The following is a 144,179-nucleotide window of genomic DNA, read 5'->3' as shown; positions in this document are numbered from 1 at the left end:
ATATTTGATTAAAAAAAATCATGGCTTCTTCCAATTCCTTCTGCAAGTTTGATATAGACAAGTGCCTTCTTTGGAAGGCAGATTCTGTGAGTTTCCTTGGTTATTTAGTTGTGTTTCCCTGTGATTTTATAAGACATGCTCTACTAATAGTGTCCCACAGCACTGTGAAACATGTCTTAACCTAGGCTTGTACACTCAAGTTAACAGAGTTCCTGCTTCCCAGCACTAGGCAAGAAGTTATTATTATAAATAAAAATTAGTCCTCTCATTTTATTAGTAAGAATTTTGTGTATTAGACAGGCCAGGAGTTTTAAAAAAATTATAGCAGATTTATGTATCCTCTTAAATATCCAGATTGAGGATGAAATAATGAGGTGGACCTCTGTCAGTTTCTATCAGATTAAATACAATTGTCTTTATAAAATGTTGCTGTCCCTGGGGCCAGTCATTGCTCTTTCTCACTGATTGACTCAATGTTGACTCTGAAATGTGATTAATTCTTATGCATATATATTCAGGTGGTTGAATAGGCTAAAGAAAATGGAAACAATACATGCTAGTGGTCACAGGGTAACTTGAACCAAACACAAAATCAAGAACTAAAAGAAGGAAAATAATCACTATGTAATACATTGCTAAATAAAGTAATCTTTCCCCAAAAAAACTTAATTTTCTATCACATTGAAATAGGCAAAGTAATTAGCCTTTTTAATTTCCTTTTACTTGATATCTGGTTCAGGTGTTCTTTCAGTTTCTTTATTCCAGGAAAAACAAGTGACTTACTAATATCATTTTGATATGATTATATTTTTATAATATAAAATATTATTAATAGAAAAGTGACTCTAATTATAATCACTAAAATGTAATAATACTCTGATTAAACTGCAATGTACATAAATTTATGTATTATTTTGAAAGAAAATCAATTTCACATAAAAGTTGATTTATATATCTATTTTTTTTCAGGGGGTGTGGATACCAGGGATTGAACTCAGAGACACTCAACCACTAAGCTACATCCTTAGCCCTATTTTGTACTTTCTTTAGAGACTGGGTCTTACTGAGTTGCTTAGCCTCTCACTTTTGCTCAGGTTGACTTTGAACTCACAATCCTGTCTCAGATTCTGGAGCTGCTGGGATTACAGGACTGCATCATCATGCCCAGTTTATATATTTATTTTTGAGGCTCTGAAATTCCATCTTTGTAGCTCCAGGTCACATCATAACTAGATCATATTCTTTCTGGCTTACATAGGTGTCCAGTAAAATTATGGAGGTAGTTTGCATACCTGGTACACACCCTTGTGACAGAATACAAGGTCTCTCCTCTGCTTTAGAGCTGCTTTTGTAGTTGTGTTTGCATCTGTATGAGGTTTCTTCATATCAAAAATAAATATATGAACTGGGAGCCAGAGTAATAAAAAATCATTGGTTTGATTTATAGGATTATTTTCTATCAAGGAATTTAATTTGAATAAGGTCAAATATGGATAATCCAAAAAAGAAGAAGTTCTCACTAATTTTAGTTAAAAATTTATTCTGCTGTAAATAATAAAAATACACAGATTAATTTGTAATGCTCACCTTAATAGAAGCATATAAAATATAAGGGCTTCACTTAGGTGAAAAGGGGTTTTATATTTAAAATAGTATAGAATTAAATAGTATAGAACCTTTATTGATCTAGTTACATTTGACCTAATCAAATACAGAAGAAGTGTACATTTCTTTATTCATTTTTCCCTTTAATGATCCTCTGTGCCTCATGAGATTTCTTCATTTTAAATTTCTAATAAAAATAAATTAACTCAATAATCTATGAAATATAAAATACATTTATTCACACCAAAACCTCATATTTTTTTTTTATTTTCTGTAAATTATGTGAATATATTACAAGTTATAATTGGATTATTTTCTCATTTAATGTTATTGGTACCTTTTATTTAAATTATTCTGTTCTTAAAATGTATGTGCCTATTTGGAATAGGAGTCTCAGACTGAAACTCCTCTTAGTTTTAGACATTCAGTAAGGTTGTATTAATCTCCAGAGGAATGTTTGCCTTCCAAGTGTGACTTGGAAGCTTCTAAGATGCCAGCCTCTCCTTACACTGCCTAGTAATTTCAGGCAATGTAAGATGCTTCATATACTGTGATAATGCTGCCCTCCTTTTCTTTTTTTCTTCTTTGTACATAATTTAACAAGCATTTAGTGAGTGCCCACTAGGTGTCAGGCAATCTCTTAAAAATTTCAGAAGAACAATCTGAAACTTTCATATATGTGTAAGAAACTGAACAAGACATAATACAGTGTGAGAAACAGGTGATTTTTTTCTATAAATCTTAAAAAATTTGAATTATCCAGCATTCTGACAACTGTCTTGTTGGAGCTAATTTCACATTTGATTATAACATTATTTTTTTAAATGACTTCAATTAATGAATTTGCATTCATTAATTAATTCAATTAATGAATTTGTTTTGTGGTTTGTTTTGTTCTGGGGTTTGAAACCAGTACTGCAAGCATGCTTGGCAAGAACCCTTCCAATGAGCCAAACCTCCAGCCCCAGTTAATTGCTGTCTTAAGACTCATTTCTAGAATATGTTGTCTTTTGCATACTGAGGGAAATATCTTACACAAGCTTTTAAGCAACCATTCTTTCATTCATTTCTAAGACATTGTCTGAATATCTATAGTATGGTAGTCCCATGCACCTCTTCTGTGAACAGAACGCAAATGAGATGTCTATCCTAGAGGAAATTTGATTAGCTTTTCAAGAAAGAAATTAATCTCAGAAATTCAAGCTAAAATGTGAATGCTATATATTCAATCTTTAAAACATAATTTAAGTGCCAATATAAAACTTAAAATTTCTTTTTTACATCTTTGGTCAATAGTCACATAAAAATGAACTATGGCAAGACTTTGCTCATTTTAAGTAAGCATGTAGACTCTTAAATATTTTAAAATTCAAGAAAATTTTGTTGAAAGTTTTGAAATTGTATAGCAAAGGAGGTCCATATTCATGCCTTATATAATTAAAATTTATTTTGAAAACACTTAGGCACACCCTTCTCTGAAAAAAAAAAAAGTTACTTAGAAGCTATGAAGTAGAAACAAGTACTTATATTGTGACTTACTAATTCTCTCCACTAAAAGAAGATAATGCTTTCAAACTTAAACAACATCATATTCATAATGAAACTTTCCATAATTTTGGAAATAAAATTTAACCTCCAAGTTCATGGTTTGACTCTTTTTACACATTAAATACCCAAGGACAATTCTCTAAATATTTTTATTGTTTATTCTAAAATTTGATATTTTATAAATTTGATATTTTAGAATAAACAATAAAAATATTTAGAGAATTGTGTCTTGCTTCTATTTAGAGAATTGTGTCTTGCTTCTATTTAATTCTGTTGGTTTGTCTTACTGACATTGTAAAAGTTTTCAGTAAATTTTTGTGCTTTTTAAAATTTGTTATAATTATCATTTGGAAATCCTATCCCAGTTTCAATTTGCCTTGTTGTGGTCAATTCCCAAATATTATAGAAAATGATCAGTATGTACTGCTGAGGGTAATTTCTTCTGGGGATGAGATGTTTCCTACCTCCTTGGAACAATTAGGGCCAAAGAACATTGAAGCTGCCACTTCTCCACCCTAAGATTTAGTGCTGCTACTGGTGGTTTGAGTGTAAATGGGAGCAACTCAAATGGCCTAATTGTTTCAATTTATTTCCTCCATTATTCAACTTGACAACAAATGTTTCGAAGTTCAACACTACATCTTGCATCCCTGGACTCAGCCTGATACACTCTGATGCTGTTACCTCTTCTGCATCAATAATTTTCTCTATGTCTTCTCTGAACTTTTTCTTCTGGCCTGGGATTTCAGCTGTCTGCTGTCCAAATTACCAGGTTCTCCTTACTATGACCAGAGACTTCATTTTCACTGTGTGTGTTATTATCATTTTAAAAAAAAAAACATTGTATTCCACTTGTTAACCCTACGTATTCACACTTTAGTAACTTCTTCCAATTTCTACAGTCCAAGCTGTAAACACATAATAGTCTTTGAGTATCCTGCACATTACATTTTTATTTTGTTCAGTTTGTAATTCAATAAAATAATTTAGCTTACTTTGAAATATTCCTTCTTTTCTTGAATCTCTGCTTCATTTCCTTGAGGAATGGCAACAAACATTCCCCCAATATATTCATGTAAAATTTAGTAATCTTTATTCCTCTTTTTCCTCTATCTCTCAAGTTTGCAATATTCATTGAAATTTTTATCTTTTTTTAAAAATAAAGATAAGCATAGTGTCCTCCATGCTACAAAAAGTCTTGAAGACTGTTAGAGTCTGTAAACAAGTCTGGATGGCGCCTGGCAAAATGCCAGTGGGAGTGGTTTGTGAAGTAACGCCAGTGAGCCATTAAGTGTGGAGATTCCTGATTGGTTGACTGTTGTATCTAGTTTATGTTAATTAGATAAACTGTGTGGAATGTATAGATACCTCTGTTGTCCTACAATAAATGGCTCCCATTCCTGCTGTATCAACATACACAAGTTGTTCGTCACCCCCCCCCCCCCCCGGTTATTTTGCTGCAGCCGGACTGCAGAAGACAGAAGACTCTTCAAAAAACCAAGAATGGAACTACCATATGACCTAGCAATTCCTCTTCTTGATATATATTCAAAAGATCTAAAATCATTATACTACATGGATATTGTTCTATTAATGTTTATTTCAGTGCAATTCACAATACTCAAGCCATAGAACCAATCTACATACCCATCAACACACAAACAGATAAATAAAATGTGGTATAAATTGTGTCATTTGCTGGTAAATGGATACAAATAAAGAACATCATGCTAAGTGAAATAAAACAGAAAGTCAATTCTCTCATATGCAGAAGCTAGACCAGAATAAAGGTGGGGGGTGGAGTGGGTGAGGTCTTAAACATATTTTATAACACCTGTGAAATAGATCCTAAATGAGAACAAATTTAGAAAAAGAAGGTGAAGTGTCCTTCCAAAGGTACACTCAACCTTGAAATGGCTGTGATACACCAGGTGCTGTAATACATGCCTATAAACCCAGGACCTCAGAAAGCTGAGAAAAAGGAGAATCAAGTTCAAAACCAGCCTCAGCTGGACTTGTTTAGCAAGTCCCTAAGCAATTTAGCAAAACCTTTTTCTAATAAATAAATAAATAAACAAACAAACAAACAAATAAATAATTGTTAAGGTCTGTAAACAAGTCAGATTGGCACCTGTTATTTTGCCAGAGAAATGTTAGAGTCTGTAAACAAGTCTGGATGGCGCCTGGCAAAATGCCAGAGGGAGTGGTTTGTGAAGTAACAAAAGCGAGCCATTAAGTGTGGAGATTCCTTATTGGTTGACTGCTGTATCTATTTTATGCTAATTAGATAAGCTGTGTAAAATGTATAAATACAGCTCTTATTCTACAATAAACGGCTTCCACTCCTACACTGTATCAATCTACACAAGTTATTCATCCACCCCCTGCTTATTCTGCTGCAGCAGGACTGCGGCAGATGGTGGCCCCTTACAGGGAACCCTGGGACACTCGGGGGTAAGTGACGAAAAAAGCTGCCTATCCATAGATAGGATGGGAGCAATCTGCTCGTCCCTAGGCAGATAGGGTGAGAGGAAAAATGGCCATTTCGAGAAAATGGAGAAGATTGATACAGTATGTTTGTGTCTTGTTTTGTCTTGAAATGTTGTATTGTCTTTGTGACAAAAATATGGAAGGGGTGAGAAGTAAATTGATAAGGGAAAAAGGCACCCCAGTGGAACCAAGAGCAGTTAGGGCATGTGTTGATAAAAGCCCAGAAACCCTAGTCAGAAAGAAAAAGAAAGTTCAGAAGAAGGATTATCAGGAAAAAAGTTGCAACAAAAGGCTATTACTGAATACTTTTCGTTACCAGGGGGTGCGTGAATCGACAAGGCAGCTGCCACCTGCCCAAGCGGATCGTGGCGCAGCAAGAATTTTCCAAGCAGCAGTTGCCGACTCTTCCCCGCCCCCCTGCCCCAGGGAGCGGAACACCACTGCGAGCCCAAATCTAGACCTGACCTGGAGGCGCAGTCTTGCAGGCTATTTCTCCCTGTGCCCAGAAGCAGTTTGAGTCTGGGACTCTCCCCAGGGCCATCTGGGGCTGCCCGGGATGCTACAGCTGGCAGAAGATGCTACTGGCGTCCCTGAAGTTTGATCATTTCCAAGGCCAGTAACTACAATGGGTCTCCCACACCTGGAAGCTAATGAGTAATGAGCACTATTTAGGCTTATTTCAAATGTAAAAAATCCTTGAAATAATGTACTAAATTGTTCAGAAGGTTGTTTTCTTAGTGAAATGCTACAGGATTTTCTTTAGCCATCTAGAGTTCCTGCCTTTGTCCCAGTGCCTGTGAAAACAAAGGTGAAATAATTTATAGTGTTGCTGAGAACTGGAGGAAACTTCGGCTGAGAACCAGAGGAGATTTTGGAACTGTTGCTGTTTCTGCTGCTACAACTTAAGCTAGCTGCCTGCAGAACTTACCTGGACTGTGATTTACCTGGACTGTGAGTTAATCTATTGAGACACTGCTTTATCTGGACTGAGACAACAAACTGTAATCTACAACAAATTGTAACTCGGTATCTTTGCTAACAGTGTTATTGCTGGTATAATTTTTCCAAGGGCTTCTTGCATGGAGCCATCAAATGGCTTGGTATTGTAGCATTTTGTATCCTCCCTATCTGTTTCTAGCAGGTTATTTATGGTGTTTCTGTAAAAAACACTATGGTCGTTATTTAAATTAAACAAAAGGGGGAAATGTTAAGGTCTGTAAACAAGTCAGATTGGCACCTGTTATTTTGCCAGAGAAATGTTAGAGTCTGTAAACAAGTCTGGATGGCGCCTGGCAAAATGCCAGAGGGAGTGGTTTGTTAAGTTAAAAAGCCCCATTAAGTGTGGAGATTCCTTATTGGTTGACTGCTGTATCTATTTTATGCAAATTAGATAAGCTGTGTAAAATGTATAAATACCACTCTTATTCTACAATAAACGGCTTCCACTCCTGCTGTATTAATGTACACAAGTTATTCGTCACTCCCCCGGTTATTTTGCTGCAGCCGGACTGCGGCAAATAATAAAAAAGGTACATCTCTGATTTTAATCCTTACTATTAAAAAAAAAAAAAGATGTGAAAAGATATGGTATAAGACGGTGACTAATATCAAATACCAGGCCACAATTATTCAGGAAATACATTACAGGACGGAAAAATGTGGATGTTTCTGGTGTCTCTTGGTATTCTACCACACTAATGTGTGCTCTATACCAATGAACCAAAATTATAATTTACAGCGTTTATTGTGAGAGTCCTCATCACCTTATCATGAAGCTCTTGTCTGACTGCTATCCTGGGAAAAGAGACTTCCTCCCCTCAACACTGAAATATTATTTGGCAGATTGAAGCCTGTGGAGGGCCCTGACACACTGTGATTCCTGTGGTACACAGGACTGAAATGATTGTGGAAATCAGCCAGGTTCAGGATTTTGACCAAAGAAAAAGAGCATCTGGTTTCACTTTTATATTATCTTTGAAAGTCTAAACTCTGAACAAAATTCTTAAGAGAATTGAGACCAGCACATTTTAATGTCCAGGAATCAGTTGATATAGATGTAATCTTTAGTGGTTAAGGATTGACTAGAATTATTCAAGAAGCAGAAATAGTAGAAAAATAAAACCCCAAATAAGTACAATGCCTTTGCATTTTGATCCTGGTTAATAAAATAAACATAGAAGAAAATATATTAATTATTGGGATAATTGCTGTGTTTTATCTACCAATATTTTTTTAACTTGAAGATCAAGTGAAATAATGCAGATTATTGTACTCTTAAGTAGCATGTTATACAAGAGAATGCATCATCATTCATCTTAGTATTCAGTATCTTCTAAATGTACTTTAAAAAATCAAAAGAAATGTGTTTTTAACTCAGTTAATGTTTCGTGTTGGAAGATATTGATATAGGGAAAAGCCCCAGAAAAGATTTTATTTAGTATGTCAATTCAAATGTAATCATTCACTTTAATTTTATATTTCCCACATTATTCAGGTGTTTTTGGACATTATTGCTATCAAAAAAAGTAATGTTCTTATTACCTCTGTTGATAACTGGCCTTAGGAAATGGAGGATTCAATGAAAATCTTCAAGAGGGCTAACGTGTTACAATTTTTAACTTTCTACTGTGAAAAAAATAGTATCATTAAATTTAAAATTGTATTTGCATGTTTAGGTGTTTGATAATTTAATAGTGAGACTTTAATTATTATTGTGTTTTTCTCATTGAACCCAATAAAATCACCAGGAAAAAAGATCTTTGTTAAGAAGGTGCATTTTTTCATTTTTGTTTTAGCAGGCAAAAGAATTTAGACACCCTGGCTCCTCAAAGACTCAAATTTAGAGTTTGGCCTTTATACTATTGTGGTATTTATTACTTTAGAATTTCAAAACATTTAGATAACTTTATATGGAATGTAGACCTTAATTATATTGATTTTACATCATTTAATCATGTGTGTGTGTGTGTGTGTGTGTGTGTGTGTGTGTGTGTAACTTATTTTAAAAGATTGTTAAATCTATGCAGGTAATAGCATAAATTCAGGTGTTAAACTTCCAGTGTCAAATCTTATTTTGACAAATTATTTTCTGTGTGACCTTGGGTAAATAAATCATACCTCTCTCCCTAAGAAGTTTTGGAAATTAAATGAATTCACATTTGTAAATTACTTAAAATAGTTCATTCAACTATCAAAAACAATCAGTACAATTCTTTATTTTAACTAAATGTTGAGTACAATCCATTAGATCATCTTTACAAATGTGGAAATAACATTTTACAAAATTCAAAACCCACATATGAAGTAGGTATGGAAAGAAATGCCTTTGCTATTATGAATGACATTCTCAAAAAGGCAAAGATAGCATCACAGTTGGTAAACCACGAATTCCCAAATATGGCTACAATGCAAGGAAATCTGCTCTCACTACTTCTTTTGACATTGTGTTAAATTTCCTTAGACAATGCAAGAGAAAAAAATGCATTCAGATAAGAATGAAAGACAATTATCTCTTTTAGATAAAACATTAGTGTTTGTTATCAAACAGTTCAGTAATTTAATAGTTCCATTTTTCAAACAATGCCATTGTTTTAATAAGCCTTTTCTTCTGTTGACAAGAATAAATTTGGAGGAGGAAAAATGATTTGGGGCTCATAGTTTCAGAAGTAACAGTCCATACTGCCAGCTGCATTCCTTAAAGTCTGAGGTGAGGCAGAACATCATGGCAAAAGTGTGTGGTGAAGGAAAGAAGCTGGGAACACGGAACCCAGGAAGCACAGAGCTTTGCTTACCAAGAAGAAAATATGTACTCCAAGGGCATGCTCCTCAATGATCCTGCCTGTCTATAGTTACCACTCAGTTAATCCCTATCTAGGGATTAATGGACTGAGAAGGTTAAGGCTCTAACAAATCAATATTTTACCTCTAAACTTTTTTTTCCATTGCCTCACACAGGAGCTTTTGGGAGCTGCCTATTATCTAAATCAAAACTCCATTCACATCAAACTTAAAAACATATTTACAATAAATGTGGTATGTTCACTCCAATTAAAATTACAAAACAATCAAAGAAGGTATAAATAAATTGAGATCATGTCAGAGATTACAAATTTAACTCTTGTAAATATGTAAAATTTTCTTCCAATAATATACAATCTCATGATTGTCATTGTTTCTTGTAGAGATTGACAAGTTGATCCTCAAATGCACATAGAAATTCAAAGAACCAAGACAGCAGACTTTCGGTACTTGGTTTTAATATTTTAATACTATAGTTTTATAAATCAACTGTAGGTATATAGGAGTACACGAGTAGACAAGGCAGAATGCAGAGTACATAAACAGACATAAACAAACACAATCAAATAATTCTTGACAAAAATATTAGTTGGGAAAGACTTATTTTCCCAACAAATGCTGCAAAAACATCTGACTATCTCTTTGGGGAAAGACATATCTATATCCTTATCTATGTCTTTATACCTGAAGGTTCTACTAAGAAGTCTTTTGTTCTTGTTTTTAATTAGAATAACTTATGCTCCCTAAGTAGATAACTACTTCCTAGGTAAACCATAAAAATCATCAAATATCAGGCTGGGGTTGTGGCTCAGTGGTAGAGTGCTTGCCTGGCATGTGTGAGGCACTGGATTTGATTCTCAGCACCACCCATAATTTAGATAAATTAAATAAAGGTTCCTCAACAACTAAAAACATCTTTAAAAATCATAAAATAAATGAAAACCCAGACTTTATGAATATTGCACATTTCTGCTTCTCAGAATATATTATTGAGGAAAAAGGATAAGTTACACATCAGCAGAAAACACTTAGTAGAAGGACAGTTGTCCAGGCACTTGTAGTCACAATGTGGTGTGTATGCAGTACCTGTATCCTACTACCCAGCAAAAAGGAGAGCACAATTTATAAAATGTGAAAAGACTTCGAATCATGTGAAAGTATCCTCATAATCATTCATCATCAGAAAAATGTTAATTAAAACTACTAAGAAAAGTTCCTTTTTGTTCCCTTTAATAACTAAAATTAAATTTTTAGTATTAAATATTAGCCAGCATATGGAAAAACTGTATCTTATGCAATATTACTAAGAGTATAAAAAATTTTAATCACTACAAAACACAAATTGTTAGTTTCTGATAAATTAAAAAGACCTATGTCATGACTGATCAATTCCAAAACAAAGAAAATATGACTCAGTTGATTATACCCTAAGGAATATTCAGAAGATACTATGTCATTATGACAAAATGTCCATTAACAAAAAACAGATCAATTTTTTTTTCAGATGTATAATTTATATTCAGTGGCAAAAGGAACAAATAAATAACTTGTGCTTGCAATAATATGGACGGATTTAAAGATTTTGTAGTACATAAAAAAAGGCAGCTACAGGATGATATGTATTTCATGGTTCAATTTATATTAATTGCTAGATAGACAGAACTAATTGATGGTGATAGGAATAAGAAATGTGTTTTGAACTGGGTACTGTGGAATATGAAATACTGAAATGAAATGTTAGGAAAATACTGCAGTAAAAAGCTAAGTGGGGCTGGAATTATGTTTTGCACATATTTCACAAAACAAAAGATTCATACTTATATTAAAACTTAAAATATATTCTACTCTAATTTAATCATGTGTGTGTATGTGTGTGTGTGTGTGTGTGTGTTTGTAACTTATTAAAGTAAAATAACAAATCCAATCTATGCATGCAACTCTATAACAAAAATCTACTGCACATATTACATGTAAAATGATGTACATAGTATCTATATAAATATTTTGATATATAATTACCTATAATGTTATTTTAAATATATGTGTGTATATAGGCATATTTGTGTGAATTTGTGTATATACATATTCACATATTTTTGTTGATATGTACATGTATGAGACATGTATATGTATGTATGTATATATATATATATATATCACCCTCTAAGGATATATCAATAATTGCTAAAAAAAATATGTCATTATTTGCATTTTAAGGCCTGGACATTCTTTCATTATTTAACTGCAGGTTGAAGATATTATTTACATATTTAAATATCATACCTGTCTAAAATCAGTCCTGTCTAATTATACAATTATGTACATATATAATTTAGAGGTTTATTATGCTTAAAAATATTATTTTGTAAAGCATTTTCTTTTTTCTTTTAATTATAATGGTAGTATATTGGGAATTTTTTCTTCCTTATATGATAATCCTAAAATATTCTTAGTAATTATAGTTTAATCATGAACTTGTTTAAAAACTTGTTCTTTATACAAAACAAACATTTGCCCATTTTTCCTCATCATATTCTTTTTCTATAATTTTGAATCCAGTTTTGTTAAATAAGCAAAAAGCTATGAGTCAAGACATAAGATAATAGAACTTTAAAGATCTGAGAATTCAATCTTTTGATGAAAAGACAAACACATTTGACTCCCAGAGGCCACCCTGAACCCACAAGTGGAAGTGCTGAAGGAACAGGTTTTAGCAATTATTAATGAATAGTGAAGTATATATTGGAATGTGCTGTGTGGGATCCAAGGACGGGGGTAAAAGAGGAATAGGACTCAAAATTAGAGAATTAATGCTTGGAGTGCAAAGATGAGAAAGCACACATTAGCAATAAAGAACAGGTAGGGAAATTATATTATTTGTACCATGCTCCTTTGCAGATTGAACAAACATGGCCTTTGCCTCTTTGTTGGCTCACTGAGGACCAGGCAGCATAGCTGATATCATTTAGCAAAGAAAACCAGAGAGCACTGGAGGTCATATGGATAAGCAGGAACCTACAATGTGTAAAGAAAGGCGCCTCACTGTGTTTCCTCTGATTACTGCTAATCTCTCTCCTAGCACCATGTATGGGATACTTGCCAATTATGATGGACAACTTCAGGCTAAAGATTTTGTAACGCCTTTGTAAAGATGGTGAGAAGTCATTCTGAGTTACCAGTAAACTTGTGCAAGTAAAATCAGTGAGATCATGCTCTTCTTCCATCACAAATAATAAATAAAATATAAAAATTGTTTTCAGTCTGCTGTATAAAGCTCATTTAAAAGTCAAAAAACACTCTATGGATAATGATGAGCATGTTTAAATAAACTAAAAATAAATTGAATACTTTGTGGTGTATAAGTGACAGTGATAGCATGTATTTTTAAATGAAATCTTTGTGATCTAGGCTTTTCAGATAGACATATAGGTAATAAATGTGAAAACATTAACTCCATGAGGACATAGATGTCTGATACTCACACAGTTCTATTGCAGATAGTATATTATATTATAGGTAATCAATAAGCATTTTTAAAATTAGCATAGATACATGCTACTTTATTAAAATCAAAATAGAAAATACATATCACATGATATTTTCTCAATAAGTTTAAAGAACTTTGAAAGCAATGAAGTGAATTTATCTAAAAGTCCAAAAGATGAAACTTACACTTATATCCCTCCTTGCACCCTAATTAGATATTATTAGCTGGAACAAGTAGAACCCATGAGCCTAGAAAATGATAACATGGCATATGAGGAAGAAAATCACAATGAAAAACCTTAAGTAATGTAAACCACCTATGAAAGATTCAGAACTAATATGTGGGTGAATATTATGTGTTTGTGTGTATTCAAATGTCTGTGTATATATGTATGGAATTATGGAAAGAAAAACTGGTATTTGGAATATGATGCAAACAGTTTTAGAAATAAAAAGTAATTGACAATATCAGGTACAAGGGGCAATTGCTCAAATAAAGATCATGTAGTACAAAGCTATGCTACTTAAAGAGCAAAGTGAGACTGGAAACTAAGAAAGAAATAATTATATTTCTGCATGTTATTTTCTTTAATAAATGAAAATATGAATTTCTGTATAAAATATTGTGTTTTCCTAATTGATTGGGTCTGATATATTCTCAGAGAAATTTTACTTCATTCTAAAATATTATATTTTTTGTTTCTCTGACATTTTAATTTTAGCTGGTCTTCACTCTTGACAAATACCTAAGAGCAGAAGAAACACACAGTTTCTGTAATAGGCATGGTCACCTAGAAAACATTAATTACCCTATTTATCTGTCTTTATTGTTGTATTACAGTATGAAGCAAAGAAATCCATGGCAGATATACTTCATCAAAAGACTTTCAGCTTTTTAATTGTAAAGAATTATATATGCAAAAGCTTTAAAGGATCATACTTTATGTGCTTGAATCAATCTCTCTCTCTCTCATATATATATATGAGAGAGAGAGAGAGAGAGAGAGAGAGAGAGAGAGAGAAATCATAAAGCCAATGAGTTTTGAAACACATGGGCATACACACACACACACACACACACACACACAAACATACATACAAATTTTATATTTCACCTCTACTAGGGAAGAGATAGTACCTTTGAAATGTTATTAATTACACTGCTGAAGACCTGTGGGTATAAACAGCAAAGGTAGATATGTGGATAAATAATACTTAAGAGAATCCTTGGGTGGGGAGAAGAAGAAGAAAAGGAGAATTTCAAAAATTTATAAACTAAATTTCCATTGTATTTTCAGCTAGAATGATTTCAATACAAACTGTCAAAATACTGAACTCCTACCTGGAATTTGGTAGTTCACAGAATGAAAGATAGGAAGGTAGTTTTAAAGAGAATAGAACCAGAATTGGAAGACACTGAGAAACATTTCTTCGAAGAATGTGCTAGTCAGTTGTCATTGCTGTGACCAAAATACCTGACAAGAACAACTTAGAGGATAGAAGAAAAAAAAAATGTTTTGACTCACAGTTTCAAATTTCACTTCATGATTGGCCAACATCATTGCTCTGAGCCCAAGATGAGCAGAGCGTCATAGCAGAGGACACTGTAGAGAAAAGCTACTCAGCTTATGGGAAGCAGAGAGAGCAAGGGGAAAGGGTTACATGGAAGATTAACCATTCCAGTGTATTCATTGGTCCACATTCTCCAGCCATACCTCAGCAGCCTACATTAGCCCTCAATTCATTCAAACTAAGAAGGACTGATTAGATTATAGCTCCCACAATCTAATCCTTTCACCTCAGAATATTCCTGAATTAACTTAGAAACTTTTCGGGGGACATATCATTTTCAAACCAGAGCAAAGCAAAAAATCTGAAAAGTAAACAAGGGTAAAAAGAAATAAAGAGGGAGGGGATAAAACATCCTACAGATTAAAAAAAAAAGTTAAACAAATCTCACTTAACCCCTCACTTTCATCTACTGCAGTAAACATCAACAAGATCACCAATTAAATAATATAAAAATCACTTGAATAGCAAAAGTGGGTATTTTTGGATTTGGATACCTGAGAAGGCAGAATAATGGACCTGAAAGATATTAACATGCTACTTTCTAAAAATTACGCACATTTCCTTATATGATAAAAGTGAATCAAGGATACAAATGGAGTAAGCACTACAAGCCAGCAGACCTAAACATAGAGATTATGCCAAATTTTCCCATAGGTGTGATCCTAAGGGTCTTTTGCAATGGAAGAAGGAAGCAGAAGAAGAAATATGTGGTGTGAGGTAAGTCAGACTCAATGCACCACAGACGAATTTGAAGGGATAGTATGGAGTAATGACTTAAGATTGCAATGCAAATGGAGAGGAAGTATCAGGTATGACATAAGCCAGACTAAGTGCACCACAGATGGATTTGATGGTATACAAGGGAGTAATGACTAAGAAATGCAAATGGAATATAGAAACAGAACAAAGAATGGCAACAGATTCTCCCCTGAAGCTGCCAAAAAGTAATTTAGCTGGTGTTCACCTTGATTTTACCCAGTGAGAACTGTGTCAGACTTCTGAATTACTGAACTGTAAGAAAATAAGCTTTTACTGTTTTAAGCTAAGGAATTTGTGGTAAACTTCAGCAGGAGGCACAAAAAACTAATAAAATTATTCACCTGTTATGCCTAAGGTTAGAAATATACAAAATTTAAATAGACCTCTGATATAAAAGAAATGAAAAGCAAAGTATTATAGCAGATAATTATTATATAGAAAATACACAAACCCATAAACAAAAAATATATTTTATTGGTACTACTTGAAGTTAATATTGAAGATAAATAGTTGAAGATTTTAAAAAGTAATAAAAAAATCCATAATGTCAGATATCCAGAAAATAGGAATAAATATCCAAAATAGGAATAAATGCTAATAGATATGATTATATACTGGTAAATCAGGAAAAAAAGTATAACATAAAATTGCTAAGTGAAAAGAAATTAGAATTAAATCTGAGAACAGATTTACTAAGTAAGACTAAACTACAACAAAAAGTACACAAAATTTATATAAATAAGGAGAATTTTAAAAATGCAAAGAAAAAGAAAGAATATGTAAAACTCCTATGCTAGAGTTTTTTAGAAATGATTTCCAAATATTAAATAAGTTATTTCCCACCATGTTCCTTGAGAAACTTAGGCTATGTGAGATATAATTTAATTAAAGTTATAGAATTTGAGACAATGAAAAAAAATTCTGGAAACTCTAAGCAAAAATCATATTACTTAAAAGTTTGTAAAATTAGGCCAGTTTAAGATTATTCAAATAGTATCTACCAAAAAAAAAAAGAAATCAGGCAATAGAAATTTTTAAAAATTCTGGAAATTCCGGGGACATATCATATTCAAACCAGAGCAAAGCATATGATATTCAAACCATAGTTTTCTATTTAGCAATATTTTCAATTAATTCTGAAAGTTTCAAAAATACATTTTGGGGCTGGGGATGTGGCTCAAGCGGTAGTACGCTCGCCGGGCATGCGTGTGGCCCAGATTCGATCCTCAGTACCACATACAAACAGAGATGTTGTGTCCGCCAAGAACTAAAAAATATTAAAATTCTCTCTCTCTCTCTCTCTCTCTCTCTCTCTCTCTCTCTCTCTCTCTTTCTCTCTCTCTCTTTCTCTCTTCTCTCTCTCTTAAAAAAATACATTTTGAAAATGGAAAAACCCAAAGACTTCTTGTGAGTGTGTCTTTATTATTTTAGTAGAATAGAAGCTTCATCCAAACATGAGATAATTGGCAAAAGCTGAAAAAAAATTAAAAGAATATGAATCAGTATATTTAATAGTGTAACTGGGAATAAAACAAGAGTCCACTGCCCGTAATTTTCTATCCCTGTTTCTGTCTCTCTCTTTCTCTCTCTATCTAGATAGTGGACAGACAAAAATATAAAAAGAGGCAGAGTCTCTAAGATTTATTACACAGCTTCATTTAATTACATAGGCTGGGAATTCCCACCATCTACATAATGCAAAATGGTACCTCCAGGATGCTATTTATGTAATTTACCTTGAATCTGAAGGCCTAAGAAATAAGAGAAACAATGTTTGAGGATAAGGGAAAGATGGATATACCAGCTGAAATAAGAACAAATCATTTTTTCTCTGGCTTTTTCTCTTTAGGCCCTCAGTGAGTTGCATAATGCTCACCCACACTGGAGGGAGTGATCTTCACTCATCTTACCCATTAAAATGCTTACCTCTTTTAAAAACTCCTTCAAAGAGGCATCTAGACACAGACTTTACCAGGTCTGTGTATGCCTTAGCCCAGTCGGGTTGATGCATAAAATTAAACCACAGCACATACACATTATATTTTTTTGACAACATAGAAAAGTTGGAAGTAAATTATGGGAGAAGTGAAACAAAAAAGGAAGTCAATAAATTTTGTATATGTAGTAGATGAGGGCCCAAAGATACTACTAAAGTCAATATTCCAGCAAGTAAAGTGTTCTATAAAACAAACAAAGGTATTCAGTATAACAAAATGATAAACATTTCTAGCTGCTAAGTATATTTTAAATGGAAAACAATACACTGCATATGAAGAATTAAACCAATGCTTACTATAAACACAGTAACATAATATATGTAACACATACATTCATATATATATGTATATATATATATATATATACATGTATATGCTGTGATATTTATAGAAAAACATGTATAATTGTATACATTAATTATAACATAATATGATCAGAGACTAAAGAAATGTTTCATATCAATAAATGTGAATGGATGTATTTGGTTCAAATGAATTCATAATGCTTTTGTTTCATTAACAAAGTTTTATATTTTTTCATTCACTGCAGAATAATTTATAAAACTCAAAGAGTTTACTGTCATAAAACCATTTTATTACAAGCAAAGGATGCCCTCCTGTAACAACCTAAATCTCAGGTGTAATATATTTTAGTTTACAAATCCTTGAGAAACTCATTACATTCATACCTGAAACAACTGCTGACATCATACAAAGTTCCTTAGCAGGGGACAGACTACTTTCTCATGATGGAGGTCTCCAATGGTGAGCTGGTCATGGACACAATCTAATTCTACAGATGACCTTGATAATTACATCCATCACCCCCCCCCAAACTGCATAGTCTCTCTTGAAACTTGATACAAATCAAGAATCTAATTATTTTTCTTTAAAAAAATGCTAACACAGTGATACATCCTTCTATGAAACAACTGCCAAAGCATGGTTAAAAAATACTATTTTTAATTAATAAAGCCCAAGTATTGGTCACTACCTGTTAGCTTTTAACAGTAACCCACACTAGCAATTCTGTATATCAAAGACACACTAAATCAAGGTGATTAAGGCTGCCAACAACGTCATAGGAAAAATAGTCCTGTACATGAAAATGATAAGAGAGAAGTTGACAACTTGATAATAGGCAAATCTGAGTTAAAAATTAAGTGAAACAAAGAAGTAATATAATACTGAACGGATTTATAATGAAAATATATCAGCGATGATTGTCTATATAGAAAAGAGTAATTGCTCAATTCAAAAAGTATAGGAAATGAAAAGAAAAATACAAACATAATACTGATAGAAGACTTTAATATGCCAATAATATACAAGTCTTAATGATAATACAGTACAAATATTCTAAAAATAAGGGTTTAAATCATAGAAAATAACACAATTTATAAAAATCTTAACTTTAGTGTCTAATGATACAAGATATGCAGGAAATAAATATTGTTATTCTAGCATTGTAATTTTTACTTATTTTAATATAAAACTATAAATAAAAAACTATAGGTCAAAAGCAGAACTGTAGATTCATAAGAACAATTTTAATACTTATAAGCTATTAAAAATGGGCATTGGTTGTTATGCAGCATTATTATTGGCAAAACATGACTAATACTTTCCCCTAAGTCTTGATATACACTGTTGAGTGGTATCTTGAAACACTAAGCATGGACATAAAATCAATCACCATCCTGATGAGATATGAGCCTGGGGAAGTTTGAATACTATTTTAAATAATAAACTTAAAACTCCTCATCACATTGTCTAGTCTAAGAATAAAATTGGCTACATTGAAATTATTATATTATTGTGATATTAAAATTCTAAGATACAGTCTGGTAAACAGATGCTTAATTGGTGAGGGGCAAATGTTAACTGCTTAATAAAACAAATAATGGAAACAAAAGCATTATTTGTCAGTATTTTTTCTCATTAATACATAATTACTTTTACTTCAACTTGTAAAAGTTTCTAAATTTATCCAGACTCATTATTGTTTTTACTTTTTCCAATGAGATGCAATTAAAACTATATTTGGAAAATTACATTTATTCTAATTATACTCATCATATATTTCTGAGAGAAAAGAAATTGTCTAATAGATTTTTTAAAGCCTGTTTATGATGGTTATATTATAGGGGTGTTGGCTCTATGTATGGTTAAAATTATTTTTTACACAAAAACTTCATTTGCTTTATCAGCACTGCTGATATAAATGTTTTTACTATCATTACTACCCTGGATATCTATAAATATATATTTATTATTTATCTATAGCTATATATATAGAGATATATATTTTGGTCTTCCTACTAGATATTATGAGTGTAAGAGTTTTAGCCTTAAAACTAAGACTTTTATTTCGAACTAGGAGTAGAATTTTGTGTAATTTTATTTAACCTGACTGTTCTTGGATTTTCCCCACAGATAAAAGGGAGAGAACAATAGTGATTACCTCAGAGTCATTTATGACAATTAAATGTATTAATGTTTTAAAATAATTAGTAATCCTGGCATACAGGAGGCAAATAAAAGTCATTATCATCATAATCTATATAATCTTATTCTTTTCTAGTATCTTACAAAAGATAATCATAAAACTCTATTTATCAGTTTTCCATGTAAGCACAAAAAATATTGTTTTTTATTGATGTTTTAAATATTTTACTCTACCAATACAAAGATGCTTTGTTTTGTTCTAAATGATTTGGAGAATATCCTTGAGTTTGTGTGTATTTTTCTTTCATTTTTAACAAAATTGAAATATTTATATTAAAAAACATAACAAAATTGATTGTGCTAAATATTCTATATTAGAAATGGACAAGGATTTCAATGTGATAGGAGAGTGAAGGTATAAAATATTTTTCTTAAAATAACTTAAGTCATCCAGTTTTACACTAAAGATACTCCTAAATTAAAGTTAACTTTTCTATTCCTATCTAAAAAATAAAACTTATTAAAGAGTACATCAAGTTTGTGTTTTCTTTCATGCAATCATCTTCATGCTGTCTGCTCAGGCTATCACTTTTGGGAAGATGATGTAAGAAAGTTTCGATATATAGCTGGCATAATTGTGCATAGATGCTGTCAAGAATTCCTAGACAGAGACTGCCATCTTAAAAGGTTACTGTGACATTTCTAGAATATGCTTTTTCAAATATGGATGAAACATGCTGCCTTTTTGGTTGAAGGTGGGGAAGGTATGGAACCTGACATTTTCCACAGTGCCAAAATTAGAAAACAAATTTTGGAATGCCAACATTAATCAATCACTCAACAAGAATTTATGTAATACCTATTTAGATGCCCAAGGCACTATGGGAACTATGGTTTTATAAAATTTAAGCACTTAACCAAATGTAACCTAAAAATCTAAGAATTTTCTTAATCTAAATTATATAGACCCATCAACAGAGTGTAACACTCATACATCGGAACTACTGATGTCAATAAAGCCTTTGAATGCTCACAGTAACTGCAAATGAAGCCAAGTTATGACTAAAAGAAATGTAGCTCGTTGAGGGAATAGAAATATCAAATTTAATTATGTATTCAAGTGAAGATAATTTCTCACTCATGAATTTACTGTGCTAAAATCTTCCTTTTCTAAAAGAAAAGTAGAACATTCCAAAAGTAGAAACAATCATTGACTTTGGCTTTTGTTTGTTTGTTTGTTTTTGTTTTTTTAAGATGCACTGATGTTAACAAAATCACTAAGGAGAAATTCATTTAAAATGAATCATTATTTATCAAAATAAATGCAAATTGTAACAGTGGCACAGATTGTACATATTGTGAACAAAACTCATTTAAAATCCTTTTGATTGTAAAATAGAGACAAAGAATATAACATAGCAAGAGTCTTAGGCCTGCTTCTAATTATTTTACATTGTGTGGGAAGTTTGCTCAGATAAATTTGGGAATGAAGTAGCTGTGTTATCCTTCCTGTGGAGTTGTAAATGTCATGTTGCAAATTGAGGATAATTCCACAGCTGGAAAAATTTTCACAAATGGTCTACCCCTTCTTTTGTGCTCTTGTTAATCTTTAATCCTTTCCTATATAAATCCTTTAATTAAAAACTATCCATTGAATTAACTCATGGATGCTTTAGATTGGTTCTCTTTATAATGAATGGAAAATATGATGGTATGAATGATTTTTGTTTGCCCCTTTTACTATTTTTTGTTGTTGTCATTGTTATTATTATTTCTTATATTTGTGAAAAGTAACTTTTTCCATCTTTGTGTCATTTATCAGTAACAAAATCTGTAAATAAGTAGAAAATATCGCAAGGAGGTAAGTACTATATATTAAGACTTAAAGAATTAATGAGATTTTTCAGAAGGCCCATGTGCAAATTGTAATATGCATAAAAAGAGTCTGAAAAGTATAAAATAAATGCAATATTTCAGAATTTACATAATTTACATAAAATTTTAGTTACTTTATAGGAGCTGGAATTTAAAATATAATCTTTCATTTTACTTTATTTTTAAATCAACACCATGTCTTTTGGCTTCATGCTCATTCTTATCAATTATCTCACCTCACTTCCTTGGTTTTGCTGTAGATTCATGAAGTTAGTCTCCAAAGTTTGTGGATCATGAGTTTGAGAACTGTCATTGGATATTAATACTTGGTATATCTTGATAATATCAAAAAGTGAAACTTATTAAAAATGCAAATTTAACCCTTATGACCTGGAAATAATAAGCAAAAAAAAAAAAAAGAAAGAAAATAATCTCAAATAGGGAAGCTTTTTCTAGAAAAGTTTTTCTTGTGATCTAACATCATGGCATTATAGTCTTTTTCAAAACTTTCTGTAAGGAATAGTTCCCCTTCAACTCAGTCTTTCCATAGTATTAGACTATGAAGTTCCCACAAACTGTGACCCAGACTCAAACTTATCAGAACAGAATCTGAAAAGACTATCATTCTCTAATTGCTAGCACATATTTTAGCTTATTTTGATTCCTATTACCATAGTCAGTGGCTTTTCACAAATATCCCAAACCTATTTGTAATAAAATTTCATTGAAAATAGTATTTAGACTTTCTCATATTTTAATGCCCTTAAATATTTATTTATAACTTCCTAAACTAATTAATCAAAATTCTTATTTCCTGAATATTATTCAATGGTGATCCAGCACAGCTGGATTCTAGGAGAAAAATTGTTGCCAAAAAATAAACAAAGAAATCCTTAAAACACTTCCAACAACTTTTAGCAGTTCACTACCTGAGGATCAAAATATTATAAGCATATAATACATATATGCACATATTTAAAAATAAATATAGTAAATGAATGAGTGAAATTAAATAAAATGAGTAATGAATCTAATAGTAAATATGTTTTAATTTGTCCAAAAAATGTTTATTGAGCACCTAGTCAGATGTAAGTGGGACATAATAATGAAGAAAACTTAGACAATCATGCTATCATAAATTTTACCATTCTGTTTGGGAGAGACAGAAAAAATCATAGTATACAATAATTCATTAAAATGTTAAGAATGTTGAAGTGTTAGGAAGAAAACAAATACATGGTTGAGACAGGCTGGGGAAATACTATACATTTAATTTGAAATAAACTGGATCAGGTGACCTCAATTGGAAACAAACATTTTTATTATTATTATTAGTTACACATGACAGTACAATGATCAAACTTTTTGATCAAGAACTTAAAAAAGGCAAGGAAATGAAAGGAGGAAGAAGAAGCTGTCACTGTAAACACACAGAGGTAGGAAATAATAATAGAGCTGCTGGAGTGGAGCAAATGTGAGGAAAAAAAGAAAAAAAAAAGAAAAAGAGTCACAGGGAAGAATTGAGGCCATTGTTAGAATTTTGTACTCAACTTTGACTAAAAGAGTTTATGAGAAAGAAACAGCCACTGAGTAAATTCACTGTGAACAAGTCTTCTGACCTCATTTTTGACAGTAGTGTGTACCTGCATCAAAATGAAATGAGAGTCCACCTAGCAAGATATTTGATTTGAATATCAGACAAGGAAGTTGTTGCCTTGCACCAGGAAGTTGCAAGATTCTTTACATATTCTAATCAGTTTTACTGTCAATGTGACCAAAAAATCTGACAAGGATAATGCAGGGGAGGAAAAGTTGGGCCACAGTTTCAGAGGTTCAGTCCATATGCCCAAGGAGGTGAGGCAGAACATCACAGCAGAAGGGCAAGCAAAGGAAAGCAGCTCAGAACATGGCAACCAGGAAGCAGAGAGAGTGCTGAGCTTCCTTCACCAAGGACAAAATATATACTCCAAGGGCACAACCTTCTGACCACACCCTACCAGTCTATAGTTACCATCCAGTTAATCCATATAACTGGATCAACCCACTGTTTAAATCATGCCTGTCATAATACAATCATTCAACCTCTGAAATCTAATAATTTCACATTGTCTTACACATGAACTTTGGGTGCCACCACATATCTGAACTATTAACAGTGTATTTTAAAAATAAAACAAATCCAACCACATGAATGTGAGATTTGTAAGAATAGGTAGGATCGAGAATTACTCCAATAACTTGATTGAGCATTTCACTGGAAAAACAACATTGCCAATCACAGGTGAAGCAGACAGCAGGTAGAGAAGGTTCGGTATGGATTTGGTGGGAATTAGATGGCTCATCTCTGAGTATGTGAAGTAATTGATGCTACTAATAAGTAGTAATAGTATTCGAAGTTTCCAAAAAAATTTAGGCTTGTAAACTAGGTAATCTTGAGCATTAAAATGATGTTTATAAACATAGCAATGAGGAAAAAACCCACAGGTAATTTTAAGTTGAGTTCAAACTGTTTGTTCAAAACAAAAGTGTTTCAGTTGGGCAAATTTATTAATCTTTTATAGGAATTCAGAATTAAATGTATAGGTAAGGAGGCTTCAGTGAAATCTTGAGAAAAAGAACAATACAAACTTTTTTTTAAAAAATTTCTTCATAACAATCACTGATTTCTTTTTTTACAAGACTGGATGGATTACTAGGCAAAACTATATTTGGAGGAAGGAAAGAAATTTGGCATGTGTTACCTTGGCAATTGTCCAAGTGTACAATTTCAAGTCCTGACTGAAAGGAGGGCATAGCAGTACTTAGCCAATCTATTAATTTATTTAAAAGAAATAATATGGATATATTAACACTATATAACTTATTGTAATCATTAAACTCTTTTAAGTGTGTGGCAAAAACTAACAAGAGTGCTGCTTAGTGCTTAGGAAAATTGAAAAAAAAGGTAACAGACTAAATAAAGTCCATTTACATTTTAAGAGTCTCCAGTAAAAGAATCATAGACACATGTAAGGAAGTTGATTGGATTAATAAATAAGGCCCCAATTCTACCTTGAATAACCATAATGGATGAGATGCTTTGATAGTGACTAGATATATATTTAGTGAATAACTATCATGTGCTACATACTCAGCACTATCTACTGAGAGAACCGTTGAGGGGAAGACAGCTAGCACCCTTACATTAGTGGTCCTCGCCACACATTTATTCATTTTATTTCTTACTTCTCATTCTGCATATTGTTTTGTTATTGTTGAACATATGTAACATTGGTTATACTTACTTGCCTAGAGGCAAGGTCCACAATTCAGCCATTTGTTCTATCAAAATGTTTTGAAAATTTATTAGCTTTGTATGATTTTATTCTTCAAATAAACTTCAGAGGTAAGTATTGATCATGATTAATAAAGGAGTTCTGAATGATTGCAGGCATCAGTCTATCCTTCCATCCCTTTATGTATTCATAGGATCAAAAGACCTGTAATAAATGAGAAGTGATTAATTTTCTTATAAATATGTCTAGTGAAAATTATTTAATAAATATCTGAGTTTATGTGTTTGTCTATATGTATTTGTAAACTTCACAATGTGAATGAAATCATTGAACATTTTATGGAATTAATTTTATTGTTTTCATACTTTGTATGTACATATCTATGAATATACTATTGATATAAATTATAGACAGTTAAGTACATACATTGATACCTGAACTAGATAAGAAGACATCCTTAATCCTCAATCCTAAATCTAAAATTATATACAGATATATCTGCATATATATAGAGAGAGAAAGAGATAACTCAATCTAAGACTGAATATAAAATTATATATAAGTCTGGTAATTTGTTGAAAGTAAAAAAAAATGAGAACTCAGTTATCATTACTAATGATCAAAATATTTATAAGCCAATATTTTTTTACTTATCTGAATATTTAATCATGAAAAAGAACAGAATGATTTATTATTATGTGTTTAGAAATTTTGATTATAGGAAAATCTGGGTGTTTTGTCATAAAATCAGAGTTTTTCAATAACAATTTTACCATATTTTCATTTGTAGAAGAATGTTTATATGAGTTGTTTTTACATATCTAGGAGTTAAAATATTGGTTGATTTTAATAGATGCTCAATAATTATTTGACAAATGAGCATATACATGGATAAATAAATAAGTATCCCACATTGGTTCCATGAAATCAATAGTCTGTGATACTGAAGACAGTTGCCTTAATCCCTACACAAAACAAAATTTGGACATAGAATAAGCTATACCTTGGGTGTTCCTTTGGTAGCAAATAATTCTAGAAGAACAAATAATTCTAGAAGAACACTAATTCTAGAAGAATAATTCTAGAAGAACAATTAAGAAAAATTAAACAGGTTAATATAGGCATACATTTTGAATTTCAGGGTTACCAAGAAATCTCACACCTTTACCATACCACCTTCATTGTCAACAAATATTAGTTCGGAGAGTATTTTTGGAAAATTGGTTGGATCATTGTCACAATCCTTGAATTCTTAAAAAAAATGTATGTCAAAATAAATGACAACAAGTTAATGTCGCTTTTAAATTATTTGAGCGTAGATAATTAAATCCTTTAATTAAGAATGTCAATTACCAACATCTAAGATTAATAAAAACAACTAATGCTGGAAACATTAAAACTAATGTTTAAACAAAATTATATTTTGAATCATAATATAAAATGCTCATAAGATACATATCCTATTATCTTTTCCATTGTTAACCAAATTTTTTAAAATGGATCCACCTCTAACATTTTACTGCTTTACAAGTAGTGCAAGTACCTTATTATGAAGTATTCTTTTTAAAATATATATTTTTAGTTGTTAGTGAACATGATACTTTTATTTTATTTTATTTTTTATCTGGTGCTGAGGGTGGAACCCAGTGCCTCATGTATGCTAGGCAAGTGCTCTATCACCGTGCCATATCCCCAGCCCCAATTTTATTTTTAATGAACTTTTTTTCTAGGGGTTTTGGAGAATTTTTCTTCCTTTCAGTTCAACATATAAAACATATTTTTGTTGTTGTTGTTGTTTCTTAAACTTTATATTTTTGGTAGCCAGACTTCAGTATATCATTAATGGGGTCTTGAACTTGAGGGACTGTGCCAAATTAGATCTTACTATACAGTGTGATGTGTATTTGGTCTTAAATGTGGCTGTAATTTTAATTAGACCACCTGGCTTGTTTATCTTTCATTATCTTTTCATTATCTTTCATTATTACTATGCAAACCTAAGTATCTGTGGTCAGAGTGATGTGGGGCAACCTGGGAGTTAGAAAACATTACTGTTCAAAAAGAGTGAAATAACTAATTCTGCACTAAGGACATATCAATATCATACCTTGACTTACTCCAAAACCATAGCATTTTCACTAATTAACACACAAATCTTTGGTATTGTTTACAGTATACTAAACAGGGAACATAACTTTTCTTAGATCCAAAAAAAAGACTCACTAGGAAGGATAAGTCTTGACTAAGTTATATTAAATTGGTTACCGTTTTCAATATTAAAATGACTTTGTCTTCTTACCTGTATTTAATATAATTTTCTACCAAGTTATTAATTTATGGAGAACTTGTTTTCTTCCTGGGGGGGGGGGAAAGCTGGAGACAAAGTAGTTGTAAAAACTGGATTATTTTTTAAAAATAAATACAAAAATATAAATATAAAACATTAGCAGATAGAATTTGATGAAATGAAATTGCACAAATGTTTGTATACCAGGTTGCATATCATACCTACTAACACCACATGTACATTTTTTCTTTTTAAATTTAATGTACAGAACAGGATATATCTTAAAATTTGTCTGCACCTTTTCAAAAACTTCATTTGCAAGGGCAGAACATGTATCTAACAGAAGCGGCTCATTTCTGAGGTTGCTTAAGGGAGAGCTATCCTGTTCATGTTTTTGAATTTTTTTTTTTTTTTTTTTTTTTACTAAGATGGACAACACTGAATTTCCATAGCTTTGGCTCTTGGAAGTGATTAAATAAAATGTCGCATATATTCCGTGAGACATCCTACAGGAAAGAATTAATGCAATTAATGAACAAATTAAGAAATAAATGGGAAAGAATTGTGCTGAGTGGCAGGAAACGTCTCCTGATTATCAAATATGGTGAAGTGGAGACAGTGTCCTTTACATGGCTTCCTCTTATTGAGCAGAACAGAAATCCAGGTTAGGAGTCTTTGTCACTGTCCCCACCACCATACATCACCGTGAGCTTGTTAAACCTGGGGCCCCACTCCCGGAGGTAATCATAATTCCGGTCTCCTTCGGTGGTGCCTGACTCCAGGGAGCTCAGCGACTCAGCCACCGAGTGGTTGCCCTCATAGGCGTACGTGGCACAGGGAGTCGTAGGGTGGTGCGGTGGGGTCCAGGTCGTGCTCCTTGAGCCTCTCCGCGATGGAATCCCGCACATCCGTGTTGTCAGGCGCCGTGGGAGTCCTGCGGGGGATAAAGAGCGCTTCTGGCATGATGTCTCGCCTCAGCTTCTTTTCCTCGATTGCTGCAGGATTCCTCAGGGTGCCAATGTCAAAGGCCTGGGTGTTCTCCTCGCCACCACCTTCGTCATTATAGCTCACGATGTTGTCCCTGATGTCCTCCTTGGATAAGATCAGAGGTTCCTTCTTCCGCTGTCTCTTTAGAGCTGCAAACAGTACTACTATAACTTGAAAAAAAAAAAGGAGAGACATAAGAAGCCCATTCAGAATGCTATCAAGCAAGTGGGAGCAGGAAAAAGGAGCATGCGTTATTTAGATATTTTTTTTTTACTTCCCCATTTTTTCTTGCACGTTCCTTTTTTTTTCTTTTTTTTTTGGTTGGGGGAAGCAGAAAAGGGTTTAGTCAAGGTAGGTGATGTTCAAAAGTGGTGTTTCTGACTTATTGTTAAGGCACTGTGGAATCTTCCTTAATTACAGTGCATATTTTTTTCTGTTTTTCTAAGAAGTGTTAGTTTCTGGTTGTTCAGAATATATGAGTCTTGTGTAATAAATAGTAAGATAGATGTCATACAAACATTAGAGAAGTTGAACTAATCTTCATGTAAGATCCAAGTGGCTAAAATATGCCTGTATTTTCACATCCTTACCATTCTTAATAAGGTATAGAATATTGATTCTGTTAAATAACTGTGTTGATTGATTTATATAGCTTTTTTCTTACTTTATTAAAAGAAGGCCTACATTATAGGAAATAAGACCCAGATGTTTAGACATAACATGGGTTTAGAGGTTTATGATGCTTTCCTTAGTAATATATATCTTGTAAGAGAACTCCCCCAATTTGTTAGATGACAGTACAACAAGTATATTCAAGTCACTACACTGGATTAACTCCAAATCAATGCAGGGACCTTGGCCAGATACATTTTTATTTATTTTAATTTAATTTTATTTTGGTGCTGGGTATGGACCTCAGGGCCTTGTGCTTGCAAGGCAAGAACTCTACCAACTGAGCTATATCCCCAGCCCAACATACATTTTTAAAAATGTGTATACATAAGTTGAAATGTGTATTGCTCACAAAGGACAGTTCTCCACTTTGATGAGACAGTAACAATAAGTATAAAAATAATACTGTTAATAACCAAACTAATGTTAATAACATGAACTCTAAGAGGAAGTTAACATCAAATTCTTCTGATTGCATTTAAATTTCCCACTATTATTTGCTGTTCCCAAACATTTAGATTCTGGTCCATTTAATTGATTTACAGAAACAGATGGAAATTCAATTACATAGGTAAAAGAAGGGGAGAAATCTTTCTCTTTTATATATCTGTCCTTAGCCTCTTTTAGAAGAATGTCTAAAGGATGGGGGAATTATGATATTTTTGTATCAAGATATTCTAAGTTCTGTTTCCTTATTTATTAACATGGAATTCTCAGACTATTGGTCTTCAAATCTGTGACAGGGCAAAAAAAAATTTTCTAATTCTACCAAAAGGAGTTTTAACCCACTGTTAAGTAATCTTGGCCTTAAAATGATAAAAAAAAATAGCCCTTGATGAAGACATAAAGCTGTTTATTATTCAGGTCTTTGGGAAAAATAAATTTTATTTTGCTTAAACTCATGTATTCATGCATCCATAAAATGTATGAAGTAAAGTTTTGAAACTCAGATTGATTATTATGAACAAAATGATTTTACTGAGTCAAAAAGCTTCTAATAACAAAAATTTAGTAATATTGATTCCAACTCCAAGTTTATTTCCTCGCTTCTTGGAATGTCAGATATAGTGTTTTCATTAAGGGTCAGAGGGATACCCAAAACAATAGTTTGAAGCTAATGCATCTGGAGAGTAAATTTAATCTCATTCTTAACTCAAAAGCAGTTAAAAAGCAATTTACTCTAGGTTATAAAATCAAGAATCATTATTTTAGAGACAAGTAAATCAAATAAAGGGAGAGTTTTAACATTTTTTCAGTGAACACATAAGACAGTGAGGCCTCAACCCAGCCATTATGAGGAAAAAAAAACATGGACAAAAACTCCAAATTTCACTGGAAAATTGTACACACAATCACCAAGAAGCAAGGTGCTTTGGTTCAACCTCTCACAAATTGATGGCCTTGGAGAATGCTTTAAATATTTCAAACATTCATCTTTATTGCATATAAAGTGAAGATAACCATACATACTGCATACATTGTTTCATCAAATGAAAGATAAAAGTGCTTTTCATTATATTATTGTTTACACTGTTTGACAAAATCAACTTAATAAAAGCTTGCTACTCTTGATGTTATTCTTACTGGAGATTTTATATTTAATACATTTTTCAGCAGAATGACTGAATATAATTTACATATAAATTATAAAGTCCTCAAATAAATAGATTATTCATATTTGAACTTTTTGATTTAATTAGTATAAAGTCTGTTTCTTGACTTCTCTTAATATGTTTAGTAATACAGAAAAGTCAAATTATAAAAATAAACTTTTATCAATTCTCCCATATTCTGTTAAGTGAAATCATTTATTATTTTTGTTATATATGAAAATACCTCATAACTAAATATATTAAAAAAAGACTTATTGTTATTATTATTATTTTTTTTGGCATTGGGGATTGGACCTAAGGTTGTTTTTTATCACTGAGTTACATCCCCAATCCTTTTCCTTTTCTATTTTGAGACAGGCTCTCACTAAGTTGCCAAGCTTCTCCTTAAAATGCTTAGACTGTCCTGGAATTGTGATTTTATGCTCAACCTTCTTAATTGTTGGAATTATAGGAATGCACCACCATTCCAGTCAATAATACATATTTTTAAAGGTGCACATTTTCATTTCCTAAACTACATGTAAATCGAATGTAAAGTCTAATGTGGTGGTACACACCAATAATCCCGGTAAGACACTCAAGACTTAGTGAGAACCTGTCTGGGAGGGTGGGGAGAAGCGGGGGATGCGGGGAATGGATCTCATTGTTAGAACACTCCTGGAATCAATTGCCAGTAAAAAACAAAACTAAAAAAAAAGGAAAGAAAGAAAGTTATGTAGAATTGATCATTCCATTAATTTAGTGATTTATTTCATATGTATAATTTACCTTTGAGATATTTAATCATAGAGCTCTTGTATATACTTGAAAAAATGGAAAAAAATGAATCTTCTATGAGGGATTAGCTATATTATGGAATTAACACATATTTTTAATATTCTTTGTGGTTGCAATGTCTTTGTTATTGGTCCTAACTTCACATATAAAGGTGCTGTCTTTTTATAACAGTAAAAATTGTTAAAATAAATTATTGTAAAGATTATTTTAGAATTTGAAATGAATGCTTAATTATTAAATTAACTTTAATGTAAGTATGAAAAATTGATAATGAGTATAGTTATGCTGGTGAGAAGTCCTATACTAGATCAAATTTGTGAATTGTGTTTCTAACAGAATGTATCTTAAACCTTATCAATATTGTTTTACCCTTACCGAGATTTGCTGATATCTAACTTTTAGAGTTGAGGTTAAAATCTTATCATACTCTTCCAGCTTCTACCCTCCTCCTGAATTAGAGTTTGGCAGATCATCCAAGATGAAACAACGCCATAGAGTTACTACAGGGCTCAGGAGAGCAGTGATGGGCCAGCTATAAACTAATTGGTGGTACCAATCATTGATGTTTTTTTCAAGAATTGCAATCACCTACCTCTCAACTTTCTAAAATCTAACACAACCATTCTGCCCTCAACCCTTCTTGCTTTCTCATTACTTATTTCATATATTGTAATGACAGTATGAAAGCTGCTTTTTTACATTTTGATTCACATCTGAATGATGAAAAGTCTCATTGCTTCTATATTCTGGCTGGATATCCTAAAACTTTTGTGTAAGTTTGGGCAAGGGACTATTCTGATAGCAATATTCCTTGTTTAAAATTATACTACAGTAAGTGTCCTAGAAGATGATTCAATTTTCTATAAAGTTTCTTACCCAGCAGAATAATGATGCAGAGGAGAATGGCGATCAAGGCCCCAGTGCTGAGACCAGCAGGGAGGAGCAGGGCTTCAGCATTGCAGGACTGCATGTTGCCTTGGCTGTCACAGGCACATACTCTGATGGTCAGCGTGTGCCTGTGCTGCTCTGAATTGGGTAATCATTGTCTGAGATCACCACAGGCAAGAGATAGGTACTTATTTCATGTCTATTGAAGCCATTTTTTCAAGTTAAAATTCTGGCAGTGTTATCTAAAATAAACTTTAAAACATTACAAATGTTTGTTTCATATAGTAAAATGATAACTCATGGTGATAATGAGGATTGTATATATAAATAAAACTCTCTTCATAAAAAATATAAAACATTATAAAGTTTTCTATTACATATGTACAATGCCATTAAACAAGACAAATAAGATAGTTCAAAGAATCTAACATTATGGATTGAGTACTAACTTCAAAAATTATCCCATAGTATTTTCAAAATGGTGAGTTTGTATAAGTAAATATCAAGTTTACATAGATGAGAAGTTTTTTTTACTGTTTTCTGAAAATCTGCTTTGTAGACCAAAAGAAAATATTATTTTCTTTCATTTATTCATTTACACACAAACAGCATATCTCAATCCAATATTCATGAAGAAAATAGGATTGGATACATTGTAAGCATTGTTACATTGTTTAAAGCAATAAAATAGTCAAAATCCATGAAGAATCTCAATATATACCCAGCAGCATGCAAATTATTTGACATTTCTCAGCATTGATTTCCACTCATTCAAACAAACTCATAACTTAAAGGATGTATTTAACTGAAAGTAATAACAGAAAGCCTGGGCTAACTCTTAGAAGTGCCTAATAAAGTTCCAGACTGAAGTAAAGATTTAATAAAGACAAATATCCCACTACCTAGCATATTATACTACTGACTTTTTCTTTACATGTTAATTGACCTAGTATTCTCACATGGAATTTGTGGGGTTAAAATGAAAAAAGACTTCTATCCCCAAACAGGTAGTATTTAAAAAATAATTGGTATGATAGTTTCTATCCCAGTTGTTTGCCCAGAGAAGTTAGTTTTGTTTAGTCAGCCCTGCAGAGTTGTTTAAAATGCCAATATAGGGAGGGAGTCAGTGAGCTGCTAAATCAAACAAACAGGAGAGAAAAAAATAGAGGTAATCTGTTGCAGGTACAGTGTTTGAATACAAAATAATTTATTCCTTAATTTTGAGTTGGAACTTAATGATACCAGTTAACTACATAAGCTGGGAAAGCAGACTAACAAAATAACATGCACATAAACAAATTTTAAAATTTATCTTTCAATAACTATTTTTCCCCTGAAATATCCTAAGATAATATGAGCATATATATATGGTACTTTTAGAATCTTGCTTGTCTAATTTTTAATTTTTTAACAAATGTTTGAACCTTAGTTTTGTAATAGTTTGGACAGGTTGAGGGACCAAATGAAGTTTGACTCATTTCAAATTATTTTATGGAATATTTAGAAATTCATGATATAATTTTTGACCTATGATAGAATAAACAAAATTAATTTTAAACAGGAATAACCTAGAAATAAGGGAGTTTAAGGCAAATATTAATTAATACAAGGCTAGAAAATTAACACTAAGGTAGTATATATGCTATTTCAATTTTTTAAAAAAACTTCACCCAGTATCACAGCATCATTAATTTTATATGATTAGGTTAAATATTCTGGTTTATATTCTGTGGGCTTATTTCCTGCTTTGAGTACTGTATATAGATTAAAGAACTCTTGGTAATAATTGTCAAAAATTAATTAAGGCTGGTCTTGAATGATTTCCCCAATAACTTTGAAATTCCATGCTAAGACAATACTATTTCATGTCTACATCACTTTTTAATGACCAGTGCTCAGTTTCACTGGAGCAGGGAGAAAATTAAAATACAACTAGAAGCAGGTACTGTCAATTCAATACTGTAAATTCAGTACTAGGGACAGCTCCAGTCTAAATTCAATGTTTAATTACTGTCATGTATAACAACAACAACAACAAAACTCAATGCATCTGTTGCCAGGTTCAGCAAATTAAAAAGTAGGATGTTGTTTATCTCTAATTCAGACTTAATCTCTAATTCATATTTCATATGAATGTCTACAACTCATGTTTAAAAATTAAATATTCATTCTGCATTTTGACTGCCACCTTCATGTTAATTTTTTTTCAACTTGATAACTTTAGGTGTTTGGAGTGATAGAAAACATGAGCATTTTAATAAATTCATATTTAATAAAAAACAGATGTTTACAATAGATACTCCCCCTTTCAGTTGGTTTTTGCTAAGATTCTACCAGATGAAATAGCTTGAATAAAGGTTGGCACAATGTAAAATGACCTATTATGTTAAATTATTTGCTGGTACTTTGAAAACTACCTAGATTCTGATTCTGCCAACACACATCATGCATTGTGAAGAAAGCACTTACACACATGCCAATGTGGTTATGAGGCTTATTTAAAAATACACAAATCTGCAGCCATTCTAAAACTCATGTCTTTTTAAAAAACATAAGCTTGCATAGTTAGCTTAACATAACATACAATAAGTCGAGTAGAGATCTGACAACATAATTTTGTTTAACTAGAATGACTCCAATGACATATTTATCAGGGAACAGAGCTGTTCAACTTTTAAACAATCATAACTATTCTGTAAAATGTGTTTTATTTTTGTGAGACTATGAGAAAAATTAATTTCTGAAAAATAAAATTTGTATACTATAAGGACAACAGCATATCTTGCAATGCCTTTGCACCATATTTTCTAAGGGGCTAGTGAGGCTACATCACATTCTTACTCTTCCTTTATGCCTACTTGACTTCAATAAACCTGCTGCTATTCAATCTCATCAGAGTTTGCATAACACTTTCACTGAGTTACTTATTTCTCCATTCATATTTTCTATACCTTTTCTTAGGCAAAGTGATTATTTCTAGCCTTTCTAATCATTTCAACATCAATCTCATTGTTCATATCTACACAGACACTTCTCTCATATAGTTTATTAAATGAAAGAGAGCTAACATTTTCAAACAAGACATTATCATGAAATATCATTAACTATCAGATAAAAACAAAATTTCATAATGCAGATCAATAAATTGACAGATCATGTATATTATAATAGTTACTTTAGAAGAAATTTCCAGTTAATGTCATGTTATATTATAATGAACAAATTCTAAAACTTACCTTCATTATCCTGTACTGTGAAGTTTGGATTGACAGCAGCTAAACTGAAGAAAAATTTCTGACCACCTAAAGGGTCATCTTTGTCTACTGCACTTATAGTCTGTATTAGCTGTAGGAGAGAGAAATATTATATAGTCATCAAACATACACATGTATAATCAATCTGCTTTTGTAATACATAATTTTAAAAAATTTGCTTTGTAGAAAAATTTAAAAGAATTTATTTTGTTCATGGTGAATAAATCTTAATGATCATTTTCTTTTTAATGATATTTCTCTTCTACCACTCAGTCCCACTTATTTCTCTCTCATAAATATTGTCTTTTCCTTCAAAATGGTGAATTGTAAGATATTATATTTTTTGAGGGTTTCTATATTTAAATGTAGAACCAGTGTGTTATTTCACATAAATCTAAACATTGATTGGGAAGAGTTTATCTGATGTAGGAAAAATTGTGGAAATAAAAATATTGCTTTGCTCCTCTCCAAAGTTAGCTGAAACATAATAAAAGAAAATAGATACTTCATACATAATGTTGAATATAAATTTTAGAAAGAAAAGTTTATATATTATTTTCTACTGTAATAGCAATAGTTTGCTTCATTTGCACTTTAAATACAAGTATATATTTTTAAATTCAAGATATGTATTATATGGGGAAATGGTAATTGGTTTTAAAATAAGAGTTAATAGAAACTGTCTGATAATAGTGGAAAATTTAATGGTTTATACATAATCAGATCATTGTTTTTGATAGAGTATATGATTGATACTATATAAATATATAATATATGTAACAGTTATGTATTTAGGTCGGTATATGATTTCTTTATCCTTTAAGTTACATATGAAATAATTTTTTTGTTTTAAAAAATATTTAAATTATTATCAGGGCTTCAAAAGTTGCTTCTTATGCATATTGATGTCTTTTTATGCCTGTAAAAATCATCAAATATGCTTAATTAAAAGGAATATGCTTTTTAATGCATCAATTCAATTTAACTTTGTGTGAATAGTTGGTGGAAATATTTGTTGCTGAGGTTTTCTTGATTTAATTAGGGATTTCAAGTTTAAAACATTATACAAAACAAGAAATAAATGAAGAGATCATTATAACCATTCTTATTTTCTTTCAAAGTTTGCTACATCATCAGAAATGTGAAAAATTTCAAGTATTAACTTTTAAAATTATAATTTTACTCATTTATCAAAAATGACACAAGAATTTAATTAAGACATGCAAAAATATGTTTTTACCTAGAAATAAGCATCAAAAATTATTTAAAACTAACTTAGTTTAAAACAATTTAAAAATATATTTGACTAAATCTTATTTATAATAAGATTAAATAGAAGCCAGACTTATAAAATATAAAAATGGTATGGGAGTTAAAGATAAAAACATAAAAAAGGTATTTAAACTACTCAGGAATTATTAATTCATTTACCAAAGAATTTCTTAACTGATTTGTATCAATCAAATATACTTAAAAGATTTATTTTTAAAATTTTGATTCATAAGAGTATATTGAAGAGAAATAAATGAAGTAACATATCTTGAAAGACAGTAGAGTAGTTCAAATTCCTAGTCACAAAGATTTCTATATGAATATAACTATAAACACAAGAAAGAGTTAATTTCTTTAGAATAAAAACTACAATGTCTCAAAATAAACATATGATTGTAACTGTTATTACAAATAACAATTGCAGTTCATTTTTATCCTCAAAATAATACAATAATACATTTCTGAGGACATATATCCACATCTTTATATATATGTAAACCATAAAGTTTTATATAAAATGCTCAATGATATTTTAATGAAAAAGTCGATTCATTGATTTAAATGTCAGTGGTTAATTGATATACTTTGTTATGAAAGGAGTAATTCCAATTCATATTAAAGTTACAAAAAACAGAATGGCAATTTGCAGAATCCCTATCATTTTAAAATAAATTTTATGACTCTAAGACTTCTCTGTTGCAAATAGAGGTACTGCTTCATAAGATTTTTTTGGGGGGGTGGCATACTTGGCTTTAGTGTTTAACCCCTTTATTTCCAAAATTTACCTTTCAATTTAACCTTACTTTCTATTCTAATCATACATTCAAAATCACAAAACTATTGTAACTGTGCCATAAAGACTTGCAATCAATACCAGAAGTTCACAACAAGAAGTAGATAAAAGTTTTCTGCTGGCTTCCTATATGAACACTCAATATTTTATTTCTACTGGAGACAAATCATTTTAATCCGATTGCAATGAAACAATTTATCACACTTAGGAAACAAATGAACACAAGCTGGTGATATCCAATATTCATTTTGAGCTATGGAAAAGAGATATAGGTAACTCTTTCTTAGCTTTTCTTCTTGGCAATAATATAATTGTTTATATTATCATTGTATTTTTACATTTGATATAAGCATTAAGAATGTTTCAGTGATCATACTACAACCAAATGTGAAATAATGAGTGGATTTTAATGTATTTAAAATTAAACAAATAGTTATTATGCTTAATGTTTTAGCTAGGAGTTTTTGTTGATGAAAAAAAACTTTCTTTTATTCTGGAAAACTTCAATCTTTTAGCTGTTAGGAAGTAACTAAATTTTGTCCTATGAAAACTATGTGAAATGATTTTTGGTTTGATAAAGTCTTGGTTGCCATCTGGTTTGATATTTGCTGTCAGTGGTATTAGCTTTAATAAGGTGCTTAGTGAACAGTAAATATAAACAGCAACCCTCCCTAGAGAGATTCCTTGGGAAAGGTTCTTTGTGATTAACATGGTATTTTCTTCATCTAGACTTGGAAAATTATTAAATACATTTTACCGACTGCAGGAGTGAAGGTAAGTGAGGGAAACCAAAGGGAAGTAAAAGACCTATTGTTCCTTCCTTCAAGGTCCTGTCTCTCTGAAGTAGAAAGGTGAGAATTTAAGTAACCCTGTTAGGCAGGAGAGGACTGACTTCTAATACTTCATCAGTTGCAAACTGCATCCTATCTAAGAAAGTCTTGTATGCTTAGATCAAGGAAGAGCTAAGGCCAGGAAATAAGGAGGAGGAGGGAGTAGCAATTAGTTTTATTTCTGTCTTATCAATTCGTCTGCATGCCAAATGAATGGAATTATTCCCCATGTTGCTTTCTAAGTGCTACTTAAAGAGCACTTAATTTGCAGGAGTATTGGGTGGACTGAGATTTCTATAAATAACTGCAGCATTCCCAGACATCCTGATCTTCCTTTCCTAGGAGGAGGGGAGGCCAAACTAATGAGTGATTATCATAAAAGGCACAGAGAAGAAGTTTATCAAATAATCACTTTAAGTTTGCAAGCTTGGATGTCAGAACCTAGAATTCTATCATTTATTATAACATTTTTGTATAAGCAGAACTAGTTTTCAGCCAATGAGAACACGGTGGCATTTCACAAACTGGTCATATTAACAATAACTAGTGTGGAAGACTTGTCCATGCAGTCAATTAAACAAGAATTATTAATCATGTCCTTTCTATCACGATAGTCAAGGTAGGCTAACTGCTTTTTATTAAAATCATCTTTCATTGGATTATTTTTCTTCATTATGCCAACTAGGTTTTACACGTACAGAAATTCTGGAGCATTACTGAGCCAACTATAGTTAAAAAGAGAAAAGGCACTGGAAAATAAACACAATTCTTTATTCTGTATATTTTGAATACATTTGTAAGTCTGCATTATATAATAATTGAAATGCTTTGAAAAGATATCTCTTGAAAATCAAATAGAATAATCATAGAGGGAGCAATGAATGCAGTAGTAGTAATTTATCTCTTAGAGAAAGTATTTTAACTTATCTCATGCTGAGCCTGCCAAGCAGAGGACTATTTTGAATGGTATTTTAGGGTGGACACTGTTTCATTAAGAAGTTGGAAGTAGCAAAGTCATTTAAATATTCCCAATTAAACACTTCTATAATATTTTCAAGTTAAAAAAAATAAGGAATCCAATTGCAGCCATTTTACTATTTCTCACAATAGATAGGCTATTGAATCCCTGTTTGTATATTCAAAAGAAAGTATTCGAGTTATTCCACAATATAATTTGCATAAAAATGTAACAAGGACATTGATGTTTATAAAAGCATCAAATGGTGTCAAAACACAATACAGCTTCATGATGGCTTCTCTTTCTCTAATAAAATACATTGGATTCCCAATTATTATTTATAACATGCAGCTTCCTTCTGTGAAGACAGCACTCAAAGCAATTAAGAACACTCTTTTCAGCCATATATTCTGGAGCTTTTTAAACAACAAAATGTGTCCACTGAGGAAAAGATTTAAATAATTATAAACAAAGCTGATGTAGGGAGAATGCTTTAAAGGACTAAAACTGAGTCATTAAGCACTTTACATGTTGGTGTAATGATGAAAACCAATGTATAAGCAAATTCTGCTGCCCTACTTCAAAATGTATTTGCACATTTATCTAAATATTGATGGAATGCTTCAAAGATTCCATGCATTTGTTGCTGGGTTTTCACCAACTTTCATTCCCATTTCTCTAGCAATTTCAATATTTACCTAATGGTACAGCAGAGGATTCTAGTTTGCTCATGTTTTCGAGGGCTTTAAATGTTGAAGTTGTGGGGCTGGGGATGTGGCTTAAGTGGTAGCGCGCTCACCTGGCAGGTGCAGGGTGCTGAAGTTGTTTCTATACATTTGTGTGCAAATGATAATGTCTTTTCTTTTACACCAGAACTTTAGGAAGGAATTAAGAAACCTGGTACACTGCTATTTTAGATACTCTCAATTTTAAAAACCTGTCACCATTTTGAAAATGTTGCAGGGAGTATATGTGAATGTTCCTATCACTTTTTCATTCATTCCTGTCAAGTTTGTGAAAATAAAACATTTAATACAGAACTGCCCTGTGTTTTCAATCTTCCAGTTGCTCACCTGTCCTGGTCTGACATTTTCACATACAAAAGTGTCATAGAACACAGCAAATTGTGGGGCATTGTCATTAACATCCAAAATTCTCACAGAAACAGCTACATGAGTTGTCTCTTTGGGATTGTCTAGAAAAAATAAAGGAGAAATTTTGTTTAGGAATGCATGTTTGTGCACCAGATTTAATTTATATAGGCATCTTATGGATATTTAAATGCTCACATACTAATAAACATTTCATTCATTCTCCTAACATAATGAGCAAATGCAATGAAGAAATTTACTGCAGGGCCTAATTAAGTAGTCATGAATTCTGTTAATATTGAGCACAATGGGATTATTTTCACTTTGTAAAAAAATTAAGAGTAAAACCTAGTATAATTGAAATCATATCTGTGTCTTTCCTGTCCAAATATACAAGATGTGAATAAATGTTTATTACATAATTTTCACATATAACTTATTTAATCTTTAACATTTTTTTGAGATGAAGAACTATTTTTAAATAAATTAGTTACTTATCCAAGACCAATAAATCCTTGTTCTTCTAAAAACCTATTTTTTGACTATGATAATTAAAATGTATTCTAATAGTAACATTCAAATTGCTTCTTGGAAATTATAATATATGGCTACTAATTCTACAATGTGATAGAATATTTACCCTGAGATATAAAGTTTCAGACATTTTATTTATATAGTCATGAATGATACCATTTCAACAGCCATGACTTGATTTTGCATAACAATTTATTGGTTCTAAATTATCTCTACAAACAAATGGCAAGCTAATAATGATGTATTTACTACAAAGGCTAAAATAAAGAGCATCAAAATTTTCAAATAAAGTGATGCAGTTAAAATATTTTGATTTGTAAAGGAAATAAAAAATGTTCCTTATTTACCTTAGCTTGAGTAACAAACCTATAATAGTCACAATTGCATCATCTTCATTGTAGATTTTTCTAAGCAGTTTTCTTGATATCTGAGTGTTTTAACATTTTAAAATCATGTTATAATTATTCAGAATTAAATACAAATATCACAATCTTTAGATAAAATCCATCTTCTTTGAAAACTTTGACAAAGTAGAGGAACAATATTAGAAAATAGAAATGTTGAAGAAACGTCTGCAATTCCATATCCCTTCCAGCACCACTGAAAACAGTAAAGAAGTTGATACAACCTAAGTGTCCATCAACTGATTAATGGATAAAGAAAATGTGGTCCATATACACAATGGAATATTATTTGATTCTGAAAAAGAATCAATTGCTGTCTTTGGCAACAATCTGGAAGTAACTGGAGATTGTTGCATTAAGTAAATAAGCCAGACACAAAAAGACAAGTACTTCATAATTTCACTCATATGTTAAATCTCAAAAAGTGGAATGCATAAAAGTTGAGAGTAGAATGCTGGTTACCAGAGGCTGTAAAAAGTAGAGAAGTGAGAAAAAATAAGAAAAGGTTGATCAATGGATACAAAGTTATAGTTACAAAGTAGTAAGAAATTCTGGTGTGCTTATGCTCAGGAGGGGAAATACAGATAACAACAATGTGCTATATATTTTAGAACTCAGAAGAAAGGATTTTGGAAGTTTCCATCATAAAGAAATTATAAATATTTGAGGAGAAGCTTTTGTTTAACCTGATTAATCACCATGCCATATGTGTGTGTATAAGAATATGTATATATTTTAATATAAAATATTAAGTGGAATCCCACTAATATGTACATTTTTTGTTTTTAATGTATAAGTTAAAACTAAATTTAAAAGAATAAAAGGGAAGTTTAGCTTTATAAAAGCCCAAAGAGTAAATTTAACAATCTTATTAAGTGATATAAACCAAAAAGTGCTATGGATATTATCATTTGCCCTTACAAAATTTATCTGACTTGCTAATTTTAACTAAATAATTTTCAGATACAAATAAAAATACTGTCATATACAAATAGAGTACATATTACTGCTGAAAAGAATTCTTCTTCCAGCTATGTGTAATTGTATTGTTATTAATATAATAATTTCAGCTTTTTAAAAATAATGTGTAAGAACTGATTTCTTAGCAGGCATATTTAAAGTCTGAAGTAGTAAAAAGGAAGGCAAATAGGATTCTAAATCTATCTGAAGTATATTCAACTTCTGTTCCTTTTTCCAAGAGGGAATTTAAAATGCATCTCCTTGACACTCCTCTTAAGTCTTAGCTCTGACTTCTTAATCCACATATATTCTGTTGACAGGTTCTAATTTCCTGTTTGTAATGTATGGCTGCATGCCCTCCACCTTTTCCTGCATCAGGTGGCTGAGAGTTCATACCCTGGAGGTAAAGTGAGCTTCTTTTATATCCAAGTCCACTCATGTTCACGCATTGTGACTTTGCCCAATGCCTTATTACTCAGTATGTGTAAAAACACAGGGCTTCTGATCTCACATAGTTATTTGGAAAATTAGGTGTGATAAATCAGGAAAAGTTCTTGTCAGAGCATCAGTTTGATGACTAGTACTTCAAACATGTTAAATGTTATGAACATCATTTTTATTACCAATATCATGTATTCATGGCTATTTTATAAGTGTTTGTGCAATCTTTCTCCATGTAATGCATTCACCCATTAAAAACCTGTTAACAAGCTTTCTCACAATTCATGTTGGTCTGAAGAGGTGCCCATTGGGAAGAAGAAGAGAGAAAAGGAAAATAAACAGAAAAATATTTACCATTGTATCTGCACCTTTATCTGTCTCATTCTATTCATAAGACCCAGAGGTAGAGTACTCACCAAAAATGGACCCCTGACTCTCAAGTTTCCTGTTGCTATGAAGAAGAGTGGAAATGCACACTTCTTCCATTTCTCTAGAACTTGTTCTTTAATCTACTGCTATAGTAAGTGGACATAAACAAAATGTGTATTTTCAATATAAAGTGTGACATAAAAGTAACTTTTGTTGGTAGCAATTCAATCACTAGCTATGTCACAGAAAACAAGAAGAAAAAGGAAAGTTTCAAGCCTCAAAAATGGCTTTGTTAGACTTTGCCCTAACACAATATGTAGATTCTTTAGCCTCTTTCCAAATAGTCCAAGGATCTTCAAAAGCTAAAGCCACAGGGATGATTGTCTTTGTAAAGCATTGGGTCTGGCATCACCTATTAAAAAAGCAATGTGTGTGTGTGTGATATATGTATGTGTGTGAATAAATAAATATATATATTCACACACATTTGTTGGCAAATGCCATGGCTTATGTATAAATAAACAAACAAGCATTCTGAGAATGCAGAATCATACAGAAGAGCTGTTGGCATATATTTACCACTTGAGTCTCCCTCAGAGTCCTTCAGGAAAGCAGGAGAGTAGCACAATGTACCAGCAACAAAGGATCTTAAAATGTGTGTGCTGAGGTGAGACTATGACTAGAATTCCAAAAGCTTTTGCAATTATCTAAATAGAAGTCTTCAATTATTGTCTAGATACCCCAGATTTTCAAAAAATAGAACTGTATGTTGCACATGCTTAGGACACAACTTTTTTTTTACTAATATGTAATGGAGTCCTTTCTTCCTATACCAAGCTCCATTGTCCTCAGAGTGTATTGAAATGATTATAGCTAAATTTTCTTGAAGGAACTCTTTGGCCACTACAATAAATGTGTTCTGAAACTTCAAGTTTATTATTAAGACCCTGATTATGTCCTTAATTTTAGATTTTTTTCATTCTCTGCATGGCATTTTAAAATATTTTTTAAAGATGAAAAGGGGAATTATGCCATGGAATAATGCACTAAATAATTACTTGCAGTAGATAGCACTTGCCACATGATGTGATACATTGCATTGGAATGCAGAATTAAACTGTTTGAGGCAGGGCCTGGAAACACATTGGTAAGAAGTACATTTTATGTCATTCTGTCCTGCTCCAGGCGAGGTGTGTGACATGCTTAGCATAAAACCAGTGTTTAAAGTCTTGTAAAAATAATTCCCTATATGCAGTTTCCCTTTCACTCTCATTGCTTAATTTAATTCTTAGAATAGCATAATGGGACCCTGACTGGTGTTGGTTTGGCAGGTAGGTAATTCCAACAGTTGTGCCACAGATTGAATTCAGTTAGTGGCAAAAAAATAGGTTCAGTTCTTAGAAGAGCTAATTGGCTTAGCTTTTCACTGAATCATAATTACTTCAACTAGCTTTAGAAGTTAAATTTCTCACAGTATCTGAAATGGAAAGTGCAATTCCAAGCTCATTGGACCTGAGAAAGTATCTTGAAATGAGCAGAGCACAAACAACCTTACTTTTGGAATGAGGAGAATCATGTTGGACACAATCAACTCTTAGGATGAAGACAGAGAAGTGACAGCTTTCATAAAGGAAAACTCCAACAATTGTTAGTATTAACAGGTACCACTGTTTATATCTCATTGTGATGAAACTGGATTTTTTTAGCGTTGGTCTGTATTTCAGAGCCAAATTAGAAAGATAAACTAAATCTATTAATATAGCTTGAAGCTTTGAATGATTGCTGATGATCTGCCTAGACTCGTTACATTCTTCAGAGGCACTTGGTGATTCAGACCTGATGTTTTGCCTTCCAAAGTCTGGAATGGTTACTTCAAATAACTTGACCTTGATACCTATTTGAGGATTCATCTTAGTATTTCAGATATGGAAATTACCAGCTTGCTATCTGACCATGACTTAACTCCTGATGAATATTTATTTTTAAAGCAGTTTGAATTGCACTGCTTCATGTTTGTCTCAGTATGTAATCAGAAATGGAGCAGGTTTGTGAGACCTGAACATGTGATTTCACCTGTTGACCAGGACCGCCCATCTTAAAGAACCCCACACTAGACTGAAGAAGCTACTGTTGAATTTCTTAATACTTTTTGAATAGGCCATCTCTCATTTCAACTTGAAAATGAGTTCCATAAATGATGCTGGCCATCCTGTGTTCAGGCAACACCTTTTGCAACTAAAGAAAAAGGGGGTTTGAATCCTTGATCTCTGTTTAGAGTTTGAAGAAATTTTGTAAATTATGTGTAGAATTATTAGAGCTAGAACTGGAATAACCTGTTATAAGTCCCAATTTACTACCTCTAGCATTATTTCAGAAAGTTTCAAAAATCTCCAGATTTTTAGTTTTAGTTTCTTCTCATTTAAATGAGGCTAATTTAATATATTAGCAAGATTAAATGTAATTTTAAATTCTTAGAATCATAACCCATACCTGGTTTATCACAGATTCACAATAATAGTGTTGATGTAAAAATTTAATATCTCAGTTGTTTCCTCAAAAGAGAAAATTTGCAGTATCCATTCTATTTGAATGTTATTAGTTAATAATAAATGTTAGATTTACAGATACTTTAGAGTAGCAGAATATGCTAACACAAAATATATCATTTTGCTATAAGGATTACGTTGACCCAAAGACATTAAGAAAAAAAGAAAAAAAGTAAGAAAGAAAGAAAAAGAGAAAATCAAGGTTGAGGATATAGCTCAGGGGTAGAGCACTTGCCTAGCATGTGAAAGGCCCTGGATTCAATCCCCAGGACTGTAATATAAGATCACATAAAATACAATAGTATAAATAGAATGTACAAGAAGGATACTCTGAACCTTTCCTTTTTTTTTCCTGAAAGCAGAAGAAAAAACTCTTATATAAAAAGTATTCTTACATATCATGAAGACAGTGACATTCTTAATATTAAGGAGGACAGGCAATTGAAACAGAGAAAATTCTGTACAAAAACAAACAAAAATAAACATTCTGTAAATATTTAGTTATTTTTTCACTATTGCCTCTTTTTGTTCATCTTAGTTCAAAAGTATTCAGGCTTTGCAACTTTTTTTGGTTCCTCATTTCCTTAAGAATGCTCCTTATTACATAAATCTTAAATAAATGTGTGTGCCTTTCTCCTCTTAATCTGCCATAATATCAATTTAATTTTCAGACGTGGTAAAAAATTCTAAGATAGCATAAATGCAATTTTGCTTCTTTTACAATACCTATAGTCTTTCCTCAGCATATATCTAAAAGAAATACTGAAAAAAATAGGTTTTTGAGGAATCAATTTAAGATTTCAACTAAAACTATAATTCATAGACCTGCCTGTGTGGAACTCAGGCTCACAGGGAAGCCAGTCTATGCCTCCCTTGCAAGGCAGACACTCACAAGAGCCTAGCCTCTGACTTAGGACTGACTCTTCCCACCAGAAGACTAGTGTGCCTCAGGCACAGGACCGCCCCTTCCAACCAGCTGACTACCATGGGAGGCCAAGCCTAGTTGCCCAGATCCACCCACACCAGTCTTTGAGAGACCCAGGCTCACAGCCGGCCTGGTAACTCCCCCACCCCGACCCCCACCTTCCAGGCGGGGCCAGACACCTACCAGAGACTAGCCTATGATGCAGGAACTCCCCTTCTGACAAGTAGACTACTAAGGAGGTTAAGCCCAGAGGCCCAGATTCAACCACTCTAACTTGCACAGATCCAGGATGCAGTAGTATGCATTTAGGGACACCAGCAGGGTCTGGAAGCCCAACATCAAGGTGAGGTACAGATAATCTGCATAGGTACTAAAAGAATATAGGAAAGAAATTGTAATATCTCATATCCACACTGCAAGAAAGGAAAACACAGAGACAACATGAAAAAACAAGTGAGGAAAGTGCCCCGAACAAACCAGGACATAATAACAGAACCAATGGACAGCGAAGTTGATGAAATGTCAGAGAAGGAGTTCAGAAGATTCATAGTTAAAATATCTGTCAATTAAAGAATAACTTAAATGAGAAAATACAGGAAAAAAATTGATCACTCCAACAATGAGATAAGAGAGCAAATACAGGTAGCAAAAGATTACTTCAAGAGAAAGATTCGGGAAAAAAAAGAAGTCAAAAATCCTTGATATGAAGGATACAATAAATCAAATAAAAAACTCAGTAGAAAGCATAGCCAACAGACTAAATCACTTGGAAGAAAGAATACAGACAATGGAGACAAATTATACAATCCAGAAAATAAAGTTGATCACTCAGTAAAGATAGTTAGAAACCATAAACAGAACATCCAATAATTATGGGACAGCATGAAAAGACCAAATCTAAGAGTTATTGGGAAAGAGGAAGGCACAGAGTTTCAAACCAAAGGAAAGCACAATCTCGTCAATGAGATAATATCAGAAAATTTTCCAAGCATGAAGAGCGAGTTGATAAAAACAAATACAAGATCATTACAGGACACCAAATGTACAAAATCACAATCAATCTACACCAAGATACATTATAATGAAAATACCTAGGATACAGAATAAGGATAGAATCTTAAAAGCTGCAAGAGAGAGGAATCAGATCACACATAGTGGGAGACAAATTCAAATATCAGCAGATTTTTGAACCCAGACCCTCAAGGCCAGGAGATCATGGAACAACATATACCAAGCTCCGAAAGAAAATGGATGCCAACCAAGAATCTTATATCCAACAAAACTAAGCTTTAGATTTGATGATGAAATAAAAATCTTCCATGATAAACTAAAAGTTAAAAGAGTTTACAACTAGAAAGCCTGCACTACAGAACATCTGCAGCAAAATATTCCAAGAAGAGAAAATAAAAAACAATGTTGAAAATCAGCAGAGAGAGGGATTACACTAAAGGAAAATCTAATCAGAGGAGATTCCAAGTCACATTAAATACCAAAAATAAACAAGAACAAAAATTTTTGGGAATACAAATCATGTCTCAATAATAATACTGAATGTTAATGGCCTAAACTCACCAATCAAAAGACATAGATTAGCAGATTGGATTAAAAAAAAAGAAAAAGAAAGACCCAACAATATGCTGCCTCCAAGACACTCATCTCCTAGAAAAAGACATCCACAGACTGAAATTAAATGGTTGGGAAAAATCATAACAGTTACATGGACTGCGGAAGCAAGCAGGGGTTTTCATCCTCATATCAAATAAAGTAAACTTCAAACTAAAGTCAATCAAAAAGGATAAAGAAGGACACTATATACTGCTCACAGGAACCATACACCAACAAGAATTAACAATTATAAATATATATGCCCCAAACAATGGAGCATCTACATTCATCAAACAAAATTTTCTCAAGTTTAAAAGTCAACTAGACCACAAGACAATAATTTTGGGTGACTTTAACACACCTCTTTCATCACTAGATAGATCTTCCAAACAAAAGCTGAACAAAGAAACTATGGAACTCAATAATACAATCAGTAACTTAGACTTAACTGACATATATAGAATATTTCATCCTTCAAAGAGAGAATACACTTCTTCCCAGCAGCACATGAATCATCTCTAAAATAGACCATATACTATGCTACAAAGTAACTCTTAGCAAATATATAAAAGTAGAGCTACTACCCTGCATTTCGTCAGATCATAATGGAATGAAATTAGAAATCAATGACAAAATAAGAAATAAAATCCACTCCAACACCTGGTGACTAAATAACATGCTACTGAATGAACAGTGGGCTACAGAAGACACCAAGGAGGAGATTTAAAAAATTTTAGAGGTGAATGAGAACACAGATATAACATATCAAAATCTCTGGGACACTATGAAAGCAGTTCTAAGAGGAAAGCTCATTGCATGGAGTTCGTTTCTTAAAATAAGAAAACGTCAACAAATAAATGACTTAACATATATCTCAAAGCCCTAGAAAAAGAAGAACAAATCAACACCAAAAGCAGCAGAAGATAGGAAATAATTAAAATCAGAGATGACATACAATCAATCAACAAGTACATGAAAAAATGCTCACCATCTCTAGCAGAGAAATGCAAATCAAAACCACCCTAAGATACCATCTCACTCCAGTAAGATTGGCAGCCATTAGGAAGTCAAACAACAACAAGTGCTGGCGAGGATGTGGGGAAAAGGGTACTCTTGTACATTGCTGGTGGGACTGCTAATTGTTGCGGCCAATTTGGAAAGCAGTATGGAGATTTCTTGGAAAGCTGGGAATGGAACCACCATTTGATCCAGCTATTCCCCTACTCGGTCTATTCCCTAAAGACCTAAAAAGAGCACACTATAGGGACACTGCTACATGCATGTTCATAGCAGCACAATTCTCAATAGCAAGACTGTGGAACCAACCTAGATGCCCTTCAATAGACGAATGGATAAAAAAAATGTGGCATTTATACACGATGGAGTATTACTCTGCATTAAGAAATGACAAAATCATTGAATTTGCAGGGAAATGGATGGCATTAGAGCAGATTATGGTAAGTGAAGCTAGCCAATCTCTTAAAAACAAATGCCAAATGTCTTCTTTGATATAAGGAGAGTAACAGAACAGAGTAGGGACAAAGAGCATGAGAAGAAGATTAACATTAAACAGGGATTAGAGGTGGGAGGGAAAGGGAGAGAGAAGGGAAATTGCATGGAAATGGAAGGAGACCCTCAGGGGTATACAAAATTACATACAAGAGGAAGTGAGGGGAAAGAAGGAAAACTATAAGGGGGAGAAATGAATTACAGTAGAGGGGGTAGAGAGAGAAGAGGGGAGGGGAGGGGGGAGGGGGGATAGTAGAGGATAGGAAAGGCAGCAGAATACAACAGACACCAGAATGGCAATATGTAAATCAATGGTTGTGCAACTGATGTGATTCTGCAATCTGTATATGGGGTAAAAATGGGAGCTCATATCCCACTTGAATCAAAGTGTGAAATATGATATATCAAGAACTATGTAATGTTTTGAACAACCTACAATAAAAATTAATTTAAAAAAAATCAGAGCTGAAATGAATGAAATTGAAACAAAATAAACAAATGAAAAAATTGACAAGAACAAAATGTTGGTTGCTTGAAAAAATAAATAAAACTGATAGACCCTTAGCCATGCTAACAAAGAGAAAAAGAGAGAAAACCCAAATCACTAACATTCATGATGAAAAAGAAAATATCACAACAGACACTACAGAAATATAGAAAACAATTAGAAATTATTTTGAAAACTTGCACTTCAATAAAATAGAAAATATTGAAGGCATTGACAAATTTCTAGAGTTATATAATTTGCCCAAATTGAATCAGGATGATACACAGAATTTAAACAGCTCAATTTCAAGTGATAAAATAGCAGACATCATCACAAGTCTACCAATCAAGAAAAGCCCAAGACTGGACAGATACACAGCCAAGTTCTACATAAGACCTTTAAAGAAAAACTAATACCAATACTCTTCAATTCATTTGAGGAAATAGAAAAAGAGGCAGCACTTCAAAACTCATTGTATGATGCCAATATCACTCTGATTCCAAAACCAGGCAAAGACACATCAACAAAAGAAAACTTCAGACCAATATCTCTAATGAATACAGATGCAAAAATTCTAAATAAAATTCTGGCAAATCGAATTCAAAAACATATCAAAAAGATCATGCACGACGATCAAGTAGGATTCATCCAGGGATGCAAGGTTAGTTCAACACATGAAAATCAATAAATATAATTCATCACATCAATAGAATGAAAGATAAGAATCATATGATCATCTCAATTGACTCAGAAAAAGCATTTGACAAAATATAGCACACATTTATGTTCAAAACAGTGGAAAAACTAGGTATAACAAGAACATATCTCTATGTCCTAAAGGCTATCAATGCTAAGCCCCAGGCCAACATCATTCTAAATGAAGAGAAATTGAAGTCATTTCCTCTAAAAACTGGAACAAGACAGGGATGCCCACTTTCATCCCTTCTATTTAACATAGTTCTTGAAACACTGGCCAGAGGAATTAAACAGATGAAAGAAATTAAAGGATACACATAGGAAACGAAGAACTCAAATTGGCACTCTTTGCTGATGATGTGATTCTGTACTTAGAAGACCCTAAAAGTTCCACCAGAAAACTTCTAGAATCAGTAAATGAATTCAACAAAGTATCAGGATATAAAATCAATGCCCATAAATCAAAGACATTTCTGTATATCAGTGACAAATCCTCAGAAAGGGAAATGAAGAAAACTACCCCATTCTCAGTAGCCTCAAAAAATTTGGAATGAATTTAATGAAGGAGGTAAAAGATCCATATAATGAAAATTACAGAACCCTAAAGAATGAAGTCAAAGAAGACCTTAGAAGATGAAAAGATCTACCTTGCTCTTAGATAGACAGACTTAATATTATCAAGATGACCATACTTCCAAAATCACTCTACAGATTTAATGCAATTCTGATCAAAATCCCCAAGACATTCTTCATAGAAATAGAAAAAGCAGTTATAAAATTCATCTGGAAAAATAAAAAGCCCAGAATAGCTAAAGCAATCCTTAACAGGAAGAGTGAAGCAGGTAGCATAACTATACCAGACCTTAAACTATATAGGATAGAGAAATAGTAACAAAACAGGATAGTATTGGCACCAAAACAGACTGGTAGACAAATGGTACAGAATAGAGGACACAGAAATTAACCCACAAAATTACAATTCTCTTATATTAGACAAAGGTGCCAACAACATGCATTGGAGAAAAGATAGCCTGTTGAACAAATGGTACTAGGAAAACTGAAAATCCATATGCAACAAAATGAAATTAAACCCCTATCTCACACCATGCACGAAACTCAAGTCAAAATGAATGAAGGACTTAGGAATACAACCAGAGACTCTGCATATAATATAAGAAAAAGTAGGCCCTAATCTCCATGATGTGGGATTAGGCCCCAACTTCCTTAATAATAATCTGGTGGCACAAGAATTAAAATCAAGAATCAATAAATGGGATGGACTCAGACTAAAAAGTTTCTTCTCAGCAAAAGAAACAATCTGTGAGGTGAATACAGAGCCTACATCCTGAGAGCAAATCTTTATCCCTCACACATCAGATCACTAATCTCTAGGGTATATAAAGAACTCAAAAAGTGAAACATCAAAAAAACCCAAATAACCCTATCAATAAATGGTCCAAGGACCTGAACAGACACTTCTCAGAAGAAGATATACAATCAATCAACAAATATATGAAAAATGTTCATTATCTCTAGCAATTAGAGAAATGCAAATCAAAACCACTTTAAGATTTCATCTCACTCCAGTCAGAATGGCAGCTATTATGAAGACACACAACAATAAGTTCTGGCGAGGATGTGGAAAAAAATGTATACTCATACACTGCTGGTGAGACTGCAAATTGGGACAGCCAATATGGAAAGCAGTATGGAGAATCTTTGGACAATTGGAAATGTACCCTCTATTTGACCCAGCTATCCCTCTCCTTGGTCTGTATCCAAAGGACTTAAAAACAGCATACTATAGGGACACAGCCACATCAATGTTTATAGCAGCACAATTCACAATAGCTAAACTGTGGAATCAACTAGATGCCCTTTAATAGATGAATGGATAAAAATGGTATATTATTCATCAATAAAAGTGAATAAAATCATGGCATTTTCAAGTAAATTGATGGAATTAGAGAAGATAATGCTAAGTGAAATTTGCCAATCCCAAACCATCAAACACTGAAAGTTTTATTTGATACAAGGAGGCTGATTCATAGTGGGGTAGGAAGAGGGAGCATGGGAGGTACAGACAAACTCTAGATAGGGCAGAGGGGTTGAAAGGGAAGGGAGGGGGCATGGGGTTATAAATGATGGTGCAATGTGATGATCATTATTATCCAAAGTAACATGTATGAAGACATGAATTGTTGTGAATATACTTTGTATACAACCAGAGATATAAAAAATTGTACTCTATATGTTTAATAAGAATTATAATGCATTCTGCTGTCATATATAAATAAATTTTAAAGATAAATAAAATAAATATAAATTTCTTAGAACAAAAACTATAATTTGTATAATTTGTATAAGCAATGAATGAATTATTTTAGTATATAATTAAATCTATAAATATATGTTAAATATACAAAACTAAAATATACAGAATTATAAACATAAATATGTATTATAGACATAAAGTCATCTTACTGATTTCAGCAGCTATGACAGTAAGATTGTGCCATTGAGATAGTTCACGGTCAAGTGGTTTTGATGTGTAAAGCGATCCATTTCCAGAATGTATGTTAAAGATCCGATCAAGGTCAGTATGGCGATCCAAAGAAAATCTGAACATAGAGGCCAAAGAAAAACACATGGCAGTGTTATTGAAGTGTTACAGGAGAAAATGGTAAAATTAAAAGACACACATATTACTAATAATTATCAGAAGAAACACAGTACTGATCTAGAATGTAGAGTTTCATGAGTTAATCACAGAAATACACTCTCTCCAAGTACTTGGTTCTGTATTGAAATGCTAGTCTTCTAAAATCTCTGCTCTTAAAATCATTGTCTATTTTCATGTGAACTAATATTGATATATTTGACCACAACATAGTATGCATTACATGTGATTACAGAATGATGACATAAATACATTATTTAGTAGTGGAGAATTACTGCAGTAATCCATTGCAACAGATCAATCCCAGAAGCTCAGATTTTCCTTAATGACAAAATTGGAGATAACAGTAGGTTCATCAAACTGGTTGGGCATCAACTAATGGTGTTTTGGAGCTTCAGAGTATGATATATACATAGCTTCAGTTTCTAACCACATGTATTATAAAATGTATAACTTTAAAATAGTATAATTCCAGATGAGAAATCTTCATACATCTGTATTAAAATAGGCAGCAATTGGTTATTGTGGCATTGTATTGTATATCATTCTGAAACCTAATACCAGGTTTTTCAATCTTAATGATGTCATTGGGATAAATCCCATTTAAAAAAAACACACTACATGTTTTAGCCTTCACAAATAAAGCAAATAATTTTATCCCTATATCTAGAATAATTCCCAAATTTCACCCCAGATTGACAAAATTAGTTTACTACTGAAAGACCCAACATACATTTTATCTCCTCCTTATAGTCTTCCAAGATCACCTAAATTTCAAGAATCTATCTGCTTCCTACCTAAAGTAACTGTACAACTATATCTGTCATTTCTCATGTATTTGAAATTTGTTTCATTCCAAATCTAAAACAGGAATTTAAACTTGAAAACAATGTGCCTACTGTCCACTATCATAATATATCTACTACTGTAACTTTAATAGGCAGTTAGTGAATATTATTTGATTCTCATATTCTTCTCCAATGGAATGAAAACTCCTTGAATAATATGTTAATATCTGATATGGTTATCTACAAATATTTATCCAATGTAAGAAAGAATGACAGAATTATTAGGAATTTTGGCAAATAGAAGTTCCCTTATTTATATAGAAATGTGATGTGAAGTTGAAATATGTACATTAATAGAAAGCTTTTATTATCATGTATCATGATTTTGCCAAACACAGTTTTTGTGTTTTTCTTAATTAGTTATTTGCAGTTCAGTTTAAAGAAGCAATAATAAGATTTAGAGTATTATGTGATATTATCTTGAAGATGTAGAGAAACTACAGCCCTTCTTTTTCAAGTATTATTCAAAATATAATTTTATTTTCTGATTCTTAAACACCAAATTATATGTTAACTTTCATTTTTCTTTTAAAATCTTTTCCAAGATACATGTTTTCAGTAAAACTTTTTGATTACTGCATTACCATTAAGGATATATGACATAATTTGTAACATGTCCAGAATGATGACATAAACACATTAAACTTGCAGGGATATTTTATTTCTTTGAATATATAAAATTGTCCTTTTATATCCACTGGGGATTAGAACCAATGCACATTCTCCTTTAAATCATTTCTAGATTGTTTATAATACCTAATATAAGATAAATGCCATACCCTACACAAGTAATTATTGTGCTATACTATTTGGGAAATAATGACAAGAAAAATGTCTTCATACATTCAGTACAAACAATATCTTTCCAAAAACTTTCCATTGATTTTGTTTGAATTGGTATATGCAGAACCTGTAGAATATATAAATTTACTACATATATGTGCATACTTATCCACAATATTTATATTTATTTGATTATATACATAGTATAGTACATCACATGTATACATTGTATCTGCTTGTTCTACAAAAATAATAAGATATAAGAGTATGCCTTCCTACTTTCTACAACAAGGTGACACAAAGCCATACCTATTGGCATTGTATATTCTATGCATGAATGGACTCTTCCTGGTCCTTTGATTTGTGTTTTCATTAAATATTATATTTATTGTGTTTTTAAGTATCTACATATAGATTTTAATATAAAATAGCCATCAATCTATGTGAGGATGGAATGTATATTTCACTTTGTGGAGATATATATTTATATCAGGACTTAATACTAGTCAACTTGATTTTGTATCATCAAAACTCTGATGTATCATTTTTTAAAAGGACCATTTTGAAATCAGGGACCCAGAACAGAGACGGCTGATGTTAGTTAGAATTTCTGCCAAGAAAATGCTTGGTAAGTATTTAAGGGGTAAAATTGAACATGTATATTAGTTATTTTAAAGCTTAAAGAAAAATTCAGGGAATGCAGCCACTTAGATGAAGACAAGTGGACTGGAGGGGTGATATTCATAGGGAAGTCCTGCTGGCAGTTGGGAGTAATATGTGAATATTATGTACAGTTTTCTTCTGCAGCATGTAAACTGTGATGCTGCACATCAATCCAAGAAATAGTATTTATGCATAATTATATAATTAAATAAAACCATACATACATTTGTCACTGTATATAGTATGACTTCACTTGAAAGTTGGCAGAATTTATAGAATTTTCAAAGTAAGTCTGACCACAGTCATGTGAATGAGTCATGAGTACATACAGAAATTGTACAGCAAACCTTTAAACTAATACTTTACTAGCTCATGTGGAAGCAAAATCAACCTGCTGAGAATTAAAGAAACAAATGAAATCCAGAACACATGATGGAAAAACAGACTAAAGTAAGCGCTCACTTTGATGATGAATATTAGGTATATCTGTGTTTCCTTGCTATATCAGTGCAAATATCAATGCAAACTTTGAGTCTTTCTCATTTTTATGTGTCTATCACATCTCACGTGTTTTGATTGCCATAATAAAGAAAAATGTTGAGTGACTGATATTGCATTTTTTTGAGACAGCTAAACAACAACAACAACAACAAAGCCAAAAACCAAAAACAATGCAAAAATTCCCTTCTTTGATGACTAGATTATAAGTACAATTTGTAAAAATTATGAGAAAACTGAATTATAACACAATCACATTATTTTTAACCGTTTATATTTATCTCACATACAAATATCATGGCTTGGTTGCAATGTGAATGTACATCTAAAAAAGTATTCTTGAGCCCAGGCACAGTGATGTACATTTGTAATCCTAGTGGGAGGTTGACACAGGAAGAGTTCAAAGCCAGCTTCAGCAACTCATTGAGACCCTGTCTCTAAATAAAATACAAAATAGGCTGGGGATATGGCAGTGGTTGAGTGCCTCTGAGTACAATCCCCAGTACCTCGTTTCCCCCAGAAAACAACAAACACTTTAAGGAGACAAACAGATGATACAAGCCAGACTTCAGTCTATAGAATGTGATAAGAATAAGCTATAACCCTTGTGCACACCTTCTCCCAGATATTTAAAGCCAATTTACCTTAAACACTGGGCTCACCAAATTTATGTATAACTTACAGAAAAACTCCTGTAGTATTTTACTGCATTAAATGTTTCAAATAGAATTTCATAATCTCTACGTGAATTTCAATTTCTTCTGTTTCATCTCAAACACAGGCATAATTACCTAATGGGGCTGGAAGCAGAGTCTGGATCCCTTGCCATTACAGTCCCGATTATTGTGCCCACTTCAATATCTTCATGAACCTCAAAGAGGTAGGAGGACCTGCTGAAAACAGGAGGTTCATCTATATCTTCTATAGAGATTTTCACAATTGTGGTATCTTTGAATGGTCCTAGATAATAAAAACGTGGGTCCACATGGGTATTTTCTGCTTCAACCTACAGCGTGTAAAGTCTCCGGCTCTCATAGTCAAGTGGCTGTAAAAAGACAAATGTCATTCAATTAAAGTGAGGGGAATTGTATGACATGCTCATTTCAAGTTAGAGAATGATTTTTAAAATCCAGGTTGAATGCATTTGATTTGCTTAGTAATAAGTTTAGAAAGTAGCACAGATAATTATATAATCCTGAAATATTGTTTAGGATTCAATTTTTACTTTTTATATATTCAAAATGTAACACTTTGGAACTAAAGAAAATGAGATTTTAAACCTTGCAAAAAAATGGGCTAGATGTTCAAACCTATCTCATAGGTGGTGATTCCCTACAAAAAAAAATGGACTGGCAGATTATGTATATGTTGGCATGCACACATGTGTGTTTTGAGGTATTGGGTACTACTAAATTTTTCTAAGCAAAAAAAGTGAAGCTGGGTGTGGTGACATATACCTCTAATCCCAGCAGCTTAGGAGGCTGAGGCAGGAGGACTGTGAGTTCAAAGTCAGCCTCAGCAAAAGTGAGGTGCTAAGCAACTCAGTGATACCTTATCTCTAAATAAAATACCAAATAAGGCTGGGAGGGGCTGTGGATATAGCTCAGTTAGTGGAGTGCTTACTTTGCATGTGTAAGGCCCTGGGTTTAATCCCCAGCATCAAAAAAAAAAAAAAAATAGCGCTAGGGTTTTGGCTCAGTGGCTGAGTACTCCTGAGTTCAATCCCCCTTACCAAAATTTTTTTTAAATTTTAAATTTACAAAATCTTGGTGATAAATTTCCATACTTGCTTGAAAGAGTCAAAATAAAGAAAATCTCAGGAATAAGAAAGGACAATATCCTGTACAACCACAAGAATGAGAAGTTATACTTCATGTATATATAACATGCCAAAATACATTCTACTGTCACGTATAAGTAAAAATAACATATAAAAAAGAGAGCACAGATTTAATAGCAAGTTGGCATGAGGATGCATTAATAAACAAAAAAGGGGCTTTAAATATCAATATAGTTTAACTGTCACAAATAAAGAACTATTCTCTCACCTCACATTCACTCTGAAAGATAAGGTTTATTAACAGAGAAGACATTGCTGAATCAGACTTCCTCCATTTTCTTTTTCATTTTTAGATGCACAAGATTCTGTTTGGATGAGTGATACATTCTGGTCATGGAAAATAATAAAGCTGCTTTGCCCTTTGCTGGTCACTGTTTAATGAAGGTTGAGTACCTCCTGCCTTGCCATGCACTGTCAGGATAGTTTTCTTATTAACCAGTGCCTCAGTGGTTACTTGATGGTTGGCATTTCATTAGAAATTATTGTTTTTTTAAAATTTTCCCTGCATTTTCTCATAAGATGGCACTGATCCTACAATAACGTAACTGGTTACCTTAAAATTGTATCACTGAACATATGTTAGCAGAAAAGTTTAATTTACATAGCATAAGGGGAAATGTGAACAATTGAATTATGTTCCAATCCATTCTGTTTTTATTAGCATCTCTAGTTATTGCTTCATGAATCTGGATGGTGTACTACATTTTATGCTTCCAACTATAATGATATATTGATCTTATTAGATATTAAGCATTTTCTTAGGAAAATAATGTTATTATCGTGGCCTTTTATTAATATGACTTGAAAATATAATCACACATACATTAACTTTTTAAATTTTGTAAAATCTCAAGACTCATGTTTCAATCAATAGAAACACAGTGAACATGTCTAAGAAGCTTTTGGCTTTATATCCTTCTTAAGTAAACTATGAATTACATTCAAGCATTGCAGTGATATATCTTTTAATGGATAATGCATGAGTGAAAAGTACATAATGAAACCTCAACTCTCTAAACACACGATGCTTTTTTTCTGCTGATGCAGAGCACCTTTTTCACAGTTATGATGCCTTCCTGGGTGTCCTTCTCAGTTATAATGTCAAACATATCAGTCCCATCACCATCAATAATTCGGTATTCTACTTCAGCATTTTTCCCAGTGTCGGCATCGGTTGCTTTCACACTTCCAACAGCTGTGCCGACTGGGGAAGATTCAAGAACCCGAAGATGAATGGTGTCTGCAGAGAATAAGAAGAGATGAATAGAGAGATTTCTGAACAGAATTTTCAGAAGTAAAATGTATATGAGAATCCTGTAAATCTTAAACTCTACATTAGATGTTGATTGATTCATTCTTTGAGTATACCAATTATGGTTAACATTCTATTAAAGTCTAGGAGCATGAGGGCTTTGACTTGTGTGTGTGTGTGTGTGTTAAAATGAATACTGAGAACCAACCTCTAATAGTATCAGGAGTTCTGGTTTTGAAAATAAGCATGTTGTCTTTTTTTTCATTTGCTTTGAGTGCAGTTATATATCTATGTGTGTTTATACAATCACAATAAATCACAGGATACACAGTGACTATTTCTATTTAATTAATTTTGCTATGCTGTATTTGGTAATTTTCTTCTCTTCCTTTAGCTGCAAGACAGAACGTTCCAAAATTCCAGTGAAATCAGCTGTAACAGGTAGGAATCTTATTTCTATTTTTGACAAAAAAAAAAAGGAAAGTCGATGGCAGAAATATCAACATGCCCTTCTCAGAGTCAGAGAAAAAAAAAAAAACACTAAAATCTGACAAACTCGCTTTCCTTCCAGAGCAAAACAAGAATTCATCTAAGCCCTTGGTGTACCTGGATGTGCTTCCAGCTTGAACAACCTCTACTGCTAATGAGATTTATGTTTAGCACCTGGTCATAAACTACATATTTCTGACAGGTTAATCGACTGGAAGCACAGTTCTGATTATTGTGCTTTCTTGCTCATAAACCTTAAGTAATTCTCCTTAATATACATAATAAAGTTCAGACCTCTTGTCTAGCCATGTTATTGCCTACATATATCGTTCCTAACATATTTGGCTTTTGTTCACTTTCATGAAAGATTTGCATCTAACAAGACCATTTAGTTTTTTCTGACCCCTACTTTCTTTCCAACATCATTCTATGTATTTTTCTCATGCTATTTCCCTCAAGTAAAATCCTCTCCCCATTACCCAAATATATTTAAAATGCAGTTTGTCAGAAGAAAATAGCACTTTCATGGGTGAAGCGCTTCAGGAATGGTGTTATGCCAAGGGGTCGGGGGCAGGGGGCGGCTCAGAAGAAATAAACCTGCTGACAGCATGATTTTAGAAATCTAGCCTCTAGAACTGTGAGACGAAAAATTTCCTTTTCTTTAGGCTACCTAGCCTATGGAATTTCTGTGGCAGATGTAAGAACCTAATACAGGCAAATACATTCACTCAGTTTTAAAAGTAATTTTCTAGGAGAACATTGTGAGAACTCAGTTTTCATCACATACCAGTCGGTCTCAGAGGGTATTTTCTTACCTTTTTCTCTGTCTCTGGTATCACACTATGGAAAGTCAGTTAACTCATTTCGTGACTACTCTCCTACTGCCTCTCCTGGCCTTTTTCATCACTTCACTTTGGAACACCCGAGCCCTGGGTATTTGGATGGTTCCCTTGATCACCTCCTTCAAGTACTTGCCCAACTATGACCTTCTCAGAAACATTCCATCAGTAACCTAATTGCAAATAGACTGTTCAGAAGTAGTAATCCCAGTCGTGCTTCTTACCTCTTTCCATTGCCAGGCACTATACTATCTACATACCTATTTATGTATGCCACAAGGACATAAAACATAGGCTGGTTGCATTTTTTCACCAATGTTTTCCCTCTGAATATTATAAGCAATATATGATGATTGCTCCCATTTTACTTAAGGTACGACAAAAGATCCATAGGCTGACTTTTCCTAATTTTGCTCTTTCATTCTCTCCCTTAATTTATACTTAGGAGTAACATCTTTCTCCTTGAGGTTTTCCTACATGTTTTTCTTATTTCAGTTTAATACATTTTTCCCTCCTCATAAAAAATTACCCATTTAAATCTATAGGACTGCTTATTATTTGTTTGATATATGCCTGTATCATCAATCTTCTAGTGCAGAACTAGAACTCTAGCCTTCTTACTTCAAGAACTTTCTTTAAAAAATTAAATGTCATACAGTCAACAAATCAATCTATTAAAATACAGAAAAATGTCCTTTGTGAAATGCAAAAATGATCACAATACAGAAAGAATACAAAAATGATCACTACAATACAGAAAGAACTCATTATGAAGGTGAACAGTTTAACTTCATTTATTTTAGAAAGCCTAAAATCTGATCTCTGCTAAAAACCTTAGTATTTTTATTATGTATTTTCAAATCTACAGTACATAAGAAATGCAGCCAAGCTAATGTGTTCTCAACTAAGTATCAGGTAACCATCCCCAAAATTACAAATATATGATATGTTTGGAAAACAAATATAAATAATATGAATGATTTGATTTATATGTACATAAAACTGAATGATATCCATTTTGAGATTACATATTTTTTTAAGCAGATAGCATTTATTGCAATATGATCAAGGACTAGTTTATGAGGCAAGTTTGAGTAAATTTTTTAAAACAGTATTTATTAAACTCTTTGACTATGCCACAAGCTAAACATTAGCACAAAATGGTAAATTAAAATCTTTATATTCTTGAAAAAACTTGAAAGAAAAATATCAAAATTAATTTATAAATGTTCAAATTAAGAAGAAAAAACAAGTTGAGGGGAAAATCCTACAATTGAAGAAGTAATGAAGTAAAATGTGGTGCACAGAAAATACTACCAAAAAAAGATAATTTATCATTTTGTATACTTATAAAAAATAAAGACAAGATGAAATTAAATTAATAGTTTCAGCCTGAAACATAGGAAAATGACATAAACACAAAGCTAAAGAAATAGGAGATAGTAAAAAAATATAGAAACTAATAAAGTTGATACATATAAAAGGAAGAGATTAAAAATATAAAACATTGGGCTGGGGATGTGGCTCAAGTGGTAGCTCGCTCGCCTGGCATTCGTGCGGCCCGGGTTCGATCTTCAACACCACATACAAACAAAGATGTTGTGTCCGCCGAAAACTAAAAAATAAATATTAAAAAAATTCTCTCTCTCTCTCTCTCTCTCTCTCTCTCTCTCTCTCCCTCTCTCACTCTCTCTTTAAAAAAATATAAAACATTGTTTCTTATATTAAAGACCTTACAAAACAATCAAATGTCTGGAAACGTTTCTTATGGAAAAGGAAGAAAAAGAAAAACCTATTATTAAAAATTTTACAGAAAAAGACTACAACTGCAGAAGATTGGAAAATTAGAAAATATTAGAAATATTGTATGTTGAAAAATGAATACAAATAATTTAAACTATACCAAACCCTACTAATGAAGAAGTAAAGGATGATTTTAAAATCATCTACCATTCAGACACAAATAGCTCATTTTTCAAAGAACAGAAAATTCATGGACCAGAAAATTCTAGTTTTATGCAAAGTCTTCCAGAGAACAGAAAAGAAAGACTGTTTTCTAACTCACTATATGAGATCAGTATAACCCTGGTAAAGAAAGCAAATGATAAGTGTTTGGTGGGTAATATAGTATGGTCAAATTTTCAAGTCTACCACATGTAAATACTCAGTCCATTTTTTATATTTCATAATCTCAATTGTAAAGTTCAGTTTATGCCAAATATTTTTCTAATCACTTTTCTATTGTTATGCCAGATTTGTGGGACCCCAATAGACCTTCAGGAGCTGAATCCGATGCAATCACACAAAAGTCTTTATCTCAAGCCTGGACTCACAACTGTTCCCTATGCAGTGTCCTAGGGAGTGAGTCCTGGTCCTTTGTTCAGTGAGATTTTATAGATTTTGGGGGGATACTCTATGTGTCACAACATCACACAGCAAATCATTCCATACTTCGGGAAAATCAAACAACAACTCTTAACATTGATTAGCACATTCAATGGTGGGAACAAATTGGGTAGGGGTGACTGGTTAGTACAATAGGGGGATTCATTTGAACTGATTGGTTTAGGCCATGAGGGGTATATGTGCTAAACTACCTGGTTTCCCAACATGTTATCAACCACCATAAACTACTTGGGGGTCATCTGGCATTCCAAGTATTTTCCCTGTCTCATGCTGATTGGAGGTTGCTAGGGGGTTGCTATGGGTCCTCACCTAGCCTAACTGAATCAGGGACACCTGGCACCAGGGACCTCTCCTGTTATTTACAGACAAACAACACAGCAGGGTGGGTATGTGCCTAGGACTGCTCTGTGGGTTTTTCCAAGGACAAGAATCACGCCCCCTCCTTGGACAGGCTTTTCTTTGAGGTAGAGTCCAGTTTCTCAAAAGTGGAGTCACATTAGTTTCTCACTATCAAATTTCTTACTCTTTGAATTTCATCATCTTTTCCATTAGTCTTTAGGAGATCTCATTTTGCTTTTGGTTATCATCTTCTTACTGACTTCCAGTGTGTGAGTTCAGGCTTTGTTTTCACTCCATTGATACTTTACAGGAACACTAGTCAGTTCTTTCAGAGTATCTTCAAATTGGGTTTGTCTGATATTTTCTCATGAGTAGATTAAGGCTATGCACCTTTGTGAGATATATCCAAAAGGGATGTGTTCTCCGTATGTCATAACTTGTCAGGGAGTACATGCTGTCAATTTTTCTTAGGACTGATGAAGTTAACCTTGGTCACCTGGCTAAAGTGTTTCTGCCAGGTAATTAATGTCATCAAAATTGATGATAAAATTATTTTTAACCATGACTACTTACTCTAGTCTCTATGTTTTCTTTTACTTTTTCATGTTAGCTTGGACTTCTTTGTATTCTTAGACACAACCTTAGATTCTGAAAGTTGGTCTGCTGTGAACTTGCTATTATAGCTCTGGTGATGTATCAAAAATTATTTATCATTTTATTTAATTTCTTGATTTGTACAGGACAATATCCATTACAAGGTGTATATTTCATTTTGATTATAATTAGTGATATTCCTGTTAATTTCTAGTACCTTCTGAGACTTAAATAGGATATTGTTCATGCTCCATTGGTTCACACTAAGGGGAACCCAAGTTTTAGAACTGTATTGTTATAATTGCAATGATGATCTCTCAGTATTCTTCCTCAGTTATTTGTTGGAAAGTATATATGTGGATAAAGGTGTATGCATATTTGCAAATACATATATTTGTTTTTTCCTAAGATATTAATTAAAATATTTTCAAGGTGTTCTGTACTTTTCTGAAAAACTACAATTGAGATGGAGCCTTCATCAAAATAGAAACTTTGGTCTTCTGTCAAATAATCTAAATAGATTTATTAAAAGTACATATGTTGCTGAGCACAGTGGCACAAGCCTATAATCTCAGTAGCTCAGGAGTTTGAGGCAGAAGGATCACAAGCCAGCCTCAGCAATTTAACAAGGCCATAAGCAACTTAATGAGACCCTGTCTGAAAATAAATAATAAAATGGCTCCAGATGTAGCACAGTGGTTAACTACCCATGGGTTCAATTCCCAGTACCAAAAAAAAAAAAAAAATGTTGTACACATATCACAGTTGGTTTCATGGCACGTCAATTTCAGTAGTTAATTCATTCAAAATACTTTTATTCAGGGTTCTACATGTATACTTTAATAATGCTTCTTTTTCAGAATTACTCGGAAACCATTCTTAGGGCAAGATTTATTGAGTATTTTTCAAAATTAAAAACTGTTTCTCTACATTTTAAACACAGGGAAGAATGATTTATTCATACTTTATTTATTTGCATGTCCTGTGTGTTGAATACAAGTATCTCAGTTTGTCAAATTCACTGAAATTGATTTAATTGAGAGCCAGTCTGTTCTCCCTACAAGAGCATTTACCACATAGGGCATGCAGCAGAGGAGAGCTGGAAAAGGTGCAAAGATTGTTACTTACACAGTGACTAAGGCAAAGGAGCACCTGTCACCCATCTTAAGTTTAATTTCTCTTTAAAGACATCTATTTGCATGCTTCTTATTTTTTATCTTACAGTTGATGGTTCTTTAATTATGTGGTATGCTTTTCTATCAATTCCAATTTATTGTTGTTTTAAATTCATTCTCAGGTGTCAGATTGAATCATCTGCTTCTCTTTTTAAGTTGAGGGCAGATAAATAATTCTTCCTGGTAAGTATGCTCTGGCCAAGGCAAGAATGTGAGGAGACAGGTAATTGCAATTTCTGTAAAGCATACAAAGAATTGTAATAAGCAAGTAAAAATCTAGACAGTGATGTTGCAGAGAAGGTTCCCTGAAAACTGAACAAAATATATGGCTACTGAAGTAAATATGCTTTTGCACAGCACCTGAATTGTCATTATTAAAGATTTCAAAAGATTTTGAGTTATTTCTGTGTGGTTATTGTTGTTTTCTGCTTCTGACATTTGAGACTGATATTTCAAGTCACTTGTTCTACCATACATTTGATCAATAGGACTTTTCACTAGAATATTAAAAACATTACAGATTGGTGCACCAGAATTGAAATCATCGATACCTCAATGTGGGTAAGAAACATTGGAGGACAGACATAAGACAGGCAAAGTAAGAAATGTGACACAGACTTCCCTAACAGCCACACAAGAAGTGGCAGAAATCAGCTAGAGGGGAAGCCAGGCAAATTTTCACCTTCAGTTTTGGAATTTAGCCCCAAATAGCTACTGTTTTGTTTTGTTGATTCAAAAACAATGAGGTTCAAAGAGCTGTAATTTGTCTTTATCCTTTGTTCCCTGCCCTTGTTGGTATTCACATTTACATAAGAGTGCTCTGCTTTTCCAGAGTTGAGATAAAAAAGCACCACACATGTGAATCAACAAAATAATTTAACATTAGTTTAATTTTTTATTTGCTTTGTGTGCATTCTTATGGTAACATCTCTATGCTGCATAATAATCTCAAACAATACTTGCTTCAAGAAAAATAAAATAATTATGCATGTTTATAAAACATTCCATTGTATAATGTTTAAAAGATGTTTTTTAATGAGCTTAACAGGAAGAAATTAAAAACTAGATAAAGCTCCTTGGAGGCAATTGCAGAGTAGTTAAGGAAATTACACAATGCTAAGTGGGCATTTAGGAGAAAGCAGAGAATTGAAAGTCACACTAGAGACTGAGGAAGTGGTAAGACTTTGGAATTGAAGATACTCATCAGAGGAAAGAGAGAAACCTATATTTGTGAACCCTGGAGACCTTATCAAAAACTTAGCTTTGGGCATTTAAGTTAAATTGGAGCAAACAGAGATTCTTCGTAATATCTTAGTTTCCTGTTTATGCCATTGAGGAAAGTAGCATGACAAAGCTTTCAGAGAGGCTGCCAGTGATCCCCATAGTTTTTAGAATTTATCTTTATACATTTCTTTGAAATTGTCTCTGCGTTAATTGGCATCAACAGTTATGCAGAATTGCAATGTGTACAAACATAAAAAGTATATAGGTTTGGGGAAGGTTATGATAAACCTTAAGTTAATCATTCATAGATATAGTACTATTCAGTCTTCTGACAGACAATATGTCTCACCTGAAATTTTAAGTTCAATAAAAATTCTTAAACAACAGCCTAATTTTGCATACCTCATTTTTTTAAACACACAGACACACCACACACAAACACACACAAACACACACACACCACACAAACACACACACACACACACACACACACACATACACAAGTTTGTTCTAGAGAGTATCATGATACAGAAGGACTTTGAATCCCATTACACAAAATGCCAAGTTGATTGGTGTAGGTCAAGTTTCCTTTAGAATAACTGGAATATTGCAAGTGAGTTTTTACATATTTCTGTATATCTGATTTCTCTTGGACTCATATGATTTTATCACATGTGGGAAATAGTATATTTTCCCACTTTCGGTCACCCTAAACCTTTAGCCAAGATTGGTCACGTCTGTGTTCACTTGTGTGTCACATACATAGCTTCGATAGTCATTTTTTACTAGTCATAGATATTTATAACCCACTGTCTTTCTTTAGCTCTCTCAATTCAAAATGTTCAAATTGAATTGAAATCTCTTTCTCTTCAAAGAGACTTGTCTGGCAGAAAGCGTGAAAGTATCTTTGTATTGATATTTTACCTTTTATCCCACAAATCTTTTATCGACCTGGTTTCTAAGTCCTGTGGATCACCTCCTTAAATACACTATAATCTCAAATCCCTCCTCTCCTCAACATTAGTTCAGACTCTCATCAATTCTTGCCTTTCCTGTCCAAGTAGCGTGCTTCACTTCTACCAAAACAATTAGTCAAAAAGAAGAGCTATGCCTGATGCTTTGAAAATAGTAAGGATCTCTTAGATAATACATGCAGTGCTTTATATTCAGCCCTTCTCCTGATACTAACACTGCTTGCACTTCATTTCTTTCACAATCACTGCTTTGAACCCTGGGCCCCCACCATGCTAAATCATACACCTTTCACTGAATACCAATGGTGTTCACTCTGTTCTAGCAACAAAACAAAACAAAACAAAAAAATGCTCTTTGCCTCAATGCCAATATTTTTGTTGTTGTTGTTTTTTATTTTAGAGGGAGTTTTAGATAATTTTCTCTTTACTGATGGTTTTACATGTGAGAGGGCACATCATTTGTGTTACAGCAGTCTTTGATAGCTGTAGCACTGATCTTCATAGATAATCTCTACTTACATGTTCATTCATGTTTTGTATATATATGTGGTGTATACATTTGTATTTTCACTTATACACATGATATATATTTATACACACAATATATGCATGCAAAAGCATCAAGATTGTAAGATAAATTACAAAGTGACATCATAAACTCTGTGTGTGTGTGTGTGTGTGTGTAAGAGAGAGAGAGAGAGAGAGAGAGAGAGAAAGAGAGAGAGAGAGAATCAATCTCTATACTTTATCCAAATGCAGATTATTGTGGGTCTACCCTGCTTCTTAATACTTGCTTTATGATTATTATAAACTATTATTATTTCCCAGCATAGTTCTTGACACACACTAGGAATTTAATCAATGTTTATTAAATCGACAAATTCTTAATAATATTATTTCTGTGTAATTCTTGCAAACTGTAGGCATTGGGGCGAAGAGGGAAAAAATCCAACAATTATTTGACATTATTTTCATGGTCACAGTAAAAATCACACTATATCTAACTAAATAAATTATAGAACAGTGCTGTGAAACATGAGTATATTTATTTTTTCTAGAAAATAAGAAGGGGAAAAGAGACATTTTAAATTTCATTTTCTTTTCAAGCTGAAGCATCTTCCTTGGGACATACCTGACAGTTACTCTAGTTGAAAAGTGCTTGCTAACTTTAAAATGTGCAGATCAGCCTGGGGCCTACATTATCTTTGGATCCCCAGTTGAGGGGAGGTTGACTCTATTTACAAAGAGAAAACCAGCAGTTATTAAATCAAATCTCTTTGGTACCAGGCAGGGATTATGGTAGTCTCAGATCTCCCTAAATATACATGCCTTAAATTCCTATGCATATCATATAAAATTTCCTTGAAAGACCTTGTCTAGTGAAAACTTGATTATGCATCTGCCCAAGCAGTATAGAGAACTCATGAAAAGGACCAGTCATGTTTGGTCTTTAAGTATCACAAAAGCACCCACCTATGAAGGTATGATTTCATGCTCTTGTACCAAAATGCTTAGATGTTGAAGAATTCAGTGTGTCCTCCTTGAAGCTGACCCTATAATCCAGATGTGTAAGGTGAATCATATAATTAACTAAAAGTGGAATGCAAGAAGGAGGAACGATTTTTTAATGTACTATTTTCTTTATATACTGCTTAGAAGTACCGAATTGAGAGCCAAATTATGTCAGTCTTCAGGCTGATCCTTCTATTCCAACTGCATAATTATGAATACTGACTTCAGTTTATAAATTTCTATTGTTTTAACTAATAAAAGGAGGGAGAAAATTATAATAGTCTTCCTCATACACATGTTGTGAAGATTAAATGAGAATGTTTGTGTTATATTTTATACTATTTAGCACATGCTATAAAAATACCTATTATTTTATAATATTGTTCTATCTTGTTTATTTTGAGCAAAACATATAATCTATACTTACAAGAAATTAATGGGATAATATAAGTCATCAATCAAGAACATCAACATCATACTAAATGGAAAAACTAAAAGCATTTCCTCTAAAATCAAGAACAAGACAATGCTGTCCACTCTCACCATTCCTATTCAATATTGTTCTTGAAACATTAGCCAGAGCATGCAAAAAAGAAAAGGAAATCTTAGGGATAAAACTAAATAAGAAGTCAAACGATCTATGTTTGCCAATGATATGATTCTATAAGATTCAAAAAACTGTACCAGAAGACTTTTACAGTTTATAAATGAGGTTAGCAACATAGCAGGATATAAGATCAATACCCATAAGTCAATAGCTCCCCTATACTCCAATACTGATTGAGTTGAATAAGACATCAGAAAAACCATCTCATTCACAATGACCGAAAAAAAAAAAAAAAGTTAATACTTGGGAATTAACCTAACCAAGGAGAAAAAATAGCTCTACAATGAAAATTATAGAACACTGAAGAAAGAAAATGGAGACAATTTTAGAAGATAAAGACATCCCATGTTTTTGAATAGGCAGGAGCATTATTGTCAAAGTGGACATTCTGCCAAAAGCATTGTATAGCTTTAATTCAATCCCCATCAATATACCACTGATATTCTTCACAGAATTAGAAGAGACAATTCTTAAATTCATTTGGAAGAATAAGAGATCCAGAATAGCCAAAGCAATACTAAACAGGAAAAGAGAAGCAAGAGGAATCACAATATCTGATCAATTTCTACTCTGAAACATACTACAAAGAGGTAGTAACAAAAACAGCATGGTATTGCCATCAAAATAAACATAAAGACCAATAGAATAGAATAGAAGACACAGAGACAAATCTACATACCAATAGGTCATCTAATATTTGACCAAGGTGCCAAAAATATATCTTGGAGAAAAGATAGCTTTTTTAACAAATGGTGCTGGGAAAACTGGATAGTTATATGTAGAAAAATAAAACTAGACACTGCAAAAAACTCAGATTGAAATGTATTAGATTAAGAAAATAGTCTGGAAGCTTTAAAACTACTAGAAGAAAATATAAGGGTCAACACTCCACCATATTGGTGCTGACACCTATCCCCAAAGTGTAAGAAATAAAACCAAGAATCAATAAGTGGGATGTCATTAAACTGAAAAGCTTTTCCACAGCAAAGGAAATGATTAATAGTATGAAGAGGGAGACTATAGAGTGGGGGAAAATCTTGGCCAGCTACTCCTCCTCCAGTAGGGGATTAATATCCAGCATATACAATGAACTAAAAAAATGACCCAAACAATAAATGCGCAAAAAAAAAAACTAAACAGAAACTTCTCAAAAGAAGAAACACAAATAGCCAACAAATGCATGAAAAAATGTTTAAGATCTGTAGCAATCAGGGAAATGCATATTAAAAGTGCATTAATATTTTGCATCATTCCAGTCAGAATGGCAATAATCAAGACTACAGATAATAAAAAATGCTGATAAGATTGTGGGGGAAAAGATACACTTATACATTGTGGGTGGGACTGCAGATTAGTACAACCATTCTGGAAAGTAGTATGGACGATCCTTAAAAAATTAGGGATGGAGCCACTATGTGGGACCCAGCTATCCCACTCCTTTGTATTGCCCCCAAAGGTCTAACATTGATATACTGTAGCAAATCAGCCACCTCAATATTCATAGCAGCACAATTCACAATCGCTAATTTATGAAATCAACCCAGATGCCCATCAATAGATGAATGGAATAAGAAATTATTACACACACACACACAAACACACACACACACACACACACGTTTTTTTTTCCAGCATAGAAAATAATGAAATTATGTCATTTGCTGCTAAATGGATGGAAATGGAGACTATCAGGCAAAGTGAAATAAGCCAAAATCAGAAACTGAAAATTGAATGTTCTCTCTCATATGTGAAAGCTAGAGTAAAATAAAGGAAAGAGGGAAGGAAGGACAGGATATTATATAGAACCAATCAAATACAAATTTATACACAAACAAAAGGAAGTCAAGCAGAGAAAGATGAGTCAGAGCAGGGAGAGAAAATGGGAGGGCAAAAGAGGAGGAAAAAAAGTGGGGGATCATAACTGAAATTGATTTCCATGCATTGATAAGTTTGTCAGGATAACCCCAACTGCTATGTATAACTATAAAGCTGTAATAAAAAAGAACATCCAAATAAAAAGAACAAAAAGCATATATAAATATGAAATTGTTTCCAGACCTCAGTGATTCTGAATTGTTTTTTACTTTTTCTTTTAAATAGTTATAGTTGTGTATAATCTTTAGTGATAATCGAAGGGAAATATGAAGAGACAGCGTTTTCTTTTTTTTGTTGTTGTTTTATTGGGTACCAGGGATTGAACTCAGAGGCACTTTGACCACTGAGCCAACTCCCCAACCTTATTTTGTATTTTATTTTGAGACAGGGTCTCACTAAAGTTGCTCAGGACCTCACTAAGTTGCAGAGGCTGGCTTTGAACTTGCACTCCTCCTGCCTCAGCCTGCCAAGCTGATTACAGGCACATGCTACTGTGCCCAGCTAAGGGATGGTTTTGAAATATGCAGAAGATGAGTCTTGTTAAATTAATGTTCAATTACAAAGCTTATCCATCACCTATAATTTATTTTAACAAAAACTTTCCTGTGAGAAATTTTGCATTAGTTCTCAGGTCATTAATAAATGGTGGACAACAACTGATTTTTGTTACTATTCTCAATAGTTCATGGGAAAAAAAATATAACAGACAGTAATAAATTCACTATTCTGAGTACACTTTGGATAAATCTGGATGCTATATAATAAATACCATATCAGATTCTCATTAATTTGACATGTATCTTATATATATATATATATATATATATATATATATATATATATATATATATATAATACATATAATATATCATATTAATTTGACATATATCTAATATACCACAAATGAGGGTTTTTCATTCATTGCATGATCTTTGGTTTATAATTTAAAAGTTTTCCCTTCGTAAAATCTCAGCTAACCTGACGTTACATAAATTTACTTGCTATTGGTTTATGATTTCTCAACCTCAGTTGTACGAAATAAGTTCTGTGAGTAAATGCTAGGACAGCAGACACATCCTTAGCTAGAACGTAAAGTAATCTGTTCCCTTTGTATTTTGCTTCAGTGTTGTGTAGATAGTTGTAGCCTCTGAAAATTTTGCAAGGGTTTGCATCCCATTTGTGGGTCAGGTCTGTATGTTTTGCCTGAGTCTCAGATGCTAGTCTTGTATACCAAATCAAGTCTCTTGAGTCCTATTGCTTTCTTGACACTTGCAGTTCCTTCAAAAACTGGAGCCAAATCTTAGACACTAACTAGGTGAATGAAAACCTGACCACCGGTTTAACTGCTTTTGCAAACTCTTTTTCTCTAGAAGAGGGGCTTCCTTTCTGGTGTTTTTGTTTTGTTTTGCTTGAAAGAAATTGAGAGTAGAGTTCTGCAGCTGTTCTCTGCAACATTTAAGTAAGGATGCTGGGCCTAGCATCCTCACTATAGATGAGATATCCCTCATATAAGCCTTGATATTTACCCTTTTCCTTCTCAAGACTCTCGACTCAAAATTGAATTATTTTTCCAGGGATGTTTTTATTAAAAATAAATAAATAAAATGTAATTTTGAAAAAAATCCTGTTGTCCAGTTGCTTTTGCCAAAATACTATGATCTAGTTACAGTAATTTAATATTTGCTTAGATTATTTCCATAAAGCCTATTTGGTTTTATTATGATTTTAGGAAATTCATACAGGAAGTGAACAAAAGTAGATGGATAGGCCTAAAATATTCAAATTGGGATGCATTACAGATATATTTAAGGTATGGACATATAATATCTTTCTAACTTTTGCAAAATGAAATAGCAAATCTCGTGGAACATTGAATATTTGACTAATTTGCCCTGTAGTCCTCATTAAAGATAGTGTTAAGCAGTTATTTATGAGACAAGCACATTTAGTTTATTGTGAAACTCATGATTATATATCTTTCCAGGTTTGAGGTGTTTTTATTTAATATTTGACCATTAATAAATGGCAGCTTGGCATCAGAACAAGAAAAACACTAAAATTTGAAAACTGAGATATAATACTTGATATTTACCCTTTTCCTTCTCAAGAGAAAATCCATGTATTGAAATACTATTATATGCTATGAGAATTACTGAAGCCATTTTATTTATCTGACCTTATTGATTATTTGCAACATTATTATGAGTAACAAGTGATTTATATACAGGGATTGAGGTTCAAGAATATCAAATTGCCTAATTTTATGCACTTTCAGTTTTTAAACTTATTGAGGCAACCTTAGAAAAAATATTTTGAGTCACATGAATTAATTGTTATTCATTTAACATATTTTAAAATGTCAACCTAAATATTATTGATATGTTGGCTTAAATAATTGTCTTTTTTATTATAAGGATTCTTAGCAGCCTCCCCAGCATCCATCCACTAGATGTCAGTAGGACCCACCAGGTAACACAAAAAAATATGTCAAGATATCGACAATTGACATCTTGCAGGCAAAATTGCCCTAAACTGAGAACCACTGTTATAAATTCACACAATGAAATAAACAAATGAGTCAGGACATCTTAGCTTGCATGGGTCCCTGTCCCTTCCAAATGACAGAAGTATTTATGCAGCATATTGAGAAATATTAAATTTGGATGATTCAACTTTATTGAAAGCTTAAGTTTTGACTCTACTTTTATAATATTTAAAGATGAAGATGCTAAAAGAGCAGCACTTGCACAGATCAACATTATTGGACACTAAATAAATAAACTAAGTGCTAGACAGTGAGTCAATGCCTCAGAGAGTTATTTATTTAGTCTTACATCAGGCCACAAAGTATATACTAGTGTCCAGTGTAACTAATGACACTGGAAAATAGAAAGTGCAGTTTAGTTCATCAAGGTGAAAATGCTCTTAGAAGTACGAGATCACTGAGTCTCATGCAGGTTGATCGCAGGATCTGCTCCTGAACTGCAAATATGGCAGGTTACAATCAAATCACTCAAACTCTTGTGCTATGCATTGAAAATTCAGTTCATCTGAATTAAAATTTGATGACAGTGGAATATATTTGACCCAAGTATAAGACTTGGAGGGGAAAAAGAATGGAAAACTATCTAACTGTGTCCTATACTGATGACATATATAAAGGACAATACTGGGTTAAAATATATATAATTAGGGCTGGGATTGTGGCTCAGCAGGAGAATGCTCGCCTAGCACAGGTGGGACCCAGGCTCGATCCTCAGCACAACATACAAATAAAATGTGTCCATACACACCAAAAATAATTTTTTTAAAAAAATACATGTATATAATTAAAATAAATTCCTCCTGTCTCCCTTATTTTTTTTAACATGGCTGATAGAAAATTTACACTTACACATGTAGCAAACATTCTAAATTTACATTATATTGTTAGTAGACAGCATTGGTTTTCTCTTTATTATACCCACTCTTAGTTTCAAAGTTAGTATGAGATTTCTATGATACATTGCACATGAAAGATTAAATAAACAGAACTAACTTTGTGTATCTAATAAAATGATATTAGAAATTAAAATCAAGTTTCTTGAATGTTAGATGATTTAGGCTATCAAATGACATTCTAATTGCCATGACTGAGTGTTCCCAACAGTCAGATACAGTTGCAAATGTTTGTAATATAAAAGATAATTTAGCAAATAAAAATCACTAAATTATGTTTCCATCCATATTTTAAAATAATGAGTCAGGAAGCAGGATGTGCTAAAATCCCTTTAAATATATTGTGCTTCACATTTAGAATTGAACATTGATGTCAACACATCTCTGTCATAACTATCACTTTGGCCTTAACATCTTTAACCACTCATTTTCTTCTCATTTATATAATTGAGATCATAACACTGATCTGAATGAGTTGTTCTGATTAAATAAGATAGGTCAATAAATAATATGGCACAGTGACCTATAAAAATGCCATTTAGAAAATGCAAAAATTATTGCAGTTTTTTCCTTTCATTATTATTAGCATCTTAATGATTATTATTGCCACTGTTACTACAGCAGGGTTTATATATTGTGCCTAAGAGATGGCAATCAAAAATTTCAAGTTAATAAAATAAAAAGAAATATTTATTAAATGAATGAATAAAGGACTCACAGCAATTGAAAACATAATCAAGTGTATTTTCATTGATCATTACTGCCTATAAAATGTCTAATTTTCTTAATTTAATTAGAATCGATATATTTGCTTATCAAATGTGCTATTAGTGAATGGACTGCATTTTAGACTACTGAGAATTTAAGAATATAGTACTAATCCAAATGATTATTAACTACTGATAAAATACATTTTTTTTCCAAAATACTTTGCTCATTGTACATTGTGAAATTAATTAGTTATGGCTTATTCTCTTCAATTTGCATGTTCATTCTCCCAGGAATACATTTGTAATCTAAAATTTGTTTTATTTAATTTTTAATTGGTGCATATTTATTATACAGAATTGTGGGTTTTAATATGATATGTTCATACATACTTTAAAACAAAATATGATCAATTTAACTCCCCAATACCTTACTCGCCCTACCCTCCTCCCTACCTCAGTTCTTCTTTCTCCATCTTAATGATCTTGTATATTTACAGTGTTCTTTTTTTTTTCCTGTTATGAAATTTCTTTTAAATTGTTTATATCTTTAAACCTGTTTTATGGAATTATGTGTATTTATTATCAGTTTGCTTTTTATTGTAAATTGACAAAGATAATGTGAAGATGAAACCTGATTTCTTGAAAATAGAGTACATGGATGCCATCCTTCCTCATTGTCCTGGGCTCAACCTTATGTGTGATGGGCACTTGCATCAAACACCCAGCAAGCAGTCTCCATGGGTACAGAGGCAGGCCATTGGTCTTCTGAAGAAGGTTCTATCTGAACTTAACATTCCTTCACATAAGTAATTGTAGGCAATATAATTTAAAAAATACACTACTAATAATCACATTTTGATTAAAAAACAGAGAAAAGAATAAAATGCTTTCAAATCATCCAACAGTGCTGGGGCTATAGCTCAGTAAATAAATAAAATAAAGGCATGCTATCCATCTAGAACTACAAAAGTAAATAAATAAATAGCAAAAAAAAAAAAAAAAGAAAGAAAAAAAGAAACCCACAGTGAATTCTTACACTATCATTCATTCTGAGTAATAGTCTTCAAAGATACAAATATCACAAAAAAGCCATTGCATTTTATATTTTAATATTTTATTAGGAAAATATTTAAACCAAAACACTAACTGAAATGGAGATATATTTAGAAGTAAATATTCAGCAAATGATGAGAAATTAGATTATCACTAGAATTTGATTTTTATGTCTCATTTCTAACAACATTAAATTCCATCTTGAAGTATAGGCTCTTTTAGAATAGAAAAAAATTGATTTGGTTTTGGGTGTGTCCACTGAGACTCATTATCATTCTCTGTATGTACAATTAGGCATGTAGTCACACAAATTTGTACAAGAAAAAAAAGAATAAATGTATGTATTATAAGGGCAGAAGCTAGGGGGTCTTAATATATTCTGAATTTATTTTGAGGATTTGAAGTGTTAACAGTTGACATTAAATACACAGTGATTGGAAATATTTCTCAGGTTTTAGAAGATTTTTCTATATAGCCCTTTCTGATGAAGTATTTATAATTTGTCAAATTATATTTTGTATCATAAAAATTTACCTTTAAGCTAGCGTCCTTTTATTAAGTTCTAAATAGAGAGGAGTGAATTGTTAATTATAACAGTGCATTTTCAGTAAAATATTAAACTAAATGTATAAATATAAAGATGATTGTTAATCACAGCTCCTGTCTGAATAAAATATGCCTGAAATATTTCATTTTATTTTGAATAACAGTGAACTCATCAACATATAGTTTTAGTTCATTTGTTTAGCACATTTTCAAGTGTTTCAAATAAAATTGATAGTTCCTTTTTTATTTCTTCTTTTAACTCTATTTTGTTTTATTTTTCTAAAACTTAAAAAAAAATTCTAAAACTTTCTTCAGAATGAGCATAAATTACCATTAAAGGCCACTTACTCTGTGGGAAGCGAGGTGGATTGTCATTGATGTCTGTCAGTGTGATGTTCACTGTGGTGATCCCAGACAAACCTCCCATCTAGCCACCCATGCCTTTGGCTTGGATGACCACCTGGTATTGTTCTCTGTTTTCTCTGTTCATATTTGGTAAAGCAGTTCTGATGATACCTGAAGAAAATACAAATACTTTCATTATTCTAACTGGATTTTCAGTTATTATTTGATTCAGCTCACAAGTAGTATTTTTAGACTAGTGAATTTTTAAAAGATATTCTTTTGATATTGATTTCTATTAATTGTAAAAATAATTCCATATAAATATTTTCTGGAAGTTCCCAGTGTATTCTAGAGTCATCTGAATCCATGTATAAAAACACGAAAACAATTACATTTCCATTAGCATATTTGATATTTTAACATTGAGTTTTGTCATCTTTAATTGTGGCATCCTCAGACTTTCATGAGTATTAATGCTTTGTTCTCATTCTCCCCTCTCTGTACTAATAAAGATGACAAAGATGGTTAAATGAACGAACACCGATTCATTATTCCTGACCTGTTTCCGACTCCACAGAGAAATAGGGCTGCCCTTGAAGTATGCTGTAAATGACTCTGGCGCTGTTCCCATAGGAAGGGTCATCAGCATCTGTAGCTGTGACTTGCACCACAGAAGTACCTGAAGTATCCAAACTCAGCTTAGTTCTGCACAGTACCAGAAGGAGGAGCAAAAGCTCCATTGAAGACTTCATTGATGTTTGTCTTTAATAATGGCCACTTAATAAAACTTTTACATATAATTTGGATGATAATCAATTATATGTGTGTGTGTGTGTGTGTGTGTGTGTGTATTTCATGAACTACTAAAATAAAGTTCATATTTATAAGGGCTTTATAGTAAGATGATAAAGTATAAATATTTGATTTTTATATTTATATAGTGTTACTGCAGTTCAACTTTAAGTTCAACTGCATAATCTATATTTAATCAACAGTATTTTATGTATAAAATAGATAATGCTGCAGTTTTTCAAATGTTAACAAATATGATCATTTTTTCAAATTCTCAGTTTTGATATTTAAATTTATTTTTATATAATAGATTTGTTTTTTTTAAAGGCATATCTAAGCACAAAGTAATAAGTCTGTTCTCTTCCTCACCCCTGCACTAATTAACTCTAAAAATAATTAACATCTGATCTAGAATACATCTTTATGAATATATTAAATTCTTAACTTAGAAACAATCTAAGATGATCCTAATTTTTATGAACTACTAAAATCTAATAAAGTTCATGATATTTATAAGGGCTTTAGAGTTAGGTGATTGTCCCAAGCCCTTGGAATTTAGTAAGTAAACATTAAATAACAATCCAGACCAAATCTTTTGAGAATTGCAGTTTAAAACATTACTATTTAAATTGTTACATGTAAAAAAAAAAGTCATCATAGCGGTCACATCAATTTAAAAAATGTACATACATTTGAAAAGTGTGTATTTGTATTAAATTCAAATGTGTGTCTCTCTAAAAATATTATCTGAATTTCTTGGTGCATTTAATTCTTTGTCATCCTCTATCTAATTAAAAATGACAGTATTAGCATTATTCTCCTACAAATATGTTTATTTTTATTTAAATTGAAAAAATAAACTCCACTTTCTTGAATTTTACCCTTTTCATGACTTCTGTTTTATAAGTTTCAAAATTCAACCTTGTAATTCTCTACCAGCAAATGATTAATTGTGTGTTTTCAACTGGAGGTTTATTTCAATTTGAGATTCATATCAGCAGGTTTAAATATATTGTATATTTTTATATACATGTATATTTTATATATACAAATACATATATGTATATGTATGTATACATATATGTGTTATAATAAATGAGTATCTTAATACATAATAAGAAATAAATCAGTAATTGAATTCCATCATTTGGTATATATAGATAAGCTAAATAAACTCTTTTGGTAATTTGTAACTAATACACATAGCTAAAATTCTATATTGCATTAATAGTAATATTTTTCTTGTGTGTATGCGGTACTGTAATTAAACCCAAGGCCTCGTGAATGCTAGCCAAATGGTCTTCCACTGTGCATAAACCCCAATCTTTCTATTTATTTGAGACAGGTTCTCAGTAAGCTACTCAGGCTGGCCTCAGGATTAGAATTCTCTTGCCTCCATCTCTCCAGTGACTGGCTTTACATGTGTGAACCACTGCAACAGGCAATACTATTCTTAAAATCATTGGCCACCTATATCTGCAGGTTCTTTATTTTAGGACTCAATTTTCCTAGGTTCAAAAATATTTTTTAAAAATGTACATCTACTGAATATGAGTAGAAGTTTTTCCTGTAATAGTCTCTATCCAATGTAGCATAGCTACTATTTCTATAGCATTTTTATTGCAGTAGGTATTATAAATAATCTAGAAATGATTTAAAATACATGTGTGGATGGGTATTCATTGTATGCAAATACTGTGTGATTTTATATGAGGAAATTGAGCATCCAAGAATTTCAGTATCTGTGGGCAGCCCTGAACCAGCCTTTGTGGAAAGAAAGAGATGACTATAATTATATCCTAGGACAGAATTTTACACATCTTTTAAACAAATCCATGTGACATAAAATTAATATTCTCACATTTTTCTATTGAAAGTCAATTTTTAATTAATTTTTAAAAGAAGATCTATCATTCTATCATATATATATATATATATATATATATATATATATATATATGATTTACAAATTCACAAGCACTGTGAAATGAATTAATTTCTTTTTTCCTTATTTCCTAACTAAAATAATGTTAAACATGTAGTCTTGATAAGGAATATATAAAATGTTTTCAGTTAATTTATCCTAATATTTTAAGTATTTCTTGAAATTTTTCATGTTTTAAATATCTTCATAATGCTGTAAATAAACTTACCTACAACAGACATTTCAGGAACACTAGCTGTGTAAATTTCTTCTGGAAATTTTGGTTCATTGTCATTGATATCATGGATTTTTATCACAAATTCAGATTCTGGCTCCACTAGCCGCAGAGTTCTTCTGTTAATTGCTTGCGCACGTAGAGTGTAAAAGGCCATTTCCTCCCTATCAATTCTTCTTGTGGCATGAATATCACCTGTTTTTTCATCAATAATAAAAAGAGTTCCAGCTCCATCTCCAGATAAAATATATTTGAGTGATCCATCTCCTTTATCTTGGTCTGAATGAAGCTATGGGAAATAAAAATGAGCATATCCATGATAACGTTTAAAGGCGAATAATGCTGAAAGAATTCAAAGAAGGTCCTTCAAATTCCATCACAGAATAATGGGGTCAGTAATCTTACTTCCGGAAATGAGAGTTGAATAGGTTTGATAACGCTCATTTATATGCTTTAAGCACCAGGAATAGTCTTTTATGTATGATTGTGATTTTTTTTTATAAATGGGAAAAAGTAATAAAATGAACCAAATCCCTTCTTCCCTTTACTTGGTAAATAACCATTTTCATGGGCAAATAAATCTGATTGAGACAGCAACCATCAGTCTTGATGTGTTGTTGTAAACAGTTCTCTCAATCTTTTGCTGTATGGAAAAGTCTTTAACTCTCATATTTTGCAGGAATTTCACCTTCTACAAACTTATTATTAGTCATTGTATTTCTATCGGGGAATTAGAAATATTTTAGGATTTGTAAGATAGACAAAGCTGAAAAGCATAGTGTATACTTTAGGAAAAATATACACCATTTTTGGTTCAAAGAAAAGACAGAGACTACCTCATAAATATTTGTAGGTCTCATAGCACAAGTTCAGATAGAAATCTACAAAAAAACACACAATATATATGTCATAAGTCAAATTAAAAATTATTTGATACTTATTACTGAAAAAAATAGGAAACTATAAAATAAAAAATGTTCTGGCTTCTTGCCTTATCAAATCTATCTTCTTAAAATCCTTAAATGGCAAGACAATGCAGGGCAAGTCTTTTTCTTTCTTCCTTGCTTGTGTCCAAAGAAAACCACACTCAATCTTTCAAAATTAATTCACATCAAAGAGCTTTGCATGCATCCACATGGACATCCCATTCCAGTACCATCAGAGTGAGTACAAATGCAAACCCAGGAATCTGTGTGTCATGGGAAAGTTCCGTATATTCTGCCTGTCACCAGATACCCACCTATAAGGTCAGCCCCCAGACTTATGGATACAGGTATCAGTGAGTGAATTTGGTCTTAAGAAGACTTGGAGAAGAGATACCCATAGAACCTAAAGGAAGCCCAAGGATGTTTGAGCAGGTAGTAATGTGTCCCTCATGCATTGTGGATTATAAAAATGGATATGGATTCTAGTGAGTGTATCTCTTGCCTTCCACTGGATTTGTGTCCTTAAGGAATGAGGTTGGCCATAGGAAGCACGAAGTTTGGCTTTGAAAACCACAAGGATTGTAAGGTTTTCTTCACTTGTAGCACACAACCAGTAAACATTTTTATGTTAGGATTACAGTTTTATTATTTGAAACAAAATATTACACTTCAAATTTTTATTATTTGCCTTAAGATATATTTAATAAATTGTAGATTTTTCTTAATTTCTAATATTAGCACTATCAACAAAAGTAGTTTGATTTTTAATGATTATCAGTAATTTGTATTTACCTATCAACTCTTGAAAAATATTTTTATTTCTCTTATTTCAGGATTGATAACTCATTATTACAAATATAATGCAAGACAGAAAACCCAAAAGGCATATTCACTTTAGAGACAAAGATAAAGAAATTAGAGAACAAAATTTTAAATACATTTTTAGCTATTCATAAACAGTAAGGTAGGGGTGGAAAACTCAGGAAATATCTACTTTTAACTGAAAAGCTCTTAGAAGTAACATATGATTGTGTTGTCCAGGGAACCACTCTCAAAAAGTCACAAGATTGATGCTTTTTAGTAAATGAAAATGCACATAGTTGCTGGGAAACTTTCCAATTATATGCATGTACCACACAGTGGTAATTTTCCATATGGCAGATCTAGGCATTGCACATTTCTTTCTGCCTGGGAATCAAAATAATTCAAGAAAAGAGCATTGATAATATCAATATCCATCATTTGAACAGATGACTTTATGGTTTGCAATAGACAGTTCTGATTTTTTTTATTCATTCAGTAATTTGAATGGATAAATATTTGTTTATTATCAGAAGAGTCAGGTACAACTAAGTGAAATCAAAAATTTCATTCTAGTTCAATGAAAGATTCAAACAAAGTGTGGATGGATATTCACAGGACAGCTACCAAACTAGCCTACAGGAATAATGGAGGGTTTGTTAAGTATACACAACCAAACTACCCAATTAAGAATAAGAAGACATTTGAACTAGGAAAAGTTTTCCATTTTACAAATTTTACATCTTAGAAAAGAGGATGAATATAGAACATAGATTTTGGTCAAGGATATAAAGCAAGATATGAAACTGATTAAAATCAGTTCAACTATTCTAATCAATAAAACATATTTATAAAGCTGCTCATATGGTGAGATATTAATTTCTATAATGCTGAATTTTAGAATATAAATCACAGCAGGATTTTTACCTATACTTATATTATACTACAGAGAGTAAAAATTAGATCCTATAATTGGATCACATACTGTGGGAGTTTCCATTGGATTAGAAAATTGTACATGTAGCAGGGAATCAAAGAGATGAGAATTGTAAGTCAGACTGTGACATTAAAAATTGGAAAATGAAGGATGTCTACTTTCTCCAACAGAAATATAACTAAGAGAATAAAATAGTTATAATTCTAACCATCGCATTAGTATTCTCTATGTATTTGTGTTTTATTGTTAAGAAACTATAGACAATAATTTTTTGAACTATACAATATTGAAGTAATGATAATTTGTATTTAAAGAAAACTTTGCTTACAGAGGGCCACAAGTAAACTCTATTATATTAGTTAAGAGTAAAAAATAAATAAATATATTTTTTTAAAAAAGAGTAAAACATGAAGCTGGATGTTGTGATGCACGGCTGTAATCCCAGCTACCAGGGAAGTTAAGGCAGGAAGATTTGCAATTTGAGACCACCTTTAACAACTTAGTCAGACACTGTCTCAAAATAAAAATTAAAAAGGGCTGGGGATGTAAATCACTGAAGAGTGTCCCTGCATTAAATTTCAAGTACTGCAAAAAAAAAAAAAAAAAAAAAAGACAGTAAGCAAAGGAATTTAAAAAAAAAAGAAACAAAGAAAAGAAAAAGAAAAACAAATGTTGGAACTGAGCATGTAGCTCAGTGGTAGAGCTTTTGGCTAGCATGTCATGTGTGAGGCACTGGGTTCAAATATCAGCACCACCTAAAAATAAATAAATAAAATAAATGTATTGTGTCCATTTACAACTAAAAACAAACAAAAAGAAAACAAAGATTAAAATGACCTTATTTACTGTCTTGATATTAACCTCTGTTTAATGATAGAAGGGTTTTTAAAAAATTGAGAAATGTATAAGTAAAAAACTAAAATTGATATCTGTCATTCTAAATGAGTCAGAGAGATGAATTCCTATACTCTCGAGATTGGAGAAAATGCCTCTTCCCGAAGATAAAACCCATGGTTGTTAAAGGCAGCTCCTTGCAGGGACACTGAATGCTGATGCTTTCCTAGCAGATATAGGAAGAGACAAATGGGCAATCCTTCTCCTCTATTTTTACATATCTCCTTAGTTTTCAAATCATCTTTTCTGAGCATACTCTATTCACATGTGCACTGGCATTGTTTCCTTCCGTCATTCTGTGTATGTGTGATACAGTTTATTTCTTGTTCTGCCTCATTTACTAAGTTCAGACAATAATTAATTATTATGATTGCAACCCTCTAATTACTCTTCCTTTTTTTATTTGGATATGAGGCGTCAGTGCTTGAATTTGTTAAACATTTAATTGAATAAGATCACTTATTTTTGTTGCAGAGAAGAGGCATCAATGGAACATGTGTTAAAAAACTTATCGCATCTATTTACAGAGAAATAACTTTCATAAGAACTTGTCTTGTGCTATTTTATTATATGAGACTAAGTTTTCTTTAAACAGGGAAAAAATATTAGATTATTATGGCTTTAGTTTCTCACTAACACCTGTTTTGCGGTGTGAAACATTTGTGCCACAAATCTTTAAGAAGAAATTTATGATAATACTGACCTTTTCTTTCCCTGAGGAAAGCCTATTAAAAATTCACAACCTGCTGTGTTACTTGTAAATTCACAAGCAGATAAAGGACATGGCAAGATACATGACAACTAATGAAAATAGAACAACTGGTACTGTACTGCACATTTAAAAGTCATCTTCCTATGCCTTAACTTTATTCAGATATGTTTAATTATAACATCATTACGTTTGTTTATATTGACTAGTTGTAATATTTAAAACTAAGCAATCCATTTAAATTAAAGAATTATTTGAAATATAAATGATTAATAAATGCCTGGTAATTTGAAATGTAGCACATATCTGATATTTTTATAGAATTTCTAATAAAGCAGTTATTTGAGATATTTACATAAAATAAAGCTTATAAGCTAAAAGGAACTCTGGATTACCCAGCTTAGGAACTAGAGAGTCAATTGTTTATTACATGGAAGTTAAATCAAGAGTAAACTCCAGGATGGGTTCATGTTGGAGGATCCTTGTTTCACAGTGTTCAGTCTGCTATAATCAGCTCCACAGACACATAGTTTCTATACAACAGAAATTTACATTCACAGTTCTGGAGGCTGGAAAGTCCAAGAACAATGTGTCAGCAGATTCAGGGTCTGCTGACACCTTCTCTTCCGTACCTTCTGGCTGTGCGCTCCATGGCAGAAGGAACCAGGGGTCTGCCTGAGGCTTCTTATATAAGGGCACTGTACCCATCTTATTCCTGAAGGTTTTTTAACCTGCACATCCTATCCACCACCAAAAGGCCCATCTAATACCATCAACTTGGAGGATAGGGATTCAAAATGTGAATTTAGGGTGAAACATATATTCAGACCATAGCAAATCTTTTACCTCTTGATAGCAGTTCATTTTTTTTTCTGTTCATTCATAAAATAAGAAAATATCACTAAAACAATAAAAGAATCTATCTTCAGAGTACATAGACGTTTAACATGTTACTGAAAGAATCCATAAAGGCTTTTACCTCATTTTTCCACTTTTGGCTAGAAAAAAATATTGAAAAAATTTAAAAGTGAAAATAAATACCAAGCCAGTCATAGTGGCACATGCCAGGGGTTTAGGAGGCTGTGGCAGGAGGATCACAGGTTCAAAGCCAGCCTAATCAGTTTAGAGATGCTGTAAGCAACCTGGTTAAACCCTGTATCAAAAATAGAAGGGGATGAGGATATGGCACAGTGATTAAGTGCCTTTGGGTTCAATTCTTGGTAGAAAAGAAACTAAAGAAAAGAAAAGAAAAGGAAAGGAAAGAAGAGAGAGAGAGAGAGAGAGAGAGAGAGAGAGAGAGAGAGAGAGAGAGAGAGGTGGGGGCGGTGGGGGAGGAAGGGAGGGAGAGGGATAAGGAAAGGAAAAGAAAAAAATACTAGTACTTCCTGTAAAAGTCAGATGACTAGTTCTGAGAAACTTCTTCTATTGTTTATATTGTGAGATTCTTTCTTATTCAGAATATTAAGACCATTTTAGATATTGGTAATTGTTAGTATTTGACTCCAGTCCAAAATCTGAGAAATAATTGTATAGATAAGTAGAATCACATTTGTAGTGTTTATAGTTCTCTGAAAGATGAATTTTGATAAAAGAATCAAGAGAACTATAACATACATTCTCTGAATTTAACAATTTCAGTTCATTTTCATGTTCATTGTTGTAAAAATATCAGATATTGTTGAATAGTTTCTGACATACAACGAGCATTTTATGATTGATTTTCTTTCAAATAGCTTAGATATTTTATTGTTGCTGAAAAGAAATCTAGAATGTAACAGATATCCTTTGCGATTCTGGTGGTATCAACATTAACATACTGCTCTTACTGGTCCAGTGAATTATATCTTATGAAAAGTAAGGCAATGACTCAAATAACCAAATTCAATAAAATATACCAGTGAAGGTAGCCTAGCATCAGAAATCAGCTGAGAGCACATTAATGCCAGCAAACACAATCTGGTCAGAAATAAATAAATAGTTAATCTTTTTTGGGGGCTGGGGAAGTAAAATATGGACAGGGTGGTTGGCCTTGCAATTATGAGCCCCTGACTGGTGACCCTAATCTGGATTGTCAAGGAAGTTTGGGAGTTCTTTCTGAAGCCATTAAGAATTCCTCAAGACTCTTCAAGAAATCAGTTTTCATATCAGTGAGTGCTGTACAATTCTAGAAGGTACCACCTTTTAGAAAATCAGTTAACTAGCCAGGGATGATGGTGTATACCTGTAATCCCAGCAACTTGGGAGGATGAAGAAGGAGTTATCACAAGTTCAAAGTCAGCCTTAGCAACTTAGGGAGGCTCTAAGCAACTTAGCAAGACCTTGTCTCAAAATAAAAAAATTGAAAGGGCTGGGATGTGGCTCAGTGGTTAAATAAAACTGAGGTAAATCCCCAGTACCAAAGAAAAGAAAGTTTAGTAAACTTACATCTTGAAGCATATCAATTAGGGTTTTTTTTTCTAGTACAGAAAAACAGGGAGAAAACATCAAAAGCATTGATTTTTTTTCATAGACATGCTTTTATAGGCATTATCTACTTCAGAGGCCCACAATTAAAAAAGAAAAAAACAAACACCATTCTATATGGCAAGAACATCAGTGTCATGTATAATATACAGTAGACATATTATTCCTAACTTGGGAGATTATCCTTTGTAAATAGAGTTACAAAGGAAATATTTTAGAGAAAGTTTATATTATTTAATAAGTTAGTATCTTCCTTCTTATAGTTTTGAAAATGAGTAAATTCTGCAAACTATTCCTTTGTGGTCCAAAAAAAATGGTGGACATTGATACCTTATTTTCCCACAGTTTAGAAAAGTCTTAACAATTGTGGATTTACAATACATACATAAAATATGTATATATTCAAATATATATGAATTTTTTTGTGTGTGGGGGGGATACTGGGGAATTAACCCAGAGGCACTTTACAACTGAGCTGCAAGCCCAGATTTTTTTTTTTTTTTGAGACAGGAGCTCACTAAGTTATTCAAGGCCTTGTTAAGTTGCTGAGGCTGTCCTCAAACCTGCAATCCTCCTGTCTCAGCCTCCCAAGACACTGGGATTACAGATGTGTGTCACCATGCCTGACTTCATTTTTTATTAATTATGTGAAAAGAGATTGAAGAATAATTAGTAAAGGAAGATCATGTCAATTCTATGAACTGTGAAAGCAACTGAGAATATTTCTGTCCACCTCTTCACCAAAAAATGTGTGATAACAGATGCTATGAAAGGAAAGTGAGGGCTAGGAATAAATACCAATGGAAGGAGTTTATTTAAATATTTCTTGAACTGAAATGTACTACACCAAATTGAAGATAATGGTGAAAATTCTGCACATGGTGTTTTATGATTTCAAGAGAATTTAAGACTAGGCTACAAAGGGTGATTTGAAGGGGTTGCTAAGCCCATAGAGGTCCTTTGTGTAGGGAGGAGAACTAGAAAGAGGAGTTTGGATGTTTATATTCATATGTTTAAAATAATTATTAAAATGAGAATTGTTTTAAGATGCAATAAATGTTATTGTATAAAAAACTTAATTATATGTATGAGGTATGTATGTGTGAAAAATACAAAAACAATACTGAATGCAGTATCTGATAGATGCACAGATCCTCTGAAATATAGGGCATTAGGTTAAAATGGAAAAACTTATTCTAGGTTAACTTTCTGTGTTTTCCTAATCAAAAGAATAGAGAGATCAAGATATGAGGCTGTCATCAATAAAGCAGGCTGCTTCTCTGGCTGAGACATCTGCACCTTTATCAGATAGAAAGACAAGTTCCCCAGAACTACTAGATGTCATGTGTCCATAACTTCTCCCCTTATCCATTGTGCAAAATTCTTACTCCGCCTTCAAGGTCATAACTGTGATCCTACATAAATTGATTCCTAAAGTACATTTAAAACTTGTGTCTCTTTCCTTCTGCCTGAATTATAATTTTAGTATATGAATATATAAATTCTCTATATTTTATTTATAACTACGTATATAAATTATGTGTATACATATATGTATATAAATACGTGTATAAATTTTCAAAACACATGTGACAATTTTGAAATATTATTTCTGTAAGTCATCCTGAAAGAAAATATGTATTTATTTTTAGGACAGGAACCAAGCCTTCTATTCTTTTGGACTCTTAAAAATAAATACAGTATATAGTACATCATTAACTATTACTAGAAGGAAATGAACATTGCAGTCAAATGCCACTATAAGGGCCCATTTTGTGTAGGGTTCCTTCGTTAGTTTGTTTTTTGTACTGTGACTTGAACTCCAAGGTGCTTTACCCTTGAGCTACATCATCAGTCCTTTTAAATTTTATTTGGAAGCAGCATCTTACTAGGTTGCTTAGTTAGGATCATGCTAAATGTCTGAGGCTGGCCTTGACTTCTCCTGCCTCAGCTTCAGGTGCCACTGGGATTAGAGGTGTGCACAAATACACCTAGCCCATTTCTTAAAAATCCTCAATATTTTGGATGAGTGGAAAAGTTAAAGTTAGATGATGAAAACTGGGGATCAACAACTGCTTAAGAAAATCTTATTCTTCATATTGAAGAATACTGAGGTTAAAAGTTAAGACAGGAGCTCAAATCAACTATGAATATTAATCAAAGGGAATATGATGCATACATGGATTACCAAGAAACATATTTAATTTTTGTAGGAATAAGAATGCAAATATAGGGTTGGGAATATAGCTCAGTTGATAGAGTGCTTGCCTTGAATGAATAAGGCCCTTGGTTCGATCCCCAGCACCACCAAAAAAAAAAAAAAAGAGAAAAAAAAAGAATGCAAATCTAGCCAGGTGTAGTGGTTCACAACTGTAGTAATCCCAGTAGCTTGCGAGGCTGAGGCAGAAAGATTCAGAGTTCGAAGCCAGCCTCAACAAAAACAAGGTGCAAAGCAACTGAGAGAAACCCTGTCTCTAAACAAAATACAAAAATAGGGCTCTGGATGTTGATCAGTGATTTATTGCCCCTGAGTTCAATCCTCAGATGCCACTCCCCACACCAAAAGGATGCAAATTTAAACTTTCTCTGAAATTGTCAGGGTATCATACACCTCTCTAATTTATCTTAGGAACAGCATTACTCAGGTTAGTAATAGCAGGCTCACTTTCCCATTGGTGGCATGTACAATAACCAGATTGATTAAGAAACAATCCTATTGCTATGGCCCCATCACTGTATATACAACAAGACCCAGAACGTGAGAGAAGAAATGTGTGCAGAGGTAACTAATGACCAGCAACAGTTTTCTCCCCTGAAAAACTGGCCATTCTTGCTATAGGTTTGAAGTGAAGACCTGTGGTTGACCAAAGAAGAGGGTATTTCTGGGAATTAGAGACCCAGAGCTCACATAGCATCAAAGGGCAAACACTGTTGAAGCAAGGGACTTCAAGCACATTATCATTCTTCAGCAAAAGACTTAAGATGTGTTGAATTATGAGTCTGGAGGGAGGCTTAAGGATAAGGCTGAAAGCTTCAGAAAGCAGAACACAACTGTCCATATTGCTAGAGACTAATGGCTATTAGGTTCAAAACAAAAAATCATATAAAAGTAGGAAATAGGTGAGAGTGGAGAGTCCTCCAAGGAATGGTAAATTGAACTGATGATTCATATGTTTTTCTCTAAAGGCATTCAATCTCAGTGCTTCTTAAAGTTTAAAAATACAGACCTGGTCCCTTGGCGAACGTGCACTGCCAGGAAGAGAAAGCAGGAGATACATTCTTCATGCAAAGCTGAAATGGCAAAACAGACAGCCGATCTACTTTTGGAGAATTTGTCAATCATTGATGAAAATGGGAGAGAGAGAGAGAGAGAGAGAGAGAGAGAGAGAGAGAGAGAGAGAAATTGGTTCATGCAATTGTGGGGACAGGCAATTTTGAGATCTGTAAGGAAGGATGGAATTTTTAAAATTCTAGTAAGACTTGATGTTGAAATCTCAAGTCAAAAACCCATATGACAGAGTAGCAAGATGAAAACTCAAGCTGCATTTCTGTTAGAATCTTGAGAAGTCTTCTTTGGGATCCCTCTGTCTTTGATTTTAAGCCCTTTAACTAATTGGATGAGTCCCAGACACATTGTGGAGGTTAATCTATATATGTAATATTTACTGATTAAAATTGTTAATCATATTTAAACATATCTTAACAGCAATAGTAAGACAAATATTTGACCACACAATTGGGCACCCTATCTTTATCAAGATGGCACATAAAATTGATGATCACAGGTGATAAGCAAATAATATGAGAAGAACCTTTTCAGTGATAGTACTAACCCTTGTCCTAAAACAAGTGCATCATTTTCATCCTCTGAACAAATCATGGCTCTCCAATTCAGTTAACTGTGATTATCAAGCTACTCATTCAACCAAAAACCTAGGCTGGGGACATAGACCAGTTGGTAGAGCACTTGTCTCACATGCACAAAGCCTTGGGTGGGTTCCATCCCAGAATCGCCCCCACTCCCCCCCAAAAAAAAGTCTAAGCAAAGTGAAATCCTAGGAGTCACTGACTCTTCCCCCTTGCTCTACCCTTTTATTCCATAAGTAAAACCCTTCTGGCTTCAAGATATATCTTCAGTTGCTTCTCATAATCTCTACTGTTGCTATTTGAATGCCAGTCTCCATAGTTTGCCACTGAAGCTCTTGAAGCTGGTCACTCCACTTTGATTTTTGTCCTTCCAGGATTACTCTCTACCTTCTAGCCAAAGAGATCATCTTTCAGTGTAAAACAGTGCATGCCACTGCTTTGCTCAAAATCCATCAGTGGATTCCCCATGTACTTAGAACTTTATCTAAAGCCCATAACTTAATTTATAATTAATTATAAGTAACTTAAAATTATTTATAATTAATTCATAATGATGTAGCCTCTGCCTGTCACTTTGACTTCATACTCCTTTCAACCAACTATACTCAAACTGGCCTGTTTCTTGAATATACCCTTGCTATTTTTATGAATGAGATCACCCCTTCACTTATTTTTTTGTACACTATTCAATTTTCCTCTGTTGTGCATTCATATCTTTCTTCCCTCTCTGTTCTTCTTGATCTGCTTGACATATTCTCAATTTTAAGGGTTTCTTTATATATTCTGATTTGACAATTTATAGTTATGTCATTAGAAATGACTTCTTCAAGTTTGAGATTTTTATTTTATCATTGATAATAGTTTCCTTTGTCCTAGGGAAATGTTTAATTTTAATATAGTCAAATTTATCAATCATTTATTATATGATTATTATTCTCTGTATCTCTTTAAAGAAATATTTTTCTAACTCAAAATCATATATTTTGAGCCATAAAATTCTCTCTTTTAATATTTTATAAGTTTTCATTTTGACATTGGATTCACTTTTACCATCTGAATGTGTGTGTGTGGATGTATGTCTATGATGCTATACATATCACAAAGGCCTATTTTTATTTCTAATCAGCATTCAAAAAAGATTGTTCTTAAGCCATTAATTCTTAACTGTAACTAGATCATCAATGTATTTTTGTCTGTTTTCGATCCTTCCATTTTGCTCCATTTGTCCATTGGCACTGCTGTGGTTTGAATGTGTCTCCCCTTACACTCCAATAAGTATTTGGTGAGAGCTGAATCACCAGTGCAGCAGTCTTGGCATATGAGGACAATGAGGGAAGGTTAGGCCATTAGAGCTCTGCCTTAATGAGAAAGTTAATGCTGTTGTTACAAGAGTGGCTTCCTTATCATGGAAATAGGTTTAAATAAAATGACAAGTTTGGTCCTCTCTTGCTTTCTCATCCTCTCATCTTCCACTATGAGGTAATGCAGCAAAATTGTTCTTGTCAGATGCCAACTGTTTGTCACTGACCTTAGCATTCTCCAGATACGTGAGAAATGTTTTTTTTTTTTTTTTTTCCTTACTCAGTTTCTGGTATTTTGATAAAGCAGCACAAAACAAAATAATTATGACAGGCATGATTATTTCATTAAAAACACTCTCAATTTGTTGTAATAATTATTGATATCTGTTCAAATAAATAAAAATTCCTATCTATTTTTTAAAAATGTCTTGACATTCTTGGTTTATACCATATAGATTTTTTAATTAGTATGTAACATTCTGATATAATAGCAAAACAATCACTATAGAATAATAGAATTATTGCTTACAATTACACTCAATCACAGGCTTTTCTATAACTGCCTATGTTTTTGCCTAGACAGTGAGGTCAACCAGGTTTCATCTTTTTCAAGACACATCCCCCAGAGTCTGCTGATATGATCCAAAAGGGAATTTATGAGATTCAAACTGTGTTTATCTCTGTCACCCTGTGATAGTTCTTCACCAGTGCCCTGTGTCTTTCCAACTCCAGTATGTTATACCCTTATTTTTTTTTTTCATTTCGATGTGATAAATACTGAGTATATGTGCACTTATTCTCTTGGGCAGAAAGAGAAGCCGGGATATTGTTTTTCTTGAATGGACAACTTCTTTATCTTCATTTTCACATTACAGTAAAAAAATAAGCTATAGTTACCAGGCGCATAGGCGCATGCCTGTACTCCCAGTGGCTCAGGAGGCTGAGACGGAAAGATCGCAAGTTCAAAGCCAGCCTCAACAAAAGCAAGGCACTAAGCAACTGAGTGAAAACCTGTCTCTAAACAAAATACAAAATAGGGCTGGGGATGTGGTTCAGTGTTTGAGTGCCCCTGAGATCAATCCCCTGTACCAAAAAAAAAAGTTATACTTATTCTGACTTCTGATCTTTTGTATAAAACCCATGGGTTTATTTCCTTCAAAAGTTTGCAGAAATTTTTGTTTATCCAGATTTCCGAAAGTTTATAGTATTAAAACTGCAACACACTCACCAAGTCCTTTCAGTCAGCAGCCTCATACCATTCAGTTATGGGACATTCTAATAAAATTTTTTATTAGTGCCCCTCTCCTCCATTTTAACATTAAACATTTTTGGACATCTTATTTATTCAGACATCAATACTCATCATTTTTTCTTTAATTCCATTATCCCTTAGCTTCTATTTTTTTCTTTGTCTTCATGTTTTATTCCCTTGACTGTGTTTGTTACATTTCTCTCCAAGTCATATATTGAGAATTTTATTTCCAAAGGCATATTCTTCATCTATGATACTTCATTTTAAATTACTTATATGTAATGCACAGTATTTTCCATAGGGGTATCCAACAGTCTTTTCATCATATAACCTCTTTTAGTAACTTATCACTCCCTAATCAAGAGAAAGAATTTTATATCCTTTCTATGGTTTCCACATCAAGAACACAATTCCTCTCCCCCTGAATCTCTTGTAATGAACAGAATATACCTAAGGGGAAGCTTCAAGACTTCTCATGCTGGATGAGAAAAGATGGAGAACCTTTTGCCTTGTGAACTGGGTTTCTTGCAGTATTGCACTGAGCAGTTATTATGTGATTATTTGAGTTGCTCTGATGTCAGCATGCTATGAGGAGCACCAACTAGCTCTTACTTAATCCATATAAGGACAGGGAGCAAAAGCAAGAATGAAGGGGAGAAAAAGAAAAAGAGATAGGTACCCAGTTATCTGTCAGATACTCCAGCTGCTAGGCCACTCACGGAGTGCACCTTCATGAAAAACTCAGGTTGAATCGTCCAGTCAAGTTTTTACTTTTGTCCTGAATCATAGGCATCATGACAGCTACTTAAATTACTATTGTTGTGCTAAATCATTAAATTTAGAGAGGTTAGTCAACAAACATATATAGTACTTACATTGAATATTTTCATACATGTGGAATTGACCTTTTAATTTTTTTTGCATATTCTCTAATTCCTTCAAATTATTTTTCCCCATTTGTTTCCTTTCTTTGGCTTTTTGGAATGGTTTTTCTTTAAAAGTTTTGGTTAATAGTTTCACTAAGGTAAACAAAGCAATGTTCAAAATTTTATCTTATAAAATTTTAGAAATTATTCCAATTTATTCTTTTCTTTCTTCTCATTTTGTTTACTGAGTATTTTACTTCTTTTTTTTAAGTATTACACATTTTTTAAACGTTCTATTGTTGTTGTTTATTTTTTAAAGATTAGGTTCAACAGTAGGTAGTCACACTTACTATATCACCTCCAGGGAAATATATGATTGCCTATTTTGTTTATGTCATTAGTAGATTTGGAAAGCTGGGGAGATAGGGATGCAAACACAATCAATACAGTTGATGACTGTGGAGAAAGTAAATTCAATAAACATTGAGTTCAAATTAAAGGTGAAAATAATGCCACTTCAGCCTCAGCATTCTTCTGTAGTGCACTTCTGCTGAAGTGATGGGGGTGGCTAGCATGGTGACCCTGTATTAATTCCCAATAAATTCTTCATAATTTTTGTCTGGTATCATATGTTCCTTGTGCTTCTAATGTATACTTATATTATTTTCTTCTTATGTAAATAAGAAAGAAAGAGTTAAGAGTAATTAGGCAACCATGTTAAAACATACCCTTTTGAGAAAAAATAGTGCAATTGTTCTAAGTTAAATTGAATTGTAGTGTATAATTGCCCAAAAAATAATTGTGATTTGATATACAGTAATAAATAATATATAACTATGTTCATTTTTATATTTCACTGTTAAAACTCCAAAACCTATAAAATATAGTTATTCTACATATTTAGTCCCACAAGGTCTTTTTATAAGAATTAATTAAATCAACATTATAGTCTAAGTTCCATCCTTCCTGAAAAATTCATTACATGTCCTTTTACCACTAATGATCAGACAAAATTTTTGATTGAACTAACCATTATGTGTAATTACTTGGAAGTTTTTGTAAAAAATTTAGTGACTAGAAAATTACAAGAATTAATACAATTTAATTAAATATTTAATATAACTATTAAAAATTAGCCCATGTCTTTATTGATACTGCCATTATGTAAGAAAGAAAAATTAATTGAGCATAATTTATTTATAACACTGTGGTAACACATATTCACTTAGACACTAGAGTTGTTCAGAAATATTTTTACATATACTACCAATCAATTGAAATAATTCAAACCAAATAATTAAATTATGTTCTGAAGATTATTTTCATAGTTTTTATTTAAAAAATAATGAGAAAATGAATTTGAAAATATTATTCTTTTCAAGATTTCCTAAACAATATCACTTCATCTGCCTAAATTCTATGAAAGATGGCTTTCTATTGTTATACCATATTCTGCAACTTTGATCAAAAGTAAAAAGATTATTAAAATTCATTGCTTTTTTATTTTGCATTTACTTCCAATTCTTTAGACTTTTTTTATTTACATCTGACATTACTATAAAATTTTCTAGTTGAAATTTTCTGGGTTTTATTTCCATTACTTATAGTTTACTTTTTTTGCCAGTTAAGAAAGTTGTATTGTTTTTCTTTATTTTCATGCTCTTAATTTAAATAATCATCGTTCTTTCCTACTGATTACATTTTCCTATGTTTTTAGTAAAACAGAACCAATTGCTAGCTGAAAAAAAGAGTTCAATGCATTTCCATATAATTTCATGCATAATTTGATTGGTGATTCCCAGCCCCTTGCACATAAAAATAAAGACAACACACCATTAAAATTACATAGCTTAATTTCATTTTCAGCTCAATTGTTTGCTTGTATACTTTAGTCATAGTCAAGGGAACAAAAATGATATGAATTCATAGTGCTTATTTCTAGTCATTGAAAAAAAGGCCTGAGGTTAACAATAAGTATCTCTGTCTAATATGAGAACAAATAATTCCTTTAGCATCTGTGACAATCAATGCTGTTCCAATGAAATCCTCCCTGATGAATTTAATAATTATTTAAAAATTGGTATAGTCACTTAACAAAATAAGATGAATGGAATGGATTAAAGATGGAAGTAATGGTGCATATATATCAGTTCTCTCAAGCAAGAACTAAATTTAATTGTTTTTAGCCCCTTTGAGTTATCATCCCAACAATTTTATATTCTGCATAAAACTTTTAACAGACCCCAGAATTAAAGTTTTTTGAAATGAGAGAAAAAGGAAAAACGTAAAATGTTTTTTTTGTGTCTGTTATAAATTTATGTGACAGTAAGTAAAATAGGAATAGGAAAAAATGAAAAAGATGAACTCTATTTTTAAATTGAGTGTAACAGAGTAATTACAGTGTGCATCAAAGATCATTTAAATGCTGAAAACTTGTAAAACTCTAAGTAGTGTTAAAATTTATTTATATTTCTGGGCAAACTTTCTGTAATTAAGGGCATTTAATGCAATCACTATATTTCTCATTTCAGGATGTTTGTCTATAAAAAATTAATTGTCCATTATTACAAACTACAATCAAGATTCTCAATTTTCTAGGATATTCATAAACTTAAATATTCTTAATCTCTCATTTAGGATAAGAAGCAATCCCATGAATAAAAAGTATTTATAAGATATTAAAATAATAATATCAATTAGGATAACAATTATTAAAGATAATTATTACATTAGTTACTAGAATTAGTTATTTTAGAAAACAAGTTTTATTTAGATAACCATACTTTTTTTACTACACTCTGTTAAACTGACAAAGGACAAGGATGTATGTATATACTGGAAAGGCAAAAATTTCATTACCCACCTAATGAAAATCAAAAATGTCAGAGTTAAGAAAAGGAGATGTATGACTAAAAATCAAAGATAAAAAGAAACACAGAAGGTCAGGTAAACACACACACCCATATGTATATAATAATAAAGAATAACATCTATCTAGATTATTACAACGTATATTAAGTCTTGATCAACTGAAACATAAGCTAGGTAAGAATCAGCATATTTCACCTTGCGAAGTCTTACTGTCATTTCACATTGACTGCCACTATGAATTCTTGCATCTAAAGTCAAAACTTTAATGTGGGTTGGGGTTGTGGCTCAGTAGTAGAGTGTTTGCCTCCCATGTGTGAAGCACTGGGTTCAATTATCAGCAACACATATAAATAAATGAATAAAATAAAGGTTTAACAAAAACTAAAAAAACAACAATTAAAAAAACATAAATGTGCTTCATAAGCCAGATTATTTTCACAAGAGTCTTATCCAATCTCATTCAGCATACTACTTTAATTTTTTTATATATTCAGTGACTTTAAAAATCTTATTCTTAAACTCAAACATTTTCCTTGGGTAATGTAATGGTAGTGGGTGGACGTGTAGTTTGAATTATTTATTTTAATGTATCTTTTCAGTAGTATATAATTCTTATCAAAATATGCACTATATTTTGTGTATTTTAAATTAGCACATACAGATAAATATGCTGTTCAAAAATAAGTACCATAGGAATTAATAGGATGCTAACATTTTACTCTTTTAGCAAATGAATCATCCCACCTTTCGTTTTTAGACAACATGCCACAGCCAATTTTAGCCATGTTGAAATTTTAGCATATCTTAAACTTTAATACTTATTTCGGACATTAAATCTGTGCAAGCAATGTATATCTAGACACATGGAGAAACATTCTAAATTAATTATCTTTGTTTTTATAAAATAAAAATGTAGTTACAATATGTGTAAGTTGAACTTAGATCAATATTCATCAACAGCACTTTGTTCAGACAGTGTATTATTGCACTCATTCACATGGAAGGACCCATTTCATCTTGAGAAATCTTTATTTGAAAAGAAAATTCAAAAGTTTTCTGACCACTTGAAAATATATCATGGGCAGGAAAGAGAAAAATAGGCTATTCCAATACAGTGAAGTTTTGGTTAAAATATTATTATCCAAAGTAGCCAGGCTCAGCCCATGCCTATGATCACATGGATTGGGGAGGCTGAAGAAGGAGATTTCCTAGGTTGAAGCTAGCCTGTGTAACTTAGTGAGACCCTGTCTCAAATAAAACAAAAGAGCATGGGACATAGCTCAGTAGTAAAGTACCCCCTGGTTCAATCACTAGTACCACCCCCCCAAAAAAAATAAATGAATAATTACACAAAACATGCATTTTTGCAAGGCAATAAAAAAGTGGTATTAGTAACTGATAACTGTGTTATAAAAAAAAAAGTGCTTTCCGAATTTATACTTTAAAATCTAAGTCTAGTTATCATAAGAAAGAAATGTTACAGTCTAGTTACCCTATTCAATAAATGGTAAATGAGCATTTTCACTTGGAAATGTTTAACTGATTAAAGTTCCAAATAAAATCAGTTTAGTACACAGGCCAGATTCCAGTTGCTATGTATTTCTACTGGCTAGAAAACAAATTAAATGTGTGGTCATACTTTCTGTACTTCAATGTGGTACTCTTTAATATTTGCTACTTTTATACCACTGCATTTGAGTAACATCAGTTTTCAATATTTCATCTCTAAATCTGTGAATATCTCAATATTTTTGTCTTGCTTTTAACTTTAAAAACTTTAGGTAACGTGTCTTTAGCTTTTTTGATTAAATCAAAATGAACTAATGATATTTTGTTCAGAAATATTTCCAGTTCCTTGCATGTGTGTATGTTTTTCAATATTCTATCCATTTCCTTCATTTTGCATATTTCTGGCATATTAAAGATGCTGGCAGGAAAAATATGCTTGGGAAGAAAATGAACCACCAACATAGTACATGCCCAACATATAATTATCACTAATGCTGCCACTTCCAATTCTGACTATGTTTTTAGATTCTTCTTTTCATTTATATAATTAAAATTGCATTTAATTAAATATTCTGTTTGATAATAATTGTTGTATTTTCTCATGGAAGTTTTAATAGGGCTGCACATTTGGGTAGGGCTTGATAAATTCTAAAGAGTTCACATATTGATCACCTAATTTTGATTTCTGGAATTATGATTTGCATGAATGGATACCATTATTTCATTTATAAACATGGAAACTGAGACTCTGAAAGATTAGGTCATGTTTTCAAGAAATTCCATGCTGAAGTTAAAACTCCAGGGTTTTTTTCCCCTATAAATGTCTGTCTGTACATTTTTTGAGTAAAATGATTTCAATCTGAGAAATTGTTGCTGATGGATTTTTGTACTCAATCAGAACCCTGCCCACAAAACAAAACAAAATAATGCAGTAACTCTGTGATGCTTTGCACATAAGTATTAATATGCTCTTACACTATAGAGGCATATATAATCCAGGTTTCTAAATTATGTAGTTTTTGATTTGATTCCTAGCTGTGTTGTTTATTAACTAAATGGCTAGATATGATAACTGACTTTCCTAAGTTAGTTTCCTCCTGTGGAATGACAATATCTATCTTGCAATAGTGTTGAGAAGATTTAAACACAGCACTTAAATAGTAACTGGCACAGATGAAGGGAACAGAATGTGGTCCCTGGTATTATTTTAATTATGTTATAAAATATCACATATTTTATTTTTAAGTATAATTCTCAAATATCAATGTGTATTATACATAGAAAAAAAATGTGAATGGTACAGCATATGTATGAGGTTTGAAAGCAATAATATCTAGGAGATTAACAGAAATTTTATATAATGTATTAATTACTGCAGAAACATGCTTGGTATGAATTTTAAATTATTTCATAATCAAGATAAATAAAAAAATTAAAAACAATCCTACGAAGATATGACTATACACATTTCTAACTGTGTTACGATTAAACTACTCTGGACTTAATTCAAAGGTCATTTTCCTTGTGATTAGCTCAAAATGAGCCATCATTTGTGACCCATTTGCATTCATCCATTCCCTTATCACTCTCTGTAGTAACTCCACAAGTCTCCTCCAAACTTCAGAAGTACTCAATTTCCCACAGTTAGGTGAACATTAAAGGCTATGCCTATGCTCTTAAAGAAAATGTCCCTGTAGTGTATAAGAACAGATGCCATAAAATGATTAAAAAATACCACATTTTAAGATTAAATGTATATTATTTGGAATCATGAGAATTAAAATAAACACAAAAAGACAGCATAAAGCAATAGTAAAATCAGATCATTTCCAAGACATTCTGAAAAAGCTAAAGCTTGGAGAAAACCCACAATTTTATAAAGGAGCCATGAGACAATGATCCCAGTAATTAATTAGAGATAGCAATTCATAATGTTAGATAAGGCCACCCCCTATTTCTATTCCAATGTGGATCATGCAAAGAAACTAAAATTATAAAGCAAAAATCAAATGGTCCTGGTCTAACATATCAGAATCTTTCTAAGTAGAGCCAATGATATATATATATATACACACACACACACATTAGCACCAGTACTAATCCAATGTTATAAGAAGAAGAAATGGGAAACAGAAACCCAGAAGAGATCATGTGAGGACATGACAAAAACTAGCTACCTGTATGCCAATGAGAGATCACAGAAAAAAACCAATCCTTCTGACAGACATCCTGATCTTGGACTTTTGGCCATCAGAACTGGGAGAAACAAAGTTCTGTTCTTTAAGCCTCCCCATCTGTTGTATTTTGTTATGGCAGCCCTAGAAAACTCACACAATGAGAACACAATTCTCTATAAAATGCTCTGACCCAGGAAAGATGCTACATGCAAATACAACCTTAGGGAATTTTTGATGGCTTTGTCTATCTCAAGTCATCTCATCTCAGTTACTGAAAAAAATGCATTCATAAAATGCATCTATAGTTTTATCCAATCCCAACTCCTCCATAATACCAATCATAATGCACTCTTAAACACATTTTCCTTTGCTAGAGAAATCATCAAGATCTGGTGCCATTCTCTGTCATTTCAACTTTAATATTTCCAGGACCATATGCTACAAACCATATCCTGGGGCTCCGGTGTAGATGGAAAACTTAAAATACCAATGCTTTCCTCAAAATTTCTTCACAAAGTGATATTTTGGCATTCTTTTTTGAATCCTTTTTTTTTTAGTTGTTGATAGACTTTTATTTTATTTATTTATATGCAGTGCTGAGAGTCGAATTCAGTGCCTCATGCCAGACAACAGAGCTACTGCTGAGCCCCAGGACTAGCCCCAGCCCTTTTTGGTATTCTTATAATTATGATCAATCTAAAGTCAAAGTTTCACTACTGTAGGTCTCTGAAGACACCATGAAGCTTAGAAGTTTTACAGATGATCAGAAGGTGATGCATGAAAGCAATCACCTTCTGATCATCTGTAAAACTTCTAATAATCATTTGAAAATCAAAAGAAGCTTTACCTCCTCCATGAAGTATTTTGAAAAACATTTTCACCCCTAATGTTGACTGGCTCACAATGCTGTAATTATTTACAAAAGCATCTGTCTCCTTCATTAGACTATAATGTTCTGATACCAGGATTTGTACTCATATTTGAACTGCAAATTTGCCCTTGCAGAGCCCCCAGTATATGATATTTGAAAATGTATACTGAATAAAGGAATGCCACCAGTAAATCCATGTGCTATAAATCAGTTATTACTATGGGTCACTCCTGGAACTGTAACTAAATAATCAGTGCTCCCCAAAAATTTGAATGAATCTCACAGACAATACATTTGCACATATGAATATGTAACAATGGGGCTGGGGTAGAACACTTGCAAGTGTGAGGTGCTGGTTTGATCCTCAGCACCACATATAAATAAGTAAATTAAATAAAGGTATTGTGTCCATCTACAACTAATTTTTAAAATGTAACAATGAATTTTAATGCTGTATAAAACCATAATATACCAATAAAAATTTTAAAAAAAACTAAAAGAAACTAGGATATTATAGTTGATAAAAAGTAGAGCAAGATTAATGAAAACTTAGAAAAAAGAGAAAAAAAACAAGAAAATACAATACATAGAAGTTAAAAAAATATGCTTACCAAACTATATTCACAAATTTTATATAACCATGATAAATTCAAATTATCATTCCATAATTTGAAAACACTGCTCTTTAGATACTGATTTATAAAATTTATAAATAGAGATACATAATCATTCAGTCTGATGCTAATTAACTTCTATATAGCTTATGTTTTTCATTCTTTATTTTTGTCATCTATGTTAGTATCATTTTGGAAGATGACCACCATTTGACCCAGTTATCCCACTCCTTTGTATATACCCAATGGATTTGAAATTAGAATACAATAGTGAAACAGCCACATCAAGTTTTATAACAGCACAATTCACAATTGCTAAGCTATGGAACCATCATAAGTGTCCTTCAAATGATGAATGGATAAATAAATTACGTTATATATAAAAAATGAAATATTACTCATCCATTAAAAAAAGAATGACTTTGTGATATTTTCCAGTAAATGGATAGATCTGGAAACTGTCATGCTAATGAAATAAGCCAGTCTCAAAACCTAAAGGCTGAATGTTCACTCTGATATGTGGATGCTAAACCCAACAAGGTCAGGGAGGGGAAGAATAGAAGTAAAGGGGATTAGACAAAGGGGAAGGAAGTGAAAGGAAAAGGGTAGGAATAAGAAAGATGGTACAATGTATGTGATATAACTTTCTTATGTACATATATAAATATACTACAGTGAAACTCCATGTTATGTACAACTATAAGAATGGGATCCTAATTAGAATAAGTTACACTCCATGTGTATATGTTAAAATACACTCTATGTGTGTATCTAAAAAAGAACAAATAAAAAAGAAAAAAATGGCAGAAGTAATGATGTTTTTAATTTAATCTTATCCAAATGCTCCATTTGATTCATGACCAAACCAGAAACCAAAGAAATTAAATGATTTTCCCATTTCCATACATATAATTGGTGGCAGAGAATGGCATGCAAGAGTGTCATTATATAACTCACAAAAAAGTATCTGCAAGGGTGTTGAATTTGTATATTTATAAGAAATTTTAAAACATGAGTTTGCATTTATTCTATAAAGATTTCTGTAGTTAACATCATATATGATTTAGGAAGACAAAAGGGGTTTCCTCCACACTCAAAATCAAAGCCAAAAGACAGACTCATCCATCTCACCATTTCCTTTAACACAGTTGCCCAAATACTCATACTTTCAATGAGTACATACAAATATATTAGCAAGTGTACTAACTGAAAAGGAAAAAAAAAGAAAATCTTTTAAAAGATATTTGAAAGTCAAAATAATCGGATGTTGGAATGAAGTAAGAACACATTTTATCCTAAATGATTTGACTCTCAAATAACCTGCCCATTTAGTTGGTATGTTTGTTTAGGATATTTGAGTCTGGAACTGTTTGTCAGTATTCCTTAATGAAGATTTAGACAATCATAGTAATTACAGATGAGCTGAACTTCAACATCTGCCTTGATTTAGTTTTTGTGTTTTCTTATATTTAAATATGGGGTAGGCATTTTGGTGGGATTATCACAAAAGTGGTACTATGTTCTTTTTTCACCTTGATAATGAGCACTAAATATCATTTTCTGTTTTTACATATTATATTCATTTTGTTCAACATAAATCTTCTCTACTGGAAAGTTTGGTGTCTTCCCCTTGTAATTAATACATATTTTCATAAGAAACAACAATGTAAGCATTGTACTTCTTATTTTTTATTCCATCAATGAATCAATAATTTATATCTTCATGAGGTGTTTCTTATCTTCTTCAATGGGTTATGATTCATGACTAATATTATTTATTTTGATGTTCAAACACTATAGAGTTGCTTTTAAGTACAAGTTGCCTTCATTCTTTGACAATCTATTTGCTTTCTGATAAAAGATGAATGAGATTTGTATAAACCCTGGTCTTCTTGTGGACTCATCCTCAAAAATCAAGCTACTAGGGACACTCTCATTAAATAGAACTAAGGTTTATTTTTGTGTACATATACCATACATGGGTATTATATATATGTTTGTATATATATATATGTACATATGTTAAAATGAATTCATTCTAGTGCCTCTAATTGTTGTTCAATAACACAGTTTTATTCATTTCCTTACTTCTGTGACAGAAAGAATATTTGCTGAAATGATCCTTACATAGTGTATTTACTTTTTAATTAGTCCTCCTTTCTGTCACAAATATCCCCTCTCTGCCACCATCATCTCTCAGGTGACCGCATCTACCTCCCTGCTTCAGTACCTCATACTGAGCCCCCTGTGCATGAATTCCCTCCTCATTCTGCTAACTCTTACTCTCACACTGCCACTGCACTGTGCATATGACCATCTTCTTCCACATCTTACTGTGCCTTTAGCAATCCGACTCTCTAAACTATAACTTTATCCATCTCTGAGATGCCACATCTGACTGCCATCTATAAAAATGACTACTTACTCAGATTTGGTTCTGAAAACTTATTCTATAGAATGGAGGTTCTTTGAGCCCTGAAAATGTCTAGCATAATTTGCCCTTAATATACTTAAAAATGTAACACTCAGGAAAGAAAGGAGAAGAGGAAAGAAGGGATTGTGGAATTATTCAGACAACACGATTACCTATGTAGAAAAAAAATATATGTATAAAATTTTAAAGATTATAGATAATTGAATTAAGGTCACATTATGCAAGGTCAAACAAAAAATAATTATATATTCCCATGAACTAGTATCATATACTTGAAAATTGTCTCTAAACTATAGAACATTTTACCATAGCACTAATACCACAACATACTTTGGGAAACTGTATTGAGATACATTTAAGATCCTTACACTAAAATCTAAAAAATATTGTTAAATGAAATTCTAAATAGATGGAAACATATAATCTGTTCAGTGATTTGAAAACTCGATGTTAAGATATGGTGTGGACTTAACTTGTATTCACCGCCCAAAATTTATGTTGACACCCTAGCTGCATTTGGAGATGGGCCCTCTGAGGAAATGATGAAGGTCAAATGAGACCATAAGAGTGAGACCCTGACCCTTAGGATTTATGTCATTATAAGCAGAGACACTTTTCTTTTTCTCTCTTTTTTTCAGTTCCACACCATTTTATCCATTCACTCACAAGAAAGAAAAGACACGTTAAGTATTTGTTTGCAAGTCAGGAAGACAGCCTTCAATAGAAACCAACCTTGCATACCTATGTCTAAGACTTCTAGCCTTCAGAACAATGAGAAAATAAATTTCTGTTTTTTTAAACAACTTAATCCATGATAGTTTCATTTTAGGAGTCCAAGCACGGTACCTGAATATGCTAGTTTTCTCCAACCTCACTTACAAATAAAACCTCAATAAAATAAAAATAATATCCCTGAATGTTTTTTATATATATATTTAAAGTTTTTATGGAATTGCAAAGAACATAGAATTAAAAAAAAACTTAGGAGAAAATTACATTTGGTGTACTTACTGGATTTTATAACTTGGTTTGAAGCTATAGTAATCAGGGTAATGTGATATTGGAATAACAATCTATAAATAAATCAATGAACCAGAATTGATCACTCATAATTAGACCCCAGTGTACATGGTCAATGGATTTGTGACTGATGCATGACAACATCTCAATATGAACAGAAAAGATTTTTTTTCACAAATTATGCTAGAACAGCTAACTATATAGAAAAAATATTCATATATTATACACAAAAATATTCAAATATTTATTTGGGATATGTAAAACTGTAAATTTGCTTAGAAGCAAATATAGGTAATTAAAGATTTGTAAGATAACCCCCCAAAAGGCAAAAATGCACCAATCATAAAAAGTACAAAAATTATACACTTGGACTTCATTGAAATATAAACCTTTCCCTCGAACATAAAGAAAATTAATATGCCAGTGAAAGATTAAAGGAAAAGCCACTAACAATAACTTTACATCTGACACAGAATAAGCAAATTTCTCTGACTCCATGATAAATTTCCTGCAACATAGCACCATATTTGCCCTTACCTTAGAAATACATTGTACAAAATAATATATACAATTGGTCATTAAGCCATTTTCTTGGGCCATATTTGGTATTTTGAACATCTTTAGTTATAAGGGAAATGAAAATTAAACAACATTGAAATATCAATACACACCTCTTGGATAAACTCAATCTGAAATCCAAAAAACACCAGTGAATTCTCTGCTTCCTGATGGCCATGTCCTGAGCTACTTTCCTCTACCATGCCCTTCCACCATGATATTCTGGCTCATCTCAGGCCAAGAGTAAGTCAGTTGTCTATAGATTGAGACCTCTGAAGCTGAGATTTCTGCAATAGTGTCTTCCTATGTCCTATCTCTTCTTTTGGATCAAGGCAAGAGCACATGCTCAGGAGAGGAAATCCTGCTGCAGACATATCTTCATTCCTGAGTTCATTGTTGCAACTGTTCAGTGTCCACATTATGAAATCATCTAAGTGTCCATCAGTGGATGAGCAGATGAAGGAAATGTACATATGCACAATGGATTATCATTTAGATATAAAAAAGACAAAATACTGTCATTTGTGATAACATGGGTGAAAATAGAAATTTTCAAGTTTAGTGAAAGAAGTCAGGGACAGGAAGACTAAATACTACACTATCCCACTCATGTGGAAGATTTTCAAAAAGCAGATCTCGTAGAAAAAGAGAGTATAAACGTGGATGTGTAACCAATGTGAATCTGCAATCTGCATACGTGGTAAAAATGGGAGTTAATAACTCACTGGAATCAAATGTATGAAATATGATATGTCAAGAGCATTGTAATGTTTTGGACAACCAATAAAAAAAGAAAAAGAAAAAGAGAGTAGAATAGTAGTCACTAGAGGTAGAGGAAGGCTGGAGGAAAATGAGACAGGGAAGAGTTTGATCAAGAGATACAAAGTTACAAGTGCAGAAATAATTTCTGATACTCTACTGCAGAGTACAGTGGCTGTACTTAACAATAAGAGGTTATGTAATACAAGTAGGAGAGAGGATTTCAAATGTTTTCTCACAAAGAAATGATAAATGTACAAGCTGACAGATATGCTGAAGCCCCTGATTTGATCAATATATAATGAATACATGTTCAGATGCTCTATATTGAAACCCATAAGTTTGTACAATTATTATATGTCAATTAAAAATTAAAAGCATTTAAAAATTTTAAAAGTCAGTGAAATTCATTGCATTAAGCCATAGGCATTCTCATACATTAATAAAGATCATGTAAAATTTTATATTCATCTATTTCAGAAAATTAGAATGTTCTCATTAAGGTAATTATATACCTTGTCCAAGATGCAAAATTTGACTTCTAGTAATTTGGGGATAAAGGAAAATATATAGACACAAAAGGACATAAAATGCACATCAATGGAGTTGGGATAATACAGTATAGTTGCTCTCCACAATAAATAGAAATGACCACTGACAAATGTAATAGATATCCTCAAAATATGATCATGAGAAGAAGAAGCCATATAAGAAATAGTAGGTGCTTCTTAAGTTCTTTCATAGAAAATTATAAAGAAATTATATTAATTTTTTGACTTTTTAATTTTGATTTGATAAAATTTTACTGTATACACTGTTAATGTATATGCAAATTTGGAACAACTATAACTTTTAAAATTTGTTCTAATTAGCTATACATGAGAGTGGAGTGCATTTTTTGAGAGCATAACTTCTCATTCCTCTAGCTGTACATGGAAGAAGTCACGCCAGTAGTGTAAATATACATGTATGTAGGGTAATAATGTCTGCCTCATCAACCATCCTTCCCATCCCTAACACTCCACCCTTTCCCTCACTCCCCTTTGCACAATCCAAAGTTTTTAAATTCTTCCTATCCCCCCCAACTATGGATCAGTATCCACTCATCAGAGAAAACATTTCACCTTTGGTGTTTGGGGATTGGCTTATTTCACATAGCATTACATTCTCTAGCTCTATACATTTACTTGCAAATGCCATAATTTCATTTTTCTTTAAGGCTGAGTACTTCATTGTACTTTTCTTTATCCATTTACCTGTTGAAGGGCATCTAGGTTGGTTCCACAGTTTAGCTATTGTGAACTGGGCTGCTATAAACATTGATGTGGCTATGTCACTGTATTGTACTGATTTAAAGTCCCTAGGGTATAAAGGAATGATTGGAATAGCTGGGTCAAATGGTGGTTCCCTCATTCCCAGTTTTCTGAGGAATCTCCATACTGCTTTCCAGAGTGGTTGCACCAATTTGCAGTACCACCAGCAATGTATGAATGTACCTTTTCCCCTGACATCCTCACCAATTCTTATTATTGCTTGTATACTTGATAATTGTCATTCTGATTATAGTGAGATGAAATTCTAGAGTAGTTTTGATTTGCACTTCTCTAATCACTAGAGATAATAAACATTTTTTCATGTGTTTGTTGATAAATTGTATGTCTTCTTATTTGAAGTGTCTGTTCATTTCCTTAGCCCATTTATTGATTGTTTTTCTTTTTTTGGTGTTAAATTTTTGAGTTCTTTATATATCCTGGATATTAGTGATCTCTCTGATGTTCTTGTGGTAAAAATTTGCTCCCATTCTGTAGGCTTTCTCTTCACATTATTCTGAGAAGTAACTTTCTGAATCAATTCCATTTATTGATTCTTAATTTTACTTTTTGTGCATTAGAAGTATTGTTAAGGAAGTCAGGTCATAAGCCAAAATAGTGCAGACTTGGGCTTACTTCTTCTATTGGGCACAGAGTCTTTGTTCTAGTGCCTATGTCTTTGATCCACTCTGAGTTGATTTTTGTGCAGCGTGAGAGATAGAGGTTTAATTTCATTTTTGTATATTCAGATTCCCAGTTTTACCAGCACTATTGGTTGAATAGGCTCTTTTCTTGAATGTATGTTTTTGGCACCTTTGTCCAGTATCAAATAACTATATTTATGTGTTTGTCTCTGCATCTTCTATTTTGTACCACTGGTCTACAGATCTATTTTGGTGCCAATACCATGCCACTTTTGTTACCATACTACTATACTATGTAGTATAATTTAAGGTCTGGTATTGTAATGCTTCCTGCTTCACTCTTTTTGCTAAGAATTACTTTGGCTATTCTGGGTCTCTCATTTTTCCAAATCAATTTCATGATTGCTTTTTCTAGTTCTAGGAAGAATGTCATTGGGATTTTAATAAGAATTGCATTAAACTGTACCCTTGATGAAAACAGATACAAAAATTCTCAATAAAATTCTGGCTAATTGCACACAAAAACATATTAAAAGATAGTGAACCATGGTCAAGTGGGGTTTATCCCAGAGATGCAAGATTGATTCAACATATGGAAATCAATAAACATAATTCATCACATTATTAAACTTAAAGATAACAATCATATGATCATTTCAATAGATGCAGAAAAAGATTTTGACAAACTACACCATGACTTCATGTTCAAACCACAAGAAAATTTGTACTAAAGATAGTACAAATGTACCTCTACATTGTGGAAGCTTTTTATGCTAAACTCAAGGCCAACAATGTTCTAAATGGAGAAAAATTGAAAGCATTCCCTGTAAAAACTGGAACAAGTCAGGGATGCCCTCTTTCATCACTTGTATTCAACATATTCCTTGAAACTCTAGCCAGAGCAATCAGAGAGATGAAAGAAATTAAAAGGATACAAAAAGGAAAAGAAGAATTCAAACTAGCACTATTTGCGGACAACAATATTCTATATTTAGAAGATTCAAAAAAATTCCACCAGAAACCTCTAGAATAAATGAATTCATCCAAGTAGCAGGTTATAAAATCAACACCCACATATCAAATGCATTTCTATACATAAGTTATGAAGCCACTGCAAGAGAAATTAAGAAAACTACCCCATTGAAAACAGCCTGAGAAAAATTAAAATAGTTGGGAATCAATATAACAAAAGAGGTGAAATACCTCTACAATTCTAACTACAGAACACTAAAGAAAGAAATTAAAGAAGATCTTAGAAAATGGAAAGATTTCTCATTCTCTTGGATAGACAGAATTAATATTGTGAAAATGACCATACTGCCAAAACTGTTTTATACATTTAATGAAATTCCTATTAGAATATTGATTTATGTCAAGAGAAATCAGAGAAATTATCATGGGGATAAGACAAGTGCAGGGAAATTACAATGTAATTCAAATTCAAATGTTTTATATCTTCATATGATAACAACAGTATATGCATTTTTCAAAACTTATATGCAGCTATACTCAAAATCACTGTATTTTGCTACAGAAAACCAAACTGCTCATGAGGATTATAGGTAAAGTTTAAATAAGCCAACAAGTCATAGCCCTGTCCTGTTATTGTGTGCAGACTTTTTTTCTCTTTCCTTTTTTAGTAGTGTTCATATATAATTAAATAATGTATTTTCATTGCAATGTTTATTATTTTATATTCTTATATTTCTTTCTGTAAAGTGTTGCAGAAATGGTATATATGTTAACATACCTATATAGATTGATAATATATAATCTATTAATTCATTACAAAAGATGTCAAAGTATCATAGGTATATATTGTATTTTTGTGGTGTCTCAATTTGATGAGGTGGTCTCAATTTGTGGTGTCTCAATTTTAATCTCACCCCAAAACCTTTAAAAGTTAAATTGTTTTCCCATAATCAGTTCAAGAGCAGCAGGGCAGTCAGTTGAACAAAACCTCATGATCTACACTCCAGAAAAATATCTAGGAGATATTGCCATAGCTAAAATTTTACTTTTATATTTTAAGACAAGAAGCTTTGAAACTGTTTCAAGGTAAGTTCATTACAAAGATAAGAAAAAACATATAGCAGAAATCAGAGGGCAATTATTAATATAGTGTTATATTGCCTCCAAAAAGAAATGTTGGGCATAAAGAAGTTCTTAAATCACATTATTTTAAAAAGATCAAAATGATGGAATTTTAAATAAGGACTCAATTAAAAACTGATCTAAGGACTTCAACACATGTTTCTCCAAAGAAGGCATTCCAAGACAAATAAATACATGAAAAAATAGAAAGCATCACTAGTCATTAGAAAAATGCACAATTGAACCACAAAGAGGTCTTCCTTCATGCCCAGTTAGGATGGTGGTTTTCAACAGTGGAGAAAAACAAAAACAAAACTAGTGTTGGTGAGGATGTAGTGAAATGGAACCCCATGTACACTGCTGCTGGGAATGAAGAATAGTACAAATACTATCCTAAAGAGCATGATTGTTCTGCAGGAAATTCTAAGTGGAACGAACTTTCCTAAAGAGCATGATTGTTCTGCAGGAAATTCCAATGTTCAGAGCAGCATATTTCAGATTTGCCAAAGGGAAGAAATCATCCAAATGTTCATCTTCACAGGAAAGAATAAACAAAATATAGTGTACATGCAAAATTGATATTATTCAATCTTTAAAAAGAATAGAATTCTGAGACCTGATACAAGGTGAAAAATCCATGAGAGAAATACAGTAAGTAAAACAGTAGAGACATAATAAGACAAATAATGTATCATTCCTTTACATAAAAGAACAAATATTGTATCATTCCTTTATACTTCATATAGAGGTAACCAGAAGAGCCAAATTAATAGACTAAAAATAGCATAGTGATTGCAAGAAGATGGGCAGGGCAATATTTGGAATCATGGTTTAATGGGAAAAACTTCCTCTGAGAAGGGTGAAAATGTTATGGAGATGGACATTGATATTTGTACAAGTCTATGAATCTAATTGAGCTCACTAAATTGCACACTTATAAATGGTTAAAATGGTGGAACTTTATATTTTACAATAAAAATAAAAGAATTGTAGGAATTTTATCAGTGTACTAATTTCAATAAACTTCAAATGTGATGGCTTTTTTCTGAATAATAAAATACATACTATATATGTATTCCTCATTAAGATATATCAAAAATAACTTTTGTCAAAAAATAGGTTGCCCACAAAATCATTAATTTGTGCAAAATTGTTATTTAAAATTGCTTCATTCTTTTCACTCAAATAATTTATGCTTCTCAAAATTTTAGAAGGCTTGATATACTTATATCAAACATATACATATTTTTCTTTAAATTTTTATTATTTATTAGGACATTCATTGTCACCACTGTGCATATTTAAATGAACAAATGAATGTTTTATGTAAGATTTATTTTCGTCTGAAATTGTTACAGTTTCCTGTCCCATCTGGGAATATTCTCTTAGCAATATTAATTTTTAGAAGCTTTTACATAAAATTTTAACACTAATGAAGTATTTCTATTAATTGAAAACAATAGGCCAATATATGCGTTGGGAATTTATGCAGAGTTGATAGTTCCACTTTTGCCTTGAAGGATTGAATCTTGCTCTGGCTGTGTAAAATCACTTTAAAATATTCTGTTGGTTTCAGAAAACAGGTCACCATCTCAGATGGCACCTACATTCAGAGTCTGACATATGTGGAACTGTGAAGGACTGCCTTCAATTCCATCGCTCTGTGCCTGATTCTGTTCTTTACCTCTCCCTTCCATTGGTGTCTATAGCAAGACACTTCTTAATGGATATTCCAAAAGGCTTCATTGTAAGATGCAACATGAATACAACGTAATTATTATTTGATTACTGCAAAGAATGTGTACTAGTAAAATGTTCTCTACTTTTCTGTCTAGTCAGATGTCATTTTTAAAAAGTCTCTGTAGAATATATAAAAAATGCTTATGATAATTTGTTGTTTCCTACTTTTAACCTACTTTGCTCAACCTCATTTACATTTTTGCACTTAGTAGTAAGGTCTTTTGTGAATGATTTGAAATTGTTTTTTCCTTTTTTCAAAGGAATTTACATGATGGCTAAACTGATGATCATATGAAGTGTGAAAGTTTTATTGCCTCTGAATTTCAAATATTGTTGGCTTATTATTTTAATAAGACTTGTCTCTGCTGTCTTAAGATTTAATCCAAATGAAGAAGAAAAATGCTGTGCATTAATTCATCACTTTGCTTGAAGTTTTCACATTACTTAAAATGGAGTTTTGTATCAGTAAAAATGCAGTTGAAGAGATTTAGGCCAAACAATTCTCTTTCACATTATTATGGAATTCATCATAATTGGCATATTTGCAGTTAGTTGTGAACTGTATACACATGAAGTAAATATATTAATAATTGATAGGCTTCAGTGAATTCTAACCATTAGATTCACAATGAGTCCTGAATATTGTAAAAATGAAGGAAATAATTTTTAAGAATTTTGGCAGAAAAACAGGATATAAATAATAGGAACAGCTTCAATTAAGCCAAGTAGAGACTGATTAATACTAAAAGCCACAGGGGTTAGGAGTAAGAAAGTGGCTCAGAGAAAGGAATAATTGATGAGTCATATGACAGGAAAATAAATTAGTTTATATCAGAAGCCAAGAAAGCATTACCCATCTTGAGTCAAGGTCAGTGTAAGAACAATGAGTGAATTCAGAAGAGGTTCCAATGTGGCCTTAAGATCTGTACTAATGATACTGGTTATACCAGAGCAGCAACAAGTCAGGAAGTATATATAGAAGGTTTACTGAGTATTTTTATATGCCAGGAAAAATGTAACATAGGCCCCAAAGTAGATTCAATTCTAACATTAGTTCTATAAAATAAATTAAAGATGATATTATATGGTGCTGGGCTACAAGTCTTTGACAAATAACGATCTGGAGACAGAAGGCCTGTAGTGTCCTCCAATTTCTGTGATATAAAAGTACCCTATGGCATTAGCTAACATAAAAACATTCTGAAAAATTAACAAAGTATTCTCATGAGCTGACTCAAGCAGAGCATTGCTATGTATATTTTACAAGTGATCATTCTTCTGGATCATAAAGCCACAATAGGTGAACTCAATTACATTTAAAATACTTCATTATTCAAAGATCCATAATTTTATACAATCATAGTCTTCATGACAAAACCAGAAGATGCCCCTGAAAAAACTTGTCTTTAGGGCTATGGTAAAATCAATATTATATTGAAATTCACACTGGACATGAAATCACAGATGGAGCTTAAAAGGATTTGAGAAACTGAAAGACCAGGTATGTGTAATGAAGTCAACCATTCTCTAGGTGTCCTCTATGGTACCTTTGAAACATTTGCTATTAGTTCCTATATGGAGAATGTTCAAAGTTTCTCCACAAACTACAAATGAAACCATCATTCCTTGTTCTCTAACAAATTAAAATCAGGACACCAAAAAGATTTCTGCATGCCTATGTTTGTTGTAGCACTATTTGCAATATGTTAGATGTGAAATAAACCTAAGTGCCTTTCAAGAGATAAAGGGGTATAAAAAATGTGATATATGTGCAATAGAATATGATACATGCAGAAACAATAATGAAATCCTGTCATTTGATAAAAAATGAATGAGATTGGAGGATATTATGTTAGTTGAAATAAGTCAGACACACAAAGACAAATACAATATATTGTTTTATATATGGAAGCTAAAAATAAATTGACCTGAGTTTAACAGTGTTTACTAGAGGACTGGAAGGCTGAGCATGGTAGATAAAGGGAGTCTAGATTTGGCTAGTGTATATTATGTGCATGTGTTGAAATATCACACTGAACTCCATTAAAATGTGTAATTAGGGCTAGGTTATAGCTGAGTGGTAGAGTGCTTGCCTAGTATGTGTGAAGCTCTGGGTTCAATCCTTAGCACCACATAAAAGTAAATAAATTAAATGAATAGATTTAAAAAATATAATTAATACATATAAATAATTGAAATAAAATTTTAAAATAATGATATGTAGTGAGTTTCCCACTTTATCTTCTTTAAAACACCTTGAATAAATTTGAGAGATTAAGCAGAAGTAATATCAGTTCCCTTATTAAAGAAACTATGTGATACCCTAAGGTTATGCACATGATGTGAATTTTTAATTATCAGGGAGAAAAAGAAGAAAGATGGATAAATAGAGCTGAGAAACTAACAAAAAGCTGGCAGAGTTCAATTAGACCAAATATAGTTGACCATTGAACAATATGGGTTTTAAATGAGCAGGACCACATACATGTGGATTTTTCTTTGGGAGAGTTGCAACAACTTGAAAGAACCAACACAAACACTATGCAACCTAGAAATATTGAAAAAAAAATAAGATAAAGTTAGATGTAACATGAATGTATAAGTTACATGTAGAAAATAGCCTATCATTCCTATCATAAAAGATGAGTCTACTATATAAATTTTAATTTATCAAAATTTATGCATGCAAAGATATTCTGTAGATGGGCCATTGATAGTTTAGATAATAACAAACAAATGTACAGATGCGGATTAAATCATGACTCTTATAATGTACTATTACAATAATGTGCTAGCTACCTGTAATACCTTTGTGAGTTCATATTGCAAGTATTTCCTTAAAATGCCTTGTGATGCTAATCATCTGCATGAACAGTTCAGTTCATGTGTATCAGAGTAAAAAGTGATCTCTCATATTTGTCTTATATTTTTCACCTTATTATAGAATGTATATATCATAAAATATGTGGTGAATGACTTTATATTATCAGTAATGCTTCCTCATAACAACAGTCTAATAGTTATTAACTTTTGGGTTAATCAAAAGTTACACATGGACCTACTTTTTCCTCTATTATTTGGCACAGGGTCTCTGGACTTACTAAGTTCTTGATATGCTTTGAATTGAGTTTTGTGCAGGATGAGAGATAGAAGTTTATTTTCATATTGCTGCATATGGATTTCCAGTTCTGCCAGCACCATTTATTGCCAATACCATTCCGTTTTTGTTACTCTAGCTTTGTAGTATAGTTTTAGGTCTGTATTGTGATGCCTCCTGCTTTACTCTTCTTGCTAAGTATTTCTTTGTCTATTCTGGGCCTCTTATTTTTCCAAATGAATTTCATGATTGCTTTTTCTATTTTTATAATGAATGACATTGGGATTTTAATTGGAATCACATTGACTCTGTGTAGTGCTTTGGGTAGTATGGCCATTTTGACAATATAAGTGTTCCCTTTCCAAGAGCATGGGAGATGTTTCCATCTTCTAAGATTTTTTTTAATTTCTTTATTTAGTGTTCTGTAGTTTTCATTGTACAGGTCTTTTTACCTCTTTTGTTAAGTTTATTTCCAAGTATTTTATTTTTATTTTTATTTTGAGGTTATTGTGAATGGGGTAGTATTCCTAATTTTTCTTTCAGTGGATTAATTACTGATGTATACAAATGCATTTGATTTATGAATATTGATTTTATATCCTGCAACTTTGATGAATTCATTAATTCAAGAAGTTTTCTGGTGGAGTATTTTTGGATCCACTAAGTATAGAATCATGTCATCAACAAATAATGATAGTTTGAGTTCATCTTTTCCTATATATCCCTTTAATTTGTTTTGTCTGTCTAATTATTCTGGCTAGAGTTTCAAGAATTGTGTTGAATAGAAGTGGTGGAAGAGGACATCCCTGTCTTGCTCCAGTGTTTAGAGGGAATGTTTCCAATTTTTCACCATTTAGAATGATATTGCCCTTGGGTTTAGCACAGACATCTTTTACAATATTGAGGTATGTTCCTACTATTTCTAGTTTTTCGAGTTTTTTGAACATGAACGGATGCTGTATTTTGTCAAATGATTCATCTGCATCAATTGGTGTAATCATATGATTCTTTTTAAATTATTATTAATTTTTATTGTTGGTTGTTCAAAACATTACATAGTTCTTCATATATCATATTTCACACTTTGATTCAAGTGGGATATGAACTCCCATTTTTACCCCGTATACAGATTGCAGAATCACATCAGTTACACATCCATTGATTTACATATTGCCATACTAGTGTCTGTTGTATTCTGCTGCCTTTCCTATCCTCTACCTTCCCCCTCCCCGCTACCCTCCCCTCTTCTCTCTCTACCGCCTCTTCTGTAATTCATTTCTCTCCCTTATATTTTCTTTCCCTTTCCCCTCACTTCCTCTTGTATGTAATTTTGTATACCCCTGAGGGTCTCCTTCCATTTCCATGCAATTTCCTTTCTCTCTCCCTTTCCCTCCCACCTCTCATCCCTGTTTAATGTTAGTCTTCTTCTCATGCTCTTCGTCCCTACTCTGATCTTAGTTACTCTCCTTATATCAAAGAAGACATTTGGCATTTGTTTTTAAGGGATTGGCTAGCTTCACTTAGCATTATCTGCTCTAATGCCATCCATTTCCCTCCAAATTCTATGATTTTGTCGTTTTTTAATGCAGAGTAATACTCCATTGTGTATAAATGCCACATTTTCTTTATCCATTCGTCTATTGAAGAGCATCTAGGTTGGTTCCACAGTCTTGCTATTGTGAATTGTGCTGCTATGAACATGGATGTAGCAGTGTCCCTATAGTATGCTCTTTTTAGGTCTTTAGGGAATAGACTAAGAAGGGGAATAGCTGGGTCAAATGGTGGTTCCATTCTCAGCTTTCCAAGAAATCTCCATACTGCTTTCCGAAATGGCCGCACCAATTTGCAGTCCCACCAGCAATGTACAAGTGATCCCTTTTCCCCGCATCCTCACCAGCACTTGTTGTTGTTTGACTTCCTAATGGCTGCCAATCTTACTGGAGTGAGATGGTATCTTAGGGTGGTTTTGATTTGCATTTCTCTGACTGCTAGAGATGGTGAGCATTTTTTCATGTACTTGTTGATTGATTGTATGTCCTCCTCTGAGAAATGTCTGTTCAGGTCCTTGGCCCATTTGTTGATTGGGTTATTTGTTATCTTATTGTCTAATTTTTTGAGTTCTTTGTATATTCTGGATATTAGGGCTCTGTCTGAAGTGTGAGGAGTAAAGATTTGTTCCCAGGATGTAGGCTCCCTATTTACCTCTCTTATTGTTTCTTTTGCTGAGAAAAACTTTTTAGTTTAAGTAAGTCCCATTTGTTGATTCTAGTTATTAACTCTTGTGCTATGGGTGTCCTATTAAGGAATTTGGAGCCCGACCCCACCGTATGTAGATTGTAGCCAACTTTTTCTTCTATCAGACGCCGTGGCTCTGATTTGATATCAAGTTCCTTGATCCACTTTGAGTTAACTTTTGTGCATGGCGAGAGAAAGGGATTCAGTTTCATTTTGTTGCATATGGATTTCCAGTTTTCCCAGCACCATTTGTTGAAGATGCTATCCTTCTTCCATTGCATGCTTTTAGCCCCTTTATCAAATATAAGATAGTTGTAGTTTTGTGGATTGGTTTCTGTGTCCTCTATTCTGTACCATTGGTCCACCCGCCTGTTTTGGTACCAGTACCATGCTGTTTTTGTTACTATTGCTCTGTAGTATAGTTTGAAGTCTGGTATCGCTATACCACCTGATTCACATTTCCTGCTTAGCATTGTTTTTGCTATTCTGGTTCTTTTATTTTTCCATATGAATTTCATGATTGCTTTCTCTATTTCTACAAGAAATGCCGATGGGATTTTGATTGGCATTGCATTAAACCTATAGAGAACTTTTGGTAATATCGCCATTTTGATGATGTTAGTTCTGCCTATCCATGAACAGGGTATATTTTTCCATCTTCTGAGATCTTCTTCTATTTCTCTCTTTAGGGTTCTGTAGTTTTCATTGTATAAGTCTTTCACCTCTTTTGTTAGGTTGATTCCCAAGTATTTTATTTTTTGTCTACGGCCATACCACCCTGAACGCGCCCGATCTCGTCTGATCATATGATTCTTAAAAAGCAGACCCAAATCTTCATCATGTCAATTTAGGTCCCGACTTCCTTAACAAGACTCCTATAGCACAAGAATTAAAATCAAGAATTAATGAATGGGACAGGCTCAAACTAAAAAGCTTCTTCTCAGCAAAAGAAACAATCAATGAGGTGAAAAGACAGCCTATATTTTGGGAGCAAATTTTTTCTCACACACATCAGATAGAACACTAATCTCCAGCATATATAAAGAACGCAAAAATCTTAACACCAAAAATACTAACAACTCAATCAATAAATGGGCCAAGGAATTGGACAGATACTTCTCAAAAGTGGATATACAATCAATAAATAAATGGGCCAAGGAATTTAACAGACACTTCTCAAAAGAGGGCATACCATCAATCAACAAATATATAAAAAAATGTTCATCATCTTTAGCAACTAGAAAAATGCAAATCAAAACTACTCGAAGATTTCAACTCATGACAGTCAGAATGGCAAGAATACAGACAACAATAAATGTTGGTGAGGATGTGGGGAAAAAGGCACCCTTACATATTGCTGGTGGGACTGCAAATTGGTGCAACCGATCTGGAAAGTAGTATGGTGATTAGAAAACATGCAATGGAACCATCATTTGACCCATCTATCTCACTCCTCCGTCTATACCCAAAGGACTTAAAATCAGCATACTGTAGTAATGCAGCCACAACAATGTTCATAGCAGCTCAATTCACAATTGGTAAACTGTGGAAGCAACCTAGATGCCCTTCAATAGGTAAATAGATAAAGAAACGGATGGTATATATACACAATGGAATATTACTCAGCAATAAAATCACAGCATTTGCAGGTAAATGGATTGAGTTGGAAAATTTTATGCTAAGTGAATCAAGCCAATGACACACACACACACACACACACACACACACACACACACACACAAAGTCTGAAATGGGGTAAAGGGAGACATGGGAAAAATGAAGCAACTTTGCTTGGGCAAAGGGGAGTGAGGTTGGGGAGGGGACAGGAAAGATGGTGGAATAAAATGGACATCATTACCTTATGTACATATAAGACTGCATGTACATAGGGTGTGGTGCTACATCATGTACAATCAGAGAAATAAAAAGTTGCACTACAACTGTGTACTATGAATTAAAAAACATTTTGTTGTTATATATTCCTAGTTAAAATAAATTTTAAAGATATAAAAAGGTTACACATGGATTTTCAACTGCACATATTGTTTCCAAACTCTCACATTGCTTAAGGATTGAGTAAAATTAGTATTAAAGGGCAAGAAAAAAATCAGCACCATCTTATTTAGAAGAAAATGAATAGTGATGTTAACTGATGGCTGAAGCATAAGAGATCAGTTTTGGCACAAGAATTTTAGAATAAAATGAATCAAAGAGAAGACTTTATTTGCAGGAAGTTATACATGTATGAGACTGAGAGATTAGACTCATTCTACATTTTGAACATCCCTAGAAACACCAATTTTAATGAGTGTAAAGAAATAACAGCCAATGTATACAAGTTTCATGTCTGACATCATATTCACATATAAAGAGAAAATTCCTACATTCTTGCATGTTTCACAATACCTACCTGTATATACTACTACCGCCATAAGACTTATTTGAATCAATAATTAGGGGGAAAAAAAGCTAAGATTCTGTTAAATTTACTAGAAGAAGAAAAAGGATGGACAGAAGAACATGATAGAAAGGCATACAAATCAATAAGTAAGTAAATAAATAAATACCACCAGAAAACTATGAAGAAAATCGGTTTCTTTGAAAAAAGACTATAATAATTGATGCAAAAATTGATAGAAGATATTTTACTAAAAACGACAACAAAGAGAGCTCAGGAAAAAATGTGAAGAGTTAAACAGTGACAAAAACATAAATACATTAGAACAAATTTTAAAAATACAGAAATTGCTCTGAATATAGTTGATAAAAGAACATTTTAGACCAAAAATATATGTGAAACATTTAGAAAGATAGACTCAGGTAATTTATATTTCATGCATGTATGATTATGTCAATGAATCCCAATGTTATGTATAACTATAATGAAATAATAAAAACATCAAAAAAAAATGTGTAGAAACAAAATAATGAAGAGAGTTAGCTCCAAGAAGTGAATCAGAAAAATAAAGGAAAAAACTTAGAAAAGGGAAACAAATAAATAATTCGACTTCATAAAAATAGTCCAGTGTGTTTAACAATATATGCAAATGATTAAAATACAACATATACTGAAAATATGTTTGTAGCTCCTATCAAATTCTTAGAGACAGTCTACCACTTTCAGATATGAGCAAATAAATTATTTTGGAAAATAATTATGGTAAAAATTCTGGAGAGAATAGAAAACAATAGATCCATAAAAATAAAAAAGAAGACATATGAATAATAAACAAATATATAAAAAATTTCAACATGTCTAGCAATTAGAGAAATTGAAAACTACACTGACATTTTATCTTACTCCTATCAGAATGGCAAGAATATAAATAACACATGTCGACAAGGATGGGGGGAAATGGTACATTCATACATTGTTAATGGGACTGCAATTTTTTTCTACCCCTCTGAAAAGCAATATGGAGATTCCTCAAAAAAACTAGGAATGGAACCATCATTTGACCCATTTATCCCGCCCTTTAGCATCTATCCCAAAGGACTTAAAATCAGCATACTACTGTGACAGCGACATTAATGTTTATAGCAGTACAATTCACAATAGCTAAGCTATGGAACCAACCTGTATGCTCATCAACAGAAGAATAGATAAAGATATTGTGGTATATATACACAATGGAATATTACTCAGCCATAATGAAGAATGAGATTATGGCATTTGCCAGTAAATAACTGGAATGGGAAACTGTCATGTTATGTGAAATAAGCCAATCCCAAAAAACTAAAGGTCAAATATCTTTGCTTATATGTGGAAGCTAAACCACAATAAAGGTAGGGAGGAGAAGAGAATTTCAGTTGATTAGACAAAGGAGAATGAAAGTAATGGAGGGGGAATAGGAATAGGAAAGACAATAGAATTGATCTAACATAATTTGGCTATCACACCAATCCACAAGAATGGGGTCCTAATTAGAATTAGATATTTTCTATGGTTGTATAATTTGGCAAAATGGATCATACTTTCATGTATAACTGAAAAGAATTAATAAAAAAGGTGGTTGATAAATGTCCAATTATTAAACAGTTAAAAACAGATAATTAACCTATATAAATGTAATAAAAGCAGAAAAATAAAGGAAAGAAGATGTATAAGTAACCACATGTAAAGTAACAATATTGCTCCTATGAAGCTATGGCCACAGTCTGGCTCTCGCCAATAGCTCTAGAAGATTTAAACATGTAAGTTAAATAGAAAACCTTAAGGCTAATGCTTAAAAGCAGTAGAAAAAAAAATAAAATTTTTTAAAAAAGGCAAGTGGTAAAGTGGTGTTCAATATGAGAGGCAGACCATCTACTAACTTTTCAGAAACAAGAATCCAATAATACCAAAAGAGAGAGAAATAGCTGTCATTCTCAAATTCTATACCCACAAAAATCAATATTTTCACATGAAGTCCAAGATCTCTTCAAATTCAGTATTATCATTAATAGCAAATATACTAAAGGAAATTCTTATTTTCTAACAAAGACAAGTGATTTCCTACTGAATATGAGATGTAAGAAGCAATCATGATGAGAATAAAAAAAAATGTGTGACTTTAAACAGATGAGGAACACACAAGACAATGAGAATTGCAATAATGTGATCTGTGTCACATTAACAACAGCATCCGTGTAACACTAAAGCTGGATTAAAGTTGGATATTGATAAACTAATTTTGTACAATGTTTTTTGTAAGTTAAACCATAAATAGCCAATAGAAACTAAACTCATTCTAGCTAAAATAAGTTAGTGAATGGGTAGCATAGAAAACTAAGTGAAAAAATCTTCAATTTAAAAGAGAATTTGTTTTTTAACCTCTTTGTTTGAGTTGGGTAATTTCTAATGCTTTATCTTCACCTTCCTTATTCTTTATATCTGCAATATCTAACCTAATCATATTTATACCTTCTGTATCTTCCCTTATATACATCTTCCTTTACAACTATAAAGGTTTGAATTATGTACCTTTTGTATATTCAATGGCCCCAATTATTATTTTATTAGAAGGAATACATGCATTGTATTTTCATATCCTTGCTAATAATAACATGTTTAATTTCTGGGTTAATTTCAATTGATTGGCTTATCTGTTTATTAGTGTTCACTTTCCTGCTTCTTTGCACAACTTATAATTTTATCATTCATTTCACAGAAGAATTCATTTTAGGATTCTGTGTATTTTTAATAGACTTTATTCTGGATCTGTTTGTGTTTTGAATATTATTTTTTTAAGATTTTTGTTTTTTTCTAAATGAAGAATTGTGATAATTCTTAGGTTAATTGTTTTCTACTTGAGTCAAGGTATTTGTTATTAATCAATAACACATGGTTCCTTTATTTTTATTTTTTCCCTGTCTGGTTGATAAGAACGTTGCTATTCTCAGCTCCCTGTAAACAGGGGACAGTGTTTTCTTCTAATGTCTGTATGTGGTTCTTCCCCTAGCCTCAGGTAGTTTTCACACATGATGAATAATTGAGGGGTGTGCTATTAATATTTATGGAGTTCTCTCACTCTATAGCTTTCTCATCTCTGGTATTCTGTCCCAAGTTATTGAGGCATGTGATCATGGGCCAATTCAGTTTTCCTGTAATCTCAAAACATGGTCATTAGCATTAGGGTCAGCCCAGATTCTTCTATTTCACTTGTGTCTCAAGGCAGTGAGCTGAGAAAAATAGTTTTTATTCTAATTTGCTTCTTATTTCTTAGGAAACACTGCTTTTATTGCCCAAAGGGAAGACACGTAAAATTTTCAAGTTTTACTTGATGCATATTGTGATAAAATGTTTTTAAAACTTTGGTTTTCATTTATAAAAGATAGCTGAAGAGTTTTAAAGCTTTGACAAATACATCTGAAAGTAGTAGAACTGTTAAGGTCATTTTGATTGGTTTAATCTAGCACCAATATTTTTAAGGGTTTCACACTATCGTACAGAAAGAGGAATTTCCATAAAGTAATTTCCAAAGAAGGCACTAAACGGGTTCATTCTTTTTTTCTTTATTTGTAAAGATGGAGATAATAAATAGTAAATACTTTAGTTTGTAGGACCACTTTTAACCTTTAAATCATGTTCTTTTCCTTCATTTCTTCGTTAAACCTAGATTTAAAAAATGCAAAAAAATCATTGGGCATGGTGGTACACATCTCTAATCCAAGCTGTTTGATTGGCTGAAACAGGAGGATCACAAGTTCAAAGCCAGCCTCAGCAATGGAGAGGCATTCAGCAACTCAGTGAGATCCTGTCTCTAATAAAATACAATATTGTGCTGGGGATGTGGCTTGCTGGTTGAGTGCCCCTGAGTTCAATCCCCGGCACCCCCCCAAAAATCTTAGATCACAGGCCTTATGTATCTAGCCACTACCCACAGCATACCAAATCCTGCACACACATACACACACACACAAAATAATACTAGCATGGTTACAACCAAGTTCAGTTACTTTAACAGACAATAGAAAAAGAGAAAAGAATAAAGCAGCAAAAGCAAACAGGAAAAAAATAACAAGATGATAGGATTAAGTTCAAACTAACCATAGATTAAATGAAAAATAGCTCATGATTATGAGTTAGGGATTAATTATGAGTTAGTATACTAATTATTACAGAAGAGCTTCTCTTCAAGTGAATTTTTCATAGTCATTCATACCTTTCTGAGACCAGGAGGTCGACTTTGCTCTCCAAATGTCTCCTGAATCCTCATCTACAATTTTAGTCTATTTCCTTCAATATTTTATGAATTAAGATATTTAACCCTCAAAAGGACATACTGATGACAGGATTCTATTTATATTTTCAAATGTTTTTGAGATTTTGTCAAAATACAAGTTTTAAAATTTATTCTACACCCTTAGCTTCTGATGCATCATAGGTGATCAAAGAATTACTGAATAACAATAAATAAATGAATGTAAATGAACAAACCTGAACATTTATTTAATTTACTTAGGGTAAAGAATACACACTTTTAATTTTCTATCTGTTTTTTCCAGTAGTAGAGATGTTCCTTTCTAATAATATTCCCATAAGCTTTTATTGTCTGTATATTTACTTTAAGATCTGTGCAAGCTTTATTTTGCAAGTCATCTTGATTATTTAACCATTATCCTATTGTTGGAAGTTTTAACATGTTTCATTTTATTTTTTTTATAACTAGCATTTCTGTAAAACATTCTTTTTCATTTAGGGTTAATAGCATCTATATTTTTCAATGTGGAATTATGAGATTAAAATATCTAAACCTATCTAATTGTTTCACTGTGTCTGAAAATATTAATTCCTGATGTTTTAAATCAAATCATAAAGCTATTTGTCATGAGTCAGTTTCTAAATCCCCAACAATAACTTTTTACTTATTTTTTTGCAACTCTATTGTTTTGAGTGATTTTTCTGTGATGAATTGCCATCAGAATTTCCTCAATTGTATCATTGTTAATTGAAATTTGATCTCCTTGATTGTTATCCAGTAGTTGCAAAAGCAACTAACTGAGGCTGACTTTTCCATACTGAGTTTTCCTGATATTTATTACATTGAAATTACCTGATACCCTACATTATCTTTCAGTATTTAATTTATTAGGTGTTTAAATGTTTGCTTCAACACAGAGCTATGTGCTTTCTGCATTACAACATAAGATGACTTGAATTCTGGAAAGTTTAACTTTCCTCACATCTTTCTATTTAAAATGTCTTCCTTGTGAAATATCTTATTCCAGCACTTAGCTAGCAAATATGCAAGATAGTTCCAGAAAGTAAGAAAGTGCTCAGGGAATAAAATGATTGGCTAGACTTCCCATTGGTCAAATTTGGATCAATTTAAGCAATAAAGTAAGTCACAGAGTTTATATTACAATCAAAAGCAAAAAGAACAACAATAAAAAATGAGTAACTAAATCAATGAATAGCGAGAAATAAAACTCTCCTGTACAGGAAACTTTAAAATAACATTGTAAATCTACCCTTAACGGAGTTGGAGAATAACCGCCAGTGCATTCATTATTTGCTATGATCAGTGACTAGTTTCTAAAAAGCACTGTAAGGAAAGTAGTGTTTCATTGGAAACTTTACCAGAAATGAAAGTTAACATCATTAGTAATAAGTAATGTTGAAGTCATATGTCCAAGAGATGATATAATATGTCAACAATGGCACTTCACCTCTGGGTTAGCCACCAAAAAGCCCAGAACCATACTGTATCCATGAGAAAAAAAATCAGAAAAAAAATTCAGACACATGCTGCAAAATATTTCATGTGTATATCTCAAAAATATCAAAGTAATCAAAACCAAAGAAATCTATAAAGCTTCCAGAGCTCAAAGAAGTCTATGGATGCATGAGAACTAATGCCATTGTGGGCTCCTGGTTGGATCCTAGAAGTGAAAAAGGTTAAGAGAAGTTATGGACTCTGAGCAATGTATAGAACCGAGTTAATAAAGCATATATAGTGGGTCATTACTTATGACAAATGCACTAAGGTAATTGATATGTTAATGATATGGGAAACTGAGTGTGAATCACTATCATAAGTGTTATACTACAATAAACATTTTAAAAAATAAAATGATTAATATCTCTTTGGGATTCTTTTATGAGACATAATTATGCTTTTTACAATTAAAATTTAATAGATGTTTAAAGTGCTGTTTACTACAAGGAAGAAAAATAATTTAGTTATCCTTATCATTATTAGAGAAAATAAATAAATAGTTCAAATTTGCCTACAATAAAATTGTGGTGCCATAGGGTATCTTTTCTGAATTCTGTCCAACATTCACGAAAAAAAAAAATCCATTTTGTGCAAATTATTTAACAGAGTAGGAAATGTGGTATTACTGCCTACCTCTTTTATGTCACAAGTATAAAGTTCATCTCTAAATCCAACAGGAAAATTTTAGAAAATTTAGTTCACAGGTTCACATCTTACCTAAATGCTTACATGGGAACCTTAGCCTTACATAATCAATAATAAGTAATGCTAAAGCCATGAGCCCATGGCATCATATGATGTTTTGACATCAACATTTCGCCTCTGTAGTCTTCCCTGTGAAAACCCAAAACCAAACTCTATCTGTGTAAAAAAATATATATCAGAAAAGCCCAAATTGAGAGACAAATTAAAGCATTAAAAAAATAAGAAAACAATAAGATAAAAAGTTAAAATATTTAAAAATATACAAAGTAAATGGACTAAAATATACAAAGAATTAACAATGTGGACTTTTCCAGAACTTCAAAGTTTAGTTCAGACAAGAAAAAATAAAGTATCTCTCAAATTAATTTAGAAAAGGGAAAAATAAACAGTATTCAATGGGAACATAAGTATATTGGGAAATATTTCATACTTCTTTATGAATAAAAAACATTAGGTATTAGAATTAAAAGTTAGTTCTTTTTTCTGAAAAAGAAATTATTTAAAATAGGCTTAGGAAACTTTGGAATTAATGGTAAAATATTAAACATATTCTCTGAAATAAAGAAAAATAAGAATTCTTCCCATCATATAGTCTATGGATTATTGTATTGCAGGTTTTTTTTTTTTTTGAGAGAGAGAGAGAGAGAATTTTTTTAATATTTATTTTTCAGTTTTCGGTAGATTCAACATCTTATGTGGTGCTAAGGATCCAACCAGCGCCCCGCACATGCCAGGCAAGTGTGTTATAGCTTGAGCCACATCCCCAGCCCTGTATTGCAGTTTTTAATCAATGAGAAAAGACAAAAAACATAAAGGGTTTTCTCTTGGTTGCTCTAATACAGCTTCCCACCTTCTTCAGTACTGCTGAATATTCAGGCTAATCTCAGGCAAGATACTCAGAAGTTTGCCACATGTGTTTCTCCAATTTATCCTTCTGCATTCCTGTTTAAATGCACTACAGTAAGAATTCTGCACGTATCGAATCACTGAAATTTTTGTGCCCTTCTACTAGAGAATTTATTGATTCTAGCTGATATTTGATATCTTATTTAGGGTTTTCTTTCTATAAGGTAATGTCATCAGTGAGCAGACAAAACTTCATTCTTCCTAGTCTATTTAAATGTCTTTTATTCATTTTTATTTTTTAATGATTGTTGCTAGAACTTCCAGTACCATGTGGAATAGAATTTATGAGCATCTTTATCTTGTTCCTGATCTTAGATGAAAAAATTTGCAACTTTTCTCCAGTGTGATGCTAACCATGGAATTTTCATATATGATCCTTAGTGTGTTGATATAATTCCTTCTATGCCACATTTATTAAGAGATTTTAATAATGAAATGATGCTGAATTTTGTCAAATGCTTGCTATGCATCTACTTACGATCATATACTTTTTGGTTTTTTTCTTTCTATGAATATAGTGTATCTCATTTATTGATTTTCATATGTTGACCCCTCCTTTCAGCTAAAAGGTAAAACTAAATTGATCATAGTGAATTATAGTTTCTGTATTGTTCAGTTGGTTTGTGAGTATTTTGTTGAGGATTTTAGTATCTATGTTCTTCAAAAATACTGAATTTCCTATTAATTTCTTTCTATTCTTTTTTTTGTAATATCTAACTAAATTTCTTAGTAAGGTAATACTGGCTTCATAAACTGAGTTTGGAAATATTTGTTCCATATCAATTTTTCAAATGATTTCGAAAGGACTGGCATTAGTTCTTTAGATGGGGATTTCCACTGTGAATCCATCTGATACTAGACTTTATTTGATGAGATTTTTATGGATTTAATTTTATTATTCACTACTTGTCAGTTCAGATTTTATTCTTCTTGATTCAACTTTACTATGTCATCCATTTCTATGAAATACTTCTAGTTTATCCAATTTGTCATAGAATAAATAATCAGTGATTTTTTGACCCTTTTGAATTTCTGTGTTAGTTATAATTACTTCACTTTTTGTCTATGACTTATTTATTTGATTCTTCTCCCTTATTTATTCAGGCTAAAAAGTTGTCGATTTTGTTTATCATTTCAACGAGACAACTCTTGATTTTCTTCAGAATTTCTATTGTTTTCTTAATTTATTTTTTTCTCTGATCTTTTTAAAAATTTTATTCCCTCTATTGATTTTTGGTTCGGTTTGTTCTTATTTTTCCAAATCATTGAGTTTTAATGATGTTATTTGAGTTTTTTCTTCTTTTTTGATGTAGGCATTTATTGCTATAAACTGCTCTCTTTAAACTATTATTGCCTTCCAAAACTTTTGATATATTGTGTGCTGATTTTCATTAATTTCAAGACATTTTATAATTTAACTTTTAATATCTTGTTGAGTCAATAGGTTGTTCAAGAACATATTGTTTCCATGTATTTGCAATTTTTCTAAAATTTCTATTTTTATTAATTTCTATACTAATTCCATTATTGCTAGAAAAAAATACTGGATATGATTACAACCATCTTTTTTTATAAAGAGAGAGAGAGAGAGAGAGAGAGAGAGAGAGAGAGAGAGAATTTTTTAATATTTATTTTTTAGTTTTCGATAGACACAATACCTTTATTTGTTTGTGGTGCTGAGGATAGAACCCAGCACTGTGCACATGCCAGGCGAGCATGCTACTGCTTGAACCACATCCCCAGCCCATGTATTTATTTTTATTCCATTCCTTTTTGTTACTTTTATTGTTAGTTTAATTTGTTTATTTCCTAGATGAGGGACATTTGAGTTTTTATACTGATAAACATTTGCTTAAAGACTTTGTGTAAACTCAAATTTATATTTCTGTGAGTAAATGTGGAGTGGGATCTGCAGTTCATACGGAAAACACAAATTTAAGTTCAGCAAAAAGTACCAGACAAATTTCCAGAGTTGATATACAGTTTCGCATTCCTTTTGATGAAGTATACAATTGAAAACGCTAGATATTTTCAGTTTCTTTCAGTTTTATACATTCTTAAAGGTGTTTAAAGTAGTATTTGATTTTTGTATTGTATTTTTCTAATGTCTAATGATGTTTGAAAATTTTTTCAGATCTTGTATCTGAAATCTGAGAAAATTTCTGTAATTTAGATACAATTAATATCCAATCAAATATTATATCAAATATATGAGTCATTTTTCATTTTAAAAAACTGAGCAACACAAATTAATTTTATGATATTCAATTCATGTATTTCTTTCTTTCTTTTTTCTTTTTTTGGACCAGGGATTAAACTCAGGAGCACTCAACCACTGAGCCACATCCTCAGTCCTATTTTGCACATTTTTTTTTTTTAGAGACAAGATCTCACTGAGTTTCTTAGGGCCTTGTCATTGCTGAGGCTGACTTTGAACTCTGGATCCTCCTGCCTCAGCCTCTTAAGCTGCTGGGTTTACAGGCATGCACCACCTCAACCGGCTATTTCTTTTTTTATAAATCATCTTTTTGTTAACCAAGAACTTTGCCTTAGTAATGGTTACAAAAATTTTCTGATATACTTTTAGAAGTTTTATAATTTCATTCAATAAAATTCAGGCTATGATTCATTTTATGTTAATGTTTGTACATATCATGGAGAATAAACTAAGGTTAATTTTGTGTGTGTGCAAAATTTGCCTTTAATTAGTTCCTAAATGCATCATACATAATATGTGCTAATTCCTAATGCAGTAAAAAATCAAATTATTTATGATCTATGTCTTCAAAATTGGACTCTCTTGATTGAACTACATTCTAAAAATACCTTTAATTGTAGAACTTCTAATCCTTGTTTTCACTGGCTTTACAGTTCCAAGATGTCATCTGCTCCATATTTGACTACTCTGTTTAAAGGGAGCCAAGATTCAGGTCCCAAGGACTTCTTTTTATTTTTTAATCATAATTTTTTAGGGGTTACTTAAAGTATAAATCATTGATTATAAACTTTTTGCATCTACATGGTTAGGTATTACATTACAAAAGTATTGAGCATTTAAGATAGTGTCTATTTTTATGGACCTAATATTTAAAATTTCAAATAATTAGCATGTTCAAGATGTCCAATCCAAGGGATACTCTCACATTAGGATCTTATTTATATTTTCTATAATTTAAAAATAATTTAGATAATTCAGTAATTTACAATCATAAAACATTTCAAATAAAATTAAGGCATGACAAGTGAAATTAAGGAAATAAGATTTTTTTCCCCTCTTATTTTACTGTTTAGAAATTTTACCTTAGTCTATCCATTTATCTTTTTAAAAATTGGTTTATAGTATAGATTTCCTATTCCATAAGATTTGTTTATTTCTTATTATATTAGAGTTATTATACAATTGAATGTCAATGTTAATTTTTTTCCTTCTGAGAAATCACTGCTAATATTAGTGAAATTTGAAATTCTGAACAGTACCACATAATGACTGAGTATCCATACTCTGTTATTTATCTCTAATTGTTCTTAATTAAAAAAATTATCACATTAGCAATTTAAAATTTTGATATTGTTTGTATTTTAATGGTTGAACTCTATCTCAAGCTCGATTTTATCCTCTGCATGTGGTTTTTCTGTGGGAATATTGCTATGCATAATTGTCCCAGAGTTTCTAGTCACAATTTAAAAGTAGTAAACTACTGAACATCAAAGAATGTTAAAATGAAAACTGTGTCATAACATGGTGCAAAGGGCCAGAAGAACGGATAAAAAAATTGTAATAGAGAATGAATTAAAATAAGTTAAATGGCACAAGGGTAACTTTATATTTTGTTTAATTTTAACAAAAATCTGAAAATGTTATGGAAGGATTCTGCTATGATGAGTACCATCTGGTCTTATTTTGCTATATAACAATTTGCATAAAATTTATTAAGTTTGCTGTATTGCATGCTTCAGGAATTTCATAACCCAGAATTATGGATGATATACAGTACTTGGCAACAAATGTTAATAAACAGAAATTGTACTTCCAGTTAGAAATTCATACAGAAACCAATATGAATTTTAAAGAAAATGAAGTCATTGAAAATTGTTTTCTTAATTTTTTGTAATTCATCTGTTCTAATTAAGAAGGTGTGATTTGTATTTCTATGTTTTTACTTCTTTAGTATATTAAAGAAAATGAAGTTTCATCATTAACTTGGTAGAACTTAATGAGTATCATATAATTACTCTTCTTAATGTCTTTCTTTTTCTCTCACTGACTTTCTATAAAATAATGAATCTAGATGAAATTCCCTATTAGATGTGAAAATAAAAGTTTTTTTTACTGTTATCCATACAAAGATGATATATCTGCATGGCTTTTTTAATAGGTTCCACTCCCTTTTTCTTGTGTTAAACAGTTATTTTTCTCTCTCCTCCTGTCTACATTATCCTTAGGTTTGGCCTTATCATAGGTAAAGAATAATAACAATATTTTATATTAGAATAAGTTTTTAGCCTAATACCTTTACTTCAGGTATATGTGTTCTCTTTCTATACTCTAATAAATTCCAAGGTTATTGCAAAATTCAACTATATTGGCCTTTTCTTGATATTCTTTCTTTATAAATTATAAAGTTTTGAAGTCTATATGGTTCTTTTTGTACCATTGGGAAAATAATATCATGTTTAAAACAATAGGATTTTACCTCAAGTCAGTTATTGAAGAATTTGAGAATCTGAGAGAAATTATTCTCTGATCATAGGTTTTTTAATTTATTTAAAGAAACAGGACAGGGGCTGGGGATGTGGCTCAAGTGGTAGCGCGCTCGCCTGACATGCGTGCACCCGGGTTCGATCCTCAGCACCACATACAAACAAAGATGTTGTGTCCACCAAGAACTAAAAATAAATATTAAAAATTCTCTCTCTCTCTCTCTCTCTCTCTCTCTCTCTCTCTCTCTCTCTTTAAAAAAAGAAACAGGACAACACAATAGTAATTACTAAACTGGATTAATGTGCAGATTAAATGGAATGGAAAATATGCAAACAGTTTCTTGGCACAGAGAAATAATACAATAAATGCTGGCATTTTTAAGCTCTTCAATTGGGGTCTGTTTAAAACCAAGAGGCAATCTATTTGTAAACTATAATTTGTGGAGCCAAGCATATAGAAATCTCCATAACATTCCTGAAATATTTTACAACATCATAACACTTTAGGCATTTATTTTGTCAAACAATGGTAGAGTAAGAGGGTATGATTTTTCTGTATGTTTATGTGCATATTCTGTGTCTGTCAAATCCAATAGAGATAAAGATAAGTTAGAGTGACAATAGTTTTTGATATATTCTTGTGATTTCAAATCAAGCTAAACCCATTATTTAAACTCATTTATCTTTGTTAAAATTTTTACTTTTGGAGGGAGCTAAAAAATACTTTGATATTCCTTTTAATTTTTTTTCTTTAATTCCCCATGCTTTATTCAGTTTAGAACAAAAATTGTAAAAAAAAAATAACCTGTGCAACTAGCCAACCAGCCAGGGAATGATTCTATGTGGAGTGTTGGTTACCTGTTAGACACAAGATGCCAGGTATTCAAGAAGCAATGGTGAAATGAGCAATCATAGTAGCTTTTTTCAAGAATATCCAAGTTTAGTCAAATTGGAAAGACAAATAAATAAAACCATGTTATACCAATTGAAATGGGTTTCAAATAAGAAGTATACAAGTGACATGGAGAGTAGAGAGTAATTGAGTTTAATTATTTACTTAGCAAAGATGTGATAGCCAATTAAATCTTCAAAATATGAATAGGTATACACATGGTAGGGGGAATTATGGTCTGTGAATAACAACACAGATGACCGCTGGGGTTCTGGCTCAGTGGTAGAGTACTTGCCTAGCACATGTGAGGCCCTGAGTTTGATCTCCAGCACCACATAAAAATAAATAAATAAAATAAAGGTATTGTGTCCATCTACAACTAAAAATATATTTTAAAAAACCCCAAAACACCAGTTGATTTTCAAATGCTGAGAAGCCTTGATAACTATGCTCAATAAAATTTTTAAAATAGTACCTGTTTACAATATACTATGGCATATTTTAAAATGATTATTTTTAGGGGAATATTTTGAGACTATGAAATAAGTACTATTTTATAGTGTTGTCAAAGCTAGTAAATACTTGATTAGCATGTTGGTATTACTACCTACATTGTACATGAATGTACAGTAGAATAAAAGGACAAGTGTTCTTCCTACAGTTGTAGAACTGACAAATGGATGTAGCTGTAGTTCCCTAACATTAAGCTTACTGAAACTTGTAACTTTCCTCTACAATGTATCACTTTTGAATTTTATTTTAAGATAATTGTTTTATCTTGTTTTATTTTCAGAGAATAACTACTTTGGTGGAGTGGACAAGGCTATTTATCTGTATTATCTTCACCCACTCAAGACACAGGCATGTGTTGTGAGTCTTGTTGTCAGCCCTTTTCATGAGGCATATGTCAGAAACTAGACAAGTTGTGCCTTCAAACCTGTCTCCTGGGTAAGAAAGTTTAATACACAGATTGTTACAATGTGTGTGTAACCTAAACAAATGACTCTAGCATGACTGAGTATAATTAGTCACATCCCTCTTTTATCCCTAAGTTAAGTTTAAGGTGCCAAAATTTGATCAGTAAAACTTGGAGCCAGGCATGGTGGCACTTGCCTGTAATTGCAGCTACTAGGGAGGCTAAGTTAGGAGAATCACAAGTTTGAGACCAGCCTGCCCAATTTAGTGATAACCTGTTCTAGGTAAAAAAGGTTATAGTGTAGTGCAAAAGCATACCTAAGTTCAATCCCCAGTATTATATAAAAAAGGTCAATATTGCACTGCTAAAAATAAAAGATTTTACTTAAAACTACTTACAGCAAGGGAGATAACAGGACTTAGTGTAAACTCTACTGGAACAAGAGATGTGGAAATTTTTAATTTCTAAAGTGAGAAGAAAAATATTGGACACATTCAGTTATTCTTAAATTTGCAAATATTTTTCTCTGTTCTTATACTGTGAAAATATATTTCTCTTCACTGAACAAAATATCTGACAAGAACAACTTAACAACAATTTGTTTTGGTCCATGATTTTTTAGAGCATTTGGTCCATGGTTTTGGCCCTGGATTGACTAGCTCCATTCTTCTGGGTCTGAGTTGTGGCAGAACATCATGGTGGAATGGTGTGTGGTAGAGAAATGATGCTCAGCTCATGGCATCCCAAAAGCAGAGAAAGAGAGTGAGGGAGGTGGGGAGAAAGAAGCCAGGAGAATGTATAGCCCCTGCACAGTTCCAGTGACTTAATTCCTTCAACCGTGCCCCATCTGCCTACATTTCACTATCTACAAGTAGTCCTTTCAAATTATTAATCCATTGTTGAGAGCCACAGCCGAAGGGGCCCCAGCAAACTTTCAGACTGCCAGCTGATGATTGGCTCACAGCGGCCCCAGCAACATCTAGCTGATTGGCTACTCTGCAGTGATGCTCATTGGGCTGTTTCCCTGCCCTTTCAGGCCACGGAGCTGCTCATTGGGGGACTTTTTTGGCTCCGCTCACCCGACCCAGCCAATCGGTCTCAAGAGCAGGAGGATTGTGGGAGGTGGAGAGGCTGGTGGTTGGGGGAGTGGCTTGTGGGAAGCCGGTGGTGGCAGTTGGGCTCTGAGGGTTTTTCCTGAGGAGCTGTTTTGTTTGGCGTGTGTGGTTCTAAAAATAAAGTTAGTTTCTTTTGACTTTTTGGCTCCTGAATTGTGCCCAGCCAGGCTGCGGCAATCCATCAAATGAATTGTTCTACTGAGGAAGTTAAAACCTTCATGATCCCCTCACTTTTCCAAAAGTTTGACCTTTGGACATCAGTACATCGGAGACCAAGTCTTCAACATGTGAGCTTTCACAGAACATCGAAAATCCAAACCCTAATGTACACTCTTTACATTTGACAATTGGCACCAATTAGAATTCCATGCCCTGCACGAAGGGGCAGATAGAGCTGATATCTTATTTGATGTGTTCATTCTAAAGACTTGACTCCTAGGTCCTCAAGGAAGATATTCTTGAATTTAAAATTGTCAAAGAGACTTTTAAATATATTTACATATCAAAAGGATAAAGAAATAATTTATGATTACAGTTTCTGAAGTGTATACACTATGAAAAGGAAAGCTATGGGAGTGTTGAGAAGAACTCTTTCCAAAGTATAGAGAAGCTGAAGAAATCATAATATTCTTTGATATGGTTTGAATATGATTTGTCCCCACCAGAACTCTCCTCATAATTTGATTGCCACTGTGAGAGATGAAATTTTTTAATACATGATGTAACAGGGATTCATTCCTTTTCAAGTGGGTTAATTTCCACTGGGATGGATTACATACTCTGAGTGTGAGTTGTGGTAAAGTGTGACTCTCCCTCACATTTGGTCTTTTCTTGCATGCCCACTTTTTCTCCTGAAGCTCATTTCCAATATGAGTTGAAGCAGTACAAGGATTTCACTATAGGAGGCCATCTGATCATTTCAAGCCTCCAGAAGTGTAAGCCAAATAAGCCTCTCTTATCTATAAATTTCCAGTCTCACACATTCTGCTTAAGAAACAGAAATCAGACTAAGATGTGATTCTTTGTCATAAAACATGCTAGGTTGTCTGTAGGCACATTTTGAATATGCTATTTCTTGTATTTCTATAGTACCATTCAACACTTGAGTATTTAAACTGAGCTTTCTCCACTAAAGTGGCAAAAAGTGTAATGCATTTTCTTTAGACTGATGATGATGATGATGATGATGATGATGATGATGATGATGATTTGCAGTGCTGGGGATTGAACCCAGGGTGTTATATATGCCAGTCAAGTGCTTTCCCACTCAATAACATGCCCATCCTTTTGACTCTAAATTATTTATCCATATAGTATCTAAAAATAATACCAGTGACCTTTTAATTTGAGAAATGTCTTATATTTTAATATTTTTGTTGCCTTTAATAAATATAAAAATATGACTATTGAACATATGTGTTTGTAACTCTTATGTGAGTTAAAGAAAGTTTGTCACCAACTCTTGTAAGGAAGTTGTAGGAAGTGTCTATCATCCCACTGCTTCCATTTCTGTGAATGATCCACTTCGCCATGTGGTATAGCTTTTGAATATTAATTAGATGCCTTTATATATTCTTTGCATTTCTGAGTCCAAAGCAGTGTGGCCTTCCAAAGAAGAAGAAACTGATAATTACTTTTACTTGTATCAGCCCAGAGTTAATTCAAGTTTTCTAAGGAGACTCACCTATACTAAATCATGTTATATCTTTACTTCAGATAAATGAATTTCAAAGTGCATTTTAAGTTCTTGTATATAAGATATTGAGTTATATGCCATACTATGCTGTAATTTGAAAGGTTTCTAGTTGAAAAACTATTGAATAATGTGTAAATTTGCAATGGCATCTTTTTCCCATCTTGTTTTCTCTGTGTAATATTGTGTTCAATGACTTATATGAAGACTTTACAAAGTTTAGTCTACAACCTTGGCAGGAGACTCCAAGTTGTTCAGGCTAACTAATTTGATTCATTTATGTGGCTGTGCTGGACCATACCTCTAGAAAATTAGTAAAATGATTTTTGAAGAGCAAGAAATTCACATAAACAAAAGGTCTTAAAATTTTAAATTACTTTCTAGCCCTGCTTCCTGAAATACCAAACAAGCTTATTTACATTATTCGACTGATAATATTCAGACCTCAGGATAAGAAATAACAATCCTTTTCTTAACTTATATTAATGAAATTATTTCAGTAGTATTGAGTTCATACTAGAGGCAACTTTTTATGAGTTGGATCAATAGTACAGTAAATCCTGGAACTGTACATGATTATTAAATTAATCAATAAATGAGTTAATGCAGATATATTTATGAAAGGTTCTAAAAGCTTATTATTTTTTAAAAATCCTGCTAGTTAATAATATGGTTATAGTTGTACATGTTCACTCATAATTTTTATTATATTGTTTTAAAAATAAATTACATACTTTTCTAGAGAATATTATTTTACATAAAACCATTAATGGAAGCCAAGAATAATAAAGGTAGATCAAATATGCCATTGTATTTGGATAAACTGATTTGTCATGTAACATAAAGAAAATTAAAATTCCTAAGTTTACATTCTGTTAAATTAAACTGAGACTTCCATGAGTCAAATTTATATAGATAATCCTAAATATAAATAATCTTTAAATCTTCATATATAAGAAGAAATTATTCTATAGTTTGTATCTAATAGTTGTTTTTGAAGCTGTGTCTAGAACAGTGAATAAAAATAAGATTCAGGAAGTTTTTGTAGTTAAATTCTTACCCAGAGTTTATAAGATTTAGCCTAGTAAAACTGGGGAAACCAGAAAAATTAAGTTTGTAAAATTGATTTTTAAAGAACAGAGATTTTCTAGAGCTCAGCATGTGTGTGATTGGATTAAGATATTTTCATAGCTAAAAATATGACTCAAAAATAAAGAAGATTTTGACCTCAGAGTGGATATTGTGATTGTCTAAGGAAGCAGGATTTACTTTTTATTTTATAATTAACTCTTTATGTGGCAATTAAAGTATTTGTATGTATTTGTATTTATCTATGTGTTTATATGTTCTTAAGCAAAATGCTATATACAAAAGCTATCCAGATGTCAATCACAATTAAGGAGTATTGAGAAGCAAAAAACAAAATAAGTCCAGGGCCAAAGTCATGTTGTTTCTCTGGTAGGGCATTAAATAAGGGTGGTTTCAAAGAGAGGCTGACTGTCATATCTATATTCTCAGAGCAAATGAATCAAATGGGAATTCTTGTGTTTGAATGTTAAAATATGAGTCTAACAAATAAGTAGAAAAATAACTGAAAAGTCTGTATTTCAGTGTACAAATAAGAGAAAGTATATACTGACTTAAGAAAATAAATCATTACTTTCATTGTCTAAAATGTTTCAATGTCATCAGAGCTAGATATTCAAAAGTTCTAATAAGAGCTTGCCTTTATTTCCATATTGTGATTCTGATTTCTGTCATGTTTACTAAATTCAGATTTAGTATTCCTCACCATGCAAGCTGACCTCCAGGGGCATTAAGTTTACTTTCCATTATTTTGACAACATCAAATAAGCAAATTGCTTATATTTACAAAAACCTTTACCAAAATTCTAGAATAAAATCTCATTGATCTCAACTTGCATACCCATGTCTATTACTCAGAGACTAATGAAAGCTTACAGCAATCATAAACTCACAGCCAACTAATAAGAGTTTAAAAAAGGAAGGTTTTGTTCATTACATAAGTCATGCCTAGGACACAGAAAGGATTTGAAACACAGGAAAGCACTCTGATGTGACTTGTCAAGGATTCAATTAGTAAACTCACCTAAATGTAGAAGAGACTGAAAAATACATTTGATGTATAGCAAGAAAGACCAAATGAGACAGGATTTGTTTCTCTCATGTCTTTTTATTTCCAATTACTTTTCACAGAGTTTGGCATGCTAATAGATCTGATCAGGGTGGTACATCTAACCCTGAAGTTGTGGGGAGGACAAAGAGTCAATCCAATTTAATCCCACGCACATTACAATGCAAATGGAAGAGGGATGATTTTCAAAGGAATTGAGTGGCTTTTATAGACAAATAGGTGAATAATGACAAAGATACAGGACATCAAATTGTCTTTTACAGTGCAAACAGAAAAAATGTACACATTCTCCTATTTACTAAATAAATTCTGAGATACTGGGTTCTTTCATTATTTCTTCTCCCTCAATCAAATATAGGCAATTGAGTTGATAGGCTAAATTACTGATGGAAATGTGATTATCTGATAAAAAAATACATGAAAAAATATACAGTATCCTAGTAATAAGAGAACTGCATATCAAAAGTAAGAGTTCATTTCACTCCACTCAGAATGGCAATTATAAAAAATACAGCCATAAATGTTGGTGAGGATATGGGGAAAAAGGTATGCTCATACATTGCTGGTGGGACTGCAAATTGCTGTAACCACTATGGTAATCTGAGGTATGGATATACCTCAGAAAACTTGGAATGGAACCACCATTTGACCCAGCTATCCCATTCCTACATTTATACCCAAAGTACTTAAAATCAGCATACTACAGTGATACAGCTACATTGGTGTTTACAGCAGCTCAACTCACAATAGCTAAACTATGGAACCAACTTAGATGCCCTTGAACAGATGAATGGATAAAGAAACTGTTGTATACATCACAATGGAATATTACTCTGCCTTAAAGAAGAATGAAATTATGGCATTTTCTGGTAAAAGGATGGAGCTGGAGAATATCATCTAAGCAAAATAAGCCTATCCCAAAGAACCAAAGGCTGAATGTTTTCTTTGATATGTAGATGCTAATTCACAATAAGGAGGGTGGGCTAAGGAAGAATCGAGATACTTAGGATTTGGTAGATGTGAAGGAAGGTAGGAGAAGGGTTATGGGAAGATGACAGATAGTGGAATGGATCTACAATTGGTACCCTGTGTGCATATATGACTACATAATTGATGTAATTCTATATCATGTACATCAGAAGAATGAGAAGTTATACTCCATTTATGTATGATATGTCAAAATGAATTCGACTGTCATGAATAACTAAATAGGACAAAATAAATAAGCCATAAAATTCAGAAAAGAAAAATAGTGAAAGACAAAAAGAGAAAGAAAGAGCAAGGTCAACAAATAGAAAACCATAATTAATATTGTAGGTATTAATACAACTATATCAATAACCTCTTTAAATGTCAATGGTCTAAATGCATCAGTTAAAAGACACCATCAAAATAGATCAAGAAGTAAAAATCAGTGTGTATCCTACCAGTCTGAAGTCTGACAGAGAGCTATTCATGAAATAAACAAAGATCTTGGCTTTCCTCATTAAAAAAAAATGTGATTACAAAATGTATATAAATGTTAAATTAATAATTCTATATATTTTCCTCATTTTTCTATTGGTTAATTAGAGTTGTGCATATTAATGGGATATGTTTTATTATTATATTGATACAGGCACACAATATAACAATGTCATTTGGCCAGTATCACTCCTAGACATTTTCCCCCTCCCTCCCTACCTCCCACCTCGTGTCCCTTTTGATGCAATGTATTATTAGAATAATAGTGTATTTTCACCAATGAGTGCTATGTTCATTTTCAAAAAAGACTAACCAGATGTGTACATTTTATAGATTATTGCAAACTGCAGGTGATTCTGGAAATAAGGAGATAAGAGTTATCTGAGCTACTGATAAACTCTCAAATGGGTGAAAATATATTTTGATATTTTTCAGGGATAATGTATTCATAGAATCTCAAAATTAGAAAAGATATTAAAAGTCATCTAATTCAATAGGAATCTTATGTCTGTGACTCTGTGCAGTGCCTATGGAATACATGGTAACTTCTATCTTTTTTATAATTCAATTTAAGCCATATACTAAGATATTAATAGCTACTGCATTTTATTCATAAAACTATTATCTGATTTTAATGAAAATTGAATTTCACCCAAAAGTTTTAGGGAGAAGAATAGAATGTTCAATTGTCACCTAATAAATGTGCTGCACAGGCAGGAAACAAAGGTTCTGAACAGACTTGTATGCAAAGCTAACATCCTTTCATTTCTGTCAGATCTATTATTTTGCCATTTTATTCTTCAGATACTAAATAGAATTGATCTGGTGCCTCCAACAGAGAAAATTTCATCTTAATGTATTCTGCAAATTAATGCCTAATCTATCGTATTCTCATTTATTTCTTTAAAATACCATAGAGCAGGCTTATATTATGCACACACACACAGCCACATGGACTCTGGAAGTGCCTTTTGTGATCACATTACTCCTTTCTTTGAAAAAATTCCATGCAGAAAGGGCCTATCTGGGATACTGGAAAAGTGGAGATGATTCAAGTCCACCAGGGAAGGGATACTGATGCCTTTTCTATGAGGACATGGCCTGACTGGTGCTGTGTTGCATTAGTTACCAGAGAACATTAATATTTATAAACATTTATGTTAAGAGAAGTACAGAGATTAGTAGTGCAAATCTTTCTGGAAGAGGCTGCTACCTGGAGTATAAAAAGATTATGGAAACACAAGAATGTGGCAGTGTTTCCAACTCAGGCAAGACATTACCTGCATGTAGAGTGTCCCCAGAGAGAAAGGGGAGGACAGAAATCTGAGCTAATTTACATTCCATTTATTTGCTCTCTGTGCAGTCAATTACTGCATCCTTCTGCTTTATTTAAAGCAGAAAGACAAAAATAATAAAATTGAAACAAGGGTTTAGTGTTTCTTTCTACCAATCCATACAGCATTAGAAAATATTCATGCTGTTTATCGAGTTTCTATTTATTTTAGAGTTTATCTGTGTAAGATTATAAAGCTAATACCCCTTCTTGCCTTGTCTGAATACCTCATAATGCTCCCATCATAGCTGTAACTCTAACTGTTCATTCACAGAAACTTAGGCAAGAATGGAATATTTTAGATGACAACATGAGGATGAAGCCATCCAAACTTGAGTCAGTTGGTGGAATTGTATAGAATAAGTGACCACACGAAATAATAAATTAAAAAAAAAAAGCATGATCAAATGCACTGAAAAAGAGTGTGCTGTAGTGATGTTAATGATGCATGCACTTTAAATCTTGTCTGAAATGATGAAAACAAAATAACAGGCAAAAATGTATTTTTGATATTCAAGTAAAGATGAATATAGATTGTTATTTATGAATGTGATAATGTTGTTATGAATAAATAATTTTAGACTTTTAGATGTGAAAATTGTGTGATTATAGATAAATATTTATGGAATATAGTAATGCTTTATGGGAAAAAAGCTGTTACATTGTCTCTCCTCTTTGAGCTGAAGATGAAATTGAGTGTAATGATTTCATTTATGATAATGGTATTCTGGACTGACAGCAGCCATGTGTGGCAGTACTTAACTGGGGATGATGTAAGGTTCCTCTTAACATATTATGCACCATCACCACTGTGGCAATCAGAATGCTTGGTGAGTTCAGGTGTTAACAACAGTCATTCCTATTTTTCATTCAAATGTATATGTTTCAAGTATGCATATACACATATGCACACATATTCATATATGTTCACAAATAAAGTGTTTTTTTTAAATCTTGACCTTTTCAAATTTTAGAAAGAATAATCATATTATTGATATTGACCACCTAAGAAATTTTAGATAACACTGAACTTTGGAACTTTGTCTTTTAGAAAATTATAATCATATAACATTTGTGAGAGGCAAAAGTCACATTTAAGAAAAAAGAAAGAAATTTGATATTTCACAACTTTTAAGAGCTCTCCATATTTTCAATAGCAATGTGTATGTATTTTATGTGAGATCTAGTTATAGTATAACTATTAACAATATCGTTAAAATCCATTAATATTTGGACACTTAGAAGTCCATCATTCTCTGATATTATTACATGAAATTCAATAAATACCCTGTATGTGGTTTCTTTTATAACCCTACAAGAGCTTTGAATAAATGTTTAGACATTACGGGAAAGACTGCACCAAATGCTATGATTAGTGTTACTAAACAGTTTCTATTATAAACTTCTGTTTTCAGAACCTGACATGATTCTGAACAAGTCTCGGTTTGCACTAAAGTGCTGCATGTTTTGCCTGTTTCCCAAGGTAATTTTTTTCTCATGTGTGGGTGGAAAATCTTTTCTCTTTTTCTTAGAAGTGAGAATATGGAAAAATACATTCTTTTTATTGTAAAAATAATGTACTTAAATAAAAAATAGTCCAAATGATATGCCTATACAACTAATATAAATACACAACCCATTTTGTTTTGATTACAAAAATACATAGTCTAGATTGTAGAACAATTTAGAAGAACAGAAGCATTTAAAGCAATACAAATATATATATATATATATATATATATATATGTCAACTCAGT

The 144,179-nt window shown here is 32.2% G+C and overlaps 1 pseudogene; it reads right to left on the bottom strand.

The window, feature by feature from the left end:
• Positions 1 to 27,805: 27,805 nt before the first annotated feature.
• LOC143409589 (cadherin-10-like) lies at positions 27,806 to 85,367 on the bottom strand (annotated as a pseudogene).
• Positions 85,368 to 144,179: the final 58,812 nt, after the last annotated feature.

This window comes from Callospermophilus lateralis, unplaced genomic scaffold (assembly GCF_048772815.1).
Source record: "Callospermophilus lateralis isolate mCalLat2 unplaced genomic scaffold, mCalLat2.hap1 Scaffold_103, whole genome shotgun sequence".
In the NCBI taxonomy this organism is placed as follows: domain Eukaryota; kingdom Metazoa; phylum Chordata; class Mammalia; order Rodentia; family Sciuridae; genus Callospermophilus; species Callospermophilus lateralis.
The sequence above is the reverse complement of the archived record's forward strand: the minus strand, read 5'-3'. Positions and strand labels throughout refer to the sequence as shown.